The sequence below is a fragment of the Akebia trifoliata genome, chromosome 6 (genome assembly GCF_017979445.1).
Source record: "Akebia trifoliata isolate Shusen 1 chromosome 6, ASM1797944v1, whole genome shotgun sequence".
Lineage (NCBI taxonomy): Eukaryota > Viridiplantae > Streptophyta > Magnoliopsida > Ranunculales > Lardizabalaceae > Akebia > Akebia trifoliata.
The window spans coordinates 3,820,959-3,964,575 of record NC_141380.1 but is presented as its reverse complement, the minus strand read 5'-3'; the positions used below and the strand labels follow the sequence as shown (position 1 = coordinate 3,964,575).

General features: G+C 34.4%; 13 protein-coding genes, 1 long non-coding RNA gene and 1 pseudogene across 19 annotated transcripts; 4 read left to right on the top strand and 11 right to left on the bottom strand.

Annotated features, from left to right (window-relative positions):
* Positions 1 to 8,769: 8,769 nt before the first annotated feature.
* LOC147399711 (UDP-glycosyltransferase 73D1-like) lies at positions 8,770 to 11,026 on the top strand. Its single transcript, XM_086445178.1, has one exon. It carries the CDS (start codon positions 9,195 to 9,197, stop codon positions 10,686 to 10,688), a length of 1,494 nt encoding a protein of 497 aa, XP_086301304.1. The 5' UTR covers positions 8,770 to 9,194; the 3' UTR covers positions 10,689 to 11,026.
* Positions 11,027 to 19,632: 8,606 nt separating this feature from the next.
* On the bottom strand, positions 19,633 to 22,715 carry LOC147399710 (uncharacterized). 2 transcript variants are annotated; one of them, XM_086445177.1, is made up of 3 exons: positions 22,466 to 22,715; positions 19,974 to 20,070; positions 19,633 to 19,885 (listed from the first exon to the last, which is right to left on the bottom strand). In XM_086445177.1, exons 2-3 carry the CDS (start codon positions 20,054 to 20,056, stop codon positions 19,768 to 19,770), a joined length of 201 nt encoding a protein of 66 aa, XP_086301303.1. In that variant the 5' UTR covers positions 20,057 to 20,070; positions 22,466 to 22,715; the 3' UTR covers positions 19,633 to 19,767. The 2 variants fall into 2 exon arrangements, with proteins under 2 accessions (XP_086301303.1, XP_086301302.1); XM_086445176.1 differs by lacking the exon at positions 22,466 to 22,715 and adding an exon at positions 20,588 to 22,430.
* Positions 22,716 to 29,392: 6,677 nt separating this feature from the next.
* LOC147399709 (uncharacterized) lies at positions 29,393 to 30,272 on the top strand. The gene is made up of 2 exons (XM_086446544.1): positions 29,393 to 29,726; positions 29,809 to 30,272. The coding sequence occupies exons 1-2, from the start codon at positions 29,393 to 29,395 to the stop codon at positions 30,270 to 30,272; spliced, it is 798 nt and encodes a 265-aa protein (XP_086302670.1).
* A 406-nt stretch (positions 30,273 to 30,678) lies between these two features.
* LOC147399708 (cyclin-dependent kinases regulatory subunit 1) lies at positions 30,679 to 31,734 on the bottom strand. Of its 2 annotated transcripts, XM_086445187.1 has the most exons (4): positions 31,599 to 31,734; positions 31,349 to 31,501; positions 31,205 to 31,265; positions 30,679 to 31,071 (listed from the first exon to the last, which is right to left on the bottom strand). In XM_086445187.1, exons 2-4 carry the CDS (start codon positions 31,399 to 31,401, stop codon positions 30,919 to 30,921), a joined length of 267 nt encoding a protein of 88 aa, XP_086301313.1. In that variant the 5' UTR covers positions 31,402 to 31,501; positions 31,599 to 31,734; the 3' UTR covers positions 30,679 to 30,918. The 2 variants fall into 2 exon arrangements, with proteins under 2 accessions (XP_086301313.1, XP_086301312.1); XM_086445186.1 differs by lacking the exon at positions 31,599 to 31,734 and having other exon boundaries at positions 31,349 to 31,592.
* Positions 31,735 to 33,405: 1,671 nt separating this feature from the next.
* LOC147399707 (uncharacterized) lies at positions 33,406 to 41,890 on the bottom strand. Its single transcript, XM_086445185.1, has 18 exons — positions 40,615 to 41,890; positions 40,446 to 40,517; positions 40,149 to 40,353; positions 39,929 to 40,037; positions 38,769 to 38,864; positions 38,580 to 38,661; positions 38,424 to 38,483; positions 38,294 to 38,346; positions 38,033 to 38,199; positions 36,352 to 36,562; positions 36,100 to 36,157; positions 35,909 to 35,965; positions 35,576 to 35,821; positions 35,119 to 35,183; positions 34,978 to 35,034; positions 34,804 to 34,897; positions 33,700 to 33,840; positions 33,406 to 33,609 (listed from the first exon to the last, which is right to left on the bottom strand). Exons 1-18 carry the CDS (start codon positions 41,542 to 41,544, stop codon positions 33,514 to 33,516), a joined length of 2,799 nt encoding a protein of 932 aa, XP_086301311.1. The 5' UTR covers positions 41,545 to 41,890; the 3' UTR covers positions 33,406 to 33,513.
* A 17,956-nt stretch (positions 41,891 to 59,846) lies between these two features.
* On the top strand, positions 59,847 to 66,079 carry LOC147399706 (uncharacterized). Of its 2 annotated transcripts, XM_086445175.1 has the most exons (8): positions 59,854 to 60,007; positions 60,472 to 61,500; positions 62,934 to 63,052; positions 63,198 to 63,773; positions 63,876 to 64,182; positions 64,524 to 64,689; positions 65,606 to 65,708; positions 65,807 to 66,079. In XM_086445175.1, exons 2-8 carry the CDS (start codon positions 60,520 to 60,522, stop codon positions 65,922 to 65,924), a joined length of 2,370 nt encoding a protein of 789 aa, XP_086301301.1. In that variant the 5' UTR covers positions 59,854 to 60,007; positions 60,472 to 60,519; the 3' UTR covers positions 65,925 to 66,079. The 2 variants fall into 2 exon arrangements, with proteins under 2 accessions (XP_086301300.1, XP_086301301.1); XM_086445174.1 differs by having other exon boundaries at positions 59,847 to 61,500.
* A 1,073-nt stretch (positions 66,080 to 67,152) lies between these two features.
* On the bottom strand, positions 67,153 to 77,283 carry LOC147399705 (uncharacterized). Its single transcript, XM_086445173.1, has 9 exons — positions 77,063 to 77,283; positions 74,956 to 75,153; positions 74,730 to 74,852; positions 73,108 to 73,145; positions 72,854 to 73,022; positions 68,243 to 71,833; positions 68,029 to 68,151; positions 67,793 to 67,929; positions 67,153 to 67,628 (listed from the first exon to the last, which is right to left on the bottom strand). Exons 1-9 carry the CDS (start codon positions 77,141 to 77,143, stop codon positions 67,412 to 67,414), a joined length of 4,677 nt encoding a protein of 1,558 aa, XP_086301299.1. The 5' UTR covers positions 77,144 to 77,283; the 3' UTR covers positions 67,153 to 67,411.
* Positions 77,284 to 83,918: 6,635 nt separating this feature from the next.
* LOC147399704 (O-methyltransferase family protein) lies at positions 83,919 to 89,236 on the bottom strand. The gene is given in 4 exon segments (XM_086445172.1): positions 83,919 to 84,404; positions 88,105 to 88,169; positions 88,289 to 88,869; positions 88,871 to 89,236. Coding segments are annotated over 4 exon segments (1,050 nt in total). The 5' UTR covers positions 88,975 to 89,236; the 3' UTR covers positions 83,919 to 84,104.
* Positions 89,237 to 90,890: 1,654 nt separating this feature from the next.
* LOC147399703 (uncharacterized) lies at positions 90,891 to 91,730 on the bottom strand. The gene has a single exon (XM_086445170.1). It carries the CDS (start codon positions 91,666 to 91,668, stop codon positions 91,078 to 91,080), a length of 591 nt encoding a protein of 196 aa, XP_086301296.1. The 5' UTR covers positions 91,669 to 91,730; the 3' UTR covers positions 90,891 to 91,077.
* Positions 91,731 to 95,419: 3,689 nt separating this feature from the next.
* Positions 95,420 to 96,427, bottom strand: LOC147399702 (uncharacterized). The gene is made up of 2 exons (XR_015179521.1): positions 95,850 to 96,427; positions 95,420 to 95,746 (listed from the first exon to the last, which is right to left on the bottom strand). It is a non-coding gene; the product is annotated as an uncharacterized LOC147399702 (long non-coding RNA).
* Positions 96,428 to 110,203: 13,776 nt separating this feature from the next.
* LOC147399701 (Pollen Ole e 1 allergen and extensin family protein) lies at positions 110,204 to 111,897 on the bottom strand. The gene is made up of 2 exons (XM_086445169.1): positions 111,248 to 111,897; positions 110,204 to 110,672 (listed from the first exon to the last, which is right to left on the bottom strand). Exons 1-2 carry the CDS (start codon positions 111,417 to 111,419, stop codon positions 110,326 to 110,328), a joined length of 519 nt encoding a protein of 172 aa, XP_086301295.1. The 5' UTR covers positions 111,420 to 111,897; the 3' UTR covers positions 110,204 to 110,325.
* Positions 111,898 to 112,897: 1,000 nt separating this feature from the next.
* SEX4 (dual specificity protein phosphatase (DsPTP1) family protein) lies at positions 112,898 to 119,315 on the bottom strand. 2 transcript variants are annotated; one of them, XM_086445167.1, is made up of 14 exons: positions 119,159 to 119,315; positions 118,981 to 119,062; positions 118,839 to 118,886; positions 117,604 to 117,718; positions 117,290 to 117,366; positions 117,129 to 117,205; positions 116,861 to 116,941; positions 116,464 to 116,596; positions 116,146 to 116,205; positions 115,679 to 115,735; positions 115,368 to 115,463; positions 115,016 to 115,075; positions 113,426 to 113,533; positions 112,898 to 113,268 (listed from the first exon to the last, which is right to left on the bottom strand). In XM_086445167.1, exons 1-14 carry the CDS (start codon positions 119,182 to 119,184, stop codon positions 113,137 to 113,139), a joined length of 1,152 nt encoding a protein of 383 aa, XP_086301293.1. In that variant the 5' UTR covers positions 119,185 to 119,315; the 3' UTR covers positions 112,898 to 113,136. The 2 variants fall into 2 exon arrangements, with proteins under 2 accessions (XP_086301293.1, XP_086301294.1); XM_086445168.1 differs by having other exon boundaries at positions 117,604 to 117,715.
* Positions 119,316 to 125,612: 6,297 nt separating this feature from the next.
* LOC147399699 (polyadenylate-binding protein 7-like) lies at positions 125,613 to 130,154 on the top strand. The gene is made up of 10 exons (XM_086445166.1): positions 125,613 to 126,021; positions 127,045 to 127,163; positions 127,269 to 127,462; positions 127,586 to 127,845; positions 127,943 to 128,049; positions 128,145 to 128,334; positions 128,765 to 129,063; positions 129,156 to 129,308; positions 129,480 to 129,632; positions 129,733 to 130,154. Exons 1-10 carry the CDS (start codon positions 125,829 to 125,831, stop codon positions 129,928 to 129,930), a joined length of 1,866 nt encoding a protein of 621 aa, XP_086301292.1. The 5' UTR covers positions 125,613 to 125,828; the 3' UTR covers positions 129,931 to 130,154.
* Positions 130,155 to 132,168: 2,014 nt separating this feature from the next.
* LOC147399698 (wall-associated receptor kinase-like 20 pseudogene) lies at positions 132,169 to 134,782 on the bottom strand (annotated as a pseudogene).
* A 2,843-nt stretch (positions 134,783 to 137,625) lies between these two features.
* Positions 137,626 to 142,427, bottom strand: LOC147399697 (syntaxin-51-like). Of its 2 annotated transcripts, XM_086445164.1 has the most exons (6): positions 142,271 to 142,427; positions 140,693 to 140,915; positions 139,355 to 139,560; positions 139,151 to 139,251; positions 138,986 to 139,030; positions 137,626 to 138,065 (listed from the first exon to the last, which is right to left on the bottom strand). In XM_086445164.1, the coding sequence occupies exons 2-6, from the start codon at positions 140,908 to 140,910 to the stop codon at positions 137,934 to 137,936; spliced, it is 702 nt and encodes a 233-aa protein (XP_086301290.1). In that variant the 5' UTR covers positions 140,911 to 140,915; positions 142,271 to 142,427; the 3' UTR covers positions 137,626 to 137,933. The 2 variants fall into 2 exon arrangements, with proteins under 2 accessions (XP_086301290.1, XP_086301289.1); XM_086445163.1 differs by lacking the exon at positions 142,271 to 142,427 and having other exon boundaries at positions 140,693 to 140,932.
* Between the last annotated feature and the right edge of the window lie 1,190 nt (positions 142,428 to 143,617).

Sequence of the window (143,617 nt, the reverse complement as noted above, 5' to 3'; positions counted from 1 at the left end):
AAAAAATCGTAACCCTAATCTTGATGTACACACGTCAATCCCAGAGATCTCGGAGGAGATCTCTACGGTACAATACGACCAATTCAGAAGATCCTCTTTTGCATTTATGGATCCACCGAATTAGGGGATTCTCCAGGATCTTCGCCCGAGAATGGGGGAAACTTTGATTCGCAGTCAAGGTCCATAAATAACATAGTAAACACAGTAGGAAGGATCTTTTGGACGGATTGAGAGTCTAACCAATTCCTTAGACTATCTGCTCTACTTTTCTAACTTGAGCGTCGGAGTGATTTTGACAGGTGCCACACCAACACAAGGAGGGAGGTGATAGGAACAACTTCATATTAGTGAAACAGAGTCCATCGGAGCCGTACACCGGATTCTAACCACACATAAGCAAAGCAAGAAATTGTCGATGCCTGACCTGAGGTCTAGTTAAAGTTGAAAACGATTAGTAGACAAAGCTAAAACTCACTCCAACTTACACAGCATACCTGATAGGACGGTATTAACCGAGCTAACTCTTAAATTCATAGAACAATACAATAGTTCACCTAGTAGGACAATTTGAACAAGAAATGAATAGGCTCCAAAGAATAGAATATTCTATTAAATCGATAAAATGTCCAGTTCGGACCAGAAATCATAGTCCCAATAAAATGAAGAATTTTATGATATTTGAACATTCCCCTGCACCAAATCTTCTCCTTAAATGTGATATTTTCTGATACTTATCAAAGTTGAGGTGAGGGTGACATTCCCTGACTCAACCACCCTCAAATAATGAATCATACCAATTCAACATTGATTATGTTGAAATTAGGGGTGTCAATGGGTACCCATTTAACCAAAATCGAACTAGAATCGAGGACCCTGGTTCCGAATCCTTTTTTATTGGAACCAATTAGAGCCGGGTCTAAAATGGAACTGAACCGATAGAAATCGGAACCATTAGGTTCTATCCAATGGGTACCCTCAAGTACTCGGAACCGATTTATTTTGTCATTTATTTTCATACTATAGATGATTGGAGGTATTTTTTATTTCAAAATAAATACATGTCATATACAATTCTTCAATTTTTCATTTAAATTATCGATTGAAACTTAAAATGAGTTATTCTTGTAAAAATTTATTAGTTTTAACAAAGATAAATTTTAACTTTTGAAAAAAAATCATTAATTTATATCTTTAGTATAACAAATTATAACTAAGTTAATAATTTATCGATAAAAAAAAAAAACTAATTTAATAATTTTGTTGATAATATGTTTTTTTTTTGAAGGAATTTTTTTGTTATAATGATTTAAAATTTTTTTTTCTCATTCGATTCTTGAGAATCGGAACTGATGAGTACTCGTGATTTTTGATGGTTCCGGTTCTAGTTCCATTTATTTGGGAATCGGATCCGGAGCCGAACTAATATAATGGTTATGGTTCTAAGTTCCTTAGGAACTGAATCGGAACCGACCCATTGACTTTCCTAGTGGAAACACTATTAATCAAACTTAAGTATCATAATTAATGAGATATAGGCACAAAATACAATGTAAAAGTCAATAGTCTTCATCCAACTCATACCTCATGTGGCACTACAACTGGACCAACCGTGTGGTGACACTATTCCTAGGACTAGAACTATAAAACCACCTTTCAAAAACTGAGAGAGGGTAGAGAAAAAAAAAAAGAAAAAGGAACACTACTCATTCAAGCAAAAACAAAGTCTACTCTGCAATGTCACTATTCGTCATATTTTCCATATAAACCCTTCATTCTCTCTTGATCACCATTGTTTTACTAACTAAATCTTCGAAGGATCTGTGATAAGTACCACACTAGGACCTCTTCCTTCAACTTTATTTTCTTTTACTGTTCAAAGCTCAAAAAGAGTTGAAGAAAAGTTTCTTGATCAAGACAAAAGCCATCATCAAGGTATAAAATTTATCTAGAAGAGTGGAAATCCAAAAGCTCTTCACAAAAAAGCTAACTTTCAGTACAACAAACTTTTCCTTACTACAAATAAATTGATGAAATTAAATATAACAAATCTGTTGGGTTATATCTTCTATTATTGTATATGGAGATTATCGTGGATTCAAACCGGATCTTTTAATGATTCGTTAACGACCCGCGTGACCCGTTTAATTAGTAATGTGTGGGGTTTCCCCACCATTACCGGGGGCAAAGCCCTTGGGCAAAATATTGGGCCCATTTGATTTGGTTTTGAATCCGACCCGTTTAACCTTTTTGTAACCCTAAGTATATAAAGGGTAAGAGATGAAACCCGAAAGGGTGTGAGAGATATATGAGAGACAAAGAGAAATTATAACCTAGTTCTTCTTTGGTTAATACAATGAAATCGCCATTTTTCGCTCATATACGTAGGTCGATGCTTTGACTGAACCACATATATCTTGTGTCTTGTGTGATTCTTTTGTTCTTGTTGATTTTATACTTCGGATCATAGGGTAATTTTCTAACAAAATCAAAAAGAATAAATGAACGCCAAATATTTCTATTTCTTAATCTTGTTCTTCTCCTTCTAAGGAGAACCCATTTTCTTATTTTTAGGATCTTTTTTCTTTTATATATAAATAAAATCATTTTTATATTAACCCCCCCCCCCCCCCCCCCAACAAAAAACAAAAAACTCTCTTTCTCTTAATTTCATGGGAGCTCTTTCAAACTATTTCTCTAGCATTTATTTTCTCCCTCTTAAAGTTTTTAAGTTTTCTTCTCTTGGGTTTGTTTGATTGCACATGGAAAATAGGGTGGAAAATCAATTTCCATGGAAAATGACAATGGAATTCATTTTCCACCCCATTCAAAAAGTCCACTAAATCATGGATTTCACTTTCCCACCCATATGGGTGGGAAAATGAAATCCACCCATATTTTCCATCATCAATTCTTTCCTACCACCACCATCACCACTACCACCACCACCACTATCACCACCACCATCACCATTACACTAACCTCGTCGTCGTCGTCATCATCGCCGTCGCCATCGGCTCCGTCTCCGACCACCTTCTATTTCTTTTCTTCTTTTTTCTTCTTATCTTTCTTCTCCATCCCTCACCTCATCCGCCACCACTACCACCACGTTCTTCCCCCATTTTCCTCGCTTACCTCCGTCGTCACCGTCATCGCCGTCGTCGTCGTGGCGGCCGCCGTCGTCGTCGTGGCCGCCGCCGTTGTCGCCACATCCTCCCCCCTCCCTCTTCCTCGTCATCTTCTTCTTCCTCTCCCCCTCCTATCATCTTCTTCCTCCTTCTCCTCTTCTTCTTTTTTCTCATATTTTTTTCATGATTTTATCCATGTGAAATCAAATAATGAAATTTGATTTTCCAGCGCTACCTATTTTCCACAACTAATTTTCCATGGAAAGTGACTCTCCATGCAATCAAACATACCCTTAATGTCTCATTCTCTAGCTCCCTCTTTGCCACTTTCTCTCTCTCTCTCTCTCTGTACTTCACTTCTCGGTGATTTTCTAGTTGACTCGATTGAGTTAATGAATTGGCTCATTGATTTCTTGAGATTCAACGAATGGGCTCCATTGAGTTTTGGGAGAGAGTCACCTCAAAATCCAATCAAGTCAGCTTGGCTGAGTTTTGAGTTGAATATTCGAGTTTTTAAACTAAAATCTACCACTTCAGGTATCGGTGGATTTTTTAGATTACCTTCTACAAATTGAAACTGATGATTTCACTCTTGGTTGTGTTCTTCTATGCTTTTTAAAATTACTAGTGACAATTCCTCCCATCTTTTGAAGCAGACACGGTTAATTCGTTATTTTATATTATATTTAATTATTTGATAATATAAAATTCATTATTGTGTTTAATTCTATGTTTAAAATATGAAAACTACACAACTCCATATTGTTCATGAGTAATAGTATACTTTTTATATTTTATTTTTTTCCAACTTAGCCGGTTTTTTCCCTCCCCAATAATTCCCAAACCCCAACTTTGTCACTATGATTGAACTGGTAGAAACACCCTTATCTTTCAATCTTTTTGTTAAAAAACTTGTTTTTTCACAAAATTTCAACATATTTCAATTCTTCAATCCTGTGGCTAAATACTTAGATTTTTAACTCCCTTGTAAAAAAAATCTTGGTTTTTACCTCAAAAAATTGTGAGAAAATTCTTAAAACAGAGCACAAAAATGGATTAGTTCCCAAAATGGTGCACTATTCAAATTAATGCCAAAAATAATAATTTATCATTTTTAAAAATATTTTTTTATCGAAATAGTATTAAAAATGAACAGTATTTTGGTAAATTTTTATATACAAAATACCCTCTCCACTTCTTCTTTTTTCTTTTTTTTCTTTTTTTTAAAACACTTTCCTTACTAACATGGTAAGATTTGAAGCCTTACTAAGGGCCATTTTGCTAAAATGGATTACCACATCAGCAATCTGACACTACAACCCTTTAAATTTCATATATATAAAAAAAAAACCTATGTTTCAAAAATAAATAAATAAATAAAATAATTTCTTTTGAGCTTGATCAAAGCTTTTGAAAATGGATGACTAGCAAACTCCCATTCTTAAAATTAAAATTCAAACGGGCAAAAAATAACTTATTTCATAATTTTTTATTAAAAGTTCATAGAATTTTGTCCTCTACAACACTGAATTTAATGCCAAAAAGTAAGTCCAAGGTCCTTTTTTTTTTTGTTTTTTTTTTTCCTTTCTTTGTTTGGTTCTTTAAGGGCAGCCACAATAGGTGGAGAAGAAGAAGATTACCACATCAACAATAAGCCCAAGGACCTTGGTCTTGTTCTTTAATGGTGGCCACAACAGGTAGAGAAGAAAAGCATGAGGAAGTGTTCTTCTTCGAACCACCTTGTGGCATCCAAAAACATGATCCGATGCTTCAGGGTTCAAGCCAATAAAATTCTGTGAAATTTATATATAAAAAAAATCTGAAAAAGTTATTTTTCACCGTTGAATTTTAATTTTAAGTTTGAGAGTTGAATTTTATTTTTCACCGTTGGATCAAGCTCAAAAGAATTTTTGTTTTGTTTTTTTTAATATTAGTTTTCGATCAAGTTAAGAGGGTTGTGATGTCAGCTTGTTGATGTTGTAATCCATTTGAGCAAAACCACTCTTACTATGGTTTCAAATCTTATCTTACTATATTAATAAGGAAAGTGGTTTTTTTTTAATATCAAAACACTGTTCATTTTACTTTTTACTGATTTGATAAAAAAATTATTTTCCAAAATAGTAATTTATTGTTTTTGGAATTAATTTGAATAGTGAACCATTTTGGGAATTAATCAAAATTTTCTGCATGTTTTGATAAATTAGACAAAAATCATTGAGCTCGATCCATGAATTTCTTAGGATAAATATTTTTTTCAATGGTTAAAAAATGACTAATATAGAAAATTGAGTCATTAATCCAAACATGCCGACAACAAGTGGTGATGTGCCCACCAAGGCTTAAGGTTGAAGAAGAAGATCTTCTGAAAAAAATTAAGGATTTTAGCAAAAAGTGCTTTCCTATTGGTCTCTAAGGAAATTTAAAGACGGGTTTGCTCCCTTCAGTCATTCAAAATTTAGATGGCTTCTTTACTTAATCCATTGCACATTGAGAAAATTTTATGGGTCATGATGTATGACCGTATGGACTAGTCTCATGCCAAATTGGTAATTGGAATTCCCAAGAAATGTACCCTAGAAAAAAAAAAGTGTGTTAATTTCTAGAAGATCAACGTTGATCTATGGGAAACATGTGTTTCTCCACTTAGAATAATTATTTTCTAATGTCCCCTCTGACATATACCCCCTTGTGCCCCCATTGCAGAACTGTAGATCATTTGCTTTGGGATATGCATAACCATAAATCTTTTTCTTATCTATCCTAAGGCAAATGATCTATGGCTCTGTGATGGGGGCATATGTTAGAGGGGGTTGCCAGATTATTACTACTCTTCCACTTATCCTAACTATTTGTTCCATGGTTTGAGCACGGGTTGAGGTTAAAAAAAGGTTTACCTCATAAAAGACTATGGAAAAGTGAGTATTGTTGAAGCAAATTCACATTAAATAACATTTTTAACTTACAACAATACATTTACATTAGATTAATTGCTATTATAGTAAGAGAAGTCATTGGTGATTTAGCAAAAAATGAAAAATGAAAAAAGAAAAAAGAGAAGGTATTGATGAGAAGGAAATTGTGGATTCCTTTGGTGAGTTTGTTCCTTAAGACTTTTTCTGTTTTTAAAAAGAATAATGGATGAATGCACGCAGTCTTGGTACACAGTTGGGTATGCAGCTAACATGGCAAGGGCATAAAACCGCACATCTTTTTCCTATGTATCCGGATGAAAATGATCTATAGTTATGTGCCTTGGCCACGTCAACTGTGTACCCAACCGTGTGCATTCATCACGACTCTTTTAGAAATTGCTTATAATTGGGATTCTTCCCTCGTTTTTAGTTTTCTTATTTGTGACTCATTCAAAGAGCTCTCACGAGTAAATTGTTTCCTTCTCCCCGTGGATGTAGTCTCTATTATCAGACCACGTTAAATTTTTCTGTTCTCTTCAGTGTGTGTGTTGTTTGGTTGCTTCATGTATTAAGGCATCCATTCAACCTAATCCTGGGTGTTATCGATTCTTATTAACGTGCAAACCAGAGCCTCCTTTTGCGATATTTGAATGTTTCTGTGGTACCCTTCACTCTGCTAGTGCATTCTGGTGAATTTTTCTATTGCCCTCTTTTAATGGCAACTGAGAACGCCAAAATCATTGCTCATGAATCTGAATATTAAGCTCCCCTTGATTCTTTTAAACGGGCTTAATTATATCCCTTGGTCTAGGGCGGCCACCTTATTGCTTGGTGGAAAATCTAAACTAGGGCATATTAATGGGAGAAAACAATGGCAGATTTATCAAAACATGCACAACTTTTTGTTTACTTACCAAAACGGTACACTGTAGCAATTAATTTCGAAAACGGTAAATTTACCGTTTTCGGAATTAATTTTTTTTTACCAAAACGGTAAAAACAGTAAAATGTATTTTTTTATACCGAAAATGCCCTTTTTTATTTTTTGACTGAAATTACAAAAATAAAATTGATTTCAGTAAAAAAAAAATTATAAATACATATGATTGTTGGATTACCGAAAGAGATTGAATCTTTTTAGTTGGATTTTCATTTTTTTAAGGTTAAAATTGTAAATATATATCTAAAACAAAAAAAGGGTATTTTTGGTATAAAAAAAAATATTTTACTGTTTTTACCATTTTGGTAAAAAATATTAATTCCGAAAACGGTAAATTTATCATTTTCGGAATTAATTGCTACAGTGTACCATTTTCGGAATAAATTTCGGAAACTCTACCGTTTTGGTAAATTTTTCGAAAAAAATTGCTCTCAGTGTGGATGATGCCAAATTTGAAAAATAGCAATTAAGTGACCAACTCCTTACGTTTGGGCTTCTCAACTCTATGGAACCTAATACTGCTGAAATTTTTATCTTCTTTAAATCAGTTAAAGATCTATGAAATTTTGTAAAGGACATGTATGGCCATCAAAATAATATTATCCAAATCTTTCTATTAAAACAAGAGATTGTTGAATTTACGCAAGGTGAAAATTCATTTATTGATCACTTTGGTACTTTAAAGAGTAGATGGGATGAGCTTGTCATGTGTCTTCAACAAAAGGGTTGTGAGTATTGTCAAAGTAAATTCACATTAAATAATTTTTTATTATAAAAATATGGGACCGACTAGTTGTACATCACCCACTATCAATTGCACTCCATTTAAATGATTGTACTTAAAATAAAAATATTGCACTCCTATTAATTTTATTTATCATTCTTCTTCTTCAACCATACTCACATAAATTATTTTGGTTAAATAATTTTTGTAAAAAAATATACTTGATTGTATAGCAAGCATGCTTACGATTTAACATTACTGATATCACACATCCTGACGTGAAAAGTGTGTAGGAACCATATATTTTTTTTTAACTCGTATCTCGATGAAAAATATTTATGATTCCACACACTTTCACGTTAGAATGTGTGATATAAGGTACAATCTTAAGGTCACTTCAACATTATTCTAAGATAAGTGTTATACAAAACAGAAAAGTTATTATTTAAGTTCAGTCTAATGTGCAGAGATGGCAATTTTGTCTCGCCCTACCCTATCCTTGGTGTGGTTTTTGGCATTAAAAATGAAAAACCAAATCGATTTCAGGGCAGAGACGATTTTGAGTTACCTCACCCCACCAACCAACCCGCCGGACCCCAACTATACATACTCATAAGAAATTTAGGATCTTTCATTACTTTCTCTATTTCTTCTTCTTGGTTTTTAAGTAGGACACGTGCATCTTCTAAAATTTTATTAGGATTTGCTTTAATTAAAAATTAGAGATTTTTCAATTTGATTAAGAAAATTTAAAAGAATTGTGTGGATCTGATTGGAAAACCAGCTCAATCCGGTTTGTAAAAAATTTCACGCGGTTGCGCGGGAATAATGGACTCTTTTGAAAGGTACGTCAACGCTTGACGTTGAAAAAGGTCGGAGAGAACTAGAGTACCACTGAGATGTATATCGATTCAGATGTTGTGGTGCACACATGACGACAGATTCTTTTAACTCCCATCTCGATGAAAAATTTATGATTATCAATGGACCACATCAGAATGAACGATCGATCGACGTACATTTTAACGTAACTTTAGCATTATCTTTTAAGAGTTTTCTTTTATCTCAATCAATCTTTGGTTTAATAAAGAATCTCAAACAATCATTGGACATAAGTGTTTGACGTATGTACCACGATGTAGCCAAAGACTAAGTCAAAGATCCGACATCAACGAAACATATGAGAAGGTTTAAACCTTTGTCCTTCCTCAAACGGTCCAAGTCAACCAAATAAAAAAATAAAAACCAAAAAACAAAAATATTTGGATTTGAATAAGATGTGCAATTGTGTATCCCGAGGAAACAGATGTATTATATGAGAGTCTTGGTAGGTGACTGATGTGGCAAGGGCCCTTAACACATCAGCAGCGTAAAAAGACCGCATGGATTCATCAAGACTCTTCGAAATTTAAATTGGAAGGCTCATTCACTGATTCACAACCCATTTCATCTCCCAACTTCACTATCCAGCCCAACAAGAACCAATTTCTATGGCTTCACAATTCAGTAATCTTCATTTTGTTTTAATTCCTCTAATGGCTCAAGGCCACATGATCCCAATGATAGACATGGCTAAGCTTTTCGCGGAGCGAGGCGTGATTGTCACCATAGCCACTACACCTCTTAATGCCCATCGATTCAAAACAATTATCGATCGAGCTGTTGAATCTGGCCTTAATATCCGAGTTCTTCAACTTCGATTTCCATGTCAAGAAATGGGTCTCCCCGAAGGATGTGAGAATCTCGATATCATCCCTTCGCGAAACTTGATTAGAAATTTTTTAATGGCAACAAGAATGCTACAAAAACCATTGGAGAAGTTACTTCAACAACAACCACCCTTACCGAGCTGCATAATTTCAGATAGGTGTCTCTCATGGACTTCGGAAATCGCTCTCAACTTCGATATACCAAGGCTTGTGTTCCATGGAATGTGTTGCTTCTCTTTACTCTGTACTCATAATGTGCAACTTTACAATGTTCATGAGAATGTTACCTATGAAACAGAACCTTTTATAATACCAGATTTGCTGCATTCGATTGAGGCAACAAAAGCTCAATTACCCGGAGCCTTCGTTCCATCTACGGACTTGGATGACTTACGGGAACGAATGAAAGAGGCTGAATCAATGGCATATGGTGTGGTGGTTAACAGTTTCACCGACTTGGAGGTAGGCTACGTCAAAGAGTACCAGAAGGCTATACAAAAGAAAGTGTGGAGTATTGGACCAGTGTCTCTATCTAACAAGAAGAATTTGGATAAGTTTGAGAGAGGTAACAAGGCGTCAATTGATGAGATTGAATGCTTGAGATGGTTGGATTCAAGGAAGCCAAGATCGGTTGTTTACGCTTGTCTTGGTAGCCAGTGTCGCCTTGTAACTTCACAATTGATCGAGCTTGGATTGGGATTGGAAGCATCGAACCATCCATTCATATGGGTGATCAAACGTGGCGATGGGTTTTTGGAGTTAGAAAAATGGTTGAATGAGGGGTTTGAGGAGAGGATCAAAGGGAGAGGTCTTTTGATTAAGGGATGGGCACCACAATTGTTAATCCTATCACACCGCGCTATGGGAGGCTTCTTAACACATTGTGGTTGGAATTCGACCTTGGAAGGTGTATGTGGAGGCATACCGATGATAACATGGCCTCTATTCGCGGAGCAATTCTTCAATGAGAAGCTAATTGTACAAGTTTTGGGTATCGGCTTGAGGATTGGGGTTGATGTACCCGTTAGGTGGGGGGATGAAGAGAAGGTTGGAGTATTGGTGAAGAAGGAAGATGTTGAGAAGGCTATTAACCGACTAATGGAAGAAGGAGAGGAAGGCGAAGGAAGAAGAAAGAGAGCAAGAGAACTTGGAGAGCGAGCAAGGATGTCGATGGAGGCCGAGGGGACATCTTACCTCAATATGACACTCCTGATCAACAATATCATGCACCATGTTAGCCAGAAACAGCTTGCGAAAGATTATAACGAGGTTTAAGTATTAGAACAATGATGCCTCGTGGATATGAAATTTGTGCTTGTAACTTGGTCACGGGCATCTACCATTGTACCTACAATGATCTGCTATAAATCGTTATTCATAATGGAAAGAAGTATTCGCCTATTTTTAAAATAGATCAAATGAGTACAGCAACATCGATTTTGAAGTTTCGGGGTATGTACTTCTCTTCATCCTTTCTCCTTGCTCTTCCTTGTTCAAAGAGCTACAAGGACTCTCGTTACCGTTCTTAATTTTAATATCTTAAGGAATTGCAAGTTGCTTGGTATTGTATGAACATCGCAAGTTGTCTCGTTACGTTATTTAATGTAATTATTTCTTTTCTTGTAATTCATATATATATTACTTGTTCGTACCCTTGTTAGCAATTCGGAATATGGTAAAAATTTAATTCGTGAAAAATTCAAGTTCTATTCGATTTTGGATTGCAAAAATCCAGTCTAAAATTCAATAAATGGAAAATATGCGGCATATGCTTCATGCGTGTATTATCTGTTTCATTCAAAAATTCGAAAACCAAAAATTTGACTATGACTCTAATGGTGATGATGAAATTGGTGATGTTAATGGTGATGATAACAATGATGGTGGTGATAGTCAAGACATTGACGTTATTGTTCCATTGATTTTTAAAAGAAGACCAAAGTCAAGGAACTAATCATCAATTTAAAAAATTAACATGTAATCTCAAATAAATGTAGAGGGCTGTGTCATTATTTTTTTAAAGATAAAAAAGACATTTATCATGTAGAAAGGTGAATCCCTCCAAAATTTTGAAATATGGCTACTTCATAGTTGACTTGTGTTACATGTCATAATTTACAAGTTTACACTTTGCAGCATACAAGTTATAGAAGCATTTGTTTTTATAAAAATTCATAAAAGTCGTAAAATTCATAAAAATCCTGTTTTATTCTTTTCAAACTTAAAATCTGTGAATTATTCAGAATAATTTAATAATCCGGAGAATAATACTTCCATTGAAAAAAATGAAAAATTTGTTAATTTTTCAAGAATTAAATGGGAGATTGCTAACAAGGGTTCATACATGTATTTCTGTTGTTTTTCATGGGAATATTGAACTGTGCAGCAGATTCTATACAGATTATATATGTACATCCTGAATTATATTAACGCACTTTTTTTAAAATAATTTCTGTGGGGTTTCTTTTTGTTGGATGTGTGATTTGAATATGATCTTGTGGTTCATTTTTAAGAAGAAAAATATGTTCTTGTCGTCTCTATACCTTATTTTTCCATTTTCCCCCCTCTGCATTTCCATGGATCTGAGATTTTAAGATAATATTTTTCCATTTTTGGGTTAAGATAATATTTTTTATATGTAATTTGAAATTAAAATACTTTGTTAAAATTTTTATTTTAGATTGTCAATTATACTAGAATAGAGTTTGGTGTGAGAACATATGGACCAAATTCATGATAGGATGCATGTTTGATAACCAAACATGAAAAATGAAAAATGATTTGTGTGGCCATATAAAACCTTCATAACTGGCACATGTAAAATCTGTTGAGGGTATATTTTCCTCCACTCTCGAGTGAGTCATACCCCAGTTAAGCCCTCCATTATATATATTTAAAGGTGTCTTGGGTGGATAGGTAGCTAGGATGGACTATCAGGGAATCATTGCAGCTTTTGACTCTTCAATTGCCATTAATATTCTGAATGATGAATGTCCTTGGATGGTGAAGCTTTCGGTAAGATGATAAGGATCTTGTGTGCTCAATTCCTTTACGTTGTGTTTAAATTTTTCTTTAGAGGAAGTAATAGGGCTGTCGATAGGCTAGCCTCGTTGTTAATATTCTCAAGGATGAATGTCCTTGGAGGATGAAGCTTTTGGTAAGATGATAAGGATCTTGTGTGCTCAATTCCTTTATGTTGTGTTTAAATTTATCTGTAGGGGAAGTAATAGGGCTGTCGATAGGCTAGCCTCGTTGTTACACACCCCTCACGAGGTGTTCTTGTGGATATAACATGACCATTTTGGGTAATTACGTTAGTGAGAACAAATTAAATGTCCAACAAGGAACCCACCTTCTTTCTTGTTGGTACCTTTCAATTTAAGTGTTGAAGTTGTTTCCACGAAAGCAACTTAATGGCCATCACCATTTTATTAAAGAAATCAGATATAATTCATAATTTTCTTATTTCAATTATACATAAATGAGTAAATTCTCAAATAATTATAAAATATTTCGTTATTTTCGAAATGTTGATAATTTGATAATATTTTGTCAACATTACTAACATTTTGAAAATACCAAAAACTTTAGTAATTATTTAAAAATTTACCTTACATAAATCCAAAGTTAGCGGTATTTGATAAAATCAGTGGTCATCAAAGGTTAAAAAAAATGGATTCAATGGGATTTAAACCTTGGTCATGGGACGAAACTCCTCATGCCTTACCAACTTAAGTAAGGTGGGTTCAATGATACATATATGGCATAATAATCCATGTTTTCTTATAGAAATATTTTCAGTGCCCAATAAAATTAATAGAAAATCAGATGGTTAAACGATAATAAAATACATTTACAATGGTGTTTTAGGAATATTGTATGTTGGAGGAATTGGACTAAGAAGAATAAATGAGGAATGAGATTCATTAATTTTGTGCTCTATGATGGTGTTTTAGGAATATTGTATGTAGGAGGAATTGGACTGAGAAGAATAAATGAGGAATGAGATTCATTAATTTTGTGCTCTACAATGGTGTTTTAGGAATATTGTATGTAGGAGGAATTGGACTGAGAAGAATAAATGAGGAATGAGATTCATTAATTTTGTGCTCTACATTCATTTGGGAATGGATCAAATATTTGAGTACCATATGGACATGCCGTCATGGGAATTTTCATGATTAAGTTACGAAAAACACTAAGCTCACCCCATAGTTGAGGCTCTCTATCAAAGAAACGATTGCAATACTATGGATTCCCATGAGCCAAAAAAATCATATTCATTCCTAGAAAATCAAATCAATATTGATCTTAAGGAAATCTATGTTTTTCTTTTTATCCTAACCGTGCGTTTGACCGAGACCTTCAACAGTTTGTTGACACTAGAAACAGTTTTTAAATTAATGGACAAAATATTTTTTTACGAAACTTTAAACAATGCAAGTGACCTTAAGCCAGTAGTTAACTCAAACTAATGTAAAAAATTCTTGTCCAGGAGATGGTCAAAGAGGGGTTGGAGAGTGGTTACGTAATTCTTTTAAGTCTTTTAAAATCTAGATTTATTTAGAAAAGTCTTTTAATGTGGCTTGACTTGAATCATTTGGTGAAGTATACAAGAGGGAAATAGACCCTTTCAATGGTAGAGAATGCGGCAGATTGAGATATTGAAAGTAAATATGAGGAAATTTCCAATAATAGAAGATGTGATTCTAGACAACATAGAAAAAAAGAAAAAAAAAAACGAAAGACTTAGCCAACTTCAACCAAATCAATTTTAATTTGATGACCATAGTGATTTGGATTTTAAATACCCTTTTAATGATGGATTTTCTCTATCACCAACTAATAATTATATAATATCTCAAATGGGACCATTCACCATAGTCTTACCAAAGGCAAAGCTAGTAAGCAGACATTGGGACCAATTGCCCCCACTCAATGTTTTTTTAGCATTTTAAATATTCTTGAATTTATGCTTAAATTTGAAATACCCCTATATTTTAAACTACTGACATGCCCCGTTTCACTCTATTGCCCCCACTCCCTCATCTTCCTCCAATTTCTGCCCTCTCTCCTTACCAAATTAACTATGAGTATGGCCCTACTTTGACTAGAGGATTGGTTTGAGTTTCTTTGCCACCTAAATCTTGATAGGAATCTGAGACTGCACACGAGAATCTGACGTATTCAAGTTAGTCATGTCAGCTAAAGCTCTTACGAAAGCCATGTATCTGGTGACACGTGATTCCAGATGATGATGATACATGCTTTCAATGGGCTCTGCCAAGGAATGGAGTCCAACTTTGAAGGGGTCAGCCTTCTTCAAAATTTGAAGAAACCCTCTTCGTTACAAGACATGTCGGTGTTTTGAATTTATTTCGCATCCTTATATTTCCTTCAAAATTTAAAATACCTCCTTAAAAATACCACGTGCAATCCAATAAAGAGGAGTTCTTCAAAATTTGAAGAAACCTCTTCGTTACAAGACATGTTGTGTTTTGAATTTATTTCGCATCCTTATATTTTTTTTAAATTTTGAAATACCTCCTAAAAATAACATGTGCGATCCAATGGAGAGGATTTCTTCAAAATTTTGAATTGGACTACCCTCTTCAAAGTTTTTTGCCATGGAATGGGGTCAGCCTTCTTCAAAATTTGAAGAAACCCTCTTTGTTACAAGACACGTGGTGTTTTGAATTTATTTCACATCCCTATATTTCCTTCAAAATTTGAAGTACCTCTTTAAAAGTATCACGTGCAATCCAATGGAGAGGATTTCTTCAAAATTTTGAAGCGTTTATAGCCATGGAATGGGGCAGCACAAATAATTAATTCAGACTTTACGTTTTAGTACTTTTAAGTTTATAAAAGATATTTTGGATAGAATCAAGGTTTTATCTAATCTTGCAATTTGCAAGGGCGGAAAATCAAATATCATCAATTTTGTTGGAGGTATTATTAAAAAACCTTTTTTAAATGGGTCCGGATGTTGCCATTCATGAAAAATGACTTGTATAAAAAACACATGATCTTGACTCTATAAACATGAAATCCACAATTAAGATTTATGAGTATGTTGATGATAAAAATAAATCGCAATTGTTGAATATTGACTTTACATTATTTGGATCATGTCTTTCTCAAATGAATCATTTTCCTCGAGTCGCTTGACTAAAAATAATCTTAAGGAATAAGTGTGGTAACACAAACATGAAGGAGTCGTGCTAGAGTGACTTCAACGGGGAATACTTTGGTGTGACGGCACACGCATGTTCATAGATACTTTTTACTTGTATTTCGGAAAAAATATATCTATGGGCATACATGCGCTATCACATCAAGATGTCCTTCATGTGTCCCTCATTAAGGTCATTCCAGCATTAATCAATATGAAGGGCTCTTGTCGATGCTAAAAATCAGAGTGGTGCTAGAGTGACCTTAAGTTGGAATCTTATATTGCACTTCTTGACGTGATAGTGGATAGGAACCATAGATATGTTTCACTTGTATCTCGAAGAAAAGTATTTATGGTTCCATACACTTTCACATCAAAAAGTGGGATTTGAGGTCACTGCAGCATTATCGTAAAAAAATATAGTTGCTCATCCCTCTCCCTCTTGATAGCTCAAGAAGAGACAAAAGTCAAAACATGGAAGAATCATTTCTATTAAACAAAACTGACATGTAATATTAGACGTAGGGTTGCTATTACCACACTAACTTTTACTAATGCCAAACCAATTCCTATGTAAATCACCAAAGAATTACACACAGTTTGTGTGGCATTAGTAAAAGTTGGTGTGGAAATAATAACTCTCTATGAAAAAACACCAATTAAGATTGAAAAAGTGGATAGGATATTGAACCAAATCATGCTAACAAATTTATAAGAACCTTGATGAATGCACGATGTAAATCATGCGGTTAACGTGGCAATGGCCCAGAATCATAAATCTTTTTCCTCAGGATACACAAGGAAAAAGATATGTGATTGTGCCCTTGCCACATTAGTCACAAACAAATCGTGTGATTTACAATGTGCATTCATCATTATTCAATTTATAAGGATGACTCTACTTGCATACACCAAAATGTCCTATTGTACCCACTTACTCGTGATACCCATCGAAAAATTAAATTAGTAATCACACACGCCTAATTATTCTAACATCTAATATTTTTAGCACCTACCAATAGGTACCAAACAATTTCTTCTTCTTCTTCTTCTTCTTCTTCCTCTCTCCTCTCCCTCTCATTTGTTCTTCTTTGTATCTAACACCTCCAATTATGTCGAAGTCATTCACATGATCAAATTTTGTTGATAGGTACCTATCAAATTTGGTTTGTAATATTTAGTAGATACCCATCAAATCGATTTTGTAATGTTTTGTAAAAAAATTATATTCAGTAAGTACCTATCGAATTTGCTAAAACAAATTTGGTCTAAACATATCGAACAAAATTTGTCAAAAAATCTTCAAGTTTTTTTATTCAAAATTATTGTTTTAAAGATTTTAGTAGTGATTTTTCATCTTCCTCGATGATTAAATGCAAAAAAAATAAAATAAAATTCAAAGATTAAGATATCTTGAAAAAAAAAAACAAATTTAAAACCTAATCTCCATTGACTCAACCTCTCACAAAAATCTAAAGGAAATGAATATGAAGAGAGAGAGAGAGAGATAAGAAAAAGAAAAAAAAATGGGTTTTTCATTTGGTAGGTTGTGGTGTGTGCAATGACCAAACTCAGAAGGGTAATATATAAATTTTCTTTTTTTTTACATTTTTCACTTAAAAATGGGTGCAATAAACCATTTCAGTATGTGCAAATAGAGCCACCCAATTTACAATAGACGACAGAAAAATACTTGAAAGAACTTTTGGGAACCCCACAACTATTGCCAAAAACTCAAAAGATGGAGGGGGCATAAGTGATTGCTAGAAAGATTAGACACGAAAATACCAATCATTTTTTGGTTTTTATTACTTACCTAAATTATATGGGGATGGGAGTAATTTATTTTGTGTAGTTATTGTATATGATAGTTGTTAGTTGTGTATATGTGGGAATTATATCTATACATAGACAGAGTTGGTGGGTAGTTAGGTTATCATCTCTTGTAGGAAGTGGTAGTTACTTTTATAAAAGAGGGTCCAATGTATTTTATCCCCAGGATTGTATGGAACATTATACAAAGAAAGATTATGAGAATCAAATTGGATTTTGGAGATTAACCATCTCGAATTGGGTTTTGAAGACTCGATCTCCCTCGAATGAGATAATATCTAACCTTTTTTTTTTTTTTCCAGTTTTATACTACTTTTAGTGTTTTGTAAAATTTAGTACGTATCAATTGGTATCAGAGCAGTGTATTGGGCTAAAGGTTCTATAGAGAACGAGGATCTTGTGAAAGTCAAAGGATGGAGGAAAACCCCTTCAAAGCGATTATTAGGAAGAAGATTCCCCTCAAAGGTGGAAGATTTATATTTAAAAAAGGTTCTATGTATGTATTTAATCTACAGGATTGTATGAAATATTATATAAAGAAATATTACGAGAATTCTATTGGATTTGAGAGATTAACCATCTCGAATTGGGTTTTGAAGACTCGATCTCCCTCGAATGAGATAATATCCAACTTTTTTTTTTCCAGTTTTATGTTATTTTTAGTGTTTTGTAAAATTAAGTACGTAACAATTGGTATCAGAACAGTGTATTGGGCTAAAGGTTCTATAGAGAACAAGAATCTTGTGACAGTCAAAGGATGGAGGAAAACCCATTCGAAGCGATTATTAGGAAGAAAACACCTCTCAAAGGGGGAAGATTTATATTTAAAAAGAAGGCTCTATGTATGTATTTAATCTAAAGGATTGTATGAAATATTATATAAAGAAATATTATGAGAATTCTATTAGATTTTTGAGACTATCCATCTTGAATTTGATTTTGGAGGTCGGATCTCCCTTGAATTAGATCAATATCTATCATTTTCCTTTTAAAAAAAATTATTTTTAATGTTTTTTTAAAAATTAGGTACGTAACAATTTTATGGGCAACGATTCTCCTCCACCAATGGTAGACGAGTGAGGGCTATTTGGGAAATGAGATTGGCAATGGACTCAATCTCCCTATCATTCAAATTTCTTTGAAACTAAAATCCAAATAGATCTTGTTCACTGCCCAAACCATGAGTTTCTATACCGGCCTCGTCGTCTTATATTAGATATATAAAAATAAAATTCTGAAAATTGATTTTTACGAGAAGCACCCACCACTGATCCTTCCGAAAATAGACTATGTTAACCTTGTCGACTCAAAGCTATTTCCTATTGCAAAATTCTGCATGAGAATCACTTACCAAATCCCACATCTATATACGGAGACGAAACAAACATCGCTACTCTCCCGACCTCGCTCATTTATCTATCCCATACTCAGCCTGAATCATTCTCTTCCATACAATCCCAAACAATTCTAAACCTCCACAACCATTTTCTTAGAAGAACTAAGTTTGCAAACTTTACATTGCATAAACGGATCCTCAATGTTTTTCTTTGGAGAAAAAATGATCTTCCATTTAACATGATAAAACCCATGACTTTCCCCATCATTCCAACCATAAAAAAAAAACACAAAATTGACATATTTAGGAATCAAAAATAAAGATGAGAAATACACTAGAACCTGCAAGAAAGCTTTTGATTTGTCATCACTTTTAGATAAAATTAGCCTTTCTTGGCGTCCTTCCGATTACCAGATCACATGTGGCTCGCTCATGTAGGGCTCCATGGGCTATCACTAGATAGGTTGCAGGGCAAAAAACTAACCTCCACATCCCATGGGCTATCCCAAGATAGTAATTTCAACATCAAAATCCTAGAAGCTCACATAATCAACAGTACCTTACTTAGATTCATCCCCAGCTTCAGACACTACTTAGATTCATCCCCAGCTTCAGACACTACTTTCTCTTCCCCCCCCCCCCCCCCCCCAAACGTTATAAAACATTATATGGGCAAGATTCAACGGGCTTACCATATGTAAGGTGTGGTTAAGGTTTGATAATGGTGGTGCTGAGTTGCCAGTGGTTAATAATTGAATCGAAATGTCCGAATGCTTCAAAGAAATCTGTGTTCAATATGTAGTTAATAAGTGGATACAAGAGTCTGCTAATGAGAAGAGCTTTTCATACTAATGTATCTTGGTAGGCAATGTGAATTGAGTTCTTCAAAAATAAATATCATGCATTTCAGGGCCATATGGACATCAATAATATTGACGAGCTTTTCATATAAATGTATTTTGGTAGCAAAAGTAAGCAAGAATATTTCAAAACATAAATTACATCTTCAGCTAAGTGCCATGATCTGGTCCAATGTCACGTGAACCGGTGTTTATATAAGGCCCTCGGAATGTAGCCTGAGGAGGCAGTGGTTTCGATGAATCAATTATAGGCTTCATCCTTGATGTCCTACATAATCATGATCTTCTGTGTAAGACACGAAAACTAAAAGTAAACGGGCACCACCAGAATTGATAAAAACAACTCATTTACTTACGCCAAGAAGAACGGAAATGCCAAGCCAGCAGCTGCAAAGGCTACTAAACCTGTGGCAAGAACGACGTTGCGCAACGGGGGCATTGGGATTGTACAACCTGATCAAGAAATATTTACCAATCAACAAACAGTTAAAATACTGCTACTGGCACCCCAACTTTTACTTATTACACCCCAATTTCTTAAATTATTTATCACACCCACATTAAAGATTAAAACACACTCTTCAAACATTACAAAGGTTATGTTCAAATTATAATCTCAGCATTACAAAACATTATCACACTCGTTCAAACAATTTCAGGAGTTGTTTACAATTATGATTAGGGTCATAGAAAATCCTAAACCCAAAAAATAGAAATCGGGCAACAAAAAAACAAGAGAGCTTCTATTGTCACCTGAACTTTTACTTATTCTTAACCATTCACTTATTTTCTTTATTTTTTATAGGGGTGTAATAAGTAAAAGTTGAGGTGCCAATAGAAGCTCTCTAAAATTTTCATGTCATCTTGTAATAATAATTCTTACAAGATGTAAAAGCAATTGTTTATGCTCAAGATAATGGCAAATTTATAAAAGAATAACCAACATTGTGTGGATCCTAGTCTCAAAAACCTTCACTTGATCTCATAATCATCAATCTCCTCCCCAAATATTATCTGATTTTCACTGCTTCTAGCCCAATGTAGAATGTTTCCCCAGCCACCCTAACCGCAAGCCCCGACAAAAGAGAACAAAATCATTCATGCAAGTTTCTAAAGGATAGAAATGCAAACGGAGCCAAAACTACGAGTAGTACTGATTTTCTTCCAACAAACAAGTGAATCCTCATTAATTGTACATCCTAGGCAGGGTTTCACAATTTCTCTATCATACACCTCAAAACAATAAAGAAAACAAATAAGAGTGAGAATTCTGGCACCCACTTTTCGAGGCATCTACACCCACTTAAAAAAGTAAAGAAAATGACAATTGAGTCCCATTAGTATTAGTAGATGGACCTACTAATGTAAGTAACCATTTGAAATCTAAAACCCTAACTTCTGCTAGTGACACTAGGGAAGAAGAAGAGAACTCCTCTCAATTCTTCCATTTTCTGTTGATTCTAGGGTTCAAAAGAGTCTAAAAACCATTATTTCGACGGATTATGACAATGGAAGTTGGTTACTATTGAAATCTAATTCTATTTTTAGGTTTTCTCATTGATTTATTTCATTTGTTTGAACTCAAATGAATGATTCCCAAGAACTCAATTTAAAAAGGAAATAACTCAATAAAATGACCACAATTACAATGAATAGAATAGTTCAAAAGTTGTAGATAAAACTTATATCTTTCCATGCATTTATCGATTTTCATTTTCGTGTTTTACATTATACAAAAAAAATTTGTCAATAGGATTCATCTGACATGGCTTAAGCCACGTCGACCGTGTCCTGTCGACATAGAGTTTTTAGGTACAAAAAAAATATGTCGATAGGACACATCTGGTATGGCTTGATGTGTTCTATCAATGTGTCTTAACACATGTTTCAGTTGACATAAGCAAACGAAAAAACAATTTTCTTTTTGTAGATTTAACACACTATCAACAAGTTGTTGCTATCAATACTCTTTAAAAATATTTGTCAACATTTTTAAGCATTCAAATGTTGTACATTATAGCTTTAACCCTAATCTCAATCAATTCATACCATTTTCCCTAATTTTTCAATCCATTACAAACACATTAAAAAGTAGAGATGACAAACAAAAAAAAGTGTTTCTAAGTTTGATGCCTTGCAAGGTTTGGAGCAACTATTGGTCAAAGATGAAAATGGTTTGTTGTGAAGTTTTCTGTGGAGAACAACGAGGACGAGTTGTGAAAAAGTGCAATCGTGGATGATAACAAAATGTGTTTGGTTGGTGCACATACATACCATGTGGGTATCATTAACAAATTCGTTTTAACTTCCGGGGGTGCGACTACTAAATGGGTGTAAATGTCTCAATAAGTGGGTGCCGGTATTCTCACTCAATAAATAATTCATAATCCCCTTAATAGGTTGAAAATTAAACTTTTTCCATGTCGTTCTTGAAGCGAAGTCATCTAATTCGTGATAGATGTCTTCAATTATGTTGGTGATTGATCAACAATGATGTTTTGTACATGAGGCAAGTATTGTACACTAATGTAACTTGTTATAGGGTTACCAAAAAGTGGGGAAAAAAGAGTTTGAATTTATCTTAATTAGCTTTGTTCTGTATCTTATTTGTATGCCATTGTGAATTTATCTAGGGTTTGCTGTACACAGTACCAATTAGCTACAGCCTACTAACGAATTTGTAAGACTTGTAATTTCAACAAGGAGAATTCGTACTAAATATTTGAACTCTAATTCGTGGGTTTGGGGAGAAGTAACATTCAAGAGAATCAACATAAACCCTAGATCGAAGAAGAGTTTGAATCCGATTAATATAATAAAATAAAAGAAAAACATCAAATTGAGTAACCTGGAATCCGAAATGGTCGCTGTTTCCAAGTAAATCCGTAATTAAATCAGGTGCAGATTACTTCAATCGGTGAATCTCTCTGTTTACAAACAATTTGGATGTTTGGTTCCTCTGACTCTGAAATGATTAACAACACGTATCGGTATCGACATAGATTGTTGGATTTAAACCTTGTAGTCCGTGTTGTAGGTTGGACGGACAAGATCGTTCTACTAAAATTACAGATCTTCTATTGCACACCCACATTTTCTTAGAATAATACTTATTCCCTCTAAAGTCTAAACTGTCATTTTGTGAAAACCAAATTAGGGTTCTACAATGCATGACCCATCCCATTATCCATTTTGGGTATTGGGATTTTCCCGACTCCATTCAACTTCCCCATTTTATAGAAGAAAAAAATTCAAAATATCACAATTTCAGACATTTCAGACCGTTTAAAATCTTAATTGAATTAAAAATATATATATATAAATATTTATGGATAGTGATTCTTAGGTAGCATGGTTGGAGTGTATAATACCCCATGAATTTTCGAAGCGGCTTTCTATAAGCCCATGGTCACCCATAAATGGGTATCCCGAGTTGAGTCATATGATACTAATAAAGAATTAACACAAATCACGGGTGCAATAAGTAAAATTGATGCGGAAATAAGAATGTAGACATCCAAATTTGACCGGGCCTTCGAAGTAAAATCCTCCAAAGTAGTTAAGATATTTCAAAATTGGAAAATCTCGTGTCCACAAGAAGCTCGTGAAAATAAATTTTCTATAATTTCACACCCATGAAAAGTCTTAATGGTTCCAACACTTCAAGATTTTTTTCTCGAAATATACAAAAGCAAAATCAATACAACACTTACATGGTACCAAGTTAGAGGTCCTCTTGATTTTCTTTCTTGTCACCTTGGAAACTCCAACACACTTCTCGACGCCTTTTTTTGAGAGTTCAAGTTTCCTTTTCGATTAAATAGATCGAACCACTCGTTTCAGTCATTTGGCAATTAATGTGTTGGATGATCTTTACAACATGGGATGACAATGTCTGATTCGCATATAAATTTTTGGCTCTCACATCTTTCTAAAACCTAGGCATTGGAGAACTAGTCAATTTTTTGGTTAATTGTTTGATTCAACTTAGAAATGTATTTAACAGGAAGATAGCAACTACACTAATTTCTTTATAAGCTCTGTTTTTCAAAACTTCATTTGATCTGGAAGGCACTAATAATATAACTAGATTGACTAATGATAAATTAACACTAGAAAACTTGACGCTCCTTGTACGCTCTTTGATGTGGCAATGCATAGAATCATAAATATTTTCCTTGTGACATCAGGGAACGTACAAAAAGCATCAATTATGATGACTGAATTAGATTGGTGATCATCTTTTGGCAACGAGTAACACCTAACCAAAATGGCAATTTCCTTTCACTGCAACGATTTGAAACATCATCCCAACGCTTCATTTTCAAAGAGAATCAAAAGTATAAAATAATTATTTCAACAATTTTTAAACAATTTGGTGAGAATTTGTACAGTTAATTGTATGCAGGGTTAAAGGTTCCGATAACAATCAAACCTATTAAGAATGAATTGAAACAGATTCCAATAATCTCCCCAGCCTTTTTAAGTTAGTAAGGATTTCCCCCTTTCTAAAGGGGTCCTTGGGCTCACCTCTTGACAATTTAACAAAATATTATACATAAATTATTTTTCACTGTTGAATTTCACTTTTAAATTTGGGACTTATGTGAAAGGCAGGTAACTGTCCATTTTCAAAACCTTAGTTCTAGTTCAAAAGAAAGAATCGTGCTGAGTAACATTGGTTGAGGGATGGGCATCACTGAATGTAGAAACCATAGATGTTTTTCATCGAGATATGACCGAATGTCCGCACCACTCCCACCCATGTTACTTCAGCATTAACAAAATAGAAATAGTATATTATTTATTAATTTATTTATCAAAAAATTTCAATGAAACTTAAGGGCTATGATATTGAATTTCTGATGTGATAATCCATTTGAGCAAAATGACCCTTAATAAGGCTGAAAATCTTACTAAATTAGTAAGAAAAGGGTTTCACACTCCAATAACAGTCCGGATTAGGATGCCATATGCTCACCCACTTTACAATTTTCCATGAGATTAGCAGAAAATAACATAAATAGCCTCATCTTACCTCCAAACACAAAATTCCCTCATTTTTCTCCCAACAAATCCATCATCTTCGAACTCATCAACATGTAGAAAAAATTTCCCTCTTCATCTATTCAACCTCATCTTCAATCCTCAACCAAAACCTTGGATTTTTCCAACTAAATCATATCTTCAACTCTCCTAAAATATGATACATTATTATGACATTTGAAGGTTTAGGGATATGACTCTTTCAGTGGAAGTAAAAATAAATTCAGGTACCACCTGTGATAGGTTGAACAATGGTTCAACTTCCCAAGATCGTGATATCGAGTCTCCCTAATCACACTTTTTTTTTGTTTGCTAGGTTTACAACATTGTATGAGACTAATCCCACGATCACACACACACCCCACCCCTACGTACAATTGGTTGAGTCGAGAGTCAACCGACCTGAAGGGTGGCCCCCCAAGGAATGCAATGCTTCGTGAGAGTTCCGAACACTAATAAACCCTTCCCAAGGGGTTTCTCAAAGCTCTGCTTACCTCTAGGCCAACCCCTTGGGGTCCCCCCAACCATGATTTTATCAGTCACACCTGTTTGTGGTGACAAGATGTATCCATGGTGATGGATGTCACATAAAAAAAGTAGGAATTGAAAAACAGTGTTCAAGAGCTTGAAGACGGCCTTTGCATCATTTTCTATTATAGTCTCTCTTAGAAGGCCAAGGTCAACGGATGATGATACGTCATCAATTTGAAAATACAGGGATATCTCAAAGATTCAACAAAACCCAGAGTACATCAAAAGCACCCTAAATTATTCACAAAAGTGCACCCAAAAAACAAAAAAGAGTCGATAACCAATTCAAACGGGTTCCCGCAGAATTATTTGAGGTCCAATGTTCAACAAATGAAAATCAAACTTGAAATTGTGTTTTTCTTCTTTTTCCCTTCCTAGTTAAGCAAATTAAGAATACCACCCTAATATTAAAAATAATTTAGAAATGCCTCCCTTGACAAGTTACTTATATTCATGAATAGAAAATACTATTTCTTAGGGAGGAAGATAAAATTACCTAATTAATAAGAGGGTAAGACTGTGTTTGATAACAGTTCTGAAGTCTGAATGGAGGTGGTCCACCGTTCAAATTCAGACTTCAGCTTTGTTAAAGATGTTTGTTAAATTTCAGATTTCAGAAAAAGAGGTCGATTTCAGCGGAAAAAATTCAGCGATAGAAAGTCGCTGGAGGATACTTCTGATTTCTTAAAAAAATATTTTTACCTAAAATACCCTTATAAAAAAATATATTTCTATTTATTATCCCTTATAAAAAAAACGTTAAACCCTTACCTCCTCTCTCTTCTTCATCTCCTTCCTCTCCAACTCGGCCGTCAAGACCTACGCAGGTATGTGCATCTACCACCACTCTATTGTTCTTTCTTGATTAATCACACCATGTGAATCTAATATTGAGAAAACCAAATCAAAAAAGAATTGATTCAGATTTTTTACCATGTAGTTTCAGATTTTTTAAACCATATTTTCAGATTTTTTAATCAATGTTTATTGGAAAACAATCCAAAAAGAAGTGATTCAAATTTTTTAACCATAATTTCATATTTTTTAACCATAACCATAGTTTCAGATTTTTCAATCATATAGTTTCAAATTTTTTAACCATTGTTTATTGAAAAACAATCTAAAAAGTATTGTTTCAAATTTTTTAACCATAGTTTCAGATTTTTTTAACCATAACCATAGTTTCAGATTTTTTAACCATAGTTTTAGATTTTTTAACCAGTATTTATTGGAAAACAATCCAAAAAGAATTGGTTCAAATTTTTTAACCATAGTTTCAGATTTTTTAACCATAACCATAGTTTTAGATTTTTTAATCATAGTTTCAGATTTTTTAACCATAGTTTTAGATTTTTTAACCAGTATTTATTGGAAAACAATCCAAAAAGAATTGGTTCAGATTTTTTAACCATAGTTTTAGATTTTTTAACCATAACCATAATTTCAGATTTTTTAATCATAGTTTCAGATTTTTTAACCATAACCATAGTTTCAGGTTTTGTAACCATAGTTTTAGATTTTTTAACCATGTTTATTGGAAAACAATCCAAAAAGAATTGATTCAAATTTTTTAACCACAGTTTCAGATTTTTTAACCATAACCATAGTTTCAGATTTTTTAACCATAACCATAGTTTTAGATTTTTTAATCATAGTTTCAGATTTTTTAACCAGTATTTATTGGAAAACAATCAAAAAAGAATTGGTTCAAATTTTTAACCATAGTTTCAGATTTTTTAACCATAACCATAGTTTTAGATTTTTTTATCATAGTTTCAGATTTTTTAACCATAGTTTTAGATTTTTTAACCATAACCATAATTTCAGATTTTTTAACCATAGTTTCAGATTTTTTAACCATAACCATAGTTTCAGGTTTTGTAACCATAGTTTTAGATTTTTTAACCATGTTTATTGGAAAAACAAACATATGGGGCTGCGTGCCATACATAGAAAACATATGTGTTTTCTTAATATATGGGTGAAAATCATCTATGATAATGTGCATGTCTATTATTGTGATTCTTCCTATATTCCAATATCATTATTTGTTGAGACCACCATGTTAAAGTTTACACTCCTCACATATATAAATTAATCCTGAAATTTGAATATTATTGGGATTCTTCCTATATTCCAATATCTATTATTTGTTGAGATCATCATGTTAAAGTTTGAACTCCCCACATATATAAATTTACGATGAAAAATTAAAACAAAGATCCATTAAAAATAAAAATCTTCTAAGATTTGTAATTGTGAAATAATGAAACAATAACAAAAATCAAAATTTCAACAAAATCCCAAAATTTCAAACAACCAACCGAACCTATTATGGAGAAATCGAATAAAAAGTAGAAATCGAACCCTTTTTAACATCTTTCATTCTTTCTTTTTTGTTTTTCTTCTTGCATAAAGCTCGGTCATTAGATATATTGTTGTGGTATTGGCTCCATTTGATTTATACTTCCATTTCATTGTTATTCATAGATATGGCTCACAAAAATAAAGATAAAGAAAAGAGTGTTGATAGAGCAGACTTTTCTACAGACCAATCGAAAAGGAAACACTTTCTTGAGTTGTGCTTAAGTGAGGTGAACAAGGAAGGGTACAGAGGAGTATCTCTTACCAGTGCTTCATGGAAAAGATTAGAATCTGAATTCAATAAGGCATGGGGAGTGAATTTTAGTCATAAAGTGTTCAAGAATCAATATGATTACTTGAGGGCTGATTACAACATATGGCGAAAACTTGTTGGATTGTCCGGGCATGGGCTTAGTGCGGATATCAATACTATAAATTGGCCTCCGCAGAAGTGGGATGATGTCTTAGAGGCAAGTCTCTAATCTTACGTACATATTTTTAACTTGATTAACTAGACTTAGTCTAATTATTTTTATATTATTGTTTGAAATAGAGAATTCCCGAAGCTAAGAAGTTTAGGAACAAACCTCTTGTAGATGCTGAATTGATGATGGGTGTATTTGAAAGTACTCTTTCAAATGGCGATAAAGCATGGAGCCCCTTCTCATCGATCCCACGCCCTACTGTTGATAGCGATGTGAATGGTCCTGAACCTATGGAGTACACAAATTTGGACGCTGAAGACACTTATGGTGACTCATTTTTAGGAGAAGGGGATACATACTTCCAAGGTGTAAGTGTGGAAGGCACCCCTAATACCCCACTTGAAGAGAATACATCACAAGGTCCGATGAAGAAGAAACGTAGGAATTCGAATAGTGGTGACACTATTGAAAAAAACTTGGAAAGGCTTATTAATGTCATCGAAGAACAGATTAATAAAGAAGAGGCTAACAAGGGACCTTGTTTTAAAGATGTGAATGAAGTTATGAAGGATTTGAAGAACTTAGGAGTGATAAGTATTCATACTTATCATGTTGCTATATTGAAATTTGCACAACTACCGAAATTGGAATACGCATTTATGGACTTGGATAATGAAGCAGAGAGGGTTCAATTTTTGGAGTTTATTGTAAATAATTAGTTGAAGTCAAACATTTTTTTAATAAAAACCAATGATGTATTGGTTATTTTGATATTTTGATATTTTTGGATAGTTACTGTGGATGGTTATTTTTAAATTTTGATATTTTTTTATAGTTAATATAGATGATTTTTTTGGAGTTATTATCATTGATGATATTATGAAATTTTTGATTGTTTAATTGGAATTATTATCTTGTTACCTAATCGAATATGCATGTTTTAACTTACTAAATAGATTGCATGTTTGAAAAATCTTTTTTTACAGCTTCAATTAATACTAACTTTTTTTAATTTTTCATTGTGTTTAGTGATAATGACGCCAAAACAATGGTTGTTGATGAGATTGGTAACATTACTTTTTATGCTTAAACTTAAAAATCGTATGAATGTTCGACAAAGGTTGTGCACATCATCACTTTCTGGCAAGGCATATGTGCGAGAACTTTTGGAAGGATCTTCAACACAAATGTACGAGATATTTAGGATGGAGAAGAATGCTTTTGTACAATTATGTCAATATTTTCGAGATAAAAATTGGTTAAATGATAGTAGATATATAGACGTAGAAGAGAAAATGGCAATGTTTTTTATGACAATATGTCATAATTGTCGGAATCGATTAGTAAAATATCGATTCCAACATTCTGGAGAAACCGTAAGTAGGTATTTTCATGAAGTGTTGGATGCAATGATACAGTTTGCACGAGAGATAATAGTCCCCCCAGCATTTGACAAGCCAATGGGAGAAATTCGATCTCATGTACATTTGAGAGAAGGGCCATTTAAGGGTGCTGTCGGTGCATTAGATGGCACACTAATTGATGCGCACATTCCGCTTGATCAACAAGTCCCATTTAGAGGAAGGGGACAGGGAAAATGTTTTCAAAATGTAATGGCGGTGTGTGATTTTGATATGAAGTTCATATATGTGATGGCTGGATGGGAAGGAATTGCACATGACTCGAGGGTATTAAATGAAACACTGCGTAACCCGATTAACAATTTTCCAATACCTCCTCTAGGTATGTATTTTCAAATTATATTTTTGAAATTAATCTTATAATCAATAATATAAATTTTACATATGTTTTATATTTGTTGCAGATATGTATTATTTATGCGACGCTGCATACACACACACTAGAGGTTTTATGACTCCATATCGTAACACACGCTATTGGCTAAGAACATATCGAGGAACGCGTGCAATGGGTAGAAAGGAGAAATTTAATCATGCACACGCTCGATTAAGGAATGTCATTGAGAGGACCTTTGGTGTATGGAAAAAAAGATTCCCAATTTTGAACAGAATGCCTTCATATGATTATCACACTCAACGGGACATTGTTATTGCATGCATGGCAATACACAATTTCTTACGTCGTGTTTCTCTCCATGATGAGTTGTTTCGACAATATGAAGTTGATGTCGACGAAGAGAGTAATTCTTTAGTAGAATCCGAACCATCACATGATCCACCATGTTATAATGACATATTCTCATCGCAAGCACAAGCTGATATGATCACTTTACGTGATCAAATTGCAATTCAACTAGAAAATGAATGATTGTTTATTGTTTGAGTATTACTTTGTTAGAATGTAATTTCTCAAGTATGAATTCAATTTAAAAACAATACTTTTGAATTATTTAATTTGAAATATGTTGATAATTTCATTATGCGTAACATGTTATGATTTTTGGTAAAAACAATTTATTAGAATTATAAATGGGTAATGTTGTCAAAATGACCATTATGTTTTAAAATTCTATTTGTAACCAGAAGCTCTTAAAAGTTATAAACAAACAACTTTTCCATAATAAGATTCCAAATTTCAGATTTCAGACTTCAGACTTCAGACTTCAGACTTCAGAAGTGTTACCAAACATACCCTAAGTAAAGAAACCATTTTGAATTTCGAATTTCAAAATCAAACCAAGAAAAAGAACTAAATTTCAAGAAAAATGGAGAAATACGAAACCCTAATCTTGTAATCCACCACAAAGTAAATCCAATCCACAATTTCCACACAGACATACAAATCGAAATCAGAACTAAACCAACACGAAATCCAGACAGAGACTTACAGTAATAACAGGACATCATCATCTAACATCATTTCTCAAGATTCAGAAACCCTAATTGTTTTCTTTTCTTCTTCTCTTCTAGAAGAAAATATAGAAATCTAGAAGAGAGTAAATTTCAACTTCACTTCATTTGGCAAGGATTTGCTGGGCGGCCTGGTTCTCTTGCTGTTGCTGATAGTTCAAAGGCCTCCTGAAAAGCATGATGTGTGGCTCTGGGCGATGGATCGCGTAGTGGACCCATCCACGGCTCTGCTGAACCCCGATCGCTCTCCATTCGTTCTGAAAATTTTAAAAAATCAGTTTTCTTTGAATTAATCGAACCTTTATTGTTAAAACTACTAGAAAATTCGAAGATCTAAGAACAGAGAACAAAAATTTCTAAATCTGTAAATGTGATTTAATCTAATTTTACCTCAGAGAGAAGCCGATTCTTCGGAAGAAGTTTGGCTACTTCAGGAGGAAGAACTACGTGCCTGTAAAGAAATAATGAGAATTAGGGTTTCAAATCTCAATTTCTTCGTCATTTCTTTATGATCTGAGATGTTGATTTCGTTACCTGTACTCGTAAGTATCGTCAGAGTACTTCTCCGAGTACTGGATCTGACCCATCTTTCCTTCTTGATTTCAATTCTTCTTTGATCTCTTGCAGACGAGAGGCGAAATCAAGAAAAAAAAAAATCCAGTACGTTTCGTCAACTCTTCGGTAAATCTGCAAACAGAGACCAAAGAATTACAACTAAAAAACAAAAACCCTAGAAAATATTATCGAATTAAGAAGAAATTGGGGATAAAGGAATGCAGAATGCCTGAAGAAGTTAAGCAGAAAATGATCTGAGAGTGTTTTGTGAAGAAACGATAAGACTTTAAAGGCTTTTTTGGGTGACCACCCAACCCTAATAAAGTGCCACGTGGAATTTTTTAGACCTTTAACTCCAACCCAAATAAACCTGATAGATGATCCCTAGCCGTTGATTGGTTGAAATCCAATACTTTACCCAGGGCCCACATATGATAAGAATAATTGAAATTATTTAGCTAGAAAGTACCAATGAAGTTTATTTTTGGTGGACGAGTTAACCGTCTTGGAATAGTTGCTCTTGGTTTTCAAATTTCAAATTTTAAATCTCCCTCATTTTTAAACGAATAATAACGGTAGTAAGATCCACCAAATTAAATTATTGAAAAAGTGGGCAGAGGCATTCCTATGGGGCTCTTTAAACTTTATTATACCAAATCCAAGTTCAATGGTCTTTAAGTTCATGATGATGGTTCCCTTCATTGCACGTTATCTAGTTTTAAGTTTTTGAATGGTAAACCAACATAAAACATAGTAAATAAATAAAAATTAAAAATTAAAAAGCTAGGGTTAGAGTTATTGATCTTAAACATCGAAGAACATGTAGCATGGCTTTTGGAGAGGTTTATTTTCAACGAACAGTAATAAAATCTTATTTGAAAGATTTGGGATTAATTAAACGAAATTTGTTCCTTCATTCCAATCTATCTGAAGGTAAAAGTGTTTATATCAACTTTTGCCATTTTCATCTACATTTGTTTTTTCGTCTTCTCCTCTCACTCTCTTTAAGATCTTCAATGTAATTAACTTGGGTTGTAATCAACTTTTATCGAATATGTCCAAATCATCTCAAGTTGACTTTCTTTTAAATTATCATGTATTGGAGAAATGATTTTACATTTCTTGATCTTCTCATTTATCCATCTCTATTATCTTGAATTCATTAACATGATACTTCGTGGTTGTCCAACATTCAAGTCTAAAAAGCTCCATTGTGTATCAAATGACGTTTGGTGTTGACACACTCGTGATTCCTGGAAGAGCAAAAAACTCAAAACTGAGTCAAAAAGTTGAAGTGGCTGAAGCCACTTTTGACTTCTGTGTTTTTGTGAGAATTTGAGCAACACTCAATCTAATAAACAAAAAAATGCTTTTTACCAAATATCACAGCTTCTGAACCTTCAAAACTATTTTCCGAACTCTATCATCAAATAACCCAATATTGCAATTCCAATTCTTATAGAAATGATCCAGTAGAAATACTTCAATTTGAAAGCATAACTACCCTTAACGAGCCCGTGTCAATTAAGATGAATACTGCTATATTCACATAGCATCCACCGCTCGCAAAAACTGAAATTTGCACATCAAGACAAATCAACCCCATCAATGGAAGATCAAAGCCATGCACACTCTGCCACATGTAATTGTACTTTAGTCGTCTTCAAGAAAGAAAATTAGCTTTTAAAGAACATCTATATGCAACATTATTTGAAGATGTAGAAAAAAGCTAGACACTAAATAGTTCACTATTTCAAAATTTTGAAACTAAGTTCCACAAGTCTCCACCTCACAAAGGTCATTCCCTCTTACATAATTAAGCCGGTAACTCGAACAACAACAAGATCAAAAAATAATAATTGGAAAATTTCCACAAATAAAAGAAAAAACTGCAACACTGCTGTCCCGACAATAAAAAGTTTCAAAAACCTGTAAATTTTCTTTGACCTGTTCCAAACTTCGGATTTTCTTCTACCGATCCTTAGCTATCACTTTCTTCTTTACTTCTGTTGCTATAAAACATTTAAAAAAAAAAAAAACATGGAGGAGTTTGTCTCTTTCCTGTACATTGCCTATCAGATCCCTCACTGTACACCCTCCACATTCCATCTAGGATTTCCCAACACCATATAAGCTTTCTCCAGTTATTTATCAACAATTCGACATTTGGGGACCGGCTTTTGAAGCATAGAAGTCCCTTGAAAGGTCATCATCTGATAGTTTTTTCTGTACTCGTTCAGCTGCAACAAACATACACGTTATAATTTTAGTTTCTCGTCAATATCAAACCATAGAAACTAGATTGCCCATACTTTTCAGTAACCACTCACTTGATCTTCGGTCATTTTCTTGAAACCAAACTTATCCGTCCATATTGATTCCGCTTCTTCGGCAGCAGGAAGCACAAGGTTTTTCACGTTCAAGAACCCCAACAGTCTCTCAATGCATGAGAACAATGACTGGAAGTAGCCCTATAAAAAGGAAAGTTGGATGATAAAAATATTTGCAACAAAAGACGGATACTAAAAGACATGAAGGATGAGAAGTTATGTTGAAATAGGTGGAAGAATACATGCCAACATACAGAGTAATGGTAACACATAGGCGATAATAAATTATATCTGCTATGCTCATTAGTAACTTGTTGAATAGAATAAAATATGAGAAAGGTATATATTTTAAACGTTACTAAAAAAAATTAAAAAATTCTAGGCCGCTTTCAATGGATCGGGGATTAGAACCTGAAGTCCAATCCAAATATCTAATTAATTTAGTCTCCAGGAGGAGGTATTGGAATAGAACGAGGAACCACAGCCCAAACCATAAGGATTTGTTCTAGTTATCCAAGCCCCACCAATCCGATTGAGACCCAATCCAAAAAGTACGAAAATATTTTGTTAGTCAGATAGGATCTGGATCCAATACGAATATTATTCAGATCAGATCAGGATTGATCCCCTCCTGGTCCAAATCCGACAGACCTAAATACAATTCTAGATAGAATTGAATGATGGGATAAGGGTCCTGTAATTATGAATGATGATGATGACAAGTGGTAATAGCATACGATCAGGCATCAGGCAGTGCATATTGTGATTATTAAAAGGTAAAGAAGCATTGCTTTTTCTTCAAGACAACAGCAAGATAAAAACGCATACAGGAATGCACGCAATGTGATCCAAGGATTGGGTGGTGTGGAGTACTTGATTCACAATGCTTATACCAAAACTATTTGGACTTCTATGGGAATGTGGAAGCAATTTCCAGAGAAGCCTTGATAAACATTTAACTCATTGGCCTTTTCTTTTGTTCTTTTTAAATTGAGAATGAAGATTAAGTAGACTCTTGAGAAAAATGAAAATGTCAACAACAGAAGCGAGAAAGAAATACAGAACTATACAAAAAGACGTATCAATCCAACTCAATAGCCCCACCTTTCCTTGACTATCGCTGCTAGTAGCAACGAGAGGAAGTTCAGCAACTTCAAGACCAAAAATTCTGAGAATTCCAGCAGATACTACAGATGAACTGCAAGCAATAGAGGCCATAATGAGACAAGGTTAAGGTGAACTAATGTCTATGACACACTTTTAAGAAATAGTTCTCACTTTACTGTCAATACAGCACAATACATCCCTCCAAATTCTTGGTCCCTTACACTTCTTCTGCAAAAGATTAAATATATAAAAAGCAATTAGAAAGTAATTCCAGGGCATACTAAGTAAAACAAGGAAAACAATTTTTCTCACCCATAAACCATAGACGGGATAAGGTCACGGCCAGCTTTCGAATCCACAATTGGATCAAAGCGATCCTGAGGAAGAAAGATATCATAGAAGGCTAAATCAGAAATTGCAACGACGGTGTTTCTATCCACATCGATGTCAGGAAAATATTATATTACAAAATAAAAAGCCTCAAGAAATTAAAAAAAAAAGTCATGCAATAGAAGGGCTGAAACCTAAAAGCACTCTTTATGGTCAAAACTCGATTAAATATAATTTTTGTTCACATCCAACAACATATAATAAAAGCAAAGCCTGCTAGCACGACTTCAAGAAAATCATCTCGCACTATCACTGATTGGAGGGTAGAAATGATGATTTAAGAACAGTGCACAATTATCATGATCATTCATGGTACAATATAATAGTTACTCTTCTTAGAAAACCAATGTATTTTGATACAGCATTGAAAACTACTTACATGGAAGATTGCTACGGCCTTTGAAAGCAACGATTTACTTTCAGGAGAAGTACTTTTCCCACTAAGAAATCTCCATCTTATATCAATATCAGCATTATTATCTGAAGCCTTTTCCTCATGCTTCTTCTTAATAACACTTGAAAGAGCTTCCGGTAACTTTTCTGATCCACGACAAACTAACTTCTGCAAAACAGTATGGATCCTATTGCAATCTGTGCAACAAAACCAATTCCCTTTTGGCAATTCCTGTTAAGAAGGTACAAATAATATTTTAATGTAGAAAAATGATTGCATGTATTGTAAATGATAATAACAGCTCATTTATGTGCACACCTTTAGATCTGCCATTTGATGATCCTTCAAACAGCCAACATGAAATTCCTGTTCACACTGAAAAAAGAAAAGATAACATATTTAAGTGAAATTTAAGAAAGATTAATTTCAAATGCATAGAATGGCGATTCTATGTGCAAAATATCAAGAACTTGTATACAAAAAATGAATACATGAAGAGAACAGTATACCTGATCACAGAGAATGACTGTTCGTGGACCAAAACCAGATTTGCTAAACTCATGAAGCCTACATACAACAAGATCAAAAGGCATAAGGAAGCAAAAAAAGATGAGGGATACAAATCAGGAAACAAATTCATTGCTGTAGTAGCATAAAGAGAAAGTCAGGTATGCAATGACAGTTCAAGTACTGATACATAATAAATATGGGGGAATAACTCAACAACAAAAGCCACTATGTAACAGGTTACAGTAGCCCACCTGCATAAAACACAACCTCCAACTTCAGTCTCTGTTGTTTTAACTATGCGAATACATCGCTTGGAAATCTGTTCTATAGGATCAACACCAGGAACTCTCCCAGCTGCCTTAGCGTTTGCATTGTATTCGCAGGATTTTTCCCTTTGGTACATATTTAAGCAATATTGGCAGAACCATTTGCCATCGGGAATGCTTGACAGACCCACACAATCTACAATAGGCAAATGAGAATGCACGTCAGATAAGCCAATCACACAACATAATCATTCAGAAATGTTCTGGTTAAGGAAGAGAAGTGGATCAAAAATGTAACAAGAAGCTGCAGGTATTGAAATTAAGAGTAAAAAAGGAATAGAACAGCAGGCTGATACTAAGAAGCAACCCTATAATAAATATTAAACTAACCATCTAAAATTAAATTATAGATTTGGATAAATTGGCAGGAATTATATATATATATTAACAGAGACAAATAACTTAACAACATGTACTAAATTTAAATAAATAATTAGGGAACTTGGCAACCTAACAATCAAATAGATGACAAATGATAGAAATGGATAAGAGACTACTAGCAATGAACACCAAAAATACATGGACTGGTAACTTAAGAAAATATGCAAAAACCCAAATTCATAAAATTGCAGCTTCCTAGCCAATTTAAGGCTGTCATACTACTTCTCAGTTCACGTATAGAAGATAGTGAGTATAGGTTGTGACACAGAAACTCTAGCCTACAGTATTTCCTAGATCCCAAGGCACCCAAAGGAAGAAAAGCCAAAGAAGTGAGGCCACCAGGATAGAAAGGGCCGTGAGGGATCACTTCTCAATCAAACCAGAGACCTTCAAGGGTCTCATGCAATAGAGATGCATGATATAGGAATCTCATATCTTTGAAAAGACAGGTGAAGAGAAACAGGTAGAAAATGATTGCCATTGAGTGAAGCTGCTAGTTCCACCAGTTTCTTGGTGTAATGGTTTTAAAGGAAATTGGGTATCCATTTCTGAGGTTGGCCATGATTCAAAATGTGCTTTCCTTTTTGTATTCAGAGGATAAGGAATTTGCTTGCATGGAATGTAAACCTCGTCTGATGAGCTGAGATGGAGATCATAAGAGAAGAAGGGAACTCCAATGTCCGTTTAGCCTGAGTCTTTTGTTTAGACACCCTTTTATTAAGGACAGATGAGAAAGGAGGAAGAAATCTGGCAATTTGGGTTGGAACAAAATTGTCCTTTGGATATTCTATTACATTTGGAACAAAATATTTGCACCATCATCAAATTCCACATATTAGAATTTCTTAGGCATCACAGCACAAACAGGTTTTGTTTCTACAAGTAACTAAATGTTCATTGACATCATTTGTATTTTCTACTTCACCAATATTTAACCCAGAGAAAGAAGATGAAACATACATTGGTCAAAAGCAGATTGGCACCACTTTCTCAGATTTTACCACCATTGACATGCATGAGTCATACAGGACAAATTCACAACTTATTTTTCAAAGTATCAATAGATTTCATTTTTATTAACATTTTCCTCCATTTTCTCAAGCAAACATTAGCTTGTATATTTCATATTCAATTAAACAAATAAGAAACCTCTTAATAATTGAAGCAACCAAAACAATGGAAAAGGTGGGAAGAAGAAAAATCATCACTGGAGAGCGAAATGCACCTTGATGAAAGGCCCTGGGGCATCCATCACAGAGCAAAAGATCCCCAAAATCCGCACAAATGCTGCAAAGGTCATCGTTGTCATTGATTGAAAGTTTCCGGCCTCTTGATAGAGACACTGACAATTCATGCAACGAAACCCCGTTGGATGTGTAAATATTTAAATAGCTGGGAAAACACGAACAAAAACGAGTCAAAATAAAATAAATAGAGAAGTTTGAAGTTAATTGGACACTGTAAAAAATCTCAAATAACCACTCACGGTTTGCGTCGTGAAGCCCATCCAGCATCAGCTTCAAACTGTGAAGGGCTAACCTGCTCAGTAAATGTAAAAGAAAATCAGTGTCTTTAGCCAAAAGTGTTAAAAGTAGTTTGGGAAGTAGTAAAATTACCACTCTTTTGCAGCAATGACAGTATATACCAAAACCTTGTTTATAACCATCGAGCAATTTCTGCACAAGAATGAATATCTATGAATTACAAAATGAAATCTAGAAAAATATGCAATAACAAAAGAGATGTGCTTTCATCATCTTCATTAGAACAACCTGCCCGCGAATATAATATGCTAATTCAGTTCCATCAGGTAATCCATCTTCTTCAAAGACCAACTTATGCAACCGCAAATCCCTTGAGAGGAGACATCCAAAAACTTAAAAGGTTTAGAGAATTCCCAACAGAAGAGTTAAGCAAGATGACATGTCAGTAAATGTTTCAAACAAAAATGGGGTACCAACTTTCTTGTGAGCTTCCCTTGACTACTCTTATTCTGTGGCAAGACACATTCTGAAACATTGGTGGAAGAACTTGGTGTTAAAATTGGCTTTGACGACCTGAAATAACCCACACACACTGTCAGACAATTCCAGAGAAAAAAAAATAGCTTTAATAACCTGAAGTAACTCATACTAGAAGTAAATCAAGAAGGTACACAGCAAGATAGAAACATATAAACAGCTAAAAGTGGTATCTTTTATTTGACAAGAACCAATATTCTGGCATTATATGACAGAAGAAAGTCTTGAGTTTCGCTCTCAAAATTATGAAGAATTTAGAGCAAGAGTTGAATGGTGGGCGGTCAAGAAGCATAATGACAATAAATTAAGCATAGGGAAGATGAGGATTTTAAGGGAGAAATAGAAAGACTAGGAAAAGAAAAAAATAATAGAAACGAACGCATCAGAGAATAGCGATAAACTAAGAGAAAGTCGATGGAGATGGTTAGGGCACATCCAATGAAGGCTAAGTCAACCCCAACTAGAAGGCGAGAAGGGCCGAACTTGTAAACTAACTTGGATGTTAAGCTCAATGGGAGGCCAAGGTAGGAAGCCGAGAAGGACCCAATCTGACAACCCAAAGACCCAGCTTGCTCCTCCAAGTTAGGACCGAACCTACCCCAAAGATCTTACACTTCTGGGGACTAATAGCCAATCCAAACACAACCTCAAAGCAGATAAAGAGACGTGTAAGGATCCTCATTTGATTAATGAAGAAATCAAGAAAGACTAAAGTATCATCTGCATATTGAAGATTTAAAATCAAAGGAATGCCAGAACCAAACACAAAACCGAATGTCTCATTTCCTAAAGTCTCGCATATTGAAGGCAATAGACTGAAGTCTCTCATTCGCTATTGCTGTCCCCTTTTCATGAATTTATCCAATGTAAATTGATACATACATGTATGCAATAAATATATACGACATGGTACTAATAGGATTGCATTTGTAGTTCAAGGAATCCTAAAATATTCCATAAATAACCACTTCGACACATGTCTATTGTATTATCAACACTGAGCAAAAGCAAAGTATATTACAACACATAGCCAGCCTAGACTGAACCCCAAACCACATAGCATAGGTGAAGAAGACACCACAATTGCAAGAGAATCATACCTAGCATTAGTAGCATCCACACAAGCTGGGCTTGCCAGAGATTTCTCTGATTCCAAACAAGATTTGCATTTTAGTGTTGTCCTCGTAGTGCAAGATGCAAGAAGAGGCCCTAGAGATCATTAAAAACAACTCTAAAAATCATTATATCCTCTGTAATTCCTTAACGAAAATGGCAACCTAACATTTGTTATAAATCCAACATTATGAGTGAGAAGTTCACCTTTGCAACCCTGACACATTGGAACTTTTTTTACGGGGGAAGAACAAATTGCTCTCTGAATCGTTGCTTCCAATGTGTCCAAAGGAGCATCCTTACAAGCATTCAACACTTCGCGAAGGCTATTTCCATTCTCCAAGTAAATGTGTTCTGAAGGATGTTTATTTGAACTACCCGCATGTTTCTCAAATTGATAAGGCGTGACAACCTACGTTTGACAAAAGAAAATCATGTATTCACTCAATTCTTTTCCGCTACTTAATATCACAATGCATCAAAATAACAATCAACGCTACTCACTTGGTGCCCTTTGCAGGAAGCACAAAAACACAAGATCCCACGGTCTTTGATCGTTCCCTGAAGCCCTCTTCTCTAAGATAAATGACCAGTAAACAAGTATAAATCAAAACTATAATCTCATCGGCCCATGCAAAGAGAGAAAGAAAGAGAAGGGTTGTACATAATATACCTTATTTCCCCGAAAGAGGTAATTGATAGGCAATCCCTCAAGCATATCAGTCTGAAGAAGCTCCTTGAGAGTAGATGGAAACTTGGTCAAGGCAATCTTTTTCGACATTTTCATTTCTAGATTATTCTTCGAGGGCGTTCTTAGTAGGCTAACCACATTGTTTGGTTTCTCTTCATCTTTTACAGTTGCTTCGTTCTTGCTAGCATCTTCAGATACTGCAGAATGGCCACTTGACATGGCTATTGATGGCATCTCCTTCGGTTCTGACTTAGGTTTCAAAACAGGACGGGTAATCCGTCTACTGTAGGCTTTCCCCATTAATGCATTTCGTGCTCCACTAACATCATCTATCCCAGTTGGGGTTTCAATGCCAGTTTCACCTTCTTTGGAAGATTTAGCATCATTGTTCACAGGCTCTCCATTCGAAGATTTCATCCGATCCGTTTTGATCTCTTCTTTGGCATGAGATTCTACAGTAACGCTCATTGGGTCATCCCCTCTTGTTGGTATATCCGCATGGTTCACGGGATTGTTAGTGAGCTCTTCCGTAGTTGGAGATTTCATCAAATCGGATTTAGCCTCCTCCATGGCAGTAGATTTTAAAGAATTGCTCATCTTGCAGCATATCGATTCTGTGACATCGCCCTTTGGTTCCTCAAAACTTGAAGATTTCACCGTATCAATCTGCGGCTCCTCTTCCACCACATTTTTCTTCAATTCTTCCTTAACAGCAGAGATCTTTAATCTCTTACTGCTTGAATTCTCTGAAACTCCATTGCTAGAATTGTTATTCTGAAACTTTCTTGCTCGAGTCCGACCAAGCGATCCCGCCAACTCAGATTGAACCTTCAAAGCAAAAGCAAACTCACGTTTCAAACCACTTCGAGCTCCCGAAAACACCATGAACTCCGAATCGTCGTCGTTCGCCATGCAGAACAAATCAACCAATAGATCTATTAAAAATTAAGCTTCTGAAGCCAAAACTTGACTCGTTGAATCCGCAAAACCCTAGAAAACCAGATCAAAGCCTAATTTCTTCCTTTGAGGAAAAAAAAAAGATTCAAACCAGAAAACATATAGGGAGAATCATCCGTCACCGCTATTCACAACTTCGATCAAACACGAGCGATCGAAAAACTACGCAAGGATCAAAAAGAACTTAGGGTTTTTAGATTTCTCGATCGAAATCAGCCTGAAAGGTGCGAGAGAGGTTGAGAGAGAGAAAGAGAAGAGGGAGAGATAGGTCCACGGTTTCTTCTAAGGAAGGCGAAGAGAAAGATAGATAAGAGGGGCAAATGGCAGAACTCGTAAATATACAAACAAATAGTTCATTGACGTAAAAACCCAAAAATACCCCTTAACCTATGTTCCTAATTATCCATCCTAAAGAAACGAATTTCTGGTCATTATAATCCTTTCTTTTGACTACTTTCGTCTATTTGAAATATTAATCTCTTTGTCGTCAAGCGAGATTTTATTTTTATTTATTTATTTTGTTTTTTTCTTGTCACATTTTACGAAATTAGAACCCGGGAAACATCGCGACTCATCGCAGCCAATGAGAGGTAATAACCAATGGTGAGGATTTGATCGAGTAATATGGCGCGCATTGGTAGATTTGTAGTATAGTTGGAGACGCCAAAGGCATCGATAGGTTTTGTGTTTTTTTTTTTTTTTTTTAGAATTTTAATTGAATTAGAGCGGGAATTAAACGGAACGCCACGTAGGACGTAGTACGTATAGCCGTTAGAATCGATTTGAATTTTAGGTATGACGACTGGTTGGTTAATTCCATGTAGCCGTATGGAAGTGGTTTGTTTAGGGAAAAAAATTAAATTAGCTTTTGAATTTAAACCTAATAATTATCTAAATACATTTTTAAAATTATTAAAATAATATTATTTTAATTTTAAAATGGTTAATAATGAATATTGGTTTGGATAAAAATTTAGAGTATAACAAATATGATATATTAAGTAGTAATTGATGGTCTAATATGCAAAGACTATGTCATCTAGACTCCAAAATTCAAAAGCATAAGAGTTAACCTAAAGTAACAGACTCTCTGAACACTTACCTAACTTGGCACGAGTGTCATTTTCTTTCTGAGTAGCATCTGACATAGTTTTCTTGTTGTAAGACTGATGTTAAGGGGTGCGACAGATGTTAAGGGGTGTGACAAATGTTAAGGGGGGGTAACAGAGACAACGCATGGCTCACGTCAGATACAGTAAAACGTATATTGACAGATAAGAAAGCACGTGTCATTTAATTGTATTTATTATTCAGGTATCACGCCAGCTCAGGAATATAACGTATAAATATTGAAACATATCAAGGTTGGCATCTAACAGCATCTCCAATATTAATGCAAAAAAAATAAATTTAGCAATTATATTTTTTGAGACAATAAAGTCCAAAAATGTCATATTTGACACGTACCTCTCCAATGCTTTATCTATAATAAAAAAGTTCATTGGTTTGTTTTGGATTGCAATTTAATTTTAAAAAATATTTTTCATTTATTTTGATGGTAATTTAGTTTAAAAAATAATAATAATAATCAAAAAACACCTTTTATAACCAAAAAGCCACTTTGGCAAATTATGAGATATGTTAAAACCTATGCTATATCAATGCCAAATATAGTATTGATTTTCGCATATTATATTTGAGACACCATTTAAAATGTGCATTGGCCCACATTTTTTAGAGGTTACTTCAAAATTTAAACTTATTAATGATCCAAATATAATTTTTAAAATTATTAAAATAATATTATTTTAATTTTAAAATGGTTAATAATGAAATTTTGGGTTGGATAAAAATTAGAATATACCAAGTATGATATATTCTTAATAAATTGGTTATAATATGCAAAAATCTTGTCATCTAGACTCAAAAATTCAAAAGCATAAGAGTTAACCTAAAATAACAGACTCTCTGAACAACAACCTAACTTTGCATGAGTGTCATTTTCTTTCTGAGTGGCATCTGACATAGTTTTCTTGTTGTAAGACAGATGTTAAGGGGTGCGACAGATGTTAAGGGGGGGTAATAGAGACAACGCATGGCTGACGTCAGATACAGTAAAACGTATATTGACAGATAAGAAAGCACGTGTCATTTAATTGTATTTATTATTCAGGTATCACGCCAGCTCAGGAATATAACGTATAAATATTGAAACATATCAAGGTTGGCATCTAACAGCATCTCCAATATTAATGCAAAAAAATAAATTTAGCAATTATATTTTTTGAGACAATAAAGTCCAAAAATGTCATATTTGACACGTACCTCTCCAATGCTTTATCTATAATAAAAAAGTTCACTGGTTTGTTTTGGATTGCAATTTAATTTTAAAAAATATTTTTCATTTATTTTGATGGTAATTTAGTTTAAAAAATAATAATAATAATCAAAAGACACCTTTTATAACCAAAAAGCGACTATGGCAAATTATGAGATATGTTAAAACCTATGCTATACCAATGTTAAATATAGCATTGCTTTTAGCATATTATATTTAAGACACCATTTAAGATGTGCCTTGGCCCACATTTTTTAGAGGTTACTTCAAAATTTAAACTTATTAATGATCAAAATATAATTTTAAAATTATTAAAATAATATTATTTTAATTTTAAAATGGTTAATAATGAAATTTTGGGTTGGATAAAAATTAGAATATACCAAGTATGATATATTCTTAATAAATTGGTTATAATATGCAAAAACCTTGTCATCTAGACTCAAAAATTCAAAAGCATAAGAGTTAATCTAAAATAACAGACTCTGAACAATTACCTAACTTGGCACGAGTGTCATTGTCTTTCTGAGTGGCATCTGACATATTTTTCTTATTGTAAGACAGATGTTAAGGGGTGTGACAAATGTTAAGGAGGGTTAATAGAGACAATGCATGACTGACGTCAATATACAGTAAAACGTATATTGACAGATAAGAAAGCACGTGCCATTGAATTGTATTTATTATCCAGGTATCACGCCAGCTCAGGAATATAACGTATAGATATTGAAACATATCAAAGTTGGCATCTAAGAGCATCTCCAATATTAATGCAAAAAAATAAATTTACCAATTCTATTTTTTAAGATAATAAAGTCCAAAAATGTCATATTTGACATGTACCTCTCTAATGCTTTATCTAAAAAAATGTGATTTTAAAAAATATTTTTCATTTATTTTGATGGTAATTTAGTTTTAAAAAATAATAATAATCAAAATACATTTTTTATAACCTAAAAGCCACTTTGGTAAATTATGAGATATGCTAAAACCTATGATATACAGTGTCAAATATAACATTGATTTTAGCATATATTATATTTGAGACACCATTTGAGATGTGTATTGGACCACATTTTTTAGAGGTTACTTCAAAATTTAGAATTGCCATCCCAATTTGAGAGATCATTGGAGATGCTCTATTATACCATATATAATTACAGACTGAAAATCATCCAATTTGAAATGAACGTATTTATCTAAGTGGTAGCTGACATGTCTATCTTTCTGTAAGATAGGTGTCAAAGGGAGTAATAAAGACCATGCATTGGTGACAGTTGTCACATTTAGTAAAATGTGTATTGACAGATAAGGAAGCACGTGCCATCTAATGATATATATTTTTCCAAGAACATGCCATCTCAGCCTTATAAAGTATAGACATTAATACCGAAGTACATCTATACTAACTTATAATATAGGGTTGTCAATGGATCGGATCAGACTCGAAACCCGATTCGATAACTTTGGGTTTGGATCATTGTTTTGGATTTCGTTAAGGATCTCATCTAATATCTTATTGGATCGGACTTGGATCAACCATATCCCTATCATAATATGTTATAAAGTATATACATTACATTATATGTTTATTGAGATGTACTAAGTTTATTTAGATTATGTATATAAAATCGAATCTGACTCAATCCAAACCGGACCTAGTTGTTAATGGATCAGATTTGGATCTCAATATTGAGTTCCAATAAAAATTTGATCTAATAAGAGTTTGATCCGATACTTATCGGATCGGTACCAAATCAACTCAATCCGATATGGATCCAATCCATTAACAACCCTATTATAATATATTGTACTTTGCTATAGATTGTGAATCATAATCCAATCTTTCATAGACATTAACATTTGTCTAATGGGATCTAACATGTTTCTCTCGTCGTCAAATAAGTGTCAAGGGAAGTGGTAAAAACAACACATGGGTGATGTCAAACACAGTAAAACATGTATGTGTGTGTGACACATCTTCATTATCCATAATCATGTTTTTTCTATAAATACCCTTAAAAGATATTGTGTAGGTTATCCAAAAATGTTTGGATTGAGTACATCTCGTGAGAGAGTTGGCAATTGGTATCTTCTATGAGCGGAGTATTCTCCGGCTCAATAGGGCTTATATGAGTTTGTATTGTATTCATATAATCATTTTGTTTAAACAAAGTGAAAATTATTTGTGTTTGTGAGGGTATTTATGTAATTAGGTCAAAATATAAAAATATAACTTTGGCCTAGGGTTTTTTAGTTGGGAGAAAACATATTTAAAGGAGGAAAACGAAGAAAGGTGAATCCCTTTTTAACCTTTGCTTGTTAATTATAAAAAATCGATAACCCCTCCTTTGAAGATGTGGTCTATGAAAAGGTAAATCTTGTAAATCTATGTATTTATATTTGGAAAAATTACTTAATGGTCCCTAGCATTAATTTTTCTTTTTTATTTATCCTTGACTTTTAGGGGTGAGTTAAATAGTCCATGTAGTAAATCTCTCTTTTCTAATTAGTCCTTGAACAACATTCTAGACATTTCTCATGATTGAAATGTCAAAATTTCCCTAACCATTCAAACTCATCATTTTCATCCAAAAAATTCGATTTTCGGCATCCCAATCGAGTTTTGGAGACTCCATTCCGATGAAACAGATTTGAGATAGAAGAAGAACCTATTTTCAAGTATTTTGAAGATGTATGTTAAAAACTAGGACTTTTTACATACATTTATTTTGTTCTTTTGTCAAAATCAATCAATGATGGTTCTTTTGGTTTGAAATCATCTATGATTATTGTTGATCTCAGCAGTTTTACTTATATATATAATATAAAAAAAGATCTCAATAATAAAAAATATTGAATTTAAAAAAAAATTACTGACCTTAGCAGTGTAAAAGTAACTCGATTTCATTTTTTTCAACTAAAATACATAAAAAGATCGACTTAAAACTTGACATAACGACTTGTGTGAATGATTTCAAACCAAAAGAACCATACTTGATTATTTTGATAAATAAAAAAAAATAAACAAAATAAATGTATGTAAAAACCTCTAGCTTCATTTTTTGTTATAAATCGTCCAAATACATAAATAAATTACATTTAAAAGTTCAAAATGATAAGTATATCATTTCCATTTGTCATTCATGATCAAAAAGCATTGGGATGGCTCCATGTAAATAGCTAAGAAAGTGCTATGTAGAAGTGGATTTTTTTAGGGGAAAAAATGAAATCAATTTTTGAATTTAAACTTAAACAATTATCCAAACATATTTTTTAAATTATTAAAATAATATTATTTTAATTTTAAAATTGTTAATAATGAAAAATTGGGAAGGATAAAAATTTAGAGTATACCAAATATGATATGTTGTTAACAAATTGATGGTATAATATGCGAAGATCATACCATCTCTAGACTTCAAAATTCAAATATGTAAGAGTTAACCTAAAATAATTCAAAATCAATTGAATATTAGTCAAACTATGAACAATAACCTAACTTGGCACGAGTGTCACAGTCTTTCTGAGTGGCATCTGACATATTTTTCTTGTTGTAAGACAAATGTTAAGGGGGTGTGTGACAGATGTTGGGCAGGGGGGGGGGGGGGTTAGGTAATAGAGACAACGCGTGGAATGACATCAGATATGGTAAAACGTATATTGACATATTAGAAAGCACATGTCATTTTATTGTATTTATTATTCAGGTATCACGCTAGTTCAGGAATATAACATTTAGATATTGAAACGTATCAAGGTTGGCATCTAAGAGCGTCTCAAATGCTAATGCTAAATTTGCTTTTAGCCATTCTATTTTTTTGAGACAATAAAGTCCAAAAATGTCATATTTGACACGTACTTTTCAATCCTTCATCTAAAAAAAATGTCATTAGATTGCTTTGGATGACAATTTGATTTAAAAAATCTATTTTTTCATTTGTTTTGATTGCAATTTGGTAAAATAATAATAATTCAAAAGACACTTTTTATAACCCAAAAGTCACTTTCGAAAATTATGATTAAGCTAAAACCAATGCCAAATATAGCATCTCTTTATCGGTTTTAACATATGTTATATTTGATACACCATTCTGAGGCGTGCATTGGAGTGCATTTTTGAGAGGCTATTTCAAAATTTGGAATTGCCATCCCAATTTGGAAGACCATTGGAGGTGCTCTAATATACCATATATAATTACAAACTGAAAATCATCCAATTAGAAAAATGGATGTATTTATCTAAGTGGTAGTCGACATGTATATCTTACTATAAGATTGGTGTCAAAGGGAGTAATAAAGACCATGCATTGGTGACAGTTGTCACATGTAGTAAAATGTATATTGATAGATAAGGAAGCATGTGCCATATAATGATACGAATTTGGATTGTATGTACCTAGGGTGGAGGATTTAAACTCTCCTCTCACACCCCAATACACACCACGTAAGCCATAATCCAAGGAATTAGTGCCTGAAATATCTCCTTTTAAAATTTTCCTTGGATTATGGTTTGCATGGTGCGTGTTGGGGCATTGGAGGAGGGGTGCAATCCTTCACTCGGGGTGCATACGATCCGTACTCCTAATGATATATATTATTCCATGATTGTGCCATCACAACATAATAATGTATAGATGTTAAACCAAAGTAAATCTATACTGGCTTATAATATATTGTGCTTTGTTACAAACCACAAATCGCAATCCAATCTGTCAAGGACCTTAACATTTATCTAATGGAACCTGAAATGTATCTCTCCTCGTAAAATAAGTGTCAAGGGAACTTGTAAAAACAACACATGGGTGATGTCAAACACAGTAAAACTTGTGTGTGACATCATCTTCATTATCCCAATCGTGTTTCTTCTATAAATACCCTCAAAAGAGGATTAACACATACTGGCATCTTCTCTGAATGGAGCATTCTCCACCTCGATAGGGCTTACATGATTTTGTAATTGTATTCATATAATCATTTTATTTGAACAAAGTGGGAATTATTTGTATTTATGAGAGTATTTATGTAATTAGGTCAAAATATAAATATATAACTTCGGCCTAGGATTTTTTTAGTTGTTAGAAAACATATTTAAAAGAGGGAGACGAAGAAAGTTGAATCCCTTTTTACAATGAAAAAATTCGATCACCCCTCCTATGAAGATGTAGTCTAAGAAAAGGTAAACCTTGTAAATCTACGTATTTATATTTTCTATTTTATTCCTTGTTATTTGTTGTCAATTTTCTCAATATATATGTGTGTGTGTGTGTGTCTATGTCGGTGAAATGTGAGGCTGGTATGAATTGAATCTTCTTAAGTAGAAGAGTGTGTGATCACTTTTGGTGGAAAAAACCAGTGAAGTGGGGTTGTGAAGTGAGCAAGGATTGTTCAATTAACAATAACTTCTTATTTATCTTAGGACGTGATTGATTGCAGGAAAAATATTTACTTGGAAAATGATGTATAGGCAAATCCTTTTTTCATTATTTGAGCAAATCATGAAAAATAATGCCGAAAATCTCTTTATACTCTTTCATTTAAATGGGGTCCTATAGATTTAATTTTTTTTTTTAAAGTAGATATAATCTTACTAAATTGGTAAGATTTCAAAGTTTTCCATGGAAAACTATTTTCCTTAGAGTTTGTCGTGCAATTAAACGCGCTCTTAGTTTATTTTCACCCTTTGTTTCTTGTGAGTGAGGATATTATTCTTGGACCTAAAAATGGTTGCTCAAGCCAGTCTTGTCTAATGGCTGGCCCGAAGAATAGAAGTAATGACTAAGCCCGACTTGTCGGACATTTATTCGAGCCAAGCCAGACTGGACCTTGTTTCATCCATATTTTTCTTACATATTATAAATAGAGGGAGTTTATTGGCATACCAACTCTTGCTAACGCCACTCCAATCCATATGTAAACACACATCTTGGAGTGGCGTTAGAAAAAGTTGGTGTGGCAATATAAGCTTTCTATAAGTATTATAAACAAAATTACATAATGGTTGGACTGGACTTGGCCATCCTATCGGCATAGGTCACAATCCTTAACTTGGTTCGGTAACTAAATGGGCCAAATAATGTTACCCAGACCTGATCCATGAAATTTTGTACCGGCCCATTGCCAGCCCTGCAGTCATGAGCTCTAGGCTGTCTTTGGATTGAGAGAAGTGGAGAGAAGAGAAGAGAAGAAAAGGAAGGAGAAACTCAATTTCTCCCCGCCGTGTTTGGATTGACAAGAGAGAATTTGAGACGACTTTAAAATTTTAAATTATCTTAAAAGAGATCTAGGAGCAGTTGGCATTATAAAATAATTTAAAAGGATTTCTCTCCACTTTTGGAAAGTTGGAGAGAAAGAAAACTCAACTTTTTTCCTCTCCAATTTTTTTCTTTTCTCTCCCCACTTAACTATCGAAACAGGAGAAATGGAGAGAAACTCATTTATTTTCACTTCTCTTCTCTCCATTTCTCTCAATCCAAACACGGTGTAATTGGGCAGAATGAATTGGTGCAACGGTGCCAGACAAGTTTAAAAAACTCTATCTAGTCAAAATGTGTACCAATCCTCCTTGTAGCCTGGATGGTTGTCAAATTGCGTTGGCGTCCTCTAGGTCTTGGGTTCAAGGATTGGTGAGAGAGGAGAGGATGGAGAGATGTAGAGGTATTATAAAATACCTCTTATTTTTGTCCACCATTATAATCAATAAAAATTTACAAGTTCAATGCAATAGCTTTCAATAGCTTTTTTTTAATAAAATTAAAAAGATGCTTGTCATGAGGTTGAAAATGAGAATTTTGTTTTCAACCATTTATATGATAAGTTTCTTCCGTATATACACACATGGTTACTATTAGGAAAAATTACTTAAAAGGACCCTCGTGGAAGAGTTCTTTTTCTAAATAACCTCTAAATTTTACATGGTAATTTAATAGAATATTTAGTAAATTTTTTCTTTCTTAATGGTCCCTTGTTACTGTCGAACTCACTGCCTATTTTATTTACTATCGAGTTCACCACTTTTTATTATTATCGAACTTGACGTTTTTTTTGTTTAGTGTCAAGTTCACAATTTTTACTGTCGAACTCACCACTATTTATTGTTGAGCTCACCACTTTTTATTTATTGTCGAACTTGCAACGCTTTTTATTTACTGTCGAGTTCACTACTCTTTAAATAAGAAGTGATGAACTTGACACTAGTAAAATCAACCCGTTTTCAATTTTTGAATTTTTTTCAATTAAAATATATGGAAAGATTGACTAAAAACTTGAGACAACGACTTGTTTATATGGTTTCAATGCAAAAGAACCATTCTTGATCAATTTTCATTCAGAAACTAAGAAAAAAAAGTGAAAAAATCCAAGTTTTTTTTATATAAATCTTCAAAATGTTTGAAAAAATCCTTGAAAATATACTTCCTTTTTTAATCATTTCTGACAGAATTGAGTCTTCAAAACTTGATTGAGATGTTAAAAATCAAATTGATTAATTTTTAAAATTATAAAAATATCCTTTTTACTATGTTATATTCAAAATCACCCTTTAATTAATATTTTAAATTACAAATAACCCATTCAGACACATGTGCCATTGCACATGCCATGTTCTAGGAATACTTTAAATTGAAAAAAAGGCCCTCATAGTATTAAAATACATTATAAAATTACATTAACTATTTAAAAAAAAATTTAAATAATTTTTTAAAGTAATCAATATTTTTTTAATAATGTCACATGACCATGTTTTCAAGCAGATAACATAACCCCCTCAACCTTGATCTTCTCTCGTAGATTGATAGAGAATGACATAAATAATCATTTTCAACCTCTAGCTTTAAACGCCTTTGTTGTTTCTCCCCAAAAACCCATCATCTTCAAACTTTTCTATCTTTAGACTAAGCATTTTTAACCTTCGATCATGCCTTCAATCTCTTGTCAAAATTCATTGATTTTTTCTACTTAATTATTTACGACTTCTTCAAAATCTTTATTATTATTATAATTAATTATTATTATTATTATTATTTTAGTTTTGAAGGTTGAAGGAGAAAAGAGTCTTGACTTGAAGAGGGTATCCTACAAGTAAAAGATGCGAGTTTCTGGTAGAGATTGAAGGCGAAGGATCTAGGTCATAAGAGTGAGGTTATCATGTTCCAAGATGAAAACAATTTTTTTATTTATTGTGGAAATATTGTAGTGAGCGAGTGACGATTTGAAGAATTGTGTATATCATTTTAAATAAACACTAAAAATTATTAACCATCCTCTTAGAGTTAGAGACATTGTTGTTTCTGACCCATGTGGATGATCAATATCTTTTTACTTATTATTATTTTTTTACTGTTGAAATATGCCAGATTTTTTCCATCTATTTATATCAGATGGAAAAAATCTAGCATTGACTTAGGTCACCAACCATGACGGGACCCAAGTAAAGATTGATGATTGCCAACTATGATTATCAAAATCCAAATATCACGTGGGGACGTTGCTAGTATAATTTTTAATCTTGTAGGGCATTCGACAATTGATTTTGTATTCCTTATATATATTCTATGGTTGGTATGGAGTCGATTGTTCTCAAAAGACGCCAAGATAGAGATTTAGGACACTATCAATGTCAACTATGTAAGATAAACAGTCCATGGAATACATGTTGAGATGGATGTACTTGTTTCAAGCGTGGTTTGAGATCAAGGTAATTTCGACTTCTGATCTTAAAGACAATATCATTCTCAAGAGGGGTAAATTATTATATCTAATATAATAATTATTAAATATCAGGAAATTTTTATAGTAAAACAGAAGATGGACCCCACTCCCTTTATCCCTTACATATAAAGAGGTTGGCATCATAATTAATAAATTCATGATTGATTCACGAATTAGACGTATATTACTCTTCCCGATCAGAACTGCCGTTGGATTCAAAGATTTAGATTAATTCGCAGATCTTTGAATCCCAACGACTAAATCATGATTTATACATATATTCTGTAAATATTTTATTAAAATACATTGTATTTCCTTGTTCTCATTTTAAAACTCAAGACTTAAAAGAAGGGAAAAAAATCCTAAGTTGAAAATCGCCCCTACCGACCAACTGTAAAGTTTACTCATTGGCCGTCCGGTAAAATTTTTTCTACTTCGCATTAATAACTTTTTAGAAACGATATGAAAGTTTTTTTTTTTTTTTTTAAATTTAATTAAGTCATGAGACATGATGATTTTGGCATTAATTAGTATATCATGTTTTATGCTTTTCATTTACATAGATTATTAGATAGATTAAAAATAAATCTTTAATTGCGAATATATATTTTATTGGATGAATGTGATTGTGGATTGTTTATTTTTTTATTGGATAAATATTGATAATTTGATCAGTATATTAGAATTGTTAGATCATATCATATGTTATATATATTCGAATTTTTTAAAGTTTTAAAAATTGTTGGATCCAAATCATTCTCGAACTATTTATGTATCGTATTTTATCCGTCTTATGTTTTTCGTCGAATTTTCGAGCGAACCAGTGCATCACTATTCTGAATGATACCCGATTTATTTTCGTACCGTTTTTTCCCCATCCACCGAATTGCTATCTATGGTTGGGATTTAATTTCCTTACGAAGCTCGAGTACAACTTTAACTTCATTGTTTTTTTTCTTCTCTTCATTTCAAGAATACCCTTTTAACTTTCTTTTCTTTTCTTTTCTTCTTCTAATTTCTCTTTCCAATAATACTCCTTTAACTTTATTATTTTTTTCTCTACTACTCTTTTCAATAATACATTTCCAATTTTCTCTTATTACCCTTTCCTAATGATACCACTCAAACTTTATTTTATTTTTTTTCCTCTTTTACTCTCTTAACCTCAAAGAGGATGCCTGAGCCACACGGGTAAACTCTAGTATAGTAATTTATATAATAAAACACAACATTTTATCCCACCGTTGCTACAATTATGGGGGTAAATGTCTTTTTCAACTACAGTTAAATAAAGGATTGGGGTCCACATGCACTACCTTGCATATCCTCTTCACCCCTTTCAATTTTATTATCTTTCCTCTCTTACACCCCACTTTTTTTAATAATATCCATTTAATTTTATTATCTTTCTTCTTTTAACCTACTTTATTGTTTTTTCTCATCTCCTCCTTTCTTAATAATATCTCTTTAATTTTATTATTTTTTATCTTTTACTCCCTTAACTTCAAAGATTTATAATAATACCCCTTCAACTTCAATTTTTAATTATTTATTGTTTTTACCCCTCTAATCCCAAGGTGGTACGACACAGATGAACTCTAGTACAATATAAGTTGGGTGGCACAATGATAATATTAGTTGATAAGGATTATGATTAAGAATTGAACTTGGGTTTGGATTGTAATTAGTCAATTAGAGAATTAGTACACTATAAGGAATCAACTATCTCAAAGAGATCTACAATGTCTATCTACCTCAAAGCAGCCATCTTCCCCACTATATTTTTCCTCTTTTATTTATTTAGTAATGATTGTTTGAGAATGTCACAGTTCCTTATTGAAATGAATACTGCATAGGTGCAATATCACGGAGAACAATAGGAAAGGACAAGCTCAAGCCAAGGCCGAGATTTGTGCAAGTCATTGGACCAACCCTACACACATGCATTGAAAGATGGGTAAAGCCATGAAAGTGATGCAAGCACACGAACACTGCATTTCTTGCTAACGACATGAGATCGTGGTAGCTCCATGTCGGAAAAAGAATAATTAATTTCTTAGCTATATATAGATACAGACGATACAAGACAGTAGTACTAGCGTAACTTATGTGCAAGTCAGCTTCTTGGAGAGGGAACAAACATGTTCCTTATCCAGATTTCGACACTAGCAACATCAAAGCCACATTTTGAGGTCCAATTTGCATGGACCCATCAATATGTTAAAAGGAATCCAACATAATTTATTGATTAAATGTGAGGAGATTTGTGCCCTAAGGCACTATTGTTGACTAGTGATCCTCACCCTAGACCAACTCATGCATCTTCAATGATGCATATTAGGAGTGATTTGTAGAAGTTATATACATATATATTCTTGGATTCTAGGACATGGAGTCTTCTAAACCCTAGAATATGATGTGGGGGCAAGGGGACAGTGGGGGTGATGATTGACATCTAACCTAACATACCATCCTGTACTTCTATCCCAATGCCTTTGTCTCTTTGCTAATAGACACTTAAACAATTGTCCTTGTCATGAGGCCTATCAAATGCTCATGCACAATCATTTATCATGAATTTCTACCCCTTGGGGCCCCTCAAATGCTCATACACATAAATATGTGTAATTTAAAACTTCTAGGTTTTAACTTTCTTCAAAATCTTGGATCTAGCAAAACTTTGTTTTAGTTTGAAATTTTTGTGATTAATATTGGATCTCTAATTCTATTATATAGGAACTACTAACATTACTAATGTAGAGGTAAGCAAATCATTTTCCCAATATGGTCAGATGAACAGTATCTAAGATCCCAACTTAGTTTGATGAGATAAGAACTATTCAAGATTCCGAGCTCCATTTACGTGTGGAAGCATTTGAATTAACACATGTTCAAGGAAGGTGTCAGCTTGCAAAGTTGATTCAAAATCTATCTTTACCTATTAATTATTGACAGCTAATCTTGTTTGTCCAACGAACATAAAATAATAGGAATCCTCAAATTTCTTATCAATTATTACATAATAAAATTATTGATGAAAGTTGAATGTAATCTAAGTCTGAAACCACAAAAAAAAAAAAAACATTAAGGGTATGTTTGATTGCATAGAAAGTCACTTTCCATGAAATTTGAAATCCATGGAAAATTAGTGTGGAAAATATGTAGGGTTGGAAAATCAAATTCCATTGTTTGATTTCACTTGGATAAAATCATGGAAAAAATATGAGAAAAAATAAGAAGAGGAGAAGAAGATGTGGCGACTGTGGCGGCGGCGGCGACGATGGAGGTAAGTGAGGAAAATGGAGGGAGAACTTGGTGGTGGTGGTGACGGAGGAGGTGAGGGATGGAGAAGAAGAAAAATAAGAAGAAAGAGAGAGAAGGTGATCGGAGCCGACGGCGACGACGATGGTGACGACGGCGATGACGACGACGGCAAAGTTAGTGTAATGGTGGTGGTGGTGGTGGTGGTGGTGGTAAGGAATAATTGATGATGGAAAACATGGGTGGATTTCATTTTCCCACCCATATGGGTGGGAAAGTGAAATCCATGATTTAGTGGACTTTTTGAATGGGGTGGAAAATGAATTCCATTTCCATGTGCAATCAAACACTTGAAAAATGTCATTTTCCATGGAAATTGATTTTCCACCTTATTTTCCATGTGCAATCAAACATACCCTAATTAGATCCTACAAATCAATCAAGAATTACACAAAAAGAATTTCAAAGAAAATTGACTTGGATCTTCCATGAGAAATCCAGGAGCCAGAGCCAATCCATATTCCATAGAACCAATAAAAAGATGACGGGCCTTTTCCCTTTGAGGAGGGAGGGGGGGGGGGGGGTCGATGACTTCTGATAATCAAAGCCAGTTTCCATGATTATTTCATCGCAAGGTGTTATTAAACCAAAAGTTCCCCTACAATTAAACAACTAATTTTCCTCAGTTTCATCTAAATTGGATAAAAACAACTTAGGTTGACCTTCCTTCGAGAGTGATATATCAACAATGCACTTCAATAGACTGATAAGCGGTTAATGTCCATATGTTGTGAGTTTGATATTCAGTATGAGCATTAATTCCTCAGGAGCCACCAATGAAGGCATACCCTCACTTACCTGGTGTGTGTGATGTGCGAGAGTTGCATGTGCACTAAGACTAGTCATTGTACAAAACCATGGTCTATAGATTGGACAAAGCTCAGATACGACCATGTTTGTTATCTATAATGATTGTAAAAAAAATGCCCTACAATTTTTTTAAAGATAATTGGGTATCTCTTTAGACAATGGATTGGACCCGTATTTGAGCTTTGCCCAATCCATAGACCATGATCTTGTTCAAGGACTAGTCTCAGGGCATGTGACCAAGTAAGTGAAGGTGCACCTGCTCGTGACCCCTGAGGAAGGGTATCGAACTCATGACCTATGGACATCAACTATTTATCAGTCTGAAATTGCCATTAAGCCCATCCTCAAGGTTAATGTCCTACAATATATATCTTAAGAAAAATGCTAAAAAGACATTTTACAATGAGTGCTGATAATTTGACTTAGACACGTGACAACTCACTTGACTTAACTAACGTGACAAGCTCGGGAACGGTGGATGTACTCTTCTCGGGATACAAAACTACGAATCCCCATAAAAAGAGCAATTTCGTATCCTAAGAAGAGTATATCTACGATTTTTGAGCCTATCACATCAAGCAAGTCGATTGAGTATGCTATGTGCCTAAGTCAGACTATCACAACTCTTCTACAATACTGCGCTGATGTGATCTTGTGCACATAACCATATATACTTTTTCTCGAGATACGAATGTTGTACACTCGAGGATAATGTACCTTTATTGAAAATCCTTCTTACATGCAGGGGGAGTAGGGACATCTCACGGCATGAGCGGAAGCAGACAAACCTTCCTCACACGAGGTTCCTCACTCTTTCACCAACTCCATCATTCACCATATATTGCCACGTCAATGTAGTGGCACGTGGTCTCTAGTACGGTACTCTTAGCATTATGAGATGACTAGGAAGAAATGTGTACACATATCACTTGTTTGACGGAAATACCCTCTGATTAGCTTTGGTTTTCCACCATTATTAGAAGTAATGTAATCCTCTAAAAGTCGAAGACTATAAGGGGCTTTGTAGTGTAATAATTATAATGTGGATATAAGTCTTAGCAAAGATCATGAGCAACTAAAAAACAAAATGAGTCAAGCTGTTGACACGTGAGGCACATGATGTCTATTTGGTTGTGTTTGCTAAGCATCCAAACATTTTTGTTGGATCAAATATTTTTGTGGGTCCGCCCGACCCATCCATTAAATAGATTGGATTGAGCTAAGATTTTGAAATTGAATTAGCATAACCCGACTTTGTAGCAACTAAAATTTTGGAGGAACACTTCTTATAACATGACACGTAACTTTTTGTTTTTATTTCACACCCCTATTATTTTTTTGATATTTGAGATATCTTCTTGTAAACATCATGTGTATCAAAATTTTAAAGTGGGATGAGAATTTCAAAAAAAATTTCCAATTAACAAGGATTTTTGCGTTCTACTTCAATCCATTGATAAGTCCAACTCGTCCTAAAAGTCAAAATCTTTCCTTTCATTTCCATTATTAGTTGTTGTGGACCTGGTTGCTCGTCACCTAGCTATTGCACCTATACAATGTTTAAATTAATCCCACAATTTAATTCAAGTTAGTCTTACTCCAAGTGCCAACTCACCCCTTTTTAAAGAAAAAATATCACATACATAGATTTTTTAACTTGTACCCTAAGTAAGGCACATGAGGATGCATTTTAAACACATTGAAAATAAACATTTGAAGATGTTTTAGGTAGAAAAATAAATTCTAATGGTATTTTTTTTATTATAATAAAATAAAATTTGGATATGTATTTAATGTGAAATACTTTTCTTATTAACATAATAAGATTTTAAATCTTATTAAGAATTGTTTGGCTCAAATGGATTATTACATTAGCAATCTAACACCATGACCCTAAAAGTTTCATGGAAAAACTTAGACAATTTTTTTTAAATTTAATTCTTAGCTTGATCCAAGGTTTTAAAAATGTACCGTTACCGAACTTCCACTTAAGTCCTAAACTTAAAATTAAAATTCAACAATAAAAAATAATCAATTTTAAATTTTTTCTCTTATTTTCTTTCAAAGTTCATACAACTGTGTCGCATTAGATTGTGTTTTTCGATGTCACGAGCCGTGTCTAAGTACCCTTAGTAAGGGTCAAATCCTTACCAACTTAGTAAGGCTAGTGGGACTTTGTATTTAATTCATGTTAATGAGTGCCCTTGGGAGTTAGGACACCGGTTAACAACACCCATATTTAATTTGTAAGTCGAAGAGTAAGTTGCTGCTGTACTATTGAGCCGGCAATAAAACGGTCTAGCTGCACACTGAGAGACTGCCACGATGCCACATATTTCTGTGGTAATTGTCTAATGGGAGAAAAGTGTATCACTCTGATATCTTTGTTTGTGTGGCCTTCAAAGAAGCTTCGTCGAACCAATTATTGACCGGCACAGCATTCTTTCTTCAATAAATTACGTGTCGCATCGCAAAAGGAAACCCAGTCGAACCACGGAACCGGTTATTGACCTGCAAAACCCTTTTTTTTCTTCAAAACCAAAAATATGTCGCATCAAATCAGGTAAACCAGTGCAATCTGTAATAACGTGAGAGTAAGACAACCGCTTTCAACATTTTGTGGCGAATCGATCAATCCTGACATTCATACTCCATCGCTTGACAAACATCACATCCAGCGATCCCATCATCACCATACATCCTCAACTTAATAAATCGTTAAGATCTTCTCTTCCGTCAAACCTTTGATGATTGAGATTTTATGATTGTTTTATTGTAGTTCATCTATCAAAAAGTCTCGATCAATCACCATGGACCAACAAATTTGGGTGGAGATTGAAGAGTACACATGAATGCTTTGTGCTGCGAAGCACCAGATCGTAATTTAGACCATCTCTACTTCCACAAACCTAACATTAAAAACAGCCTAAACGTATGGTCCATTTCGTAATTTTGTGGGAAGAGAAGGACATTTGCCACGCGGCGCTTGTTAAAAAATGATGACGTGGACGTTAAAAAATTAAATAATTTGAAATTTATATATAATATATATTTTTTGGAAATCGGCGCTTTTTCGTTTTCTCCCGCTCCTTTTGCCCTTGTAATCGGCGGTGTCGCTGCGTTGTTTCTCTTCTCTCTTTTTATATTCTCACATCTCTTTCCCTCGCAGAAATCTCCATCTCTCCTGAAAATTTAGGGTTTTTGTTTCTTCTATTTCGAAGGAAGAACAGAGCTTCATAGGTAAGTTGGAATTCGATTTCTTCTTTGGAAATCTTTTTCTCAAGAGGTCTAATGGAATCCTAGTTTCGATTTTTTTCTTTGATTAGTTTGTGGTGTTGTGATTTTATTTCTAGTTTTGATTATTAAGTTTGATTTCTTTCTGGATAATTCGATTGAAAAATCTTATTTTAAGATGAATCGATCACGTTCTGTAATTTGGATAAGTTACAATGCTGATTAAGGATTTCCTCCTCGTTTCTGTAAGAAACTTAGTAGGTTTAGGGTGATTTTCATGAAGAAATTGAAGATTTAGACGTTTAGTTACTTCATAGTTGTTTCTTGATGTCGAAATGGTGGATTCCATGTTACGTGTTGGACTTGGATTCACCTTTGTGGCTGTATATCAATAAAATTGGTAGTGCTAAGAGTGTGTGTGTGTGTGTGTGGTGAACATGGCTGATGTCCAACTACCGCAACCGAAACAGGAAAGTAATGATGCCCGTGCCAACTTCCCGGGAGGATTGGAAGAGTGGATGCGGGATCATTTAAACAATTGTATACCATTGGGTTCTTGTAGTTCTATTTGCGATCTCGAGGAAAATGATGATGGAGATGATCATATTGTGCATCAAAGGCGATGCTCAGATCTCGAAGGGGATGATCTGGCAGAGCCTTCTGTTGCACATAGTCGCTACTCTCGGATATTGAGTAGGTGGGCTGCACGGCAGGCCAAGGAGATGATAACAACACTTGAGAGGCAGAATCGTGAGTCTGAACTTATGGCTCTTGCGGGTCTACACACGGTCTCTATGCTTGATTCTTCTTTTCTGATGGAGTCGCAGTCTCCAACTTCAAGGAGACAGAGTGTTGTGGAGAGGCCTAACACCCAGGCATCTTCTCTCCTGCAAATGTGGCGGGAGCTGGAGAGGCATCAGAGTAGCGTTGAGTCGAATACCAACATCTCGGGCATGGACATATCTGAAACCCGGGGGAGTGAACATCGGGGTAGTTCGGAGGATGCAAGCGAGAATGATGAAGGTGGGGACCACCACATTTCAAGCCGGGAGCAATCTCCAGACCTTGGGGAAGTCGAAAGGGAGAGAGTGAGGCATATTGTTCAGGGATGGACAGATAGTGGTGGCATTAGTGACCAAACATCTAACATTACCCAGAGTAATAGTCCAAGGGAAGATTTGTTGGGTGCAAGTGAACGTGAGAGGGTAAGGCTTGTGAGGGAATGGGTCCAAACGACAAGTCGACAAGGGGGTGTACGTGGCAGTGGAGGAGAAGAACAAGTTGCAGGAATCAATGCTCCGATTGGCCGTGTTCGAGATGGGTTTGTTGTAGATGATGGAGGCCAACCCGAGCATATCCGAAGGGATATGCTTAGGTTACGTGGCAGACAGGCTCTACTCGATTTACTTGTGAGGGTTGAGAGGGAAAGACAAAGGGAGCTTCAGGGCTTATCAGAGCATAGAGCTGTTTCAGATTTTCCTCACCGTAACCGAATTCAGGTCAGTTATCTAATTTAAACTATTGTTTATTTTTTTGTTATTTAATTACTAATTATCTCTACATAAATAAAATGCAGTGAACTGTTTTCTTTAGGTAGCACTCGGTACATGTGAGTGATATGGTGATTAATCTGTTATGGTTGCCAAATGATTTTGAATTCAGTTGGTTTAGTAGTGCTGATGTTCTTTATCCATTGTAAATATACCTAAGGTTGTGCATTTTTGGTACTCTTAACTCATTTTTGTTAGAGTTCTCCATCTAACATTTTTAACAGATTCTGGTTCGTTTGATTTTTCTATTTCTTAGTATGTAAGTTGGAACTAAATATACACCCACAAAGGTTGCTATATAAACACTGCTCAACAGGGTTGGGTTCAACCTGTTGAGTTTATGAAAACAAGCTCAAATATATTTTGTAAGAAAACAGATCAACTCTGTGACTTCATGTCCCTAGAGTCCATATCATATACTCTCCTTAAAATTTAAAAGTTCTTTAAAACACAAGAACTATGATTACTAAGGTTATTTATTAATGTATTGTTCAACTTTTAGAGAACCAAAGTTGTTTTTTGGTTATTATTTTCATAAAAAAGCTAACTCATAGATTTAAACAAAATGCATCTAGATTAAAAGAATGCATGTCACTGTATCTAGTAAAAGAATGCAAACCATAAGTTTACACCATAGCATATAAAACATGCATCCATTCATTTCCGTGTAGTTTGCATAACCCATATTTCAGTTTACATATCTCTCACCACTTTTCCCATTCTATGAATTGGCATATATTTGGGATTAAAAGCATTTCAATAATACCTAATTTAAACAAGTTATCATTTAACTTATATTATGATACCTAAATTCAAGCCTGCTTTTGTTTGCTTCAGTTTACTTCAGTTTTCATGCATTTTATTTTTTATGGCAAATGATATGATAGCTGAGAGAATTCATGTTAGTTTTGTTAATAAATTAACTATTGCTCTGGGGTCTGTTAGAAGGCCCAAAACAGTTTTACAGTAGGTTCAGACCTATTCATAATGGTATGGTGGATATAATTTAATTTAGGGACCTTGACAGACTTTCCTTCCTCTGCCTTGTAGTTCCATGTTTCCTAGTATTTTTTTTACCTTTTTGTAATACTTAAAATCATTCCTGATTCAGGGTATTCACTTAAGAAGTTTCTTCAAAATGAATGATTTGTTGATAATACATTTTTGTTTATAACCAGTGTTGTAGTGTCCTTACTTGAAAGTTTATTAGAAGTCTACATGAAGGCATCTTTCATTAACAGTTTTGTAAATTTTCATTTACTATCACATTTCATTGGTTTCACATTATATATTATTTTGTAACTGTGCATTAGTATGAACCCCGCAAAACTACAGCTTGCATACCTGACTATATCTTAATTTGATCCTGTACTGTTTTCTAGTCATTACTCAGAGGTAGATTCTTACGAAATGAAAGGTCTACCGAGAATGAGAGACCACCTTCAATGGCGGCAAGCGAATTGGGTCAGTTAAGACAGCAACACACAGTATCTGGTCTAAGGTATGTGTTCTTTTATGCCAGTCTGCAAGCTTTTTCTTTTAATTGTTCGTTGTATAATATTGTTGGTGATTGCTTTCAACATGTTTTTGGGTTGAAGTTGTAATCATGGAATATTAAATAGCTTAAGGATCCTTTCTGCAACCAGGGAGGGATTCCACTCAAGATTGGGAAATATTGGTCATGGGCAAGCAACCAGCATTTCTGATTCCTCATCTAACAACAACATCAATAGTTCTAGAAATAGACAAGCCCTAACAATAAATTCACAGGATAACCCAAATGAAAATCATGAACATCCTCAACCTAGTAGTCAAGAAAGTGATGTTCATCGGCTGGCGGAGCATTCAGAGGACATGGAAAGTAATGCATCAGTAGTAAATATAAGTTGGCAAGAGCCTTCCATTCAAGGTGGGGATTGGCAAGAACAAGTTACAGAAGCCGAGAGAAGAGACTGGCAACAATCTACCGATGTTGAGTTCAACAGATGGCAAGATAATAATGAAGAAGAAATGAATGGAGGAAATGATGGGGATGATAGCAATCTTCAAGAAGCGAATGAGTTGCATGACGATGGCTCTCGAGAGGCTATGGATAATGGGCCTGATGGGCTTTCCGAACCTGCAAGAACTCAGCGTTCTGTTCCCATTAGTAGGTTCAACACATTCCATCCACCCGACGATGATAATATGTACAATATGGAACTCAGAGAACTTCTTAGCAGGTATTTTTGTTTTATTTTCTTAAGGTTTTCTCCAACTTTCTTTTCATTTATTGATCCATTGTAGTTGATTATTTGTTGAAAATAAATTTTTCCTTGTTGTAGGAGAAGTGTATCTAATCTTCTTGGCAGTGAGTTTCGTGAAAATCTTGACCAATTGATACAATCCTATGTGGAAAGGCAAGGTCGTGCTCCCTTCAACTGGGATCTGCATAGAACCTTGCCTACACAGGCTTCACCTGAGCAATATCAGGAGCAACAGAGAGACGATAGAAATGATGATCTACCAGACACCGTTACAGGATCTCTACGTGTTCTGCCTTCTCCACCAGTCCCCCCACCACAGCCACTTTGGGACCAGGAGTTTCATCTTGCAAATTGGCCTCAGCATGGCATTCATCGTCCAGAAATAGTGCGTCATCTTAAATATTTTTATATTAATCTTGACATGTGATTTCTTCACTTTATTATTATTTTTTTGGTTGCATTTTATTTCAAACACATGAATTGCCTACTAGCATGAATTAGTCGTCATTCATTAAGGTATATAAGATCTGCTATTCTCGAGCATGATCAACTCAAGATATTGTCATGGATGAATAGAAGGTGCAAGTCTCGTATTATGAGATCAAGTAGACAATCTCTACTTGTAGATAGGATGGTCGTTTGGATGACCCAGGTTTGTCCAATTGTCGGTCCCCGTTTATGCAAGTTTTCCATTTGAATTGAATGTGGGTGTTGATTTTGGATCAGGAATGGAATATCATTAACGACTTGAGGGGTGACATGGCCAGACTCCAGCAAGTAATGAGCCACATGCAGAGAATGTTGGATGCCTGTATGGATATGCAACTAGAGTTACAACGCTCAGTCAGACAGGAAGTGTCTGCAGCATTAAATCGCTCAGCCAGTGCACCAGGTCTGCATAAATTTTAAGCAAACATCCTTTTTCATAATTTCATCTCAACTAGTTTGGTTGCGTTACTTCCTAACTAGATTGAGTTGGATAAAACATAATGTAGATTGAGGTAGTGAGCTCAAAAGGGTTACCATTTTACCAAATTGGCAATCCTACACCACAGCCCCCTATAAAAAAAATCGAAAGAACAATTTTTTTAGCATGATCCAAGTAGGGTTGGAAATGGGTTGGGTAAGGCCTCCACCGACTCTATACCCGAATTTTAGGGTAATACCCAAATCCAACATTTTACCCAAGTTTTAGGTGGATAACCATAACCGATTCTTGGTTTCACCCAAATTTTTACCATCTTGTCTGAATTTTTTTTTACATGTAGTATATGAAATTATAATTTTCCTTTGGGTAAACGGGTAAAATATGACTTATATTCAAACCTGTCCGTACAAAACTTTTGGATAAACGAGTATCGGGTAATCTTACCCGAATTCTTAATCTGGTAGAAAAACTTTGCCTATATCCAATTTATTCGGTTCGGATGAGTCTGGTATTATCCGACCCATTGCTAGCCCTAGATCCAAGGTTTTGAAAATGGATGGCTATTGAACTACCAAATTTAAAATTGAAATTCAACGGGGAAAATTAATTAATTAAATAAATTTTTTTTTTAGTTAGTTCATAGAATTTTGTCCTATTCCAGAGGCATTGGGAAGGTGAGATCAACCACCCTTAGTAAGATTTGAAATCTTACTAAGTAAGGCTAGACGTACTCTAAATAGGATAGATGACTTTGATGATGACTGCATAAAGTCTTGTTTTCTTTCCCTAGCTTAACTTTGGATGGATTCCTACCTGTATAATAGTCCTCTCCCATAATTTTATACAAAAATTGACTTCCGAAGTTTCTAATTTGTTGCAGGGTTGGGTGTGGATTCAATTGATGATGGTTCTAAATGTAGCCATGTGAGGAATGGGACTTGCTCGATATGTTGCGATAGTCATATTGATTCTCTACTCTACAGGTATATATCTGCATATTTGCATGCCTTATGTTTGGGTATTTAATTTGATGTTGATTTTTTTTTTCTTTCTTTCTTTTATTTGATTTTTTTTCCTGCAGATGTGGGCATATGTGCACTTGTTCAAATTGTGCCGATGAGTTGGTTCGAGGTGGAGGAAAGTGTCCATTGTGTCGAGCGCCTGTTGTCGAGGTGATCCGAGCTTATTCCATAATGTAAAATAAAAGAAGGAAAAGATGTTGGGCAGTTTATCAATTCTCAATTCACTCCAGGCTCTTGCCAGTGTTGTCCTAGAACACGTGCCATGTAAGATTGGAATGATTTTTTTCATCATTCATGTCTCAATAAATGTGCAATCTCAGCCATTCCTTGAACACAGTCACTGTTAGATCCCATGAAAATAATGTTTTAAACTTTAATTTATTACACGGACCCCCTCGAATAATGGTGAATATTTTTGGTACCTTTGCATTTTCAAATTGAGGACATATTCCTCGACTGTGTTCTCCAACAATATATAAAAAAAAAATATATGCGCAAAAGTCCGTCATCTGCGGCCTTTGATTTTCTTTGCCTCATGAAAATCTTTCATCTTCAAACCCTTGATTTATTTTGGCAAAATTTGTGATCGATGAAGTTATCACCAAAAGGCCAAGGTCGAAGACAGGGTGTTGGCTGGGTGGGGAAATCGAGTGTTTTTTGGCGAGTGGGAGACAGGTGCGTATTTCTGTTAGTCTCTTTTATAAGACCTAGGTCAAGGAAGACATGTCATCAATAATTCAGTATGCAAACGTGTTGAGCAACTGAATGATGGACCCACCCAACGAGTTCTTTTGTGTGTTTTTTGAATCGTGGTAATCTGACTACCCCACGTGGCAACTAATCGACTACTCTGACATGATAAGTTTGGGAACCGTAGATCTGTGCTCCTTGGGATACATGGCAGCACTTCCCCATAAAATGTTTATCTCGAGGAAGACATGTATACTGAGGAGCGCAGATCTACAGCTTCCAAACTTGCCATGTCAGATAGTCGATTGAGTTTGGCAAGTGGGGTAGTCAGATTATCACATTATATAGTTATAAAGAAATCCCCTCAAACGTGATTTGACTTTAGGGTCGAGATGAGAGAATAAATTCCTCTTAGAGCTCTCTATACATACTGGTTTACAATGGGTTAGCATATATTTTATAGGGTTTCATCATTCTGGGAATCTGGATGTGGAGCTCAAACCCGTTTGAGGGGATTTCCTTATAACTGTATGATGTGGCAGCCAAAAGGTCCACCTATTCCTCACAGAGTTTAGTAAAGAGTCCAACTAGTCTTACTAAGATAGTGAGGATCGTCAAAAGGACCTCGAGATTCACAAAATAAATCTTCAAGATTCATAAGATTAACTTTACAAGGGAAATTTAGTTGCTCGTTTGACCAATTGCAATGCAACTTAAAAAAAAAAAAAAACTAGATTTTCTTTTATTGATGTAATTACATAAGATTATGCCATGTATAGCAATATTGTCAATCACAGGCAATCTGTAACCTTACCTGTTTTATTTTGACAACCAGCCTTGTCTCATGGCCAAAAAATTTCCATATGGACTATGAATGAGAATTGAAAATTGTGACATAATGAATGAGAATAATCACTATACGAGAGACTCGTGGGGGTGGGGAAGAGAAGTCACCCGGAAAGTTCCTCTTGGATTCATGAAAACCACCTTTTTCCATTCTTGAGTGTTCTTATTTGCATCACAAGTTCCTCGCGCTGAGCTTCTCCTTCAGCAAATTTGAGGCTCATGTGGAAGTAACGCTCACGAATATCTCTTAACTCTGCCTCCAGTGATGATGTGCTACGTTCAAATCCTTGGGTTTTTATAACTTCACCTTTGGCATCATGTCCATTATGCTCATCAGTCAACAACCTGAACAACATACATTGTAATTAGGAAAGAAACCTTTTACCACTTCGGTGTACAAAAATGAAATAGATTCAACTTTCAATAAAATTCGACAGTCGGTGGGTTCGAGAAAATGGAAATAGAAGCTTTATTTATACGTCGGAATATGTTCCACCATTACTACTTACTTCTTAAGCTGTAATTTGTACATGCTATTTGCCTCCAACGCCTCAGCGAGCTCATTCTCAAGCAACTGAATCTTTGACATAAGATCAATTACTACAACCTGAGGCCTCCCATTATGATTATCATGCTTTTTATCATCCTGAAAAGCAAGATCAAAGAGCTATAAAAAGTTAAACGAGATCAAACACATTGCAAAGATAAATTTCTAAACGAAGTAGAAAATATAATGAAGTATAACCTCTCTTTGGTATTGATTAGTTTCAAGACTCTGTTGACCATTAGAAAATTCTTGTAATTGATCAAGCTTCATAGATGTCCTCTTGATTTCATGATCCCGATTGCTATTCTTCTCCATTTCGCTCTGTAAATATTGGAACCTGAAGTTAGAATTCAGATTCCTATTGCATGTTTGACTGTAATGACATCAAAATAGTAGGAAACAGAAGACAAACCTCAGAGAACTTCAACTCTTCAACTTGTGTATTGGATTCGAATCCAGGCAAATCTTTATTGCTGGATTTGTTTTGGTTTTGATTTTCTTCTTCAAGGGCTTTTGCTCGCTTTAGGCATTCGTCTCTCTCCTCTTCAAGGCATTGTACCTTCCGCTGAAATTGGCTATTTACCCTCTTAATCCGGCTCAGCTCATTTTTTAATTCAGCCTCATGAGCACATAATGCTTCTTTTGCAGTTAGATCACCCTCCAACCGCAGAAGCTTTTCTTCTAGGGCAACCTTGGCACGTTTGCAATCTTCTAACTCAGACACCGACTTCTGCATATTAGATATTTTCTCAACAAATGAAATTCTCTCAGCCTTCAACTCTTCACAATCTCCGGATAATAACTGCAATGAAGTTTCCAGTTTATCGTTTTCAAACTTGGTCTCATTGAGAGAGTTCTTAAGATCCAATACTTCATCCTGAAGTTGTCCTACTTTCTGCAATTGAACCTTCAAGCTGCCAATTTCTTCTATTAGTTGTTGTCTGTGATACTCCGAAGCTGTAAGTTTTAGTTCGAGCCCGTTGACAGTGTTTTTAAATTGCTCTTCACTAGACTTGACATCATCGATCAACCTTTGCAGTTTTTCATGGTCAGCTAACAACAGTTCATGGTTTTGTTTGGAAACAGAAAGCTCATTGGTAAGTCCTCGAACCTTATTTTCAGATTCTAGTTGAAGGGTATGTAATTCTGTCTCAGAGGATTTCACTTTCGTTAGGGTTTCTTGAAGAATTCTTTCAAGTTTTGCTTTATCTGCACGTAAACTGGATGTTTCAAGTACTGCATTTGAAGCTATTCTCTCCCTCTCATCGTGAGTTGAAGATATCTGCTCGGTGAGATGTGCTACCTCTCTTTGAAGGTTCTCGACTTCAACCATCTTCTCCATATACATCTGATTTAACAAGCTCTCTCCTAGAATAAGTTTCTCTTTATGCTCCTTGTGTTCATGAAGAAGAGCGTCTAATTCCGAGGTTAATAATTTCTCTTTTGAAACAACATCTTCTTGCATGGAAGATAATTTTGTTTCTAAAAGCTCGATTTTTTTGCAGCAATCAGAGAAACTTTTTCGAGATTCTCTCAGTTCGGCTTCGAGGTGTGTACAATGCTCATGCAACTCCAGTTTTTGCTTCCGCAACTCTACATTCAATTTCTGGGCAGAAGTACATTCATCAATGAGACTTTCAGCTGTAGCTTGTAATTTCGGATTTGCTCTCTTCAGATACTCACACTCTTCTTGAGCTTCTGACCACCGCTTTTGCATGTCTTCCAACTTGTGTTTCAAATCAGCCTTTTGTGTTTCCATCTCATTTCCCAATCTCTCAATCTCATTCCGAAGATCCATTGCAAGAGATTTAGAATTCTCTAGATCCAATCTACTGGATTCCTTCTCATTCGTCAAATACCTTAATTGAGCTTCCAAGCCAGATATGCGTTCCGATAACTGTACATTCTCTTCTTCTAGCTCAGATAAATGGATCTCTAGTTCAAGCTTGCCACTTTCTAGCTCCGATGATTTCCTTTCAAGCATCTTATTAGCAGAAACATGGGAATCCAAACCGCTAGTAAGAACCATCAAATCATTTCGTACGTCATCCAAGCATTTAGATGTAAGACTACTTTCTTTCGACACAATTTCAAAGTTCTCCGCCAGTTGACCGTTTTCTTTTCGAAGACTAGAAATCTGAGCTTCTAACTCTGTTTGAGAACCCCTTAGAACCTCAACCTCCTCTTCCTTTGATGACAGAGCAGCTTCAAGTTCCCCTATCTCCGACCTCTTTGCAGTCATCTTCACGAGCTCTTCTTCACTTTGTTTAAATACAGCTTCACATTCAACAATCTTCGCTTGCAGTAAATTATTCAGCTCAGATAAGTTGTCTAAGATAGCCTCGGCCTGCTCTTTTTGAGTCATCACATTTGTACCGTTCGAATCCACGAAGTCATCAAGACCATTTTCACGTTCAGAATATATGTGAGAAGAAATATGATACCATGGCTTCTTCACATGAGCTAATGCTAGCTGAAGCTGTTTATATAGTTCAGGTAACATCTTAGATGTTTCAAACTCGTCAAATATTGTTTTGCTTCCTTGGTGGTAACTTTCTAATTGTCGTTTCAATTCAGTAATTTCTGCTTCTCGCTCTCCTAATTCGGCTTGAGTGCTACGGAGTTGGGAATCAAGATTACAAGCTTTATTCTGAAAAGATTGCAACTGAAGCTCCAGATCAGTACACTTGTTATTAAGATCCATCACTTCGACTCGTAAGTTTTCAGTGGCAGTTCCTTCACAAAGAATCTCCATCTTCTTCAGTTCCTGTTCCAGCTGGTTAATTTGCAATCTCAGTAACTCGGCTTCAGATTCTGAGTTACCAGAAGAATTAAAAGAAGAACCTCCTTCCAATACATCCTTTTTTGATTCCTTGAGTTTGAATATAAGCTCCAGGTTTTCTTCTGTAAGTTCATTGCAGTCTCTCTCTAGCTCCTGCACTTTCTCTTTCAAGGCTTCAATTTCTTTGATCAGATCAGGATCGCCTCCAACGGGGAAACTCGTCTCATGTGAACATTGGGAATTGAGCAAATCAGATAGCTTTGCATCTAATTTGAGGATTTCTTCCTCTTTTTTGGATAGCTTAGATGTCCACTCAGCCTCAATATCCGACATAATTTGGCTCCTCTGGGCTCGTTCGTTTTCGAGCTCCTTGTTTTTGTCTTCTAAGCTTTTTTCCAGCAAATGCACGGTAACTTGCAATTCTTCTGTAGCACTGAATTTTGTATTTTCTGCTGAAAAGTCGGCTATCTCCAGTCTCTGCTTCTCTATGGTCTCTTCAAGTTCCTGAAGAACAGAAACAAGTTCAATATTTGATTCTTGAGCTTTCTTCAGTTGCAGAGTCAAATTAGCATTGGAATCCTTCTGAAACCTCATCTCATCTTCCAATTCTTTCTGAATATGGGTTATGCCTTCTGCTTGCGATTTTGAATTCTCGGAGGCCATTTGTTTCACCTTCGACTCCTCTAACAATGTATTAAGTTGTTTGATCTCCTGCTTTAAGTCATCACGTTCAGTGTGTGCTGCTGATAGCTCCATATCCAGATCTGCCTGATGTCTTGACTGGTCAGTAAATTCCTTCCTCAATATCTCAAGATCAACCATTAATTTCCGAGCATTTCTTTCCCATGTCTTAGCTTCTGAACGAAGCTCCTCGATTGTTTCTTCTGCAGCTTCAAGAAGATCCTTGGAAGAACCGGGATTCCTCAATGATGATGTGGCAAATAAATGTGAAGAATTTTGCCCCAACTCTGGTCTCTGGTTCTGAAGATTGCTGCCCGAACCATTGAGCCTTGAATTAAATGATGAAGGATTTGATCGAGAAAGATCCTCAACAGGAAAAGCACCAAAAGGTGCACTATGTTGAGAGCCAGACGAATCTTGTCTTCCAATCGGATACAAATCCCCATTTAAGTTGTTTCTTGGGGAAAAATTTGACCTGTCGACGGAACCTTCTGCTGAGTCAGAGCTATGGTGTGACCCTGATGCCGAAAAACTTGTGTGCTGCAGCAATGTGAGGCAGTTAATTAAAAGCAGAGAAGTTAAAGCTAAAAAAATGTAACCAACACAGAAATGTTAATCAGTATAAACAAAACATATTGGAGATATTGATAGGCTTATAAAGAACAGCTCCTGCTTCTTAGTTATTAAGTTATTTGTCTGCTTGAATAAACTGCAATATGGAGAAAACTATAAATGGGCTAAAACAAGCACTTAAGAGACAGGCTGGTATATCTGGAACATCAACACATGTTACTTCAGTATGCACTTAATCAGAAATATAATTGGTCATCCTGACTTTGTAAGAACATTTTGTGATATCTATATAATAAAACACAATGGTGGGTCCCACTCCAGTTACAGTGGAGTGGGGTCCACACTACCCCATTTATTTTCCTCTCCTCGCCCCCCTCCCTCTTCAATAATATCCCTCCAATTTTACATCTTTCCTCTTTTACCCCTTTAACCCCAAAGAGGATGCCCATGCTGTAGGCATGGGCAAACTCTAGTATTATTATGAGAACTATAGAAGAAAATTTCAAATAAAGGATCTTGATCTTATCAAATATTTCCTTGGACTGGAGATCAACAATTAAAGGTGGGTCACCATTTCATTGCAAGAGCTCCGAGTGGAAACACACTAATCTTTGCAAATATTACGAGCTAGGTTATATCTGATTCATAAAAAACCAAAGAAAAACTCTTTTTGATAGATTTACATTACAACCTGTATTCTTTAGAGCATGTTTTGGCAAATATGATGGTGCAGAGCCCATTAGAATTGGGTGGGGGTGGGAGGACCTTAACATACATTAAATCAATAGAGTTCCTCGTAGTTTGTTATTTTCTTATTGAAGGTTCAAAATATCTAACTAATTTAAAAGGCGCATGAATATCTAAATAATTTAGCAATAAGAAGCATGAATATTAACATGAACAAGGATGAATGCAGAGACTGTCAAACAGTTCGGGGGTTTAAGGATGCAGTGATATAAGCTATTATGAGTGAAAAGTTAACCACACCCTACTCCCAAGTTCTCCTGGATGAGAAGTGCTGCTTAAATGGTTACTTGAGGAAGATCCAACGCTCCTAGCATATGCATTATCAGATACATCTGACTTGTTGTCCATCTCACCATAGTCCACATTAGTATCTTCTAACTGAGAAGTTGTTTCTTGCCGTTGTTCATCCCTGAAAATTATACAGTAAGTAATCAACATCAGAGAAAAATGGAGTTCTAAAGATTGAATCAGGGTCTATATTGTGAACAGCAAACCTGGCTGTTATTCTTGGGTTAAGGCACTGAATTTTGAGCTGCAAGCCAAAAAGACGAGAAAACATCCGTGTCATTTATCGAACAACAAGTGCAGGGTTCAAAACCATAGTATGCATACTTGGAATATCTATGAACTCTGAATACAAGCCAGATAATGGAAGGATTAAGAGAATAAGGCATTTAATCATCCATACAAAGGACAGAAACATAGACGTAACTTTTTGAATGACACACCCATAAATCCATATATGAACATTGCAACTATGAGATCTATCACTAATGTAACTATTATCAGGTTAGTTAATATCAGAAATATCTCCTCTATTGATCTAAAGTCAAACACACTCTATCTGATTCAGCCATTATTTTATCTTTTAGATAGATTCTTTTCAACAAATATTGGAAGGAGATGACAATATTTGAAGTAAACTTGTTGATTTTTATGTTATTGTTGTGGCATTGTCGTTGTCATTCAGAATTCCTCATCCCAATTCTCAACCCTTTAGGTCTGCAACATGAATCCTCCCTTGCCAGTCAATTCTGTCTAGAAAACTAAATCAAATGCTAAACTTTCAGTGGTTTCCTCATTTGTCTTTCCTGTACATGTGCCCCATTCATGTTTTTGAGCTTTTTTCAGTTCCGCATGTCAGAGTCGTACAGTTCCTGATGGACCAAACAAAAAATAGCCTAATTTAGTGTTTTTGAGCAACATTGCCTAGTTTTATCCCCCTGAAAATGTGTCTAGCCGATCAATTTCCTTTAATTGATTAAAGTAAACTAGCTCCTGCCCTTTCATTTCTTCAGTTTTGAGAAATTATTACCATGTTCAGACATTAAAGGGTTGAGAAGAATGTATTGAGTGGTTTCCAGTTCCCTATCCTCATGCAAGCAAGGCCCTTGTTTTAGCTTAAATTGTGAACTCTCCAAGTGGCACAAGTGAAAAAAAAAAAGAACAAAATCTTCCCTTCTCCAAAGTAAAATTTTCTGATTGTCACTTGAATCAACTAACAGCCTCCTACCTAAATCACATCTGAATGATAGAATAACATTGGTTCCAATATCGCACAAATAAGATAAGAGAGGAAATTCCAATATCCAATTTCAAATATAGCATAATTAGGCTGCTTAGCTTGAACAAACCATTACACTCTGGCATGGATCTGGAGATACAGGAAATGTCAACTAATGTAAATGTGAGATATAATACACAACTAACTGATTTTTAGATTTTGTTGGGTCAATTGAATACCTTTTTCTTACCACAAATAGAAAACCTGATCCTCTTCCATAGTTTTTTATAGTTCTGTTTTTTTTCACCCAATTACAGGAAAAGACAGTTCATCACCCTACTCATTGCCAGCATATTAAAATCACATTTGGTGTAGTCCTTTGACGAGGAGCAACTTTTGGAGCCTACAGTCCTCAAGTAGTTCCCCAAGTCTTTCATGTCAAACTTCTTATTCAACACTTAAATTGGTAAGGGGATTCATATCATCACTAATAACACTAATTTCATCAACTTAGCCCATGAAGTTTGATTGCCACTACATTTTAATACTGATATTAAATTGCCTTTTTCACATATGAAGACATTAATGAGCAGAGAGACTGAGAAAACTCACTTGTAAAGTGGTCCCATGATTGCACTTTTTCAGTGGCAATGAAACAGGAATCAAAGTCCTTGAACTCGTGTAGTTTGTCAGATTGATGATAGCCTCTCCAAGGATACCAGATCTGGCTGATCCCTAGAACACATGAAATTAATTGTAAGTTCACCATGGAGAAAATATACTCAACAAAATCAAGTTGATCAATCTAAAAATAAAATAAACAACACAAGTATCATACCATGGAAACGACAAGTTTCAAGAGACAATCTTCGAACTCTTTTGAATTGCCGTCTTGTGAGACCCATATAGATTCCGATAGAGTCTCTGTCCATTGACAATTTCCATTCCGTACTAATGCTTTGCTTGACTTGGCTATTGTTTTCCCGGTTTCCACAGAGATGATAGACACAAAAAGTTTGTCCCATCCTTTTTGTACCTGTTAGCAAGAATCTATAGTAAGCAAAAACTTTGGAAGACAAATGAATCCTTTTACTAACATGAAACCACGAATTGAAAACATTGAGTGAAAAAATTTGTAGAGGTTCACTGGAAAGGGGGTCGGAAGTATAATGTGATTACCTGTCAGTCAGAAAGCCCCGAAAACATCATAAACTTCTATAAAACTGATGTTTCAGACAACAGCTTAACATACAACCACCATAAAGCTCTGTGGTGCTACCATAGAGTTGAGTCACGTTACTTCTTTTTAAGGGGTCAGTTCTATACCTCTTTATTGCTAACGGATCAATTTGTGCCTACTTCTTTTTCTAAAATTAATGTAGGTATGTTGATAAGGAAAAACCTTTGAAGTGCCCATACTGCTTCAAACTTTCGGTAGAACCTTGTCATTTGGATTACACGTGGTGTCTCCAAGGAGGTGTCCAAAATATCAACCAAAAAGTGGGGACGTGAAATAAACACAAAAAGACATGTGTCATATTACAAGGAGGGTTCCTCCAAAATTTTAATATCGAGGTTGTAATTTTTTCTTCCCATCTTTTCTTGGTAAGTTCTGGAATGTCTCCATTAAACCCAAACGCTTATCCACCAAAAAAATTATAATAGCTTTGGAATTTCTAGAATATCGGAGTTCAACAGCGCAACAAATCATCAAGTGAAATCCTTCATGATCACAGTAAGGATCTATCTTAAAAGATAGACTTCGTAGTTTAGAGGAATTCCACTGGACTGAAAGTGAGGAGAATGATATAGTGAAGGAAACTAATTTGGAAAAGTATCTCATTACCCATGTTTCAATTTCTCTAATTGGTGTTTCTTTTCATTTTCATATGGATTAGACACTCTCTCGTTTTACAGGAATCTATGAGAAACCTGAACAATCAGAACAATTAGATGAACACATCTGATTAAGAATTTGGTGAGAAAATAATTAGAATTTCTTTTGTTAGGGACTCGATGCTGTTGAATTTATACAATAAACTTCATCAATAATTATAACACATAGACAATTGTAATTTAATATAAAAAATTCTCCCTCACACTTGATCCTTCCTGCATTCAATTTACATATTTAGTGAAATAAAATTTGATTTTTTTTTTTTTTTAAACTTCTGGTTATCTGTTGTTAGGAAGCATTCCTCTTCCATTTATCCATTAATCATGATGAGTCTTCTGAGATCTGCAATCTTTCAGGCGGTCAAATTTCTAGAATTTAAGTCTTGTTTCAGTCCTCAATCTATCCGCAAACACATTTGAACACCGAATTTTTAAATTTAAAAGCTCCTTGCATAATAAAATTAGAAATACAGAATAATATTTAATTTCAACATGATAACAAGTCGTAATCCAGTAAGAAATTACAGAAATATTCAGCTAAAAGTAAAATTAAAATGAGAAACTCTGCAATTCGAGCTGCAATGCCATCAAACACATCTTAATATCGATAAAAAGCGCAAAAGATCCATCGATACTAGTCTTAAATCACCGAATTTGAGACTCTAGTTGCAGAAATATTCAACTAAAATTATAATTAAAATAGAGAAACTCTGCAATTCGAGCTGCAATGCCATCAAACACATCTTAATAGATAATAAGAAAAAAGAAAAAAAAAAAAAAATCCACTGAAACTATTCTGAAATAGCCGAATTTGAGACTCTAGTTGCAGAAATATTTAGATAAAATTAGAATTAAAATAGAGAAACTCCGCAATTCGAGCTGCAATGTCATCAAACACATCTTAATAGATAAAAATAACAAAAAAATCTGCCGATAATTGTATGAAATCGTTGAATTTGAGATTGTAGTGTAACGGTTAGAGATCTAAAGAAACCAGAAACGAAGAAATTTGGATAAAACAGGATTGTTCTTTGGGGGAAGATGAGTACCTGAAGAGCCTGGAAGTGAGAGAATTTGAAATCGATCCTCTCTCCTGATTTCTCAGACTTGTGTCTATGTAACCTGAACATTTTCTCTCTCTAATTTCAGAGACAAACCATCAACACTACCTCCTAAACACAAACACACACACACAAAGAGAGAGAGATGAGAGAGATAGAGATAACTGGTTGGCGTTTTGTTTTGGTGCAAGAGACATTGTTTAGAGTTAAAGAGTCAGTAATAAAAGCTAAATACTAGCGTCAAACGATGTTTGACGTGGAGCATCACACGTATAGCTGATGTGGGAATTCGTTTGACGTGGAGCATCACAGGTATAGCTGATGTGGGAAATTTTTCTCCAAATTCCCAAGATGAACGAATCTCTAAGAAATTTGTACAGATATGATTAATCGTATGTTTGATGTTATGACCTGGACATCGTTTGAGGCTAGAAAAGTTCGTAATAAGACTTGAAAAACAGAGAGAGAGAGAGAGAGATTTCCCTTTCTATTTAGATAGAGTGTGTTTTGAGTGAAAGAGAGTAAATTTCGCTGCAATTGTAACTTTTCATGTAGAGTAGTTGACTGGTAAAAATTTGCCACGTGGCATTTTGTTATGGGTATCATAGCTTTTATGAATCCAAGATGGATAACTGCTTGAAACCTACAACTCCAAATTGTTAATTTAACACCAATTCAATCAATACACCATAATTAGAGAGATGTTATTGACACCCCAACTTTTACTTATTACAACCCAATTAAAATATAAAAAATGTTAATATCCTAAAATAAGTAAAAGTCTTTCCCTTTGTTTTTATTTATATATCTATTTGTTAAATTTAGTATTTTAATATGAGCCTAATTCTAATTGTAATTGAAGTTGTTTGAATGTGTTATAATACTTTGTAATGTTGAGGTAATAAATTGAACCAAGGTTTTGTAGTGTTTCAATGGTGTATTTTAATCTTTAATTAGGGTGTGATAAATAATTTAAGAACTCAGGGTGCAACAAGTAAAAATTGGGGTGCCAATAGCAGCTCTCCAAAATTATCTTGGAGTTTATGGTTCAAAAAGTTGAGCATAATTCTTTGTGAGTGTAAAATGCATTATATTTCACATTCAATAATCATAGTGCCCCACTTTATGTGTGTGTGTGTTCTTTCTTTGTTTAACTTAAATACCCAACGTCAAAGTTGTTGTGAGATATATGAAACCTACATTGTGATATTTTTACTTTGGTTGTTCTTCTCTCTACCCCTTAATCATTTTCTTGGGTCGTCCATTGCACTTAACACCCCTCAAATCTACTTTGTGGTTATTTTTATTATGGTACCATTTTTTTTGGAATTCCTAAGTAGTTTTTTCATCAAATCATTCATTTCGAGGTTTGAACTTGAGATGTGGTGCTAACTCTAATTTTAAATGATGAGAACCTAACTAATACAATAAATAAGGATGTCAATAGGTCGGTTCCGATTTGGTTCTTAAGGATTTTAGAATCATAACCATTATATTTAGCTTAGTTCCTATTGTTATCAGTCAGTTCCGGGGTTCGATTCCAAAATAAATGGAATCGAAATCACCTAAAATCATGGGTATTAACATAGTTATTTTGAAATAACATATTATTAACATACTTATAATTTGTTATAATAAATATATAAATTAATGAATTTTTTTTTTTAAATAAAAATTTATCTTTGTTAAAAATAAAATAAATTGGTTCCGAATACCCATTGAATAGAATCTAACGGCTCTAGTTCCTATATGTTCAGTTCGGTTCGGTTCCATTTTAGACTTGACTTTAATCAATTTCAATAAAAATAGATCTGAAACTAGGGTTTTCGATTTCAATTAAATGAGTACCCATTAACATCCCTAGTGAAAAGTGAGGAAAAAACTTTGAAGGGGACAACCCGCTTCAAATGGTTGAAGGAACCCCCTTGCACTATGACACCTGACATTAAAGAAGGTATCTTATATATTGATAAAAAAGAAGGGATGTGAATTAAATACAAAAATCCATGTGCCATAATGTGAAGAGGGTTCCTTCAAAATTTTGAATAGGGTTGCCCGTTTCAAAGTCGACTCGAAAAGTAAACCCTAAATCTCATTCAAGTTGTAACATAATCATCCTAACAATTTCCATGCAGGTTCGTGGAGGTGTGGTGGGGGCAGGGAAAACATCAACGTCTTGGTGCCCAAGAATGAGTTTGTTTACCACGTGGCAAGTTTCTAATGGATAATAGCAAATTCCAAACCAGCGAGGAACACCAAAAAGTAGCTCGGAGTAATAGCCGGCTGTGAACGGCTACTCCCTGATGCATAATAGCATTGCTCACCGTTACTTTGTTTATTTTTTATTTTTTTAAAATTAAAGAGGGGTTTAGGCAGACCGTTACTTCATTACTTTATTATTTCTTTGTTCCATTAAATTTTGCAATAAATCCGAATGCGATGACACTGCCAACTGTTTCCCCTCTATACGCCTCGAATTCATCGTTATTCGTTACTAATCTTACTTCCTACCTTTTGTTTTATCTTGTCGACAAAAAAAATAAAAATAGAGGGTTACTATTACCACACCAACTATGTGCAATTCTTTTAAGATTCACATAAATATTGGTGTGACAACAGTAACTCTTAAAAAAAATAAAAGAACTACTAATGCCACACCAATTCTTATAATAGATTGGCTTTAGCAACTCTAAAAAATAATAAGAAATTTAATTTATAACGTGGTCATGCTAAAATACGCCGAGGGGGAACTTGACCGTTAGTTGGTGCCACCTAAGACGAAGACCCGTTACCCTTTTTAGACTTTCGGATTTGAGGTCTGTTCAAATGGCGTTTGTTAACAGCCTCAAGTTTCAACCACCAGACTAGACGTTTGGGTTTATATATGGTTTTCTTTATCATTAAGGAAAGATGGTGATAATGTACAACACATGCTGACCACAAAATTGTCCGACGTTGTAATCAACAAAGCGTCCCATGTATAACGCGGCACATGATCTTGTCCTTTACCATATATGCGTTGTCCACGTGGTATAGAAAGTTCGATAGCTTTTTCTTGTCGATATTATTAAAGAATAAAATAAAACAAAACAAAACAAAAAGGTACGAATAATAATTGAATTTTTTATAAAATAAGAAATATAATAAAATATCAGGACCATGAATCGTGGCCCACACAGATGAACGGTCTAGGATCAATGGGCGGAGGAGTTTTATATACACAACCGTCTCATAAAATGCATCGAAGGGTATTTTGGACACTTTAGTGTCATATTATATGGACTCGAATGTCGATATGTACAAGAGAACACAAGAGACTAAATTCCAAGTTTTCTGAAACTACAAAGCCATGTGAGTCTGCTCGCTACTTTTGCCTCTATATTGTGTTTCCTTTTAATTGAATAATAAATATTTTTTTTTTACCAAACTGGGTATCTACTGTACTGTCGCGTTTACTATTTTAATTATTTAGCCTTCTAGTGAATCAAATTTAGTAGGTAATATTTTTTACAAATTATGAAAAAATCATAATAATATTTTAACTTTAGGATTTATTTCAAGTTATAAAAAAAAGTGTGTAGAGTTAAATTCAGCTGAATGGGTATCTTTTATGAAACAAATTAGTTTATTTGAATAATTTGGAGAAAAAAAAGAGGGTAATATGTCCTTGCAACATAGACCCATTTTAGTAAAAATAAGTAAATATCAAAATGGATAAATGGTCCTTTTGATAAAAATTTCAAAAACAAGATTGGAGCCATTAATATCGACAAAATACTTGAAATTAATGTTGGACTGACCTCAATAAGAAACACACGAGGGACATCTTGATGTGATGGTGCACGCATTCCTGTAGATGTGTTTTTCTCGAGATATGAGTAAAATGTATCTATAAACATGCGCGCGCCATCACATCAATGCGTCTCTTGTGTGTCCCCACTGAAGTCACTCCAGCATGAAGTTAAATATATTTTTTTTATTATTATTATTAAAAAAAGACTATCATATATACATTAAGTTGTCATCAATGGACAAAGCTAGCAAAGAGACAGTGGGCGCAATTGCCCCCACAAAAATTTGAGATATCCTTGTATTTTCTACTAATTATATGCCCTCTTGCCTCCTTCCAATTTTGCCCCCTCCCTTTTAATTTTTTGAAGATTACATTGCCTCATGACTGGGTCTTATCTCATAGACTAATTGAAAATGATTTAAATATCTTTTTCTTCAACTTCCAACAAAAAATCCATAAATTTCTCTTCAAACTTATTCATCTTCAAGCTATTCAATTGTACCATTAACTTTAATTTGCCTTAATTATAAGAAATCCATGCTTGTTATGTTAAACAATTCAATCGTACCTTTAAGTGTTGTACCTCAGAGGACATTATCACAAATAGTTGATTTATGAATCGTAGTAGAAATCAACTTTTAATTAAATAGAATTAACGTTTAACACTTTTTGGATTCCATCGCATGACCTTTATACTCTAAACTTTGATTAAGTCTTTATTTTCATTCATAGCTTGGTGTCAAACCGTCTTTCTAGATCGTAAAAGTTGGTTATGACTCCAATCAAATCTGTAAACATAAAAATAAAAATAAATAAATAAATAAAAATTGGAATTATAGTTCCTTCAATCTTTGAGACAAAAATAAAATTGGCTTATAGGTAAAATAAAATAAGGTTTTATTGGATATGATTGTAAAAGTTCAACCTCCCCACCAAAAAAAAAAAAAGTGACATAAGTAAAGTTGATTGTACCTCTCCACATTATGAATGAAGTTAAAAGGTTAATGATTATAAGAGAGTTCACCAACACCTTTCATTCAGGTGTGTGTTGTTTGGTTTCTGTCACAATTTCATTCTGATTATTCTTCCACTCAAATGAAATAATCTCTCTTTTGGCTTTCAGTGCCATCTGAGCTGACGTGGCCTTGAAACTCGATGGAACTAATTTGCCAAGTCAACTCATTAACTCACCCGAGTCAGCTTTGAATTGCATTGGTTCAACTTAGAAACTTGATGGAATTATTCGGCTATATATATATTATTTTTATGGAGAATAAAAAAGATATTTACTTACTTTCTAATAATAAAATTTATTTTTAAATATTTATAAATTTATTATATTTTAATTTTTCTCATCCCTAAGTTTTGATTTAGAAATTTGAGTCGATTCAAGTTTTCGAATTTTAAAACTATGGTTACATGGGCCCTCTCCACTAATGTACCTATGTACATTAGTGGAGAGCGAGAGCACTCACCACTCTTTTCTAACCTTCTTGTATTTTTTTCAACAAGAGAGAGCACTCATCACACTTTCCTAATCTTTTATTTTTTCAACTATATTTTCTTCTAGAGTAAGATAGATATCATTCTTTAATTTTTTTTCTTCCCCTTTGTCTAATCAACTGTGCCATGTCAATGGGTACTTATTAACTAGAATTGAAAACTCCAGTTCCGATTCCTTTTGTATTGGAACCGATTAGAACTTTGTATAAAATGGAACTGAACCGATAGAAATCAGAATTGTTAGGTTCTAACCAATGGAAATCCATAAGTACCTGGAACCAATTTATTTTGTCATTTCTATTCATACCATAGATGATTTAAGGCATTCTCTTATTCCTAATGCCTATTATACAAAAATCTTCAATTTTTCATACAAATTATTGATTGGAGCTTTAAATGAACTGTATCTTCTAAAAATTTAATACTTCTAAGTTCTAATTAAGGAAAAAAAATTATTTTGAAAAAAAATATATTAACTTGTATGTTGTATCTTTAATATAACAAATTATAACCAAGTTTATTATTTTGTAGTTTATATATTAATTTTTAAAAAAAATTACTTTATAATGATTTGAAGTCATTTGATTCTTGAGAACTGGAATCAATGGCTACCCGTGTTTTTTGGCAGTTCAGATTTCAATTCCATTATAAATGGAACCCGAATTGACAAAAGTCAAAACTGAAATAAATGTAATTGTTATGGTTCTAAGGTCCTAAGAAACCAAACCGGAACCGACTCATTGACAACCCCCGTGCCATATAAATATTCAGACCAGAAAAGTGTATTAATCTAGCCTGAGACCGAGAAATATATGACTTAGAACGAAGAAGGGTCACGAGCTTTGATTTTTAAAGTACACTAAGATAACTTTAGCTGTTAAATGTATGCATCTAAAAATTTTACGAGTCTGGCATAAATTAAATGAAATTTATTTCACCCACAATAGCTTAATCACCTAAAAAGTGCTTTGTTTTTGTTTTTGTTTTTCCTTTAATTTGTGTAAGACAGACCGACACATGAAAATGTGCCCAACCATAGTGTTCCCCAAAGTTTCTTTGATTATGGTAATAAGCAAGCCTCGTCTTTCTTCTTATATGCGTCACTCCTGGGCTTCTCCACTCATTGTCAATTGATTTTCGGTTGGACCTCCAAATTTACATCATGTATCAGAGCGGGGCTTTCTCTCCTCCACGTCACCCCATTTATATCTCCACATCCTTTGGCCCAATCCGGCCGCATTGAGTTTAGTCCCAAATTGGACACTTATTGCGTCTCTCTCCTTGTAAGTTCCTGGGCCTCTCTTCTCATTGCCAATTGCCAATTGATTGAGCCAGTTGATTATGTAGAACAAAGACCAATGAGAAGAAACACAAGGACTGATAATGGACTAAACTAAGATCAAAATCAAAATGGATACAAAATCGATCCAATGACATTAGAACAATATCCTGTATCAACCTCAAAACCTCACTCCAGACCGGATCTAAACGAATATTATAACATAATTGTTTTGGATCAGATGCTATCCGAACTAATAAACACAATAATTATGGTAAAACATACATGACTTTTCATATATTATCAGATTGGATTGTGTTAATCAAGAATCCAATATATTATTGAATCCCAAAACCTCAATTCAAACCCTAAATTATCCGATACGACAGAAAAGACAAGACATTGCCAAAAAGCACTTTGTTACAAATTGAAATTGTCAAAGTCCGTAGTTTTGATTACTTGATGAATTCTAAGATAGTGTAAAATTGGTCAATATAGATTGCTCGGAAATGAGGGAAGCCGGTGGAGAGACCAATCTGTCGAAACTCTTCTTCTATTCGATGCTTACCTTTAGCTCTATATATGGCCATGACGAAGATGTCGCCTTCAAGCAAAGCTCGGGTTCTGTGACTGCTATCTGATTCATGAGGTAGCACTGGCTCGCAAGCGATCACCTTCCCTCCCTTTGGGAGTGCCTCGTAACAGTTCTTCATGATCATTTTGCATTCTTCATCCGTCCATGTTGTCAAAATCCACTAAAATACACACACAAACATGCTTAAGATATGTCAAGAGTGTTAGACCTATGTTTTAGTGCGGCCCAATAGCCTCTATCATTTGCATTGTTTAAGTAAATATTGGATCACATCAATGAAAGGAAAAGCTAATAAAAATATTAATCCAATATTATTAGAACTCTAACAGTTCTTCATGATCATTTTGCATTCTTCATCCGTCCATGTTGTCAAAATCCACTAAAATACACACACAAACATGCTTAAGATATGTCAAGAGTGTTAGACCTATGTTTTAGTGCGGCCCAATAGCCTCTATCATTTGCATTGTTTAAGTAAATATTGGATCACATCAATGAAAGGAAAAGCTAATAAAAATATTAATCCAATATTATTAGAACTCTAATGGGAACCCCCTTTAAAGATATTAAAAGGAGACTTCGATGGATATAGAAATCATAACATAAAATCTAATGATTGAGATTTATTATCGGGATAAGTATCTTTGAGATATGTGTTATCAAGATACGCATAAATCTCAACTGTTGGATTTTGTATCTAAACAGTTGGGGTCGTGTGTTTTCTCATGAGTCATTCTTCATGAGTCAATGGATCCCAACCTTCTATATATATATATATATATATATGAGAGAGAGATAGAGAGAGAGTACTTGTAATTGAGAATCATGTTTTATGAATTTAATTCAGCACATTCAATTATTTTTGTGATTATATGTATGGCTAATAGTTTTACAAACAGATCCCAAGTTCCAACATGCGAGTACTTTACCTATCCATCACCACTTATATAATATCTCTTATTAAAAATCTCTTTTATGATTTAAAGTTGACTATCTTTTGGAAGTTAAACCTATTTTATTTAATATTAATAAATTATATTTTGAAAAAGACAATCTTCGACCGTTCCTATGACACAGACATCCTCTCTCAGGTTATAAAAGAGAAAATATAGGAAAGTTATAAAAGGTGAAGTGTAAAAAAATAACGTGGGTCCCACAAAATTATAGTTTGATGGGAGAGTTAAAGGAGTAAAAGTGAAAAAAAAAAAATTGGAAAGAAGAAATATAGTCAAATTAGGAGTGAAGAGTAAAAAGAATAAAACGAATTCCACAAATCTATAGCTTGATAGCTTGATGGATTAAAGAAGATATAATAAAGTTTGAAGGAGTGAAGAGTAAAAACAAAAAAGTGTGGTGTACGTCGATGAGACATTTGTCCAACCACAAAACTTTAGTTAAGCGAAAATTTATCTTCAACTCAAAAAACACAAAACTATAGCAACTCAGTTATGTTTTATTATATAGATTATATTTTCTCTCATCACACATTTATAACTTCGTTGCATTTTCTCACTCTTGCTATGACTTAACTAGTATCACAGATGTTACTAGAGGCGGAGCCAAAATTTTGCCCACATGGGGGCAATGAAGAATGGAAGTTTTTCATTATTGGAGTAATATTCTTGACAATAGCTTATAACCTTCTTAACTTTGAAAATTCTTAAGCGGAAGCCGGGGGGGCAAGTGCCCCCATTGTAAATCTGCCTCTAATGGTACTATTTTACTCAAAACCTCCAACTAAGTACAACTAGATAATTCTTGCTTAATATTATTACTTAATAGTAATCCCCGGCCTAAGCCCACGTTGACTTCAAGCCCTCGCGCTAAGCTACGTGGAATCCCCCGTGTCATAGATCACTAGTTGCTTGTAACATACTTATTTGCTTTTGTAACGTGTTACTCCGTATAATTTGAATACTATATCAACAAAGTTGCCTTCGGGCTTTGCCTTGTGTAGCCCCCGTTCTCTTACTTGATAGTTATATTTTGTGGTGAGATAATTTTGACAGGCTTGCTTGTGGATTAACACGCAAAGCGCTGCACGACCTCACTTCGAAAGAACATGGCCGTTAACAATTACAATTTTTTTATATGTTAATCAAATATATTAAAATAATATGACCAATTAAGATGACCAGCCACATTACAAGAACCAAACAAAATACAAAGAACTATAATGCTAGTTCAAGCATAAAACATCCCATCTAAATACAAAATCTTCAAAAAATACCCTTTTGAAGTCGGGATCCCAAAATTAAATCATGAAATCCAGAATCAATCCCATTAAACAATCTTCGATTTCTTTCCCATCAAGCAACCTAGCACACGGCAAAAGGGGTAATGGACCACATGATCATTTTTCTACCTAAGAAGACATTATAGTTCTACTCTTGAAAAACCAACAAGGCTACATTGGAAACACCAAAAAATAACTAAATAAACCCAAGAAATGGACCAAAGTTTGTGCACTAGTGGGCAGTGAGTCAAGATATGAGAAATTAATTCCTCATTCCTTCTACACATGAAACAAAAGTATGGACCACCTCCACAATCATAAGATTATCAAAGGTAAGGATTTTACCATAAAGGACACTTTCAAGGGTATTTGTGTCCCCAAATGGGACCTATTGGAAAGGAAGATAAGCCCTGAGTTGCCAATATGTCACGGAATGAGTTAACCGAGAAGTTTTTACCGTTTGTGTAAGTCCACACCCTCTCATCAATACCTGACTGTTCTACGAAAGTTTGCTCAAACATGAAAGTCAACTCTACTAACTCCTGAATCTCCCAATCATTAAAAATCCTTCTGAAACCAAGATCCCAAGACTTGAATTGTTCATAATGTCAGCAATCAGATTTTTCTTTTCCAAGGATAACGCATAAAACCACTGGAATTGAATAGATAATGGAAAATTATCACACCACCTATCCCCCCAGAAGTGAAATCTAGCCCAACTACCACAATTTAAAGTCACCAACTCCTTAAACTTTGCATTCACTTTCATTATGCCCCTCCACAAACTACACCCATATGTTTATTTCACATCTTTGCTCTTCCAACCATGTAATTTCTCCCCATACTTTGTCTTAATAATCTTTCTTCACAAGTTTGGCCATTCTTCTCCAAACTTTCATAATCATTTTCCAATACGTGCCACATTTGATGGAGAAAGATCAACTCGCAAAGTTTAAGAGCAAGGTTTGAGAGCTGACATTATTAATAGAATGATCCAATCACCAAGCTCTGACTACTTAAAATCAAGCACTGTTATGATTCATCATTTCAAGAACACGTACGATCTCACTTATAATTGTCAATTCGAGGTACACTTGGATGACCAATACCTAAACCCTAAAGTGGTCCACCCCTAACTCCCTTGTTAGCCTAATCTATAAAAAAATTATTCTAGCCAAGATTCACCTAAGCTGAATTCTAAGTTCTATAAAATTGTGGAATTTTTTTAATTTATAATTGATTGGGCGGATCCTAATCAATTCTTTATTTGATTTACTAGTAATTTTTATATTTTACCAATAAAAATTTGAGTGGTCATAAATGGTTCCACTTTTACATGTATTGACTGCACTTTAACATGTGACAGTACGGCGCACGTTAACAAGACCCTTATTATTATTATTATTATTATTATTGATTCCACCTTTACACAGGATTTACTGCGATTCTCACAATTCTGACTTGGAGATGCATACATAACCGTAGATGGTTTTTACTCGTATCGCGAGGAAACAATCTATGGTTATGTGCACATCCCACGTCAGACTTGTGAGAATCGCCGTAAATACCGTGTCATTGCAGCATTTTCCTATTAAAAAAAGAAAAAAAATCATAGATTCCAAACCTTCATGAAAATAGCATCACCATGCGGAATCGACTTAAACATGTCCCCACCAACGTGTGTCACACCTATAAAAAAAAGAACAAAATTTACTAGACTATTATTAAATATTAACCCCTTAATTTCAGCGGCTCACGATAGCGAAACCAACTGACAAAAACTAAAGTCAACATGTAGCGTTTCTCACCCTGAAAATTTGGGGCTTTTGCAACTACTTCTGGTAGATCGAAGTTGATCCCTTCTCGCACGTGTGGGTGTTTGTGTAAGATCATTCGTAGACAATCTCCTGCACTTCCACCTACATCAACCAATCGTTCGATTCTTTCGAATCCATCGTAACCTTCCAATATCGCCTTAATGAACGGTACAGATACGCCCGACATCGCCTTCTGCATCAACTCGTTCATCTCCGAGTTCACTCCGTAGTAACCATAGGCCGATTCACCGTTTGCTTTCACAAACGGTTCCACTGTGGGGTCCATTACTGCCTCGTGTAACAGTGGCCATGCCTTAACCAATGCGTCTTGATGGTGCTGGAGTACATAGGGTGCGTACGATAAGCCGTCTTGATCAGTCACTAGGGTTTGACCAATTTCTGTTAAAGAGTACTTACGTTCGTCGGAAGAGTTGATTATGTGCTCCGCGAAGACATCATAGCTGGTGAGCATTCGAAGGATTCGTTGGAGATTTTCGGAATCTCCAGTAGGGTAGACACGTGTCAAGATCTCAGAAGCGGAGAGAGGGGTGTTGGACCCAGATTGCCAGATTAAGGCGCACGATAGCATTGAGGGCCATGGGTACGCTTATCATATTGGCTAGCTCTAAGATTGCTAGTCTGGCTTTGTTTCGAGACTCTGATGTTTCGTCCCCCATTTTGCTTCTCTCTTCGGTCTCTCTACTGCCGAGAACTTGACAGCTTTGCTTTCGTTGGATTTGTAAGGAGAACGTTAAGAAGGTGTAGTGTACGGTACTTCTGTGTGAAGATAAACCAATCACTAAGAGCTACGTGTCACATTTTAATTTGTCTCTCCTAAATATTTTTGAAGTTGTACGACATATCAAAGTTGATCCTTTTCTGGTGTATCCGGAAGAAAAATATCATTGCCACGTCATCCGCGTACATATTGCGTATGTTTTGCCACAGCTATAAAAAAAAAAAAAAAAAGAACGGACACCTTCCTCAAAGTACCTGAGAGATTTTTGGATACCTCAAGCATTTTCTGACTGATTTCACAGGCTCTCAACTGCGTGACACGTCAAGTAAAATAGGGGTAGTCTACCGACTATTAATTGCCCTTCTTCCGAGAATATATTGGATTCTGACTTGACTGCTTCCTCTCTAGCTTCTTCACCTCCCCTCTTCGATTCGGCTTTCTTCCCTGTTAGAAAGAATGTTCGATGCCAAAATTAGCTCTCAAATAATTTAAAACCTCTCATTTTAGAAAAGAATTGCTTATCTTTCTTATGTGTCATTCTTCCTTTTATAGAGTTTTTCTCTTCCTTCCTTTTCGTTTTCTTTTTATCTTCTTGAAGAAGTCAATGTCTAGTCTCTTGAAATTATGGATTTTCCCAAGATATTACGCTCGAATCCTGTGAATTCTGGGATCTAAACTCATTATCTTCTCCGGATGATTAATTCTCCAAGTTCTACCCAATCTAGATTGATACCTGAATGAATGCATCCTGAACACCCGATCCATTGAACACTAATCCAATTCAAATGTCTTATTGTGTGATTGAGGGATTTATACCTTCACAAGTAATTTTGTAAATTGGGATGAATTCAACAAACATGAGCTCACGTGAATAAGTGGATTGATGATTCCTTTGTCACGAAAATATTTGTGAGCAAAAAACAATTTCGGTTAGCCTACCTAATTTGACTCACACGTTTGGCTACTTCTCCACGTGCCACGGGAAAGGTAATTCTGAATCTGACTTTGAAGAAGCTCTCCTTATTACAAGACACGTGGTGTTTTGAATTTATTTAACACCCAAAATTTGAAATACCCCCTTGAAAATACCACGTGAAATCCAATGAAGAGGGTTTCTTCAAAATTGTGACGTGGGTTTCTCTTTTCAAAGTTTTTTTCCGATATTTCTTGGCAGGACTTTAAAAACTAGCTCATCAAACGAGATTTAACGTACACCCTCGTACGGCTACGATTAAATCAATAATGGAGCAAACATTGAAAAAGGGCCTTGTTAAAGTGCAATGAATTCACTTTAGAAATTGGCTTTTGTAAAAAAAAAAAAATGAATTTAAAAAAATTATTTTTTACCAAAATACCCTCCTATTCCAATTTCCAGTGTATTTATGGCACTTTAACGTGTAACGTGTGGTACCATTAATAAAATCTTCAAAAAAAAGAAAAAAAAAAAAAAAAATTTGCTATGTCCACGGCAACTGTGTGCAAATTTTTGATGCTTCATATACGAATTGGTGTGACATTAATAAAAGTTGGTGTGACAGATATATATATATTTTCCATTAATTGTATTTTATATATAAAACAATTGCTTTTAAGATTTAATAGGATGACTTGTGATTGTACCCGAATCATTCAATATGAGATGAGGGAAAGAAAGCTTAATTATAAACAATTAAATAAGGCATTATTATATTTTAATTTTTTAAATTATTTAGCATACAAGTAATATAATTTATTTAGTATTGGATAGATTCTTTTTTACCTAAAAAGACTATTGATACCCTTGATTCCACTTCAAATAAACGTAAATTCTAGAAGTATAAAGGTAAATTTTAAAAAATAAATACAATTTTGAAATTATAAATGTATAAACTAAAAAAACACAAATAATATTCAGTAACAAAGGATCTAAAAAGCAACAAACAAAGCCCACGAATTAAAACATAAATCCATCAACAAAACACAAAACACAAAACAGCGAAGATTTACTACAAAGGAACCACGGTCAACTTGACTTTGACCCTTCAGATTATCACAATTCTTACTAATTAGACATGTAAGTAGTGACCGCTCTTGTCCCTTCAACCATAGCATGTTTTCCGAGTTCACCAGGCAACACCAACCTCACAGCACCTTGAATCTCCCTTGCAGACAGAGTCATCTTTCCCGAGTACTTAGACAACTGAGTCGCCTCGTTCGCCAACCTCTCGAACATATCGTTCATCAACCCATTCAACACTTCCATTCCTTTTGAAGAAACACTTAACTCTGGATGCACTTGCTTCAACACCTTATACAAATACCTCTTATACCCTTCCCCACTACTTCTCTTCTTCTTCTTCTCCTCTTTGTCCTTCTCTCCTTCTTTCTCTAATTCATCATCTTTGGTCTTCTCTTGTAGTTTTTGCTGTTTTGCACTTTTTTCTTCAACTACAATCTTCCTTGGTTCCTTAGTTGATACATCAATGTTCTTCTCTTTTTCTTTTTCTTTTTCTTTCTGTGTCTCTTTTTTGTTCTCTTCATCTTCTTGGGTTTGTGTTGTTTGAATAACAGCAACGTTCAGAGTCTCTTCTACAACCTTCTTTGTTGTTCTCACCACTGATCCAACTACCTTCACTGGACGCTTTGGAGCCATTTTGTTCTACTTCTTCTTCTACAACTTCTCTATGAATCAAATCAAATTAAAAAAAAAGCAGAGATAGGAGGGAAAAATATAAGGGTTTTAGAGGCGTTTGTAAGAGATTGATTGACACGTATAGGACACTTGTCGACATGTTTTTACTAAAAATGGGTACGTGGGTTCACCTTCAAATCAAACTCAGTTAAAAGTAACTGATGAACGGTTTCTAGATAACCAACTAATAATCAGATCAAGTAAATGTAGCCGTTCATCTTCTTCTGCATTTTGCACCGTTGGATTGAATGCAGATCCGCTCTTCTCCATTTGTAGGGCTTTCATTGGATCGGATCATTAATCTGGGACCAGTATGATAAGAAACGGGTTGTTGACTTGTGCCCGAGGGCACACGTTAAGATTATAGTGACAAAGTCAGGGGTTCGGGAATAATTCGGTAATAGAAAGCTTCGGAAAAAATCAGCAAAACATTGATAAAGTCAGAAAAATATCGGATAAATTAAAAAAATTAGTAAGTATAAAAATGTATTTTCTATGCTAAATGATAAAAAAAAAACACTTAAAAATATTAAAAATTAAAATAATTCATGATTTAATCGTGATTTTCTCAATAAATCGCAGATTTTTATCACTATGGTTAAAATGCACCAAGATTTATTTTATGGAAATGAATCATCTCTGGCACAAGTTCATGTAGCACACTTTCAATAGATAAGAGGGAGTCATACTAGAGAAAATTTAACACCTCAACCCTCTTGTGATCATGATTTAGATCTGATTTAAAATAATAAAAAAAATAAATCAAAATAATAGTTTTGTTCTCCCACAATCCATGTCTTCACAAATGAACAGCTACTAAATTCCCAATATTTTAAGTTTGAGATTTATTAATTGGGTTGTTGATATAGTGCTCTTTCAACTTTTAAAAATATGCTAAAGGAATAGTATGCTACAGTTTGTTCCCCATTTTACTGCCTAAAATACCATTAAAAAAAATTCTACCAAAACTATCCTCAATTGGTTATTACCAAGGTGTTTTAAATGCATCTTAGCATGTGCCCACACGTTAACAAAACCTAAATATTATTATCTCATTTCCTTTCCTAGAACTTATACCAGCCAACGCTAGATTTTCTTGTAGCGGGGGAATTATAATTAATGGTAAGATTGAAGAGTTTGAAGTTGAATGATTTTGGGAAGAAAATTCAAAAGTATTTTATTAGAGGTTGAAGAGAATAATATTTAGATAATTTTCAATTAGTCTATGAGAGAAGACCCAAGTCAAGGGGCAACGTCAAAACGTTAAGCGCAGGGGAAGGGAGCAAATGGGACATGTTATTAATTAAAAATACAAAGATATATCAAATTAGAGCATAAATACACAGGAAAAAAATTTTAGTGGGGGCAATTGCCCCCACTGACTCCTTACTAGCTCCACCCCTGGCGTGTATAATCATACCAACTCTTTTTCTTTATGATGCGCCACATACAACCATATCAATATATCAATAAGCCTTAGATATCCTAGAGATTTGGGACCAATTTTTATTCGCTGAGGAGAATGACTTGAAAACGAGAACAATTTCTATTTATTTATTTATTTTAAATAAAAGGATATGAACCACCTTCTTAATTTTTTTAGAGTCGTGCTGTAGTGACATAGGATTTATCGTGATTCTTACTCATATCACGAGGAAATACATCTATGATTATGTGCACATCCCACGTCAGACTTGTGAGAATCCCAGTAAATTCCCTGTATCATTCCTGCATTTTCCTTTTTTTTAATCTATAGCTCTCTCTCTTCTTAAAAGACCCTAAAATCATTGGTTCAGTAGGATCATTGACTTGGGCAAGCTTTGAAGTGGTCATTGGCTAAATTAATTTCAATGAGGATTTATTATTATTTTTTTTTGGCCAATTGTTGTTTCTAAAATAAATGATTTTTTTTCGAGCATGCATGTTTGGGATGGAATTTTTTTTTTTTCCTGCTCACAGACATTTTTCTCATAGAGCTTTGAAACTCTTCGATGCATGACAGGTGTCGTTTAACGAGGATAGTTTTATAAATTTGAGATGCTTCAACAAACATGGGCTAATGTGATTGGTTGGCCTTAGATCCCATGACCTTTGCTAGGGAATAGTTTGTGAGCAAATACATTTTTATTATTGGGATGAGTAATCTTGATATCTTTTTTTTTTAATCATGGTATCCCTGTTGTTAGAGAACTAGGACTCGGTCCATCAGGCAGTCCATAGGATAGGCCCAACCCAAGTTTCCTAATCATATTTGACAGGATTAATCCATGATGACATGCATCGACCCACACAACACATGTGGCACGTATTTTAATCAAGAAATGATCCTCAGTTTCGAACTCACAACTTAGAGGAGCAAACTCTAGTTGTTAGTCTTACCACTGAAACATACCCCTGGCGGGTCTTGATATCTCATATCAACTGATAGGTTTCTCTCCCCCGCCCCCTACCCCCCCACACCCCCTCTCCCCTTTAAAACCAAAATAAAGGAAAAATAAAGATCTCATTGTCTTCTTTTTTTGTTTTTTTGTTTTTTTTATTCTAGTAATGAGGTTATCCGAACTTAAATTTGACTAAAGGGAATGGATGAGCCAAGGCTTGAACAAAGCATATGGGTCCCTCTATTGGGCATGTGCAATACCTGCGCATCGCACGCACCTTTTAAGTGATGGCACACCCTAATGAGTGGCCTCAAGGAGCCACTACTCATACTAGTTATCAAACACACAACTTATGGACTCTCACTCCTTATTGGATTCAAAACCAACCCAACGAATTATCTCATTGTCTTATTTGTAAATGATCTTAAGATGACTCGAACGATTTTAAAAACCATGAGTCGAGAAGGTGAGTTTTAAATCCATGGTGCATGACATCATACCCTGCCCTTTCTCTCTAAAGCCGTGTCAATCACTCAAGCTTTAAAAATGTCAAGCAAATGCAAATCTGCCTAACAAAAACAAGCTTCCAACCACCTTGTCTACCCAATCTTGTCTTATTAATCACCCTTCGTTAATGCACCTAAACAAATTATTTTCTCCAAAACCCAAAAAAAATTAAAAGAGAATATCTATTGCCACTCCAACTTTTTTTACTTATAACATGCCAATTCATAAAATTCTCCCCCTCCCCCCAAATCAGAATTAAGAAACACCAACTATCTTTATATCCTAATTAAAATAGAGAGCTACTATTGACACACCAACTTTACTAATGCCACGCCAATTTCTATATAAATCACCCCAAAAGTAGCACACAATTGATGTGGCAATAGCAACTCTCTTAAAATATTTTTTTCTTCCAAGATATGATTAAAAAAAGTACTTAGAAGAAGAAAATTGTAATGAGACAAATGGACAGATAGAAAGTGAACGAAAAAGAGCAAGAGAGTGAAATAAAGCAACCATGATTTTCTTTCCTCCTTCTCTTGCACGCTCCATGGTTTCAATAGAGCATGAAAAGCTCTTCTTAATCGCTCTTTCTCCTTTTATTTTTTCCTCACACACACTCTCTCAATCTCTCTAGAGAAGAAAGAATGGAGTGGCTGTATGAGAGGAAGAGAAGAATAAGAAATGGGGTGCGATAATCGAAAGCAAAGAATGACAATCTACATCCTAAGTTAATTGTTTGAGTCTAAATATTGATGTATGAGTAAATGTTGGTATATCAAAAGAAAATTATACAAAATAAGATTAGAAAAAAGGAACCAAAATTTTCTTACTTATCAATGAATGCATGTATATATTATGCAATCAAATTTAAACTAATACAATTCACATTAAATAGTCAAGGAATGGATTATACTATACTAATAGCAAGAAAAATTTACGTCTAATCTCATAGAGAATTTTATATATGAAGTATTAGCTAATGAAGAAATGCATAGGAATTGTTTTCGCTCATAGTGCTCTCAGAATCTAGGATCCACCAATTACATGAACCCGCGTATATTGAATGGCATCCCCAATTTACAAAATCACCTCATTAAGCTTGACATGACACGTGCTAGAGAGTCTGTGAGCACTGTGACCGAGAAATTCTGTGACAAAAAATCACTCAATACATAAGGGTGTGGCCATGTGGGTAAACAAATAATCTAAAATTTAAAATTTAAAAATTGAAAAAGAAAATTAGGGACAAACCAATTTAAGCCAAGACACTTTAATTTAATCATTGATGCATCAACCCTTCTTAATGTTGCGAAACCTAATGCAAGATGACTCGAAGCTTGATCGAAAGAACGACTCAACCTGTTCACTTCCCTTGATTTCGAAGAATTGCATCTCCAACAATTTTCTCTTACACAAGTTCACCCTCCTTGGCTTTTGTGGCGCAGCGGGACATATTTGGATCATGGGTATCTTGTGTTCTTTCGATGTTGGCGTTAGGCATTCATCGTTGTTGTCTTTCACTAATTGAATTTCCCCAATATCTTCATTGGGTAATTCTTGTGTTCGTATCTCGATAGGCTGAAGATGGATATCTGGTAATCTAGACATTAAAAGGTGTGGATCGAGAAAGAAAGAGATTGAGGAGGGAAAGAGAGGGAAGTCCCTACATGAAGAAGAGTTTGAGAGACGTGAGAGAGGAGGAAAGAGAGGGAAGAGTCGTTGGTGTTGCTTTATTTTACTCTATATTTGTAAGTTAAATTCAACTCTGCTCATCTGAACTTGCTAATGTAGTTCTTACTAAATTTTTTTGGATGTGCACGTGGAAGGAGATGTTGAAACCATTATAAGATATTTTAGTGAGTTATTAACTTTAATTTATTTATTTTAAATATCTTATAATTTGACTTTCCACAATGAGGTTTGAAAAAAGAGTCGTGGTGGAAATAACATTGAAATGTACATGGGTGGTGGGGACATTTCTGATGTGATGTGTGTCAGAACGATAAATGCTTTTCATCGAGATGCAAGTATTTATGATTCTGACACACATCCACGTCAGAAATGTCTCCCACCATATACATTTTAATGTTACTTCAACATTATCTTTGAAAAAAAAAACAACTCCAGGTTTAAATCATAATTTTTTAAAAATAAAAAATTTGACCCAACTCAAAATTATACTGAGTTGAGTCAAGTAAAAAAATATGAACTTGATTTGGGCAAGTCAAACAAACTTATATTAAAATAGTTTTTATGTTTTAACACAAATAAAATATTTACATTTTTGTTCTCCACATAATAAAAAGATGAGTAGTGACCTTAGGATTGTACCTCATATCGGTCACTTCATCATTATTTTATTGGGACACCACAAAAGTCTATTTTTTGAAAATACGTATCAAAAAGTCTCTTATAAAAAATTATGGATTTTTTAGTATCCAATTTATCAAATATTAGTCTAAATAGGATTTTTAAAGCGAAAATACCATAATTACCCTTCTAATGATTTTTGAAGTTTAAAGAAACAAGTTTATTTGAGAATATTTGAATTACTCCTATATTTTATAATGACATACCCCCTTAATTATGTTCATCTCTTATAGATCAATAAAAAAAAAACTAGTATCTCTTATCAAAGCTAGTGATCTTTAAATCATATAGATGATGATGACGGAGATGAGTATGATCATCATCAAATTGATTTGGTCTATGTATATTAGATTTATTAAAATAAATAAATAATTTTAAAACTTGAGTTCATCTAATTGATTCAACTCAAAAATTAACAAGTCGATACAAATAAGTCAAATAAAATTATATTGAATTTAATTTTTAATAAATAAAATATTTAATTTTTTTATAAAAACATTAATAACTAAATAAATTGGTCCAAGGTTTTTACTTGATTCCCTATATTTTTAGATCAAACACTTGTAAAGTTATTGAAGGTTTAGATTGAGGCTTAATACTATATATATTATTATTTTATATTAATTAATTAGTTAACTTATTTTTAGAGTATTTTTTTTTAATTATTTATTATTTAAGATGTAAAATTTCTTTGCTAAAAGTTATGCTTGTTCAACTCACCCAACCAGCTAAACTCGCCCAAGACTACTTCACATGTGCTAACCCGTGAGTTTAAAAGTTCTAACTCAGGTTGAGATTGGGTTAATGAGTTCAGCCTTAATGTTCAAGTTGAGTTGAGCTCTGGTTAAGTGCTCTACAACTTTTGTTGAGCTTGGAACTACCGTCCAACCCACCCAGGTACTTGTTAGTTGTTACAAGCTCTAAAACAAGAGGCGACCTGGATGTCCAACGAGTCAAGTACACTCAGGACCTGTGAGTTGACTCAGTTTGGGCAAATAAATATTTTAAATATATAATTAAATTTAGATAAAACACTTTTCTGACCGCCTCTCCATGCGGCATCCAAACAACCCTTAGTAAGATTTGATCGTACAAGTTAGTGAGGCTAGAGAGAGAGATTTTCTATTAGCACCTCAACTTTTACATATTCTCAGCCATATAGACTTTGTTTTTAAAAAAAGTTTAATTGGGTTGTAACGTCTAATAATTGGGGTGTCAATAGCAGTTCTCATTTTTTTTTCTTTCCTTCTGAGAGGTTAAAGTAACATTGAGTGAGTGGTCCAAAAGAGAGTACACGTGGCATTTTTAATCCGATCAACAACAGCTTCATAGATAGAGTACATCGACAATAAAATACTCTCTACCATCTACCAATTAATCAGTGAGAAGTGGGATTGAGTTGGATTACCAACAATGATTGATGCACATTGCACGTGATGATGTGAAATTCCATCTAACGGTTGTTTTATTTGGCTTTCACCGTTATTAATGAATTTGGATAAAAAAAAAAGGGTTTTATTATTGGAAAATGATATATATTATGGATATGGTTACATGTCATTTGTATAAGAGTCGTGATTTTCTGACGTGACAATTGCCTGGAATCATAAAATTTTATCCTCGGGATACACAACTGCATATATGAGAGGGAGTAAGTAAGAGGTGTAGTCAATTTATCATTATTCTTTAGATAAATATATTGTGAATCTCGAGGATAATCCAATTATTAAGAGTTATTATCGTCTCCATATCAGTAGCAAGAACATTGCATGATGAGGATAACCCATCTAAGGATTGGTGATATGGTCAAGACCATGTCTCAAGAAGCGAAGGTCTTGACTTTGAATCCCCCTCCTTAGGGATTTGCCATAGAAATTACTTGGTGGGTTTGGGGAGAGGTGATTTCATGGTCCTCGAATATTAGTCAGGTGCACTAAAAGGCTTGTATACCTCGACTTTGATTTCTGAAGAAAAAAAAAAAAAACAAACATTGCATAAGGAGTAAACTTAAGTCTGAGGCTTTCGAAGGGCTAGATGAGCTCAATCAATTTTTATATAGTGACATCAACGACCACCCCTACTAGCAAAGTGGGATTGCCGACAACTCCTCCTAGAAAGGCCCCTTCAAGAATACATTTTGAGCCATAAGATGATGGTCTGATTAAACAATTATTGCCCTAGTTTGGACTCTAGATTGTCTTAAAATTTATGTGGAATGGATCTCTAAAATTAATATTAACTATCTAGACCTTTTCTTATTTTGTTTTAGAAAGCTGTATGTTCCAACCATACTAACATGTGTTCAATAATTAAATATAGTCATTTTTATGTGGAAGAGTATGTAGAGATTCGAAGGTGAGATTTAAGGAGCAAATCCAGTCGCCCTTGCCATCTTAACTAATTCTTGATGGTTGGCTATCTAGACCTAAGGACCACATAAGATGGAGACTCTAAAAATGAAGATAATCAATCTTATCAACATAAGGTCCTCTTGTTTTATGGTCCAAGGTTGGGACAAGTCAGGATCACGATATTATCGAGCGTGTTAAATTCAAATTGACTTGTTATTATCAAACATATTTAAATTCAACTTGTTCGATGTGCAACTCACAATAAATATTTTTTTTTAAGTAAATTACAAACACCTCGTTAGATAGAAAAATTAATGAAATCGAAATAATCCATCAATCATACTTCAAAATAAAATAATATTCCTACATTTAAAAGTTTTCTTAATACTCATTCTAAATTATATATTTTTAAAGTTATTTTGTTGTGTTGAGAATTGAGATGTTACATTATTTTAATTAAAAGAGTTTGAAATATAGAAATATAGTGTCAGGGTATTTTTGTAATTTTAAAAATTAATTATTGTGATTTTAAACTAAGAATTATTAGACGGAGTGAAATTTTAATTTTTGACATTTTTACCGTAAGTGCCCTCCACTCCGCCCGTTGTGAATTTTGATTGATTTCGTATCCGCAAACTCCGCGTTGAAGTTATCGAAAAATATTTCACTTTTGTCATATCTGCCCCTATCAATGTTAGCTAATTACACGTGTGGTCCAAAACTAAAGACAGAAATCCTCTTGAAGCACGCCAGTGAACTCATTCTCTTCAGTTAAGGAAAGCGGTTATTTTTGTCGGTTAAGGGTGTGTTTGGAAGTATTTGATTTATGGAATTTTCTTAAATGTTATTTCAATTAATGTTAGAAATCGGAAACACTGTTTTTTCTGGGGCCCACTGATTTTTCAAAGTCAAATTCGCTTCCTCGAATTTCCCCACTTTAGAATCCTAATTCACTTTACTTTGAGCTAGTAAAATTTTGATAAAAATCTATTATTGGTGGGTCCAAACAGGCCCTTGGACATTTAAGAAAGGGGTACCAAACCAAAACCTTTTCTAGAAGTAGATATTAGTCTACCCATATTAGGCCTGGAAAATTCAATATGTCCAAATTACCCTAACAAAGTGTGACTAGAAGTATAACACATTGTTAAATACAATAAATAATATAATTTTCAGATATTGTGGGATGATAAATGATCCAGATCCAATCCAATATAATATCTGATCCTTACAGACTGGACCCTTATAAGATCTCAAAGCCAAAGTTATTGGAAAATGTTGAAGTAACATTGAAATTGACATCGTTTCACATATTGCTGACATGGATGTGTACAAAATTATAGATGTTTGTCGTCAAGATACGAGTAAGAGACATCTATGGTTATGTGCACACCAATGTGTGAAACGATGTCAATTTCAATGTTACTCTATCACGACTCAAAGTTATTAGATCGAATGTAATGATGGATCGGGTCGGATCCGATCTATTGATGGTCCAAATCCTTGAAAGCTAATTGTTAAAGTTTTCTTGACTTCTAAATTGACCTCTTATCCTATCCAATGGGAACTCATCATAAGAGAAAGTGCGTTTTAACTCTATTATTGCACCACTAGCAAATCATCACAATAAAAAAAATAAAAAACTGAAACAAAAATAAGGGTTGGTATGATTGTGCATGGAAATGAATGGAAGAATAACTTTTCTTGAAAATGTGACTTTCATTTGTATGATTACCCGTGGAAAAAGAATTTCCGTTCAAAGTGATTCTCCCTTGAGAATGAAATTTTTTTTTCCCATACAATCTTTCGAAGAATAAGCTCTTATGCAAGTGCCATGACACTCATTGGGCAGGTTATCGATCTCGTAGAAAAATGATTATCTCATCTCCTAATGTTATTCCTTCACGATTACTTTCACTCTCAAAATAAAAAATCAACTCTCATTTTGACATTTTCCTAATTGCAATCAAATAATGAAAAAAATATTTTTCAAGAAAATCATTTGTTTGTTGTCATTTTCCTGAAAAATTCATATTCCCTTTAAAAAAAAAAAAAATTCCCACCAATCTTTTTGCTAGGCAAGTAAAGGTTAGTGGTCAACACAAAGGGGAAATTAGCTACAATCATACACAACTAAAGGCTTTTTACAGCACTAAGCTTTCACTTTCTTACATCTCGCATATGTTTCATGATGAAAAGGTTAGTAAGAAAGGAGTCATCTAAAGACCCAAACTAGTTATCAAATCCTAGAAAGTTGATTTGTCTATTATTTGCATTTAAACAAATAAAAAAGCAAACTTTTCTTTATATAAAGTATAATCGGTCCATGTGGTTGGTGGGCCTTCTAAAAAACTATTTAACGGACTCCACAATGACTTGCTTTAATTAATAAATTACATGTACACCTTGCAACTTCCTATAATAATTCAACATTATTGATATCTCTACAAGAGATAAAAGAAAGAAAAAGATATGTCTTCTTTAGAACCCAAACCCAAATAAGTGAACCAAACCCAAACCCATATCCAAATGGGTATCTTAAACCTTGTGTTTAGGATCCAATAAGAGATGTTGTTTGGAAGGAATGAATGGTATTGGATTGGTTAGGAGAGTTTAAGATCAAAAAGGTGCCCTATGAGGAATGCCCTTTCTTCTTCTTGGATTATTTGGTGGTGGAGGAGGCGTGGGAGGAGATATGTCTTGTTGTGTTCCTTCACGCAATTCTTCTTCATCTCTTGATACTCTCCTTGATACCCCTTCTCCTCTTTCCATTACTTGTTCATTCTTGCCCTCTAAGATAAAACTTGTATCTCCATTCCTCTTTATTCCTTCAAGCTAAGTTAACAAAAAGAAACAAATACCAACAAACCAAGCAAACCCTCCATTTTAATCAACATTATGATGATAATGATGGTAATAATAATGGGTCATCAATTCATGGATGGATCCATTAATGGATGGATGGGGTGATGATGAATGTGAGAAAAAAGAGAGAATAGAAAGCTAACCTTACAACCCAATGAGCAGAATCGAAATGTGTCTAAGAGACTTCTCCCACAAATTTCACATAAATGAGAGACCCCTTTACCTGTCTTAGGCTGAGGTCTCTCATTAAGAAATAAAACTCTAGCACTGTTTATCACATAAGTTTGTACCCCACTGATGTCAATCACTTTTTGAATCTCAGCTACTCTCACCACATCATGATATGATGATCTCCTTATCTGTTTTAATTATAAATGTCCCAATTCAAAATCAACCCAACTAGCCTCACCTCCCCAAGAATTAAAGCAAATTAATAAGAGAAAAAAAGAAAAATTTAATGTACCCACTTGGATTGAAAGATGATCTTTATGTCTAGATGATCTGCAATAGAAGCAAAATGCGTCGCAATTGCAATCGAGACAATACATGTTGCATTCGCTCCTCGGTGCATCTCCATGTGTTCGACAGACTGAGAAGAAAGATGTCGATAGCAATGGCTCGAGCCATGGTGGAACCAACATTGAATCCTCCTGTTTGAGAACCAAAGACACCAATATCCATGAATTTAAGTTGTGAGATCAATGTTTAAAGCTACAACAACAATGTTACCATTATCAAAGATGATCCTGTTGTACTGAACCCTCTAAACAATGTAGTTGTTGGATTGGTGACCGTTGGATTCTCTTGATCAAAATTGATAATTCACAGAGAGACATGGAAATGAGAGAGAGAGAGAGAGAGATGCCTAACTGACCTGCAACTTAGAATTCAACAACAAAACAATGCCTAGTGGCCTAGGGATTATAAGCTTATAAACAAAAATACTGAGCCAAGGTTCATCTAACGGCCAAGATGAATCGTGGTGGCTCAATTTGCTTTATGACCGTTGGATCAAAGAGAGAGGTGTGTTTGGCGCTTATTACTTTGGCTTTTCTTTGCGTCTCTTTGGAAACTAAAGGTCGGCAACTTGCCTACGTATGAGCGGAGAAGCTGTACATGAAAATGACCCTCTCCCACTGCTTGCCACGTGTAATTTTATCCACGTGGCAATAATTGGACTGTTGGATTTTAATGGAGGCCCCAGTTTGGTTTCCTGGTGGTGTAACCGAGGAAGTGAAAGAATGACGTGGATGTCAAAAGTTGGAAAGAAAAGCGTGAGAGTGAATTACTTAAATGCCCTCACTAAGTTTGGTCACAATAAGCTTTTCTGAAAAATTGTAGGCAGCATGTCATGTCGGGAGAAATTTAATTTTCAGTTAAGCAATAAAGAAAGAGAATTAAATGATCATTACTATTTATATACACAATAGTTAGTAAAAATTATATTATGGAGCTGTCATCCCTAAATCTGACCATTGGATTTTCCTCGAGATTCTAGATGTTTATTTAAATTGGATATCAGATGGAACTGGGCCCACAGTAGATGGTTCTCCTTAGCTGACAGCGACGCTGTCCAACTAATTGATACAGGTAAGCTAAATAATAAATAATAAAGGAAAGAGAAACATTTTCCTCACTATCTTAGTAAAGATTTTAAGTTATTACGGCAGCACTGCATTCCTTTAAATTTCATCAAAAACTCAGATAAAAAGAAATTTTCAAAAAATAATTTTTTTTTAATTTGATCCAAAAGCTTTTGAAAATAAATGGTTACTGAACATCCACATAACTCCCAAATTTAAAATTAAAATTTAATGGTGAAAAATAATTTTTTTTCTTCAAATTTTATCCTCTATAAAATTGGAGCATCGGATCATACTTTTAGATGCCACAAGGTGAGCCTAACGACCCTTAGTAAGGGTGAAATCCTTACTAACCTAGTAAGGCTAGTTGGATTCTTAAGGAAATATAATTTAACTAATTAACAAAAGAAAAGAATTTGTATGGACGCACCAAAAATATTTAGTAACACACATGGCTTAGATATTGGGTAACATGGACTGAAGGATTACCTATGCATATGAGTCACACATCCGCATGGCATCAAAAACATGATCCAGTGCCACATGGATGTAAAGTACACAATTTTAATAACTCAAAAAATAAATTTAAGAAAGATACTTTTTCATCATTGGTCAATGTATTTCACATTTTGGAGTTTAGTGACGGATCACATATTTGACTATATTTTTTTTATTTATAAATATTTTTAATATGTAATAATGAACCCTAGAAAGTTAAGATGTCATTTGGACAGACAAGACAAATCATGTGACTCTAATGAGGATTTTGATCCATTCTAATATAGAGTCGTGATACTCTGACACCCCCCTACACCCCTATCATAAAATCATAGATCATTTGTCTTGAGATACACAATAAAATATTTATGATTATGCGTATCCCAAGGCAAATGATCTATGATTCTGTGATGAGGGGTCGTATGTTAGACAGGAGCATAGAAAATCATTATTTTTTCTATATATGGTCCTTAGCACATATAATTTTTTTTTTTTTTACAATTAAATTGGCGATGAATGTGATTGAAGGTTTACTGCTTTTGGATTACTAGATTGTTGTTGTAGTTGCTCCTTTCCCAGGGTTATTAGCTGACAATGATTGACTCAGATTGAAGTCAATTTGGGACTAACTTGAAAAGAATCCCTCATTGGATTGAGTTTCCTTCAAATTTAACATAATTTAGGTACTTTCTCACCTCTTATCGGTTGATATTCATAGAGATATTAACGAAAATGTGATCAATTTTTGATGAATTTACAATTTTGGTTCACTATTCATTTTTATTACCAAAACGTGAACGAGCAATGAATTCGGCGGTTTTAAAGTGACAATTTCACTTTTAACCTACGAAATAGTCACTTTAAAACTTCCGAATTCATTATCCGTTCAAGTTTTGATAATTAAAATGAGTAGTGAGTTAGAATTATAAATTCGTCAAAAGTTGATCACAAAATAGTAATTTACCCATATTCCTATTGGACATGATTAATCAAAAAACGATTATTGATTATCAAATTGAATCCTTATTAGAACTTAAAATCTCGCCCCATTCTTCTAATTATTTGATCAAAATAAATCAAATTTTGGGCCTTATCCAATTCATTGCCAACCCTACTAACTCTTCTATTTTCTTTCATTTTAGAAGTCCTTTTTTCTTGTATTACAAGGAAAAACATATATATATATACATACATAGGTTGCTTTGCATGGGACGTCTGCTCTACTCTTGAGATCAATAAGAGAACTCTTAACTAACCCCCCCACTTCAATGTAAAAAAAAGCTTTGAAGCGTCCGCCCACTTCAATATTTCGAAGAAACCTTCCTCATTGAATTACACGTCGCACTTTGAAAGGTGTTTCCAATTTTGGCCAAAATGTAGGGGTGTGAGATAAATTCAAAATGTCACGTGTCTTGAAATGAAGAGGGTTTCTTCAAATTTTGAAACGGGACAACCCCTTCAAAGTCAGACTCCACTTCAATGGTGGGTCATTTGTTCTAATATTCATCGATAATAATTTGATAAATAATTTAAATAAAAAAAATTTAAAAAAAAAAAAAAAAAGGCCAAAGAGGCGTACACAATCATATACATTTGGTAGGTATAGTGGTTCTTGTCTGGAGTCTGGACCACAACAACAACCTACCTCTTGTATAAAAGGCAGATCAATCGCCATTACCAATTAAAATTACTAAATACATAAAATAAAATTAAAATAATAGTAAGTCAACATGTAAAATTAAATGCATTCATGTTGCTTTCCTTAATACACCTTGCAAACAACTTTATATATCTAGCAAAATCCATATTAATTAGTTTTCATAATCAAAATGGTACCCTTGCATCTTATCTCATTGTCCCAATCCAGTCAGATACAAGGATTGAGATCTGTTGACTCAGAATGAGTGACTCGTAAAAAAATAATGAAATCTCGATGTTAATAAGTTAATCTATTTTAAAGTGTTTTCATTTCAAAATTTATTCTCATCATTGAATTTCGTGATTTAACAATTGGCATTTAACTAACATAACAAAATATCTTCATGACTAGAGTCTTTCCTTTTAAACAAAAGATATAGATAATGTCCAATCTAGGGGTGCAACTTGGTTCGGTTTGAGGTCAAATTGGAATTGAGCCGACATAGGTTGGTTCCACTAAATAAGAACCAGAACCAAATCACATTCCGTTGGAACCAAACCAACACAAACTGATCTAAAGTCAATTTGGTTTGATTCGGTTCTATGGGTTGCCAATATTCTATAAATTATAAGAACATTTTTAAATGAAAGAATAAATATAAAATTGCATACAATAAATCACTAATCTATCCCCAAAAAGTCATTACTTTATCCATAAAAGATCATTAATCTAAGTTTTTCAAATCGAACTAAACCACCCCAAAACCAGGGGCGGAGTCAGGATTTTCTTGTAGTGGAGGCAAGCTATGATTAGTTGTATAGTTGAAGAACTTGAATGGAGGGAGGTGAGGGTGTGGGGGCAAATGGGGAGAGAGGTGAGGAAGTGGAGACAAATGGAGCATGTAATTAGTTGAAAATATAAGGGTGTCTCAAAGTTCTGTTCCTTACCAGCTCCGCCTCTGCCCAAAACTATCGGTTTGTTTCAGTTCTCAATTTGAACCGGACCAAGTTGAACCGCTAGTCTTATCCATCTCTTACTCTCTTTTATTTAGAGTTTCCTAAGATATATCTTGTTTAGTTGTCATTAGTTGGTAGTATTGAATTGACGAAAAATTAAAAAAAAATCAATAAAACAAATCCAAGCTCAAGGGCGGATTTAGAGTGGGGGTTGCGGGGGCACTTGTCCCCACAAGAATTTTCAAAGTTTATAGATTAGTGATCTATTTCGACAAATTTTTAACGACGGATAAAAAAATCTACCACTATTTCCCCCCTTAGTTACTCCCGCATGGGCGAAATCATGACTCTGCCCCTGTCCAAGCTTGTAATATTTTGTTGAATGTGATAATTCACATTCAATTTTCACTATCATGCCTCATACTTAAAAAGAAATAAATAAAATTTGGATAATAATAAGATAACAACTTAACATGTCTTGAGTCCAACTTCAACTTGTTTTCTCTTTGGATGAAAATAGGGGTGATTTGAAAGTCTTGTTTGAAAGTTAGTTCTAGAAAAAAAAAATTGATAAATAAGAGCTATAGGTCCCTTATAATGGTAGTTTAGTAATTTTGATGATGATTTGATGGAATATGTGTGAATCGTGCATCGAGATTCACAGCTGGCAACCCAAAGAGACCTAAACATTAATTACTCAAGGTTTATGTGCATTAATGTTAATAGATCCCTTTATGTAAGAAAGAAGGGAGAGCAAGGCTGTCCTCATATGGGAACGTGCAACAAAGTGAACAGCACTTCATAGGCACTTCTCATGTTTCTTGACCTTAGATTAATAAATGGGAATTTTGACTTCTCCGCCTCGATTCATTGGGTGATTTTCTATGTCATCCAATTATTATCAAATATTGTCAACTCCTCCTTAAAAACTTTTTTTTTTTTTAAATAACAAAATCAACTCATAAAACAATGTCTTAAAATCGAATCAATGATTTAAACAAAAATAATCAAATTTGTTAGACCATGGTTGGACTTTGTGTCAATTTATATTTATTAAAAAAATAAAATATTTAAATTACCTTCATCTATTTTCATAGAAAAAATAATATTCACAAAACTCACTTTTACTTTATCAAACCTATTTTATTACAAAATCCACTCGAATCGATTTAAATCACTTGTCCAACCCAGATTTTAAAGACACTACTATAAGCTAACGAAAATAAATATAAAAAATGAGTAGTGATAATTTAACTTACTCACGTGGCATACTCAATCGACACCCCTGACGTGACATGTTAGGGAATTGTACGTAGATCTGCACTCCTCGAGATATGGGGAAGTGCAGTTATGTATCTTGAGGAGTGCAGCTCTACAGTTTTGAACATGTCACGTCAAGGGTGTTGATTGAGTATGCCACGTGGATAAGTCAAATTATCATGATTCATAATAAAAAAATCCCTTAATACATTTATTATAGGCAGTTATATAGCTTGATTGATAAATTATTATATTTGATTTAATCAAATTTTCAACATAGGTTTGAATTATACTCACTATCATGCTATTTTTAACTCCAAGAGAAAATTCTCAAATTCCGAAAAGTAGAAATCACCAACCAAGCGTGACAATAGCTCTTGGGGACATTTTAGGTTGGATTCTAGAATATGATTCTTACCCATAATCCAATTTTAGAATCCGATGTCACAATTGTTATAGATTACAGAAGTCATTCTCTCTAAAAGTGGAAATCGGCTAAAATAAAATAAAATAAGAAGACCTTTTCCTTGTGATTGTAGAATTTCTCCTTATTACATGGCATTTGTACCATAAATATGGAAAATATGGTCAACAAACTTATTCTTTCTTCATTCTAAAATCCATTTCTTGAAATGGTTTAAAGAAAAAAGAATCTGAATTTTGAAAATCAATTTCTATACATTTATGTTCTAACCATTCAAAATCAGATTTAGAATCCAAAACCAACAATTTGAACCAAAAGCCCAATTAGACACACCCAACAGGTTTTAGGGGTAATTTAGGATATCGAATAACGATATGACTTTTTTCTTTTTTCAAATTAAAAGAAAAAAAAAACTTTCCTTGGTCGTGGCATTCGACTAATGTTGAGGGGTGAGATTGGCACTAAATGTGTCTCGAACAAATGTTGTGCCCCACTTGGTGGACTGGCTATATATATTGAAGGATACCATGGACAGGGAGTATCATATATAATTTGGGGGCAACTAAGTGTGGAATTGTTTTTGTAGGAGCAATTAAGAGGGGAGAAATTTGAATAATGCTGAAGTGAACTCAAGATTGTATTTCATATCGTACATCCTGACGTGAAAGTGTGTAGGAATCATAGATGCTTTTCATTGAGATATAAGTCAAAAAGCATCTATGGTTCTTACACTACACTCTTTTTCTTTGGCTTCGTGGCAAGCCAAGCCTTGATAAATTCTTCACCAAAGATTTGGTCAAGTGTTCGAAATCCCATGAAGCGATGAATTTCTTGGGGCCACCCTCTAGAGTCTTGTTATCCCTTGACTCAATTTATAGCACATAGGACTTTCTGAGGGAATGGTGTGTGTGACTGCAAAATTAGTCCCATCCAAAGGGTGGGGATACTCACAATATTTTTTTTAAAAAGGTGCAATCTTGAGGTCACTCCAGCACAACTCGAAATTTTTTGTGGGGTTAGTAATCTGTTATTGTTATCTGTTGCAGTAGCTATTAAATCCTCATAGAATTTGAAAATTCTTGTGGGGGCAACCGGATAAGTGCCCCCATTGTAAATCCACCCCTACTAGTAGAAGCGAGGCAACTAGTTTCTTAGAGAATCAAAGGTGGCTAAAACCTCACAAATCACACATATTAAGTAAGGTTCTTTTTGGAGGGAGGCCTTGGTTATTACGTTCAACACTCGTTAGTTAAAATATTATACTGTCTATTAGGTCAAATTGTTAATATTTATGTGGGGGCATATAGTGGTTTAGTCATAGAGGAGGATATGAATGTATTCCTTCAATTAGTGATTCTTGACAAAATGGCTTGGTTGTATGTCTCATATGCTTTATGTAACATTGGTTGTCTGCCATACTTTAATAATAACCTAAAATTGTGTTGTAGGTCTAATGACATATGCCCCTCCAAGAGTGGACCCCTAATTAATTAATTTCAATTAATTTATGGTCTAGATTAGGTTCCAAAGAAAATAAGAACATTTGGCCATCTTAGTTTTCATGAGATGGAGACAGCTACCTGAGCTGGCCTGGCTTTTTAAAAAAAAAAAAAATTATTATAATGGGCTCTATTTAATTAACCCAGAGGTGGGTCCAAGCCCATAATGAAAATATTTGAATCCAACTACCAGAAAACATCACTTCCTCTTTATTTTACCACATTACAAGAAACAATAAATAACAAAATGATTCTCTGATTAATTAACCAAATGCAATAGAACTAATAATTACTTCCTTGGTCATTAGATGATTCAGTGGTTTCAGGTTCTTCACACATGGGAGTTGTGAAATAAAATGGTCCAGTCTTGTACTTGATCAAATCACGATAAACGAGGGAGGGTCGGTTGAGTTTCACTCCTGATCGTCCCCCGGCAAAATCAGTAAGAACATTACAAACATTGTCTGGCGATGACACGAGCCTTACCGAGCATAATTTGGTTTTCAATTCCTTTCCATTGATGTACTTGTTGACCATCATCGTGAACTCACCTTGTTCGTCGGTTTCATCGCTTCCATAGTAAATCACTCTGCTTCGCTCATCCATACACGTTATGGAGACCCTACAATCTGTCATGCATAGTCAGTTTCTTGGTATCTCGCTCTTCATCATAAAATATGTGAAAAAAATGAAATAGTAAAGACAACACAATCGCACAAAACACAAAGATTAACGTGATTCGGCAGTGTCCATAGAACAGAACAAGAACAATCACTTTTTTTTTTTGTGAGTTTTACAGTCCTAGAGACCTCTATAAATAACCGAGAGTTACCAAAACATATAAAACTCCTCAAAATAGAAATCCTCCAAAAATAGAAAATTCTTAAGAAAATATTACACGATTATCCTTTTCGTACCCCTTAAAAAATCTTGGCCGGGGTACTTTTCTAGCTTTGTGAAGTGCAACAGAATACAAGACATTTACACAACAAAATATTTCAATTTCTAATTTTTTTACGTTGCTCGTTCATCTAATGTTTTAGGTAATTGTTGATTAATCCAATCATGATTGACTTTCATGGGTGGTGATGGATGATCTTTTAGATGTACTTGTATGTAGGATTGTGTAGTGTAGGTAATGATGATTTATTCTGGATAAATTGAGAGGAATTAGGAAGAATAGAGGGTATTTATTATTTATTACCTTTGATTGGCTTAGCACCTTGAACCCATTCGTTCCAGCCATGGGTGCAGTCCTGGCATAGAACCTTCCCTCCCACATGTATCACATTTGCCTTCTCCTTCCAAGCTTCACTCGCATTAATGCAACCCAGCAAGAGAAATGTACCCATAACCATCACCAATGCCATCCCCATCTTTCTTTCTCTTAGAAGAAAATGAGAGAGAGAGAAAGAGAGAGAGAGATTGATGATCACTTCCTATGTGTGATACATATATACACCAATGTAGAGAAAGATTCATTTAGGACTTCATGGAAGAGCACTACTTGTGACGTGCACTCCATTTAGGATGATTTAACCATACACCTCCATGTTTTGCTGAATAGGTTAGGTAACCTTATGTTTCCATTGTGACGATATGGACCCCTTGGCCTTGTTCTACACTAAAAGAAAAAAAAAAAGGAAAATGACTTTCAAGGACTTTTTATTGAGAATATGTACCGAATAGTCCCCTAGTAAAGATTACGGACCGTTTAAATCTTAATAAAATATTAGTCTATTACGGACCTTTTGAAGATTTTTTTAAAGAAAAATATCTAAAATATCATTTTAACAACTTTACAAAGTGTTTGATAATAATTATGTAAAAAATAAAAAGTATTTATAAATTCAATATAATTTTATTTGACTCCTTTGAGTTGAATCAATTCAATGAACATTAAGTCGAATTTTAAAATTATATTTTAATTACTTATGTATTTTAATAAATCTAATATAGATAGATCAAATCAATTTGATGATGACCATACTCATCTCCACCATTATCATCTATGTAATTTAAAGATTACTAATTTTGATAAGAGAAACAAGTTTCCTTTTTAAATGGATCTACAAGAGATATTATAGTTAAGGAGCATGTCATTAATTAAAAAACATAGGAGTAACTCAAATATTCTTAAATAAACATGTTTTTTTAAACTTAAAAAATCATTAAAAGGGTAATTATGATATTTTCGCTTAAAAAACATTTAGAATAATGTGTACGCACTTCACTCATTCGCTTATCACAGATTATAAGAGAAAAGCTGGCATATGACGAGTCTAACTTTTTGCTATGAGCCTTAGCATAACGATTTTGGAACCTAAAGTGCACGCTTCAATAAAGGAAATGGCACTTGCACGAGATTCAACAACCGAAGCTATTGGTAGTCCCAAGGAGTAAATTATTTTCAAAAAATAAGTCCTTGAAGTTCATTGTCCCTTTAAAAAAAAAAAAAAACAGAAAATGACATAAATACCCTTATCTTCAACCTCTAGCATCTTGAGAACCATTTGGGGTAAATTATTTTAAACTTATTAAAATTTTTGTAGAAAACCTTGATTTTTCTAAATTCCCAAAAATCATATCTTGTTCTTTATGTTTGAAGTTGGAGAATCTTATGGATGAAGATGAAAGGGCAAAAGATTATATCCAAAAAATTGGAGAGGGCGGATTTTTGGCAAAAGGTTCAAGTCAGGATTTTTAGATCATTTTTGTTAATCTTCTAATGTAGACCGAGGTCAGGGGCAATGCCATCAGTTTGGAAAAAACAGGAGGGTATCTCAAAATACTCTGCTAAACATAAGATTGGTATGCCTAAATCACCAATTATTTAAAGATGAAGCCTGAGATGTAAACTCAACATATACTTTCCACATGTTGGCCACACAAATTATGCCACATGGCACTATTGTACCTAAGGCATTGTTAATGGCCTCGCCATTATAATCTCAGATGGGCTTTCTTTATGTAGCCATTTATATACAACACATCCTTATTTGAAATATGATACATTGATGCATATGGTCAGCGCGAACCATCCGATTATGGCTAGTTATATATGCTGCATTTAGTCACCACCTTTGCTAACAATTACTCGTCATCTGAGTGAGAATCTAGAAACAGTCTGATTGTGAGTCGTTCCTCCTTGGTAAGTTCGGTATTATCACTAGCCAACCGCACCCATAACTCCTTACTAACAGTGTCAGGGATATCGCTCGAAACCTGCAAGATATGAGGAGAAAACAAGGAGATGCAGAGTTGTCCATAGAATGTGTTGCAAGCTGACTTGGATACAATTTGCCAAGTAATGCAAACATGTACTAAAAGATTGTTGACCTTCATAATATGTTATAACTTGATTGGGGAGTTAAAAACTTACTTGGATGTAATTGTTTACATGACCGTCCTTGTTGGGAGGTGTCACCGATTCATATTTATTGCAGGTCCATTCACCATCAATGATATACTTGTACTCATACCGTCCTTCCTGTGAGAGAGAATAGGCTTAGCAAATGTTCTACTTTTCTCAATTTCATGTATTTTACTTTTGCATAAAATTTATTCATAATGCTTAAGCGCAGCTACCATGCCTCAAGGCTTTTAAGCCTTTGCAAAATTATTTGAGGCTAAGCCTCGATCCTAGCTCAAAAAAATTGAATTGAACCAGCATTTTTATTTTTTTGAATTTTTCCTCTATTAGTCTTATTTACTCCTTTTAATGTTATTTACTAAAACGTCTTAAGTGGAGGTGTTCTTAGGTGAAGAAACATAATATTTAGAGAGAACTCTAAAAACTCTCTCAAACCTTATTTTCTCCCAACACAGATTTCTTCATTATGCTCTCAATAGTGGATACTCATCCGATTTTGATTTCATCACTTCCTACGTTACAAAGATTTGGGTTATATACAAGCATCAAATCGAATTTTTATTTGGTATTTGAGGATCACAATGACAGAGCCTAAGGAAGATAGGGATCAGATATCATGATGACTCTTTGAAGGACCCTACTAGTGAAGATGATGTTTTATTTATTTATTATTCTATAAGATCTAAAAGTTCATTGCTACTTGTTATTCTGTTAAAAACTTAAAATATAGTCTACTAATGATGTTATACTACTACATTGTTACTGTTTGATGATTGTTTACTTGTTAGCTTTTGAGTTTTGAGTCTTTTGACAATGATATTGATAGTAATAGAAGCTTGGACTATTAACCGCAAAGGTAAATTACAAAAATCAATAGCTAAATTGCTTATATTTTTTACAAATTAATTATGATTTATTTATATATATTTTTTAGGACTTATTTTAATAAATTTGTTGAGACTTACACCTCACCTCAATAACCCAAAATGCCTCAAGTGCACCTTGGGAACTTTAAAACACTGGCATGGATCATAATTTTAGAAATTGACCTAAGAATTATCATCTTCCCTATGACTCCCATTGTAGTAACAATGGAAAGGTGCATGGATTATTGTGATGTATTCAGGATATGAACTCAACATACCTTTTTGAAGTTAAGTCAGATGTTGGTTGGCAATGAAAATGTAACCTTTAGCTTTGATACCTCATGGAACCTGGGTTCCACTATTCAAGAAATCAAGCTAAGCAAGATTGGTCTTATGCTTGCCTGAAAGCTATATAATATAGTAAGCCACACCATAAATTTGTGATCTAATAAACATTAAGTCTTAACATGCATTTTGATTGTAGTAGAACTGCAGACGCTTCACTTAAGCACAACTTTAAATATTTCCAAGTAGACCATTTCGATTAAGGTGAATAAGCTTTAACGAGCTCTGAAGAATTTTGCAGATTGTGAGTTTAGAAAACAAAGCAATTGCAGTGTAAGAAGTTCAGATTAGAATGTTGACAGCTCAATAAGTCCAACATAATCATTTATTAAAAAAAAAAAGTTCAACATAATTAATGCAGGATTATATATTTGTGGTGTATACTTACTGGCAACTCCCTCGTAAGAATCCACACGCCTTGCTCCTCATCAAATTTCAAAGGTATTCTCTATCATGCAACCAGAATAAAATGACGAACGAATCAGAAAATAAGCATTGATCTTATAACTTTAATAGAAATATGGGACATATTTTCAATCAAAAAAGTAAACTTCTTTCTTTTTAGGTTTCTTTGATATAATATTAATGAACAAATAAAGTGTTGAATCTTTGTCTTCATGGGACTGACATGAAGCCAAACTGCAAGAGAGCTCCATTTATAAAATTAAAAGTATAAGGCAAATTCTGATTGTCAGGAAGTCCACAACAAAATTGTCACTCTAGTTCAAAAACATTAATACCTGGCCCCATCCAATATCGAGTCCAGAGATTTCCACCGAGGAGCAATTGTTGTCGTTCCATGTCAACGTAACAAAGTTTTTTGCAAGGCCTGTAAGCTATAGAAATAAGAATATAATTTATCAGTATGTGATGAACGGCTAATGTAAAATTCACTTAAAAATCTTCTGATAAGCCATTCAAGAGGAATAATAAATCAACCTCCTAAAGTATTGAAATAGGGGATGGAGACTCGGAATAATTGCTTAAGATTACAAAAATATAACTTGTATACAATAAAATTTGATAATAATACAGATGTGAGATGACTCACGATATCAGCGGTTGCACTCTTTATGGCATCCAGTTTTGGAAAGCAAAAGCGTTTACTCTGCAAGCAGATGAACAATTTAGATACACCAGAGACATCTTGAAAACAAATTGTTAAGCAAGCAAAATCCCATTGATAACATTATTAATTGAGTAAAGAAAATGTTCTTAGTTTACAGACTTTCATTTTATATGTATATTTCTGAGGATTGTTTAACATCAATTTGATCGGAACTCATGAGCTCCAAACTTATTAGAGGAATTTGGTTAGTAATCCACATGTGTATCATCCCAGACATATCTTCCTCTAAACGTTAATTAATTTATTAAAAAACTCCTCCATCCATAAAAAAAAATAAAAGGGCAGTTTGAGGCTTTAACTTTTAAGTATCCAACAAAATGTTTAACCAGTTAAATCAAAATGTCAAATTAATATCACATAAGCATGCCTAAAGAAGAAAAGACTCTTACCAATAGCAAACTGTGTGCTTCATTGAGTTTATAGCCTTGAACCCAGAACATGTATGCCAACTGTAAATAATAAAAACCTTTCAATAAATTATGGTTCAATGCAAACTAATTTTTTTCCAGGCAATTGAGATTAGTGATTAGCAATTAGTAGGTGAAGGTGGGTTTGAAGCCACACAGTCTTTAACCAACTTCACAAGTTGGCATCTTCGAAAAATAGTCCACGTGTGTAATATAAAAATGGGGAAAAATCAGACATTGAGAGTTCCAGGCTATATGGAGTTGTAGACGTGAGTTATGCTTAGAAATAAACTGTCTTACCGCAACAGCAGGAGCTCTTCCAAGCCCAGCAGTGCAATGTATATAAGTCACACCTCCATTGCGATTAACGGCTTTGTATAATTTGCTCACCACAGCTGGAAGCCTCATTCTCAAATCAAAAGCATCGAAGTCTCTGTTGTCATCTCACATTAGATCAATGGATAAGGTGACAGGTCAAACAGCATAGAAATTATAAAGAGAAATTTAGAAAACAATATCGCTTCAAATGTGAACAAGTGATGAAATATTCAATAGACACCCCTACAGTTCATGTCATGCTCAATGTTACTTATTACAAGTAATTGTAGGTGTATTAATTTGACCAATAACAGAAGAGATTTGAGATTTATTCAACAACAAAAAAATGAAAATGATCAATAATCTGGCATAAGCTCACCGTATTTCCGCACGCAAGTGTTGAATATCATCGAATTGTTTTGCATATTCTTGGATAGCCTTAATATCAACATCAAAATATCTAACAGCGATTGTAAAGGAATTAAAATAATATTGTCTTTTTCCATACAATTTTTTTAAAATCAGTCTCCATCTAAGCAGCTAAGTAGTTAGGTCTTGAACAACTATTGGGACCTCCTGACATGGTTAAGAGCCAAAATAAGTAACGAAGTGCAAATTAAGCGTCTACAAGAAAACTTCTTGGATACTCAAGGTCTGGATCTTGCTGTAAGCAAAAAATTGTTTTCACTCCAATGCTGCGAAGCCTGTCAACATCTTCAGAGGTCTGTGTTTAAACAAATTAAAATTATAGGAACATTTTCGAATGGATAATTATTTTCATAAATTTATCAGTAGATACGAGGATCACCTGTAAGCATGACCCAACAATCAAGTCTGGTCGAATGAAATTATAGTTCATTCCTAGTTCATGTCTGTAGGTCAACGCTGTATTCACAATTATTTAGAGGAGAATGGTTAATGGAAACCACGTTCAGAAAATGTAAGAAAAACCAAGAAAAGATTGGACAATTTCAAGGAGACTTTTATCAATGAAGATGAGTTTGGAAAAGATAACAAGTCAATCAAAATGAAATAACTCGAAGAAGTCCACATAACAGACCATTAAATTTGTCAAATTAAAATGCACACGTATGACTTAAGACCCAATGTTGTTGAACTTACAAGCACCCATAGCTTGTGTCATATCATTACTATATGTCTCGGACTTCTCCTCCTCTAATTCCGTGCTACTACTCGTTGGACCAAATATTGCCTGGAGAAAAATTGAAGTTGTCTTCTGTACAAAAGAAAAATAATTTCAAGCAACATAGTGAGCAACAGATAAATTAATATTATTATTTTTCTTGCCAGGCAAGTGAGATTAGTGGGAGGTAATTAGTAGGAGAAGGCGGGTTTTGAACCCAACTCATGAATCAAGTTATCAACACTCACAGACGTTAACCAACTTAGAAAAGTTGACACCTTTTTAAAAGATAAATTAACATACACCCAAAAATGGTCACCCAAAATTAGAAATTTAATTAACTATCTTTTGGGTAATTTTCACTAGCAGAAGTTTCCTTGCTTCTAGCAGACCATGCTCTCCTTTTTTTCTTTTTTTTTTCTGATCAAATGATATAATTGTGATTTCAAAGTTGACTAATCTCAATTAAATTCTGAAATCCATCTGAGTCAACTCAAGGAATCAATCTTCTTGAATATCAATACTAAGCAATTTAATATAAATTTACACAATACAAGAAAATTGAAACATAAGAATAAAAAAAATTGGTGCAAATTTGGGAAAAAATAGGATAAATGCAAACCCAAGTTCCTCAGGACTTGATTCACACGAAAATTAAGAAAAACAGAATAATTATCAATTTATTGGAACTTTACTTAACTGTACCTATAGCTAAAGTACAACCAAATCTAAATCTAAACCCCAGAATACAGAAAATTGAAACATAGAAGTCAAAAAAATTGGTACAAATTTAGCAAAAATAGGATAAATTCAAAACTCAAATTCCTAAGGAGTTGATTCACACAAAATTAATAAAAATGGAATAATTATCTATTTATTGGAACTGTATTTATAGCTAAAGTACACCCAAATCTAAATCTAAACCCCAGAATACAGAAAATTGAAACATAGAAGTCAAAAAAAAAAAAAAAATGGTACGACTTTGAGTAAAAATAGGATAAATGCAAAACCCAAATTCCTGAGGAGTTGATTCACACAAAAATTAATAAAAAAGGAATAATTATCTATTTATTGGAACTGTACTTAGAGCTTAAGTCCACCAAAATATAAATCTGAACCCCAGAATACAGGGGGAAAAAAAAACTCTATTTAATCGAATAAATATACGGACTTTAGAGAGAATGAAAATTTGGAAAATGTCAAATTAATATACCTTCATAACGAAATTTCGGCGAATATCAGTTGAATTCACCAAACCCCCCTGCATTTAGATCAGAAATAAACTAACACAATTAATTTATAATAATAAAAAACTGAAATGGAATTCGAATTTATTGAAATTTTAAAGAGAGTACCTCAGACTGGTTTATAAAGGTTAAAGGCTTTCTTCCTTGGCTTTTAAGGCTGCCTTGTAAAGGCAAACCAGAAGAGAAAGATCTGAAATACAGAGAGAAAGAGAGATTTACACATCAAATTTCAAGCTGATATGAGATTCAAAAAGTAGATTAAAAAAAAAAGAGGGAATAAATTCACCTGGAAAGATGTTGAAGACAGTTCATCTCGAAACTCAGATACTCACCAAAGCTTGTGAGCTGTGTGTGTGGGCTTCGATTTTTTATTTTTTATTTTTTTCTCACTTTGGTTGTGTTTATAAAGTGCAATAGGCAATTATCCCATGTGAAGAGTTGTACTTAATTATATCCAACGGTGATAAAAGTGCAATTGTTTGATAGGTCTTATTCTTGATTAATTCCAAATGTCAATCATAATTAAAGCTTCGTGTCCAAAGAAAGGGGGGAATCCAATGGAACGGAAACTAATGATATTTAGGTCTAGAAATACGTACAAGTTACGAATAAATTGATTTTCTATTAACCTAAACCTTAGTCGGTAAGAATGGAATTTTAGTATTTGTGAAAGTGTTGTACACCACAATTCCAAACTAAAAGTAATCTTTATTCAATCCAGACTTATATTATTATTCTCAATCATAGAGCGCTAGATTACAAGAATATATGTATATTGGAGTTCAAGATGGAATCAATTTCAAAGTGAAAGTTGGTGCTCGAGTGACCTCAGCCCGGACACCTTGATGTGGTTGGTAGATGTGTTTTACTTGTATCTCGAAGAAAATGGATTCATCATGTCAAGATGCCCTCGTGTGTCGTCCATTGAGGTCACTCCAGCATCAATTATTTTAAAAAGATCCAACAGTAAAGATATGACTTAAGTGTACCAAGACGAATATTCGAATAGAATATGTGGAGCGAAACAGAGAATGTCGTCTCATGTGCCTAGTTTTTTTTGAGGTTCACTAGAAATAGAAAGATTGTTCTTGAGAATTATAAAATCTACCTAAGTGAACTAAACTCCATCAACCTCGAAAAGATTTTTGTCATGTGTAATGATTTTGTAATTCCACTTGACATGGTGACTCCAAAACTCAATTGACGTGTACTTGCGAGAATAGTAGATTTTTTCCTTGGGATACACAACTGCACATCTCCATAAAACATGTGTAATTGTGTATCATGAGGGAAAAATCTACGATTCTTGCACTTGCCATGTCAATGAGTTTTTGAGTTACCTTGTCTAGTTGAATTATAAAATCAGCACTCTTTCGTCATTGAATTTTGCAATGTATTGATCAAACACTTTCGTGGCAAATCCTTTTTTATTGTTTGAATACATCACGGAAAATCTATTTTAGGTTTTTTTAGTAAGTCTAGCCTTACTAACTTAGTAAGATTTTAAATCATACTAAGGGTCGTTGAGCGTATTGAATATGTGAACACCTTTATGAAGTTCAAATAATAATTTGTTTAAACACTCATTGGGTATTTCACATGATAAACAATCATACAAAAGAAAGAGTAAGAATATAATACCTACAACACAAGATTTTACGTGATTCACCCGAAGGCTACGTCAACAAAGGTATAAGCATAGAGCTTGATTTCACTATGAAGAAAATGGCAAATCGATAAAAGACAATACCTCTATCAACTTGACTTCACCTTCTTCTAGATCTCAATCTTCCTAAATATCTCAACCTCTCTTTTCTTGAGTTTTCTCTTTTTCTTTACTCTCTCCACTAGAAAAGACTTATACTTTCAACAAAAGAAAATAAAACTCCTTATTTTTAGAAGCACCACATGAGTGGATCACTTACATTAGTTACAAGTTCAAATCTAAATTATCTTGGATTGACTCAAAAAACACGTACACAAAGCGTACCTTATGGCATCTAAAAACATAATCCGATGCAGAGATGATAAATGCAATTTTTCATTGTTATTTTAAATTTAAATTTGGGAGTTCAATTACCGTCCATTTTAAAAAACCTTAGATCAAATTTAAAAAAGAAATAAAAAATAAAAAAATTATCTGTGTTTTTTCCATCAAAACTAAAAACTAAAGGGATATGGTGTTGGATTGCAAATCTAGAAATCCATTTGAGTTCAATGACTCTTAGTAAGATTTGAAACCTTACTAATTTAATAAAGAAAGTGTTTCACTTTAAAAACAAATTAAATAGAAGGTGGAATGTGCATACATTCATGTAGGTGTGGCAATATGTGGCGTCATGTTGAAATAAGGGTATTATGAAAATTTACCAAACCCAACCTATTTCCCATTTAGAAATAGGTATACCTGACGTGACCCATATATAACTTGTTTAACAAAATTCTAATCTTTATTGGAAAAATTAAGTTCCATTCCCACTACCAAAAATAAAATAGTGCTGATTTTATAATGATGTGTAGTTGTGTATATCAAGGAAAAGATATATGGTTCCGTGTCTGTGCTACATCAACTGGGTATTGACCGAGTAAAGACTTTCTAGTTAGAAAATCATAATTCAAAATAAAATATCATTTCTGAAAATAAAGTCACACAACCATAAATCAATATCTACTAACATAAATTAAGTATCACAAGACATATACTAAGTTTTATCACAAAAAATGGGTAATTTAATTTTTTTTTAATTATTATTAATATATTTAAAACTACATATAAATGACAGAATAACTAAATGGGTTATGTGGGTTGACGCCTCTAACTCGGACCCGGCCCATCTTATAATTGTATTAGACAGGTTAACACTAATGACCCAAACCCAGTAATTTTGTGTCGTTTTCGAGTTGTGTTCCCAGTTCATGTAAAGATTGCCACCCCCTAGGCTTGTGTGTGAAAGTGTAGTTTTGAAATCTGATTACCGTGATTGTAGGTTGTGGGTTAAGATTTTATTGTGTTTTGACAAAAATAACCTTGGTTATGTTTACTTTAAACGTTGAAGTGAAGGTAGATATGAGATCTAAATTTTGGTGCCGTGATAAATCATTTTCTTAAGGGGGAGGGTGAATAGATTTGTCGTCTCAACAGACAAATCTTGTGCGTGTTGCAAATCAATTTTTCCCACCTTTTTTTTTAAGTTTGCCGTGCAATCAAAAATGCCCTTCCAGACTTTAATCAACTTAGCAAGTTGGTATCTTCATTAGAAAGCATACATAAAATTACTTCAAATTAAGAGAGATGGAGAGAGATTAGAATGAAATAATTGAATTATGGTACAAGATTTGTTTAACTATCCCAAATTATTGTGGTTAGGATTTGTTGTTATTCGTATCCAACTATTTTAATAATATAATCATATTATAATCAGATGGTGGACCCCATTTGGTGATATTATCTTAGATAAATAAGTTTTTAGAAGGAAAAGAAGAAAAAAAAATATCTATCTAATGATCCAAGAAGTCTCGATCATATAATTGGGAGTGACCATTCAGGTTTTAACTATTTTACCTCCAAAAATTTGATAGTGAGTCCAAAACCATTACAAGTCGCACCCATACCTCTCATGCCACATGGTCTTGTCCTCATGGCCCAAAGTCTTGATGCATGAGTTGCCATTCTTCAAAATAAAATAAAATAAAATTTAAGATCCTTTATTACAATATAGGCATAAATGTGAACTAGACACAATTGAATGGGAGAACAATATTAATTATGTATTTTTGCACCCTATGGGAGGGATTTGTTTTTAAATTACCCCCTTAATTTTACCCTCTGACTCCCCTTCAATTGGTGGGATTGATGATTCAAATTACCGAGAACGACGATTCAAATCATTGGAATTTATGATTGAATAGTCAAGCTTGATGTTACGAGATCCCTATTTAATTGGTGTGAGGGGGAATTAAGAAAGAAATATTTTACTTATTAGGTTGTAAAGATTATGCCCCCTAAACTTAGGGTGCATGTAGAAACATGTCCCTCCCGCAGGGTCTATTACATAGTTTTCCCTTTCTTATATATTTCTCAAGGTGGGAGCGGATCCTCTATAGCCTGATCAACGGTTGAGGTTGTGCCACATCATCAAGACAATCAAGAATTGTGGTGTCAATTGAGTCCGTTGGCTTGCAAGCCTACCAAAGCAAAGAAGGGTTAGGGTCTTAATCTTTAGCCCGCAAAGGTAGGGCCGACTCAAAAGATGTCTTTTTTGGGAAGATTTGTTTTAAAACCCAATCTAGACTGCAAACAAAAGGTTGAGTTGTCATCACTCGTGAAAAATTCATATGTGATCAATGACAATATTTCTTTAGATTAATCGGAAGGTTAAAAGATTTGAAGATACAATATTTTGGGAGAAAATTTATGAGATTTTGTCGATGATGAGAGTATTTGCATCATTTCTATTATTATTTTAAGAGCTTGAACTCAAAACCTCTCCCGTTTTGGAGGGATGCCTTGGCCAATGCACCCAACACTTGTTGGTTAAATCAAATGTTTTACGTGCAAGTTAGTCTTATAAGATCACCTCCATATAATTAACATCTATTCTTATTAGGAAGCAATGGGGTTTCTGGGGGAGAAGATGAATAGATGAGGGAGGGACCTTGCTAGGTCACATGACACATTTTCCTTGTTACCTTGGACTCAATTGGCTAAGTGGCTTCCAACATACACACATGTTTCCACCTCTCGAAAACACCTACACATATTGGGTTGAACCGTTCTTCATATTTGCTCACTAACCCATTATGCAAAAAGGCAATTGAGGACCCACCAAGAGTGTGGCAAGACGATAAGACACTAGCAGGGCTTGCCCTTGATCATGTGTTTGAACCTCTAAAGCTTCTTGACTTACTTGGCAAAAGGGTTGTGTGGGTCAGACCAATCCCCAGTGGACTAGTCTGTCGGATAAGGCCCAATGGTCCATGGATTGGGCACAAGCTCATATACAATATCCGGGCCCGTTGTTTATGGGAATACCAAAGCCTTTTGCTTACCTGGCAAAAGGGTTGTGAAGGCATTTTACCCTAGACCTTACAAGCACTAAGCCAAATTTATCATGTTATATACATTTTAAAAATATGGGAAAATTATTAAATTAGGTTAAATTTTTAACTAATTATTAAAAAAATATTAATTTTTAAAAAATTACAAAAGTCAATTTAACACTTTAGATTGTCCAATGTTTTGCTTTCCTTCGACTTTTATTACCTGTGTGAGAGAATTTTTGCATTAAAAAAAACACTTCCCTTACCTACTTGGTTATATATCAAATCTTACTAAGAGTCCTTGAACTCACATGGATTGGATACCAAATTGGCGATCCAACATCCATTTAGACTTCATGGAAAAACTCATATAAAAAAATAATATTTTGTTTAACCTTGATCCAAGGTTTTGAAAATGAATGCCTACCAAACTTCCAAAATTTATCGTTAAAAAATAATTTTTTAAATAATAAAAATAAAAAAAGTTGATAGAATTTTGTTCTCTACATTCGTGTGGCATTGTATCATGTTTTTGTCACAAAGTTAACTCAACAACTTTTACTAAGTTTCTAAGGTTAGTCGTACTCCTTATAGTAATCAAATAAAAAAGAAAACATATCAGACTGGACAATTCAACATTTTTTCCGTTTAACAAGTTAAATCATTTCTCACAAATTAATATTTTTTTAATAATTAATTAAAAAATCAACTCCTTTTTAATAATTTTCCCTAAAATTATTTGGCATATATATATATATATATATATTGGGAGCAGTTCAGTAACTCTAAAGTTTGCCAAACATTTTTCAAAACATGGGTTAAAAGTTTTGGAATGAGCTGATTTTTTGTGAGGAGGATCTCTATGGTGAGGAGATCATCCTCACCAAAAATCAGCCTATTCCAAAACTTTCTAACCCCATCAAAAGTGATTTAAAAAAATTGAACGATCCACGATTATTTAATTTGTAAATTAGGGTTAGAAATTTCAAAATGAGCTGATTTTTGGAGAGGATGATCTCTTCACTGTAGAGATCATCCTCACAAAAAATCAGCTCATTCCAAAGCTTCTAACCCATGTTTTGAAAAATGTTTGACACAATATTGGGTAAACTTTAGGACTGTTGAACCGCTCCCTATATATATATATATATATATATATATATATATATATATATATATTCTATCTTTTAAATGCATTAAAAATTGTGTATGATACAATAATTTTGATTTTTTGCATCGAAGATGATTGGATGCTGTTAACTTGTGCCCAAAGGGTACATCTTAAGATGCATTAAATACACTTTCAAAATTATTTTTACTAGCTAAAATGCTGTAAAAAAAAATTAAAATTATCCGACCAAAATACCCTCAAATGCTTATTTCCAAGGTGATTTAAATGCATTTTAACGTGTGCGCATGGGACATTTGCAACATCTAATAAAACAATCTATATAATAAAAATTAAATAAATTACGAAATGTGAGTAAAAAAGGGTGTAAGAAAGAGGAGGAGAAGAAAACAAGGAGTTAGGGTCCGTGGGACAGGGCGTCTAGTACGGTTAAGATTTGGTTGTGAAATAGCCGAGTGAGGTGTGGGCACTGTGACTGAGTCACCCATTTTCATTTATTTACCATTTTACCCTTTTACACACTCTCCCCCCCACCCCCACCATATAATTCTCGCTCCTTTCGCGCCCATGCAAATCCACACATCGCTCTCTCTCTCTTTCTCTGGTTCTTGGTTCTTATCTCCCTCACTAGTCTGCTCTGCGAAACCAAAACTCAGAAGAAAATTTATAGAAAATAAGAAAAACTAAGCTCTTTTTATCTCTGAATTTGCAAGACCCAGAGCAGAAGAAGAACCCAATCTTGCCTTTTCTTCTCTGTTCTCTCTCTCTCTTGAAATTTTATTCATTAATGGATGTTTCTCTTCCCACACAAACGCCTGCATCACTCTACATTGGGGACCTTCATCCCGACGTGACAGATGGACAATTATACGAAGCTTTCTCTGTCGCTGATAATCTTACTTCGGTTCGGGTTTGTAGGGATTCTATTTCGAGGAAATCGCTCGGTTACGGTTACGCTAACTTCATAGCTACCCAAGACGGTATCAATCGAAACGAACAAACCCCATTTTTTGTTCTTTTTTGGGTTGCATTGTTTTTTAATTGGATTACTTGTAGTTCTTGTTCTCATTTTTCATAAATTTTATTGTGCTTGTTGGATTTTGGGTTGCATTGGTAATTCTTGAACTCTGCCTCTTAGATTTTCTTGCTTTCTGGGTTTTTTTTTTTTTTTTTTAAATGAATTTGTATACTTTGCTTCCTAATCCTATTTAATTTTTCGATGAAAAAGAAATTGTCTTTGTGGAATTCCTTTTGGGCTTCTTCCAATATGTGTTTTCTTACATTGTTCTTGAATTTGTTTGATTGTAGTTGTGTTTCTCAATCATTATATATCTTGCTGTGTTTGTTGGATTTTGGGTTTCATTGGTAATTCTTGATATTAGATTCATTAAGTATTTGATTTTTGTTCTGTTTCTCAATCTTCATAAATCTTGCTGTGTTTGTTGGATTTTGGGTTTCATGGGTAATTTTGGACATTGATTGTAGTTCTGTTTGTAGGATTAGATTCATTAAGTATTTGATTTTTGTTCTGTTTCTCAATCTTCATAAATCTTGATGTAGTTGATTGTAGTTCTGTTTCTCAATCCTTATAAATCTTGCTGTGTTTATTGGGTTTTGGATTTTGTTGGTGATTCTTGAAATTTGAAACATAATGTAATTGATTGTAGTTCTGTTCCTCAATCTTTATAAATCTTTCTGTGTTTGTTGGATTTTGGGTTTCATTGGTAATTCTTGAAATTAGATTCGTTATGTATTTTTCTTTGTGGTTTATTTTGTGCACTTTGAAATCTCTCTTGAGTTTCTTTTTCTTTTTTTGGATTTTCTTGCTCTCTTGGTTGGTTGTCTATTTTCCCAAAATGAATTTGTATAATTTGCACCATAATCATATTTAATTTTTCAATAACAAATAAATTGTCTTTATGGAGTTTCTTTTGAGCTTCTTCAATTCCTGTTTTCTTGTTTCAGTTGATTTACTTTTGTTCCTTTTTTGCTTCTTTGATCAGCAACTCGTGCTATTGAGAAACTTAATCACACTGTGTTAAACGGTAAAGTGTTAAGAATTATGTGGTCACATCGCGATTCAGAAGCAAGAAAGAGCGGGATCGGGAATCTGTTCGTGAAGGCACATATACTTAGCTTGAGCATAAGATTCTGATTTCTGTTCCTTGTTCTTTTGGTTTGGATTTCAAATATAATCTTGATTTTTTTTTTTTTTTGTCCTTTTCAGAACCTGAATAGTTCAATTGATAATGTGAGGTTGTATGACATATTTTCAAAGTATGGGAATATCTTGTCTTGCAAAGTTGTGATGACCCTTGATGGGAAGAACAAAGGATACGGTTTTGTCCAATTTGACTCCGAAGATTCTGCAAATGCTGCCATTAAAGATGTTAACGGTTCCGATATAGGAGGCAAGCAAATGTATGTGTAGACATTTATGTGGAAATAGATTCTATCTTAATTTTCTTTTTTTGTTTACTTCAAAGCTCTTCCATATGTTCTGTTCTTGAAATTGCTTTTACTTTTATTTATTTTTCGGAGTAGATATGTTGGTAAATTTGTGAAAAAGAGCGATCGGGTTTCACCCAACGTCAATGCCAAATATACCAATTTGTACATGAAGAATCTCGATCAAGATTTGACAGAAGAGCTACTGAAGGAGAAGTTCTCCCAGTTTGGAAATATTACTAATCTGGCTATCTTGAAAGACAACAATGGGAACTCGAGGGGTTTTGGATTTGTGAATTTTGATAGCCCGGATGATGCCAAACTAGCAATGGAGGCAATGAATGGAACAGAACTTGGTAGGTTATGTTTCTCTTAGTGTGACTAAACATGATTGCTGGTGGTACTGGTTTGAACCTAATTTTGGGGTTTCCATGTTTGATTTCTGCTGTGTAGGCTCGAAGGTTTTATATGTTGCGAGGGCACAAAAGAAAGCAGAGCGTGAGCAAATCTTGCATCATCAGTTTGAGGAAAGGCGTAAGGAACAAATCCAGAAATATAAGGTAGTTACTTTCATTGTTATCTCTCTTGCTCATCATGTATTTATATTTGAAATCCTTCTTTTTCGGTTCTTAAATTTATGTTCTTGTCAATTTAGGGTTCAAATGTATATGTTAAAAACATCGATGATGATGTTGATGATGACGAATTGCAAGAATGCTTCAGTCAGTGTGGCACGATTACTTCTGTAAAGCTAATGCAAGATGATAAAGGAATAAGTAAAGGGTTTGGGTTTGTTTGCTTCTCTACTCCTGAGGAAGCCAACAAAGCTGTGAGCACTCTACATGGTAAGTCAGTAACCTTTTATACAAGGCTGAAAATCTATGTAACTTTGACACCAAAACAGGTATTAGTCCAAACCTGGACAACTTCCTGTAAGGAGACGTTTAATTGTGTAATTATTGGCTCACATATCATATATGATTTTTAAAAAAAATATATCACAATACATTGACATCTTATCATAGGAAGGTTGTCGGATACGATTTGACGGGGGCCATCCATGGAGATGCCATGGGCTAGTATTGTCTCAATTAGTTTATCTATTCAGGTCGAACTTTCCCAGACTTATCTTCTTTGTGTATGCAATCAGTTAATGAACCCAATCCCATGCACCGACATGGCATGGACTCCATGTACTCTGTGCTTGTTGACATAGCTTAAAGTGATAATGTTTTTTACCTTGTGTTTGGAAATTTATACTGAAACATCTCACAGGGTACATGTTTCATGGGAAGCCTTTATATGTGGCTATAGCCCAAAGGAAAGAGGATCGACAAGCTCAATTGCAGATTCACTTTTCACAACGTATGACAGGATTAGCAGGACAGTCAACTACAATTATCCCATCTGGATATCCTCCACTTTACTACACACCACCTCCTCCCAATGTGGTTTCACAAATTCCTCCAAGGCCAGGACTTATGTATCAACATTTGGGTCTGAGACCGGGATGGAGACCCAAAGGTTTTGCACCTCATGCCCAGCCAGCTTTCCAACCTATGCCACTTCCCATGGTAAGTTCTCTTATTTTTAGTTGTAATTCATATTTAATTAAAAATTGTTTAGTGTGTTTATCATCTTTGCTGAATGAATTTTTTTTCGGCAGATTCCCAACACTAGTAGACAGCCAAGGCAAAATAGGGGAAGGATGAATGGGCATATGCTTACTCAGGGTGGTGTTCATTCTGTGCCATTTATGCCACATTTGCAGCAACCCACTCAATCTTTTAATGGACTAAAAGATTCATCCAATCAGCAAGTATGCCTTCCTCACCCTTTATAATTCTATAGAAGTAATATAAAAACAAATGCATAGCCCATCGCAAGTGCATTTTCCCTGAGTATTGGCACTATTTTCATCTTGTGACACTCTTGTGGGCCCATTGATCCCATGAAAATATTCTCCCTTAATGTGACATGTGCTGGGCAGGCCAAGCACGTACCAAATGGTGGGCGGTCACGTGAGATGAGCAATGGATCACAAGGATTGGAGATGTTGAGTAGCATGCTTGCAGCTGCTGCCCCACAGCATCAGAAGCAAATTCTTGGGGAGCGGCTCTACCCCCTCGTTGAGAAGCTCAAGGTAATATTAATTTAGTGCTCCCTCCTTATAAGATGATCCCTTAGCATTATTAGAGCTCACGAATCACAAATTCTTGTATGTATGTTTGATTGATTTGCAGTATGACCTCGCTGCAAAAATAACCGGGATGCTTTTGGAGATGGACAACTCGGAACTGCTTCTGTTATTGGAGTCTCCCAAGTCATTGGCCGCTAAAGTGGACGAAGCAGTGCAAGTTCTCAAGCTTTCCAAGACCAAAGTAGCTGGACAAGAGGTTGTTCACCCCAATTACTTATCCGCCGAGGTTGTGGACAGCTGAGTGAGATGTGGCCCTACTGACATTTTCTTTTTTCTTTTTCTGGAGATTGGAGTTCAGAGTAATCATTTTTTTTTTTTACTAGTGATCATTATCAGAACTGTAGTTTCTTTTCTTTTTTTTCTTGATCAAATTTTTGAAGAACATTTGTTGATTCTTTGCTATTGAGATCAAACCTAATTGTGTAGGTAAAACAGAGGCTTTTCTACATTTATATGTCCAGTTTCTGGTGAATGATTTTTTAGTTCTTGTATTCTTAAGGTGTAGATCCAAACCTTTATTTTGATGAAGTTTCCTTGGCCAGTTCAGGCCCAGTCCACTAGTGGCTTAGGGTTGGGCTAGAACCTGTCATGTATGAACTAATTTTTATTATACTTTTTCATTAATTTTTTTAATAATGAAATTAGAGGGAGATTGTCAAAAGTAGAACATCTTGATGGGTGACTGATACAGAAGTATCGGGCCCACCAGCGAGGACGCACCCTCACTTACTCGGTGTGTGTGATCTGCGGGTGTTGCACGTGCCCCGGGGAAGGACCCATATATGCATTGGCTCCGGCTCTGGCTCTTCCGGACCTCTTAGTTGGACGTAAGTTTGGACACCCCGTCATCAAAAAAAGAAGAATAAAAAGTATGATATGGGACGACTCTAGCAAACTACCCAAATCGTGTGCAACCTGGGCAATGGTACTAGTTACTTTTTTTTTTTTTTGTTACTAATTTGGTAAACTTTGAAAAATGAAAAAATCCATGGCCAGAGAAAATACCCCAGAGTTGGAGTTGCAACTCATTCAATTTTATTTCTAATTAGGGTTAAGTAAAATTATTTTCAAATTGAAGGAGGCATGTCCAATAAGCCTCATTGCCCAAGGTGGAGGTAAGAATCTGATATAAGGTTGAAAAATGAAAGATACATGTAATCTTCGTGACAAAGTAAATAATGGGTTAGTTTTCTTGATATTTTGTATCTAAGAAGTCCAACATTTTATTTGATTGTCAACCAAAAGTAATAATTTATGTTTTGGCCATCTGTTGACTAAGAGGATCCCCACTCCCACTTACATTTTCTTAATTTAATTTATCATGCTTTGACAACCATTATTACTAAGAGTCCTGATAATATGACTCGCCAAATGGCATACTCAATCGACTTTCTAATGTGGATAAGTTTGAGAATTGTAGATCTATACGTCTTGGGGTACACTTTTCTTTTGTGGGGAAGTGCAATCATGCATCTCGAGGTGTACATAGATCTACGGTTCCCAAACTTATCACATTAGAGAGTCGATTGAGTATGCCACCTGGCGAGTCATACTATCACAACTCTATTAGTAATGGCATGGGCCATTATGATTTCAATCACTTACTAAAAGTATATGCTTTTTTCTTGAATAAATCAATTACTAAATCAACTTTAATTTTGTTTGTAGTCATCTTAATTCTCAAAATTTGATAATCTATTGGATTGGTTCTAGATCAACCATATCCCAATCGAATAGGACCCTATCCCATAAAATTTGAGAGTATGTAAATTTTAGGGTAAATTAAACTTTGACCACCTATAGTTTGTTATAATTCTATGTTGATCCCTTAACATTTTGACAATTGCATTTACCTCCCCTTTCATATATGATGTTAAAGTTCATATGCTATTTTACTATTTTACCCTCATTTTATCCTTTTTTTTTTTTATTATTATTATTAAAAAAATGAAATTTGAAACTATAAAAGCATTCACAAATCATAAGGAAATTCATTTTTTCACAAAGATTTTTTTGTTTGTAAAAAAGAATAACATTTTAAAAGGGTAATAGTCTTTAATAAAAGGAGAAAAAAAAAATCGATTTCTAACTGTTTGGTTGAGGGCAAGTAGATGGAAGAGGGATAAGTGAATCCATTAGATAACTATAAGGGAAGTAAGTACAATTGTCAAAACGTTAAGGGATCAACATAGAATTATGCCAAACTAAAGTGCAAGCCCAATGGCTTGGATTCTTGTACTTAGGGCACGTGTCAGGTAACTGAATACCCCTATCTATTCAATCCATGTAGCTGGATTTCGACCTGATTAATCTCCCATCATCGTGAAATTTCTGTTCACAAACCATCTCCATACAATTCACACACCAAATTATCACAAATTGATTCATCTCCACACAATCAAATAATTTCTACTTTTTTTAAAGTATATTTATCAATTAAATACATGTTAATGCTTTCCCCATTTCACAAAGTTACTTTATTTAAATAAATAAAAAAACATGAATTCCCAAACATTTCAATTACTCCATATTGGAAACCACCCATGCCTTGGGAACCTTTTCATCATATTTATAAAGAAAAAAGTATCTGATCCCAACCCCGTTTTTTTATTTATGTTCTTGGACCCACTCTTGAAATCATACATTGATCACACCATATATATCAGTGTAGTAGTTTAAAACATCAAACCACACTTGTACAGCCCTTACAACTAACTTAACAGAAACTTGAAACTTCTCAATTCAATATGCCTATAATACACTGTAGTTTTTCAACTACATCCTTCATGCTAGGCCTGTCCCCCTTCTTCTCCCTCAGACATGCCACCGCGAGCTCAGCGAAGAGCTCAATACTTGTCCTTAACTCAACCGAAGTGTCGTTGTCGAGCAAAAGATGGTCCACAACTTCCATGACTGTACCATTCATGGCCTGTTGGGTCACGTACATGGCAAGATTCACATCGTCTTGATCTCTTGAGAAATCGATAGCTTTTTGTGACGTGAGGAGCTCGAGCAACACAACACCATAACTATAGACATCACTCTTATCTGTCAATTGATAGTTCCTATAGTACTCTGGGTCCAAGTAGCCTAATGTGCCCTGGGCACAAGTTGATACATGGCTCAACCCTGGCTGAGCCAATCTCGAGAGACCAAAATCAGAGACCTTTGCATTGAGTTCATCGTCTAATAGAATATTGGTTGACTTGACATCCCTATGATAGATGGGAGTGTAAGCTGAGGAATGCAAGTAAGCCAAGGCTTCAGCTGTCTGTAAAGCAATGTTTAGCCTTGTTTTCCAATCTAAAAAGGTTCCACTCTTACCATGCAAATGTTCATGTAGGGTCCCATTTGGTATGTACTCATAGATCATCAATGGTTGCTCTGCTTCCACACAACAACCCATGAGTCGGACTAGGTGTCTGTGGTTGACTTGAGAAAGTATCCCAACTTCATTAAGCACTTGTTGAGTACTCTTGATGTTGCCCACTTTAGCAGACTTCACAGCTACAATGGTTCCATCTTGGAGTTGACCTTTGTAGACCTCTCCAAATCCACCCACACCCAATATCCTCTCCTTAGAGAACCCATTTGTTGCTTTCTGAACCTCTTTCAAACCAAACATCCTTGCTGATTTCCCACCATTGCTCGCTTTCAACATGTCTTCTCTAGCTTTCGCAAGCTTCAATTGATTGGAGAATTTGCCAGATTTTCTCCATGCGACAACAGTTAAAGCTATAGCCAGCACTAAAAATGAGAATACTCCGATTGCAACCTTTAAAGTAAGTTTGGTGTTGGAATGGTCGACCTTTTTCGAGCAAGTCCCAAGAGCATGGTCCCAGTAATATCCCTTGATACAAAGGCAACGCAAGAGGCCGGGTTTTGTTGTGGTCGAACACGTGGAAGTTCTTGAGCAATCGAATTGGGTTCGGCAGACGGGTTCAGGAGGGGGAGCCCACTGGATCTCGAGTCCTTCTTCCCATTCGTTGACAGGTTTTTCTGGATTAAGGTGAAGAATGCTTCTGAAGGCTCGACAACCCGAAGTATGAAGTCGTATCTTGTAAGCTGAGGGCATACCTCCTGCGATGAACGTGCAACACAGGTTAAGCCCACTAGCACAATGGATCGCACGAGTTGGATCGACATGTCTTGAGTGCTCCAAGTATTGGTGGCAAAGACTTGTAAGGGTGCAATTGAGAGGAGACACAAAGAGGCGAGGTGAACAGTTGAAGAGGAAGATTGTGTTGGTTGATGTAACGTTGAAAGGGAGCGTTTGGTTCAACCATAACCCCTCGCTCACTGGCATATCTTGTGTCACACATTTTCCGGGCACCCAAGGCGATGGTTGCACCACCATCCGATGCATGGAAGCTTGTATACTGAGGACAAGATAAGAACTTCCATTGAGAGCATCAAAGTAGAGCTTACGTGTGTCAGCATCGCAACGGAGAGCGTAAGAGGTGTCACCACAGTTGGAGTTAGTGCTTAAAGGGTATGGGACTTCCATGGAACCACAATTAGGGCAGATCTTCTGGGAAGAAGAGAGATGAGTGAAAAATAGGCCAAATAAGAGACACCAATGAATAAAGGGCTCTCTTGGGTTCATCATTTTTGCAAGATGAAAGATGAAGAGTTGGAAATATTATGTTACAAGGAGAAAGAAAGAGGGAGAGAGGATGGGCAAATAAAAAGCTTGTGAAAGAGAATAAAGTAGGGTGGCACTAAAATTTGAAAAAGGAGTCTCAAGAATCCATATATCATTTGGCGTTTATAGGACTGTTGGATTCCTCATATATGGTGATCATGGATATGGAATCCCTTTTCTTGGGTTCTATTTAAGGACATATCAACCAAAAAAAGGTTTGTCGAAAAAATCGTGCAAATATAATAAAAAAAGTTTACAAAGAGGATCTCTAGTTTTTGCGTTATTGAGGAAAGATTTGCATAAAGAGGTGCATAAAGGGGCATAGTATCGCATCTCAAATGGGTAGTAGAAGAAAAAAAAAGGCTCCATCATAGACAAGAATCCATCAATTTATGAAAATTTAGCAATTTTATAAAGACTAAGTCCTCTTGAAATTTCAAGAGATCTGACTTAATGATATCTAGAAAGCTATTCGTGCATTGCACGCATGCCTTTTGAATGTATCTGTAAAGGCATAAAAGATCTATAAGATGCACATACTGTTTCCAAGCAAATCATAATCTTGAGTGTAATCCACACTGAATTTCATAAGAAGCAAAAAATTCTAGAATGGGAAAATAAAAAAATAATGCAAAAGTGACCTCAAGATTGGGCCTCACGTCTCACACCCTGACTTGAAAGTGTATGGGAACCATAGATGCTTTCCTCGATATAAGAGTGAAAAAGCATCTATGGTTTCTATCTACTATCACGTCAAGATGTCCGATATGATAACCATGAGACAACAAAGTGTCTTAAAGGTAAAAAAGTATCCATACTTGAGAACTCCAAAAAATGATAGAGTAGAAAATCTGAAATGATTGAACTTTTTATCCCTAACTCTTATGGTAAAATTCCACAAATTATGTGTGAACATATGGTACTTATTGGTCCACATTAACAAACCAAGATTTTTTTACAAGATGAGTCAAATGGACTAATTGAGGACCACCATCATCATTCAACAAGCTTTACAGTAGACATACATGAAAAGTAACAATTGAAAACCAATTGCCTAAATAGAAATAAAAGCTGTTTAGTATATTCTTCTTGCTCTCCATAGACGCTGAAATAGGCTTCACATTGATAGCTAGAGATGTAACTGGCTCCTTGTGCAAGTGGGAGGACTGACTTTTGGTCCGAATTGCAGAGAGAGATTCCATGCACCGTCGAATTACTTGAAGGTGTTTCTTTTGAAAGTTCAGTTTTCCTTATCTAAGCCTTTAACAACCAAAGTAGAGATGGAACAACTGACTAGGAATTTACAGAGAAATAATGGCAACACCTACTCATAGTTAAGCCAAGTTTTAAGAAATTTGATAAATTTGAGTGGAGAGGCTTAGGAGCGATGAGTGTCCGATGTGGGACTAGGGCAAAGCACGTGGAAATATGAATTGAATGACGTGGAGGAAAGAAAAGCCTACTTTGATGCCATGATAAATTTGGGGTCCAACTCAAAACCAATTGGCAATGAATGGAGAGGGCCAGGAGCTTATAAGGATAGAGACAAGGCAATGCGTGTCGGATGTGGGACTAAACTCAACAAAATTAATATTCAGAATCTCGGGATCGGTGCCTAATCTAGTTGTTTGGTTGGTGCAAACATAGGTAGTTTGGAAATTTTGGCTGAGTTAAAAATGACTTACAAACTTGTTAATTAAAGTAGTTATATTTCTATTAGGAGGCCAAGTTGGTCACAATTCATCAATTATTCAAGCAGTTTTAGGAATTAAAATTCCATTATATTTAAGATATGTAGATATAGAGTTTTAAACCATTTTCTTATTTAAACACCTTATCCTAACCTATCTAGAAATCCAGGAAATATACTTTACTCTCTTCTTTATTGACCAGTCTTCTATTCCAAAATTTTCTTTACTTCCAGGAAATATACCTTACTCTCTTCTTTATTGACCAGTCTTCTCTTCCAAAATTTACTTCTCCGATTCTTCCATCAAAGTCTCATTTACAATTATTGTTTAATTCAGTCCCACATCGGACATTCATTGCCTTATCTCTCTCCTCATGTCACTCAGTTATTATTTTTCAAATAAGACTGAACGATGATACGACCACGATCCAACCAACTTGACAATTTTTGTTGTCTAATCATCATCATTTTAAAACACTGATTTCAAGAACTGTATTTTGGGATGGGATTGGTCGGTACCCATTCCGGTTTGGATTGAAACCAATCAGATAAAGAATTTAAATGTTTGTGGTTAATATAAAATTAGATTATGTTACTTTTGAACCTGACTAATAGATATTAATTAACTTTAAATTTAAATATATGTATTTTTGCAATTAATATTAATTAGACCTAATCTTGGAGGATTAGTGAGATGGCCAAGACCATGCCTCAAGAAGGGGAGGCCTTGAGCTCGAACCCCCCAACAGGGACTGCCCTCGGGGATTTCAAATTACGTGGTGTGATGTGAGTGGGGGAGAAGGGGATTAGTCAAGTGCTTTAAGAGGTCAGGTTGGATACCTCGGTTCCCAAAAAGAATTGGTTTAGGTGGGGTTGACTCATCCGGATCGGATCAGATCAGATCAAACCAGATTCTGCACATCCCATCCCAAAATCAGGATCTTAAAATCAAGATGTGCTTGGCCCTACTGCAAGGTGAGTGGTTCATCGATTCGTTGGTCAAAAGCTGAGGTGATTGACAGTGGCAACCTCATCATCATCCCCTGGTTTCCAATCCATTTGAGGACACAATTACATAGAACATAATTTAGTGTTTTTTTCCTAATTGTTCTTTGGTGATGACTTAATAATCATTAGTTAAAAAAAATTTCAACTAAATAATCAGCCACCTTTGTTTTAAACAAATAGGTGGAAGACCCAATCACACGTTTCAAAAATTAGACTTTATTACATAATTAAGTTGATATTGAAGATAACATAATAATAATAAAAAAATAGTTTTGTAAATTTAGAAAACAAATCTGAATTGGATTCATGGGATTGTAGTTTTGTAAATGTGGATGCACTTTTGGTCTTGTAGAATTTGGGTTAGGTTCATAGCCTTTGCAATGACATTCCATCCATCTAAGACTAAAAATCTCAATTATATTTTACTCATTTGATTGTATGACGTGCTGAAAAACTCACTCTTAAGATATTGATCGGCTTATTTTCCACAATATATTTAGTTAATATAAGAGACCTGAAATCAGACCTGCAGAATACCATGCATCATCATTTTACTTAAATTCAAAAGCTTTCATCCACAAAATGAAAAAGAATGAAACAAAACATAATACCTTCTCTAGACTTAAATTGTTTGTATTTTACACACAGTTGCTTGCTTCTTCAACCTCTTTTTTCTTTTCTTTTTTTTTTTTTCTGTAGAGGGCGAGAGAGCAAGAGAGGGGGGGCACATAATACACACAGCTTAAACCGTTGCATAAATTAACCAAACAAGTACTCAAGTAGTCAATCGAAGAAGTTGAAGCAACGACAATAAAAACAACCCGTTGGCCACACGAAATACCCACATTCGGAGAGAGGGAGAGACTTGATATATGGATGTTTGTGCTTACCATTAATAGTATTACAAGTATTTGATCAGCGCCCAAGCAGCGGCGGCGAGAATAATTATCACAACAACTGCTATCAGAAGGCACATGCAGGAGCATCCACCCTTGGTACGCTTATTCAGAATGGCTAGCTTCTTTTGCACCCTCTGCTTTCCACAACAAGCAATACCACATTTTATAAGATTTTACTGATAGTACAATTTTTGTGCAAGCAGGCCAAACCATCTACAGTTAACATGGTTTCAAAACTCAGTCTTTATTCAAATATATTAAAATGAAAATAATTATATATATTTTTTAATAAAATAAGGTAGATTAGAAGTTGTTTTATTATAAAATCATATTTTACTGACTCGGCAGAGATTTCTAAATATCGTCTAAGTCAATTCATTTATGTCGTGAGATTCTGTAGATGTGAGACGCCATGTCCATCTGTCTTGTTCATGGATGATAAAGTCTGAGATGACTCGCCCAAGTAATCTCGGTCTTCGACGAGATTTAAAACCATGACAATTAATATCAATAAAGACTTTATTTCCTTTTTTTTCTCAATTTTTTATGGGTGAGAGAGGGTGAAGATGGGATTTTGATTCCAGGTCTGTTGTATCCACTCAGACGTTACCAACTCTTCAAGTTAGCACATTCAAAGACTCCCATCTCAATCCCTGTAATTTCTCCTCTAATGAAGATTTTAACAATGAACACAAGTGAACCCGTGACTTTTTAATTCACAACAAATCATTGATTTGTCAAGAAAATTTTCTCAAAGTTCATTCAAGGTGGTAGTGTTTCACACAAGAATACCAAAGATTATTGAGATTTTGCTCCCAGTTGAAATAGAATATGTCAACCTCAGCGAGAAGTCCAAGCCCAAAGCATGTAATTGCATCAATTAGTGCAACTTCTTGCCAATTGCATGATTTTGCCCCAAAAAAAAGGGCCTAAGCAAATGCCTCCACTGTTGAAACTAATGCTTACGTGCATGTGAGACACACTTGAGTTGTGAGCAGTATGAATCATCACCATTTGTTGGTGATAGAAAGTATAAAATTAGCAAGAGTGTAACCTGTAGTCGAGAATCTGTAGTGTCCACATGATATTCCAAGGTATCCTGCATAATGAGGCAGCATGTAGACAAAATTCAGGATTGTAGTATAGACTTTCGAAATAAAAAGAGAGTGAAACCGAAAGACAGAAAGAGAAATGAATAGCTCATCAACAGAATCCATACAATGAGCCTGGTGTGTAGATCGAGTTCCTCGTTAACTGCCAACGCAATATGTTTAGTACTTGACACTGTCTCCTCCAATTTCTCAAGGTCCTCATCTTGTTCTGCTTCCAATGCAAACCGACATAAAGTGATCCCCATCAGGAAAGCATACAAAATAAGTGAAAAATAAATAAATATCAATCCAACCAAGTTATGATAATATGCCTCTCATAATTTGCCGTTGAAAACCAACAAGACCCTGATTGTCCAACCCGGTAGTTCTGCTCATGACATCGGCTGGCTTTATATCTTGTCCAAGTAAGCTATCCCTATTAGCAAAGTTGGACATTTTCAGTGTGGAGGCCATCTGGTTGGCTTTTGATCTCAAATTTGCAAGCATGTCTTGACGCCGATGCATATCCTTCTCTGAACTGTGCATTAGAATGAAAAAGTAAAATACATAACCTTCAGGAAAGGAATGATATAGTCCAGAAAGTACATGTCTAGAAATTTTAAAACGCCACTATTTGGAAGCATGGAGAGGAAAACCAGAACACCTAAAAGAAAAGGCCAAATACCTAATGATAATGGAAATAATGAAAACCCTTAATATCATAAAGTTCTATATAAAATAGGCAACTCTTTGACATAAAAAGAAAAATAGCAGAGTACAGGCCAAAAGCAGAAAGCTACTAAACAAATTATAATTTCCAGGAAGTCCATTTTCCCTGATAAATACATGTGCTTCCTGCTTCTGTATCGTATGAGACATAATGTGTCTACTCACACAACTACACCCAAACTCTGGTGTTCCCAATGGATAAATAATAGCCAAGAGGGAAGAGAAAGAAGTAAACTTTTATTTCATTTGGAAAAAAAAAAAAAAAAAAGAAAGAAAAGAAATAAAAGCCTTTATAAAGGAATACAAAGCAAGCATAAGGGTCCAAATGACAAGATCCGATGCACCATTATTTGCTAAAATAAGATATCCGAGAGCAACAGTTTGCAGTACATAACTTCCAGATATAAATTAGCAATTACAAAGTAAACCCAAAACAGAGAAGCTATGATTGCGAGATAGTGCTTCAAGTGTAACCGAGCCCCCAACAAAAACAAAGATCCAATATAACACCATTGCTTATAATTGGGAAATTCCCTAATTTATATACCAGATCTTAAATAAAGAGAGCTTCCATTGGCACCCCAAAATTTACTCATTACACAGAAATTTTTAAAATTATTTATTACCCCCCAATTAAAGATTTTAACAAACTATTCAAAAATTAAAAAGATTTGGCCAAATTATTACCAAACATTATAACACTTATACAAATGATTTCAATAGTTGATTACAATTATGATTAGGCTCATGTAAAATCCTAAACCCAAAAATAGAAATCTAGCAAAAATAAATGAGAGAGCTTCTATTGGCAGCTCAACTTCTATTTGTTCTCAACCATTCGGTTATTTTATTTATTTTTAATTGGGGAGTAATAAGTAAAAGTTGGGGTGCCAATAGTAGCTCTCTAACTAAACTTAAAAAATAAAGTTCATGGCTCATACATTGGTTGCTTACTAGGAAGCTTTGACAGAAGGGTTTGCAAGCTATCAAGTCTTGTTCCTAGTATTGTAATTTTCCTCCGAATTGCAGAGAAATGGCGTTGTGTATCTGGTCCTGATGGGGGCAAAGAGCCCTTTTCAGAAATCATGGCACTGACATCATCAGCAAGCTTTGATGCTTCATTGAATTCCCTCATCCATGAATCTGAAGAAGATGCCATTGCAGCTGAAAGATAACACAGTTTCATTCAGAAGCATATTATAGAAAAACTTTTAATTAGAAAGTAATGTCACATGCAAGCAATAGATGACGAAAACAAAGGACTTGGATGCATCTGAGCCTCAACCAAATTCTAAAGGGAAGTTCAAAGAAATTTGTAGATGAGTTCAGAGACGATTGAAAGATTAAAATAGACATGGGAACTTTAAAATAAAGATAATTTACTCCTTCTCTAAGTCATCAACCAACATTGGGTTAATCTGCAACTAATACATCTGCTAAGTGAATCAATAACCCTCTTATATTGATTTTGTACAAATATTTCTCAATATATAAATAACACATATGATATATACATGATAGGTTGCAGTAGAGAGAGAGAAATATGTTTGCAAGACGACACAGATTAGATAAAGAAAAGCTAAAAAATGAATGAAGAGCAGTTTTCTATCTTTCTTGACTACCATTTTTACACCTACCAAGTTTCTTCTAATAAGCATTCATGTGATAGTCACAAAATTCTCCGAATTTTTCCAAAAAATTGTAAAATTCATTGAATAAGGGACAAGCCGATTAAATTGGTGAATCAACAAATTAATCGATTATTCATCAATTACTCAGTGAATATTATTAACATTTTACCCTTCATCCTCAAAATTTTATTTTCTTCAACATTCAAAATCTCAAAAACAAGATAGGGATTTCAGAGAGGTTAAAGATGATGATGGACTTTGTGAAGAAACCCAAAAACATCATTTGTGTAATCCACTGAATCTTCATGAACTTATCCTAATTGAACAAATTGAACCTCCACCGAATAGATATCGAATCTGAACTTGGTTACTATACTCATTAGTCCATGAATCACCAAAAGATTGAACTTTCTCTTTAAACAATGAAATACATCATCTAGATGATGTGTGACAACCACATCAATTCTCAAACATGAAACAATGAAAGACAATCTAAAAAACCCCTAAAAGATGAAAAATTAAAGGAGTTTCGCTTTTGAGTTCCTAAATTTTAAATTTTCTGATTCTCAACTTTCTAATTATCCACTTACATAAAAAGATCAAACAAAGGAACCTAGAATATGTTAAAAATCACATTGTTTTGGTAACTAAAGCAAATAACTGGAACAATTCTGTGACGTGTACATCGAAGTGTCAATCAAATCTGTACGAATCGTGAACTTAAATTTCAAAAACCTAATAATAGAAAATCACCCTAATTATGTAACCAATCCATCAAATCTTATAAAATCAAACCCTAATATGCCAATTCTTCGCAACAAAGGTACTAAGATTAGAAAAAACATCACACTGAATTGCAATTTCAACATAGAAATTTAAAATCTTTACCTATGTTTTAAAGATCTATCGATATTGAAGGAGGTATGGTCAGAGATCGGATGAGTTTGATCAAGCCTTCTTGTCTAAATTGAGAAAATTGAATAATTTTGCAAGTCTCAGCGATGTTCCGTTCATTTACTAGTGGAGTGGCACGAGCGATGCACGTGCGATGACTTTACAGGTGATGGTGGGGCACGAGAGACGCACGTGATTTTCTCTTATAACGGGTTTTGGGATCGTCTCGGCACTCAGGTTTGAACCGGCTGATTCAACCCCTCTAACAAACCGATTTAATATCAAATTTGTTTTAAAGGATATTTACGAAAAAGTGATCAACTTTTAACGAATTTACGATTCTGCCTCATTGTTGATTTTAATTACCAAAATTGTCATCCATTACTAAAGAAGTATAGGAGATAAAGAAACAAGGAAACAGACACATCACACATGTCCTTTTGATGTAAATTTTTCTCGAAAATGGAATTTTGATGGCAGTATAGCAGCAATAAAGGAAGGCACACAACACAACAACAACAAAGATCAATTAAATATACATGAAAGAGAGAACTGTTTGTTGCAGCAAGATTTTAACACCTGTACCGAATCTATATTTCTTAAAATAATAAATTAAAGAAAAACTTTAATGGTGTTGGACTGGTGCAATTGTGCAAAGCTTTACAAGACATGAAAAGAAACTGCACCAAACAATTAAGGGGGATTTATGCATTAGTATAACCTCCGTGTTTTAGTCATTATTTGACATTAATATTGATTGTTAATTTTCTTCTACTTAAATCCATGAGATATTTATGAAAGAATCGTGATAATCTGACTTTCCCACATGGCACACTCAATCGACTTTCCTAATGTGATAAATTTGAGAATCGTAGATTTGTACATTTCGGGATACAAAATTACACTTCCCATAAAAATGTGTATCCCGAGGGAATTGTGTATCCTAAGACGTATAGATCTACAGTTCGTAAACTTGACACGTCAGGAGAGTCGATTGAGTGTACCATGTGGAGTAGTCAAATTATCACGACTTATTTACAAAAACTTGATCAATTTTTGATGAATTTACAATTCTAGCTCACAGTTTGTTTTAATTATCAAAACATGAACGATAATGATATCGAAGATTTTAAAGTGACAAATTCACGGATATGGGAAAGAAAATCAACGAGTTTATCACTTTAAACCTGCAATCTTGTTATTTTGAAAAACCTATGATTTCGCATGTTCACGTTTTGATAATTAAAATAAACAATTAGTCAGAATTGTAAATTCATCAAATTCAACTCATGAAATGATAATTTACCCTAAATCCATTATAATAATTTATAAAATCTCATC

Coding starts and splice junctions, on each gene's coding strand:
- LOC147399697 (XM_086445164.1), bottom strand. CDS start 140,910: ATGGCATCTTCTTCAGATTCATGGATGAGGGAATTCAATGAAGCATCA. Junction 139,561..140,692: donor CTTCCTAGTAAGCAACCAAT/GTATGAGCCATG, acceptor TCTAATGCACAG/TTCAGAGAAGGATATGCATC. Junction 139,031..139,150: donor ATCTACACACCAGGCTCATT/GTATGGATTCTG, acceptor CTCATTATGCAG/GATACCTTGGAATATCATGT.
- LOC147399703 (XM_086445170.1), bottom strand. CDS start 91,668: ATGGCTCCAAAGCGTCCAGTGAAGGTAGTTGGATCAGTGGTGAGAACA.
- SEX4 (XM_086445167.1), bottom strand. CDS start 119,184: ATGAACTGTCTTCAACATCTTTCCAG. Junction 118,887..118,980: donor CCTTTATAAACCAGTCTGAG/GTACTCTCTTTA, acceptor ATCTAAATGCAG/GGGGGTTTGGTGAATTCAAC. Junction 113,269..113,425: donor ATGTAAACAATTACATCCAA/GTAAGTTTTTAA, acceptor CATATCTTGCAG/GTTTCGAGCGATATCCCTGA.
- LOC147399709 (XM_086446544.1), top strand. CDS start 29,393: ATGATACAGTTTGCACGAGAGATAATAGTCCCCCCAGCATTTGACAAG. Junction 29,727..29,808: donor TTTTCCAATACCTCCTCTAG/GTATGTATTTTC, acceptor TATTTGTTGCAG/ATATGTATTATTTATGCGAC.
- LOC147399699 (XM_086445166.1), top strand. CDS start 125,829: ATGGATGTTTCTCTTCCCACACAAACGCCTGCATCACTCTACATTGGG. Junction 127,463..127,585: donor GATATAGGAGGCAAGCAAAT/GTATGTGTAGAC, acceptor TTTTCGGAGTAG/ATATGTTGGTAAATTTGTGA. Junction 127,846..127,942: donor AATGAATGGAACAGAACTTG/GTAGGTTATGTT, acceptor TCTGCTGTGTAG/GCTCGAAGGTTTTATATGTT.
- LOC147399705 (XM_086445173.1), bottom strand. CDS start 77,143: ATGTTCAGGTTACATAGACACAAGTCTGAGAAATCAGGAGAGAGGATC. Junction 73,146..74,729: donor ATCATGGGACCACTTTACAA/GTGAGTTTTCTC, acceptor TTTGGCTTGCAG/CTCAAAATTCAGTGCCTTAA. Junction 67,629..67,792: donor TACAAATTACAGCTTAAGAA/GTAAGTAGTAAT, acceptor TATGTTGTTCAG/GTTGTTGACTGATGAGCATA.
- LOC147399708 (XM_086445187.1), bottom strand. CDS start 31,401: ATGGGTCAGATCCAGTACTCGGAGAAGTACTCTGACGATACTTACGAG. Junction 31,266..31,348: donor GACGATACTTACGAGTACAG/GTAACGAAATCA, acceptor ATTTCTTTACAG/GCACGTAGTTCTTCCTCCTG. Junction 31,072..31,204: donor AGAATCGGCTTCTCTCTGAG/GTAAAATTAGAT, acceptor TAAAATTTTCAG/AACGAATGGAGAGCGATCGG.
- LOC147399707 (XM_086445185.1), bottom strand. CDS start 41,544: ATGGCGAACGACGACGATTCGGAGTTCATGGTGTTTTCGGGAGCTCGA. Junction 36,563..38,032: donor CCCCAGGGCCTTTCATCAAG/GTGCATTTCGCT, acceptor TGCCTATTGTAG/ATTGTGTGGGTCTGTCAAGC. Junction 35,184..35,575: donor AGGCCGTAGCAATCTTCCAT/GTAAGTAGTTTT, acceptor TTTCTTCCTCAG/GATCGCTTTGATCCAATTGT.
- LOC147399701 (XM_086445169.1), bottom strand. CDS start 111,419: ATGGGGATGGCATTGGTGATGGTTATGGGTACATTTCTCTTGCTGGGT. Junction 110,673..111,247: donor AGGTGCTAAGCCAATCAAAG/GTAATAAATAAT, acceptor TATGCATGACAG/ATTGTAGGGTCTCCATAACG.
- LOC147399706 (XM_086445174.1), top strand. CDS start 60,439: ATGGCTGATGTCCAACTACCGCAACCGAAACAGGAAAGTAATGATGCC. Junction 63,053..63,197: donor CACACAGTATCTGGTCTAAG/GTATGTGTTCTT, acceptor TTCTGCAACCAG/GGAGGGATTCCACTCAAGAT. Junction 65,709..65,806: donor ATTGATTCTCTACTCTACAG/GTATATATCTGC, acceptor TTTTTCCTGCAG/ATGTGGGCATATGTGCACTT.
- LOC147399710 (XM_086445176.1), bottom strand. CDS start 20,609: ATGATTATGAGATCAAGTGAAG. Junction 20,071..20,587: donor GATTATGAGATCAAGTGAAG/GTTTTTGAGACT, acceptor TTTCTTGATCAG/GTTGTACAATCCCAATGCCC. Junction 19,886..19,973: donor GCATTTCCGTTCTTCTTGGC/GTAAGTAAATGA, acceptor ATGATTATGTAG/GACATCAAGGATGAAGCCTA.
- LOC147399711 (XM_086445178.1), top strand. CDS start 9,195: ATGGCTTCACAATTCAGTAATCTTCATTTTGTTTTAATTCCTCTAATG.